At 44.6% G+C, this 144,179-nt stretch overlaps 2 protein-coding genes and 2 pseudogenes across 2 annotated transcripts; 2 read left to right on the top strand and 2 right to left on the bottom strand.

Annotated features, from left to right (window-relative positions):
* Window positions 1–46,617: 46,617 nt before the first annotated feature.
* Window positions 46,618–47,532, bottom strand: LOC136496113 (uncharacterized). Its single transcript, XM_066491824.1, has 2 exons — window positions 47,127–47,532; window positions 46,618–46,934 (listed from the first exon to the last, which is right to left on the bottom strand). The coding sequence occupies exons 1-2, from the start codon at window positions 47,530–47,532 to the stop codon at window positions 46,618–46,620; spliced, it is 723 nt and encodes a 240-aa protein (XP_066347921.1).
* A 3,622-nt stretch (window positions 47,533–51,154) lies between these two features.
* LOC136496112 (probable LRR receptor-like serine/threonine-protein kinase At1g56130) lies at window positions 51,155–119,104 on the top strand (annotated as a pseudogene).
* A 1,995-nt stretch (window positions 119,105–121,099) lies between these two features.
* LOC136496110 (uncharacterized) lies at window positions 121,100–124,335 on the bottom strand. Its single transcript, XM_066491823.1, has 8 exons — window positions 124,330–124,335; window positions 122,910–123,047; window positions 122,771–122,830; window positions 122,629–122,685; window positions 121,753–122,403; window positions 121,486–121,659; window positions 121,186–121,384; window positions 121,100–121,104 (listed from the first exon to the last, which is right to left on the bottom strand). The coding sequence occupies exons 1-8, from the start codon at window positions 124,333–124,335 to the stop codon at window positions 121,100–121,102; spliced, it is 1,290 nt and encodes a 429-aa protein (XP_066347920.1).
* A 1,809-nt stretch (window positions 124,336–126,144) lies between these two features.
* LOC136497468 (probable LRR receptor-like serine/threonine-protein kinase At1g56130) lies at window positions 126,145–134,898 on the top strand (annotated as a pseudogene).
* The last annotated feature ends 9,281 nt before the right edge of the window (window positions 134,899–144,179 follow it).

Below are 144,179 nucleotides of genomic sequence, written 5' to 3'. Positions count from 1 at the left end.
ACACCGGGGCTAATTTATTTCCTTGTTTTCTTCTTACCAGGTCGGAGGGACTGGCTCCTTGTTAATGGGAAATGGATCACATGCGCGTGTTCTTGATGCTGGTACGGTCAATCTGAAGCTTACTTCGGGAAAGACCGTGCAATTGAAGGACGTGCAGCATGTCCCCACTATCAAGAAGAATCTAGTCAGCGGATCTCTACTGTGTAGGGATGGGTATAAGTTAGTCTTTGAGTCCAATAAATGCATTCTGTCTAAGTTTGGTACTTTTATTGGAAAAGGTTAGGATAGCGGAGGCTTGTTCCGCTTGTCTTTGTCCGATGATTGTAATAAAGGTGTGAACAACGTTGTTAATGTTGATAAATCAAATGTTTGGCATTCGAGGCTTTGTCACATTAATTTTGGTTGTATGACGCGCTTAGCTAATTTGAGTTTAATTCCAAAATTTACCTCTGTCAAAAATTCTAAGTGTCATGTTTGTGTTGAATCAAAACAAACTCGCAAGCCTCACAAGGCTACAGAGGCGAGGAACTTGGCACCTTTAGAATTAATTCATTCCGATCTGTGCGAAATGAATGGTGTGTTGACAAAAGGTGGTAAAAATATTTCATGACTTTGATAGATGATTGCACTAGATTTTGTTACATCTATTTGTTGAAGTCAAAAGATGAAGCATTACATTACTTTAAAATCTATAAAGCTGAAGTAGAAAACCAACTAGAGAGAAAGATCAAACGAATTAGGTCGGATCGTGGTGGCGAATACTTCTCAAATGTTTTTACTTCATTCTGCGAGGAACATGTTATAATTCATGAGAGGACACCTCCCTACTGACCTCAGTCAAATGGGGTTGCCCAAAGAAAGAACCGCACTCTAACTGATTTGGTTAACGCCATGTTAGATACAGCGGGACTATCCAAGGAATGGTGGGGTGAGGCTATATTGACTGCTTGTCATGTCCTAAATCGTGTTCCTACAAAGAATAAAGAAATAATGCCATTTGAGGAATGGGAGAAGAAGAGGCTAACACTTTCTTACTTACGTACTTGGGATTGTTTGGCAAAAGTTAGTGTGCCGATAACTAAGAAACGAAAGCTTGGACCTAAAACTGTGGATTGTGTCTTTCTGGGTTATGCTATTCACAGCGTTGGCTATAGATTTTTAGTAATAAAATCAGAAGTACCTGACTTGTATGTTGGTACTATAATGGAGTCAAGAGATGCTACATTTTTTTAGAACATCTTTCCTATGAGAGATGAAACAAGTTCATCTAGGCAAGAGTTTATCGAGAAGGATATCTCTACCGACGTGATAGAACACAGCGAACCTACAATTGTGGAAAATCCTGAGAAGGATAACAATGAAGCTCTCAGAAAGAGCAAGAGACGAAGGATTGAAAAGTCCTTTGGTGATGATTTCATTGTATACCTCGTGGATGACACCCCTAGAAACACTGAAGAGGCATATTCATCTCCTGATGCTGACTATTGGAAGGAAGCAGTAAGGAGTAAAATGGATTCTATTATGTCTAATGGAACTTGGGAAGTCATAGAACGTCCTTATGGGTGTAAACCCGTAGGATGCAAGTGGGTGTTCAAGAAGAAGCTTAGGCCTGATGGTACAATTGAAAAGTATAAGGCAAGGCTTGTGGCTAAGGGCTATACTCAGAAAGAAGGAGAAGACTTCTTTGACACTTATTCACCTGTTGCTCGATTGACCACAATTCGAGTGTTACTTTCCCTAGCAACTTCTTATGGTCTTCTCATCCATCAAATGGATGTTAAGACAACTTTCCTAAATGGAGAGTTGGAGGAGGAGATTTATATGGATCAGCCAGAAGGGTTTGTAGCAAAAGGTCAAGAAGGAATGGTGTGTAAGCTGTTAAAATCTTTGTATGGCCTCAAGCAAGCCCCTAAGCAGTGGCATGCGAAGTTTGATAAAACTCTTACGTCCGCTGGCTTTGTTGTGAATGAAGCCGACAAGTGTGTGTACTATCGCTTTGGTGGAGGTGAAGGAGTGATATTGTGCTTATATGCCGATGACATATTGATTTTTGGGACAAGCCTTAATGTGATTATGGAAGTCAAGAACTTTTTGTCTCAAAACTTTGAGATGAAAGATTTGGGAGAAGCTGATGTTATCCTTAATATAAAACTAGTAAGAGAAGGTGATGGCGGGGTTACACTCTTGAATCCCATTATGTGGAAAAGGTTCTAAGTCGCTTTGGTTATAGTGACTGCAAACATGTTTCAACACCTTGTGATGCTAGTATAATTTTAAGGAAAAATAAAAGGATAATGAGAGATCGGCTGAGATACTCTCAAATTATTGGTTCACTTATGTACTTGGCTAGTGCTACAAGGCCTGACATCTCGTTTGCTGTGACCAAACTAAGTCGGTTTGTTTCAAATCTGGGAGATGACCATTGGAATGCTCTGGAGAGAGTAATGCGCTATCTAAAAGGTATTGTGAACTACGGGATTCACTATACTGGTCACCCAAGGGTACTTGAAGGGTATAGTGACTCAAATTGGATCTCTGATGCTGATGAGATAAAAGCCACAAGTGGATATGTATGCACACTTGGAGGTGGCGCTGTTTCCTAGAAGTCTTGCAAGCAGACCATCTTAACGAGGTCAACAATGGAAGCATAACTCACAACATTAGACACCGCCACTGTAGAGGCTGAGTGGCTTCGTGAACTCCTAATGGACTTGTCGATAGTTGAAAAACTGATACCGACAATTCTAATGAACTGTGACAACCAAACTATGATTGTTAAGGTGAACAGTTTAAAGGACAACATGAAGTCATCAAGGCATGTCAAGAGGCGGTTGAAATCTATCAGGAAATTGAGAAACTCCAGAGTTATAGCTTTGGACTATGTTCAAACAGCTAAGAATCTGGCAGATCAATTTACAAAGGGTCTTTCACGAAATGTGATAGACAATGCATCTATGGAATTGGGCTTGAGACCCACATGAGTTATTCTATAGTGGTAACCTATTCTATGTGATCGGAGATCCCGTGAAGTAGGATGGTGAAACAAGCTATAGTCTAGCTGAGAGAAGAGAACCTTTGAATAGGCTCATTCTAGTAAAAGATGCATTTCTCTTCAATCCTGTATGGCAGGTTGGTTTATACCTTAATGTGTTCCGAGTGGTCTCTTTGAAACAAGGTAGTTGTTTCTTTGAAGCAAAAATGTTGTACTATAGAACATCTTTAGAGGAATGTACCTATATGAGTCTGACTACTGGTCATAGTCTATGAGATGTGGGTGATCTCTAGAAACTCATGAAAGGCCTGGAGTATGACTTATAAAGCTCCAAACCGCGGGGATGCTTTCGCAGCCTAGTATCAGTGAAGGACTCTGGTCAAACTTGTTTGCATAAGACTATCAATTCAAGGCATAGTTCATTGTACAGTTGTGAATAAGTGCAGCCTTAGTTCTAGATGAAAGTTCAACTTAACAGTCTCCATCAAATACTGGTATATCAAAGATTACAGTGGATCTGAGAGCATTTTTGGTGTGGCTTGAAATTCTTGGTGGGGATTGTTGGAATATATGGACCGGCCCATTTATTTATTCAATTCAAGAATTAAAAGCCCGAAGGGGGACCGTGACGCCTAAGAGGGGGAGAGGTGAATTAGGCAACTTAAAATTCTAACTCTAAACTATGGTCTCTTTTTCTAAACCTAGCAAAACCTATGCAAAAGATAAACTATCTAAATGTGCAACTATAGGTTTACTAGTGTGTTGCTATCTCTACCACAAAAGGAGTAATACAATCAATATAAATACGAAAGTTAAAGAGCAAGGTAGAGATATGCAAACTCTCATCGATGACTCCAGTATTTTTACTGAGGTATCAAGAAGCGCTCAAGCTTCCCCATAGTCCTCGTTGGAGCCCCTCGCAAGGAACCCCTCGCAAGGGCCAAGCTCCCAGTCGGGTAACTCCGTGGATAGCCTCGGGCCTTCCCAACGCGCAAGTGGGTCTCCGACGTGCCTTCCAGCAAGCCTCTCCCGGATGCTCCCCGCCGTCTTCACTATCAAGCTTCTGGCCGAACCGCCGTGGGCCTTGTTCCCTCCGATACACGGTGGCGGCCACACCACAAACGCGGTTGGTGTGATCTCGCAAGACTACAAGCCCCTCCGATGTACAACAATGGTGCGCGCAAGCACCGAGTGGTAAGAGGTATGCAAACCTCACTAAACACTAGGCCTAAACCTAGAGCAAGCGCATAAGCGGTGGTCTAATCAACCTAAGCACTTCGCAAAGCACCTACTGCTAATAACCTAATGAATCACTAAGCACTATACAAGTGGAGATCACTAAAATGGTGTATCAACACCCTTGGTATGTTTCCTCAGCTCCACACACCTCATTTAGGCCGGTTGGGGGTTGTATTTATTAGCCCCACTGAGAAAGTAGCCATTGGGGACAAAATCCTACTTTTCTGCTACTGACCGAACGCTGGAGTCGTCCTGATCGGACGCATCCGGTCATCCCGACCGTTGGAGCCACGAACAACTGATCGGATGCTGCCAGCGTCCAGTCACATGCCACCGGACGCGTCCGGTCGCAAGTTTGCTGCTCTGGAACCTCTCTGTACTCGATCGGACGCTGCTGTCCTGCGTCCGGTTGGTTTGCCACCAGCATCCAGTCACTTGCTGAGTGTGTTGTCGGACTGATGAACAGTGTCATCGGTGCGTCCGGTCACTTTTCTCCAGCGTCCGGTCCAGCGTCCGGTCACTTCTGTGAGCTCGTTTCTTCGATATCTTGCGTGCGGCTTGGTTTCTATCTTCATGCTTGGACCTTGCTTGATATCTTGGGTCTTCTCTTATGCTTCTAAGGTCTTACTTGAGGTGTTGATCATCGGATCATCACATCGCCTTTGTCCAAGTCACGTCTTGCATCCTATTGAACTACAAAATAATCACTTGCAAATTCATTAGTCCAATTTGGTTGTGTTGGTCATCAAACACCAAAATCCAAAGTAAATGGGCCAAGGGTCCATTTTCCTTATAATCTCCTCCTTTTTGGTGATTGATGACAACACGACCAAAGCAAGCAAATAATAGAATTTTGATTTTTTTTAAAAACTACCTACTTGCTAGGATGCAATGCAAGGGGCAAGATTATATGATGCTAAAGGATACTACTTGTAAGACTACATAAAAACTTATCTTGCCCTTGTAGATGTCCCCATGTGGTATTATGAATTTAAGCCTTGCTTCCTATAAATTCTTCCCATTACATAGGCTAATCCATAATCCACTATCCTCCCTTTCTCAGACCATTACTATAAATTAATGCTTGCTTTTGGTCCTCTAAATTGTCCCCCTTTGGAATCAAACACCAAAAAGGAAGACATTAGTGGCACAAGGGAGGGTCAAACTTTGTGATCCTTTGTGTGTAGAGTGAAATAGATAACAAAATTTGACTATCACATTATATAGACAAAGCTCCCCCTAAATATATGCATATGCATAATTGGCAAATTTTTGCTCAAGAGAATTTAATCTATATAATGCATGGAGAAAGCATATAAATATCAAAATAAAATCAACATGATGATATTGGTTTAGAAATACCACATGCGGAAACTAATTTGATTTCTACCACTTGCAACCGGTGGTGGATCTTTAAAGTATGATGCTTAACTCCGAGGACTCAATTTTCCTTGCAATGAGACTACTACACACATGATAAGCTTGAAAAGGTGTTAGTCTCAAAGCATCCAACTTGTAGAGTAACCTCCCCCTAAATTTGTGCACACAAGTATGGAATACTTGTTGGAAACATGCACATTGATTTTAGAATAAAAAATACCACTTGAAAGACGACATCACATGAATGTGAGAGTCATTTTCGAAGATGATATTCGGGAGAAATTATCTACAATTTGGACTTTGGCACATATTAGATGAATAATTGAAGGACAAGCTATGTGTCGTGCTCCTAAACAATTTTAAACCATGTAGGATTACTCCAAGGAATAAGAATGAAACCGAGCAAGCCTACCATATGAAATACCTAGTGTATGCATGACAAAAGATATAAGCATGCAGATGCAAACCTAGGCATGAATAGTAACTAGATGCTAAAAGATACCAATTATAGGAAAATTTAAATCAAAAACCAGTTGAAGTAAATTGAATCTAGTTACCTAACATGGGAAGGGGAATTTGGGTCCATAGTATTCACTAACCCACTTGGCAATGATTTTGTCCATCATGATGCACCCCATGAAATGCATCCAACCTTTGCCAAGTCTCCAAATTCCCCGAAGTCCATCGGACTTCACTTCTCTTTCGAGATCCAAACCTTCTTGGTGCTCTTCATGTTGGAAATGATTTCCTTCGGCACCCAAAAGCGTTTGACCCCATTGTTGGCTTGCCTGTTCACCTTGATGGCCATGTCGATGTTTCACCACCGATAGCCTATCATGGGGGTACTCGGGGCAGTTTGTTCAGACTTCAGCGTATGCAGAACTCGACGGTTAATGCAAGAGATAGTCAATTTATCCTGGTTTGGACCCTCGATCGTGATCGAGTAATAGTCCTACGTCCAGTCGCCATTAGCCTTTGCGTTGGATTGATTGTAAAGTGTTGTGTTGCGTTATGTGTTGTCTCTCCAGGAACTCCGCCCTCCTTTATATAGTCAGGAGGCCAGAGTCCTAGTCGATTTACAATGAGGTTCCTAGTAGGATTATAGAATAATACTACTACTAAGATTACAGGGAAAGAAGTCCTAGTTAGACTAGATCTTCTCCCTTCCTTGTGGGGTATCCCGTGGGTCCCGTATCGACAAGCCCCCGAGCACTTCATGGTTGAGCTCTGGAAGCCTCATCTTGTTCCTTCAGGTCTTGCCGAGCAGGAACAAGCGTCGTCCATGTACTTTCTTGAGTGAAACCATGTAGCGCTTCTTGGGATCTTTGAGTGGTATGTGCTTTTTTGAAGAAAAAGTACATCCGTCTAGGTGTAGCCCCCAAGCCTCTTGCTATTTGGAACAAGGAGGGGAGGGTCTTACCTTGAAATTATTCTGATTCTTCATCGAAGGGCTCCCGAGCATATACCCGGGTTTTTTATCAAAAAGAACTCGGATATAGCTTGGTCCGGGTTATTTTTGTCATGAGTCCTTGAAGTGGTTTGTCTTGAAGAAGTCTTCTTGGTGACGTGCGCTTTTTTGAAGAAAAAAGTGCACTCACTGAGTGTAGCCCCTGAGCCTCTTACTATTTGGAACAAAAAGTTGGAGGGTCTTGAATCTTATGTTGTTTGAAAACTGCTGTCTTGAAGAAGTCTTCTGAGTGATGTGTGCTTTTTTTTTGAAAAAAGTGCACTCACTAAGTGTAGCCCCTGAGCCTCTTGCTATTTGAAACAAAAAGTTGGAGGATCTTGAATCTTAGTTGTTCAAAGAACTAAAAACCTCTCCTGTTGCAGCCCCCGAGCATTTATCCGGGTTCTTTCCAAAAGAACTCAGATGCAGGGTCTTGGCATATTCTCTGGTAGTCTGCTGTTGTCAGATGTAGTTGTATGGTGGTGGTTGAGTGTAAATGATGTTTGTTCATGAGTTGTACAGTGTTGGTATATCTTTTCGAATATGCTCGTCCTTGAGTACTGTTCCTTCACGCCTGAATCCTCTTTCATTGAATTCTGTCTTTTCACTGTGTCCTTTGTTAGGTTTGTTCTGTTGGTGCTCCCTGTCCATGTGCACCGCTTCTTTGGTCTATAAATACCCTCCTGGTGTGCTATTTTGATTCATCGAGCATTTTGTTGCGTGGTCTAAAATCTCCGTAGTCATGAATATGATAGTTTCTAAAGTAGAGCAGCCCCCGGGCATATCTTGTAGTTCTTGTATATCTTGTCGTAGCTGGAGGGAGTCTTGTGATAGAGATTAGAGGTAGACTAATCTCGCAGCGGCATTGTACCAGGAGGTACATGGCGGTAGTTGGAGGAAGTCTTGTGATGTGGGATACATTCCTTCATCCTAGCAATTCTAGGTAGATCCCCCTTGCCTGCCCTGCGACTGTCTGGTGCAGATCAATGCCTGATCTGGTGTCACATCGGACTTGGGTAGACAGATGCCTGCTGGGCTTCCCTGTTCCATGTTGTCCCGCCATGCTGTTGACTTTCGCCTCGGATGTACTAGCGTCCATCCTTTGAAGAAAACAGTGTAGCCGAGTGCGGTTTGTTCTATCGAGTAGCAATTTAGAACACGTAGTCGTTCCAGAGCCTAGTTGTGTCTAGGTTCCTTTTTGTTACCTTGCTCGTTGTAGTACCGAGTTCATTGAGTCTTGTAAGATGTGTAATCTTGTATTTATTGAAGCCATTTATAATGGAAAGAATCTTGTCTTCTGAGTTGTTATTCTTTTTTTTTGCTGATGTCCTGGTTGTTTATGAGATTCCCGAGTTCTTGTGTTCCTTGTGAGGTAACCCTTCATTGCTTCATAGTTGATGAGTTCTTTTTGTAGCGATATGATAACTCTGTCGTGGTGCTAGATGGATAAGTCTGAAATATGCTCGTTGGACTGTACCCTTGTGTAGAAGTGTGCCATCCGTCATTTCAGCTGTGTCAGTTGTGTTGGGAAATGGACCGTTGCGTTCTCATTCCGTGTTTAAACGGGCCTAGTGGGCCGCGTTTGTATTGGTGTAAAAATCTATTTAAAGGCCTTCTTTCTTCTTTTTCTTTGCTGCCCTGCTTTTGCCCTGAAACCCTAGTCTTCAAAACTCCAGCCGTCGCCATTGTCGCCGTCGTCTGAGCACCGCCATCTGAGCCTCATCTTTTCTTAGTTTTTATTGCTTTCGCTACTATATGGGTAGGAAGAAAACAATGAGCAAGTCCCTAGGCAACCTTTGTAGACGAGGAGGCATCGCTTTCTGTTATTGAAAATCAAGAATTCATGGCCATGAGGGCTGCTTCAGAAGATCTAGCTGGCTTCGACTACAACTGAGGATTAGTTGCCCGAGCTTGTCTGTGATTGCCTGATCCAGGACAAGGACATTGCTGAATGGAGAGCTCCAGGCCAGCATCGGGTCCCAACTCTTGTCCCTGGTGAGATTGTTCTTTTTGTCTCCTTTATCCATGCTGGACTCTGCCTTCCTGCCTCTACTTTTCTTCATCGAATTTCTCAGTTATTTTGAGATTAGCTTGAACCATCTTACTCCCAATGTTGTCCTTCATCTTTCTGTTTTTGTTCATCTTTGTGAAACTTTTCTTGGAATTCATCCTTCTCTTTCTCTCTTTCATTACTTCTTCTGTCTGAAACCCCAACCCCACAGCGATGACACCCATGTTCTTGGTGGCTGCGGGATTCAGTTTTGCCAGGGTTGTAAGAGTAAATTCTTTGATTATGACTTGGTTGATTCTGTGAGGGATTGGCGTGCCGACTAGTTTTATGCCGCCAATATGATTCCTCTTGCTGTTCATTCTGGTTCTGGTCCCATGGTTAATGACCGATGGGAAAAGAATCCCCTAACGGTGGATGAGCTCTAGGCGATCAAGCCATTTCTTGAGAGGATATGTGCTCTGAAACAGCAAGGCTTGACTGGCTTCGGGATTGTTTCTAGTTTTCTTCACCGCCATGTTCAACCTCTGAAGGAGCAAGAGAATTACGGTTTTGAATACTCTAGGTGGAGGACCCTTCTCAGTATGGTCCCTGCCCTTGAGTTGACTGGTGAGGAGGTGCTCGAGCGCCTTCAGAAGATGTTGAATGGAGTAAGCATCGTCCCACATACTGTCCCTGAGTATTGTGCTAACAACCCACCTCCTACTGTGAGTTGTTTTTTCTTATGCGGGTACTTTTCGTATTTCCTTTGCTGTCTCTACTTTTCGCTTAATCTTTCTCGTCTGGTTGTTTTACTCTTTTGTAGGAATTAGGGCGCAACTTCGTTGATCTGATCCCCCTTGATGACTTCCCTGCCATTGTGGAGACTGGGGAGAAACTTGCTGGGGCATCTTTAACCAGTAAGTTTCAAACTACCACGATATTTCCTAGTGTTTCTTCCGCAGTTCTTGACACATATGTAGAGTATGTTCCTCGTCTAGTTCCTCGAGCTCCTCATAGTATCAGAAAAAGGGGGCGAGCGGATTGTTCTTCTTCTAGGTTTGTCTGCTATCAAGAAGTCTTGCCAATCGAGTACTCGTCCAGGTACTCAAGTTATAGGTAGCGTGCTCCTAGGTGAGCATATTAATATGTTTTGTCTTTTTGTTGTTTGTTTTTTGCCTTTAACTGAGTACTTTTCTTCTTTTTTAGATGGTGCTGTGGTTGCCATGTTTGAGAGTGAGGAAGATGAGGATGATGATGCGACCCTTGTTATGCGTTGGTGAGTTGTTTTCTTGTTTTTCTACTATTGAACACCTCTTTTTGTTCTGACTTTGACCTTGTTCTATTGTAGTAAGCGGTCGTCGACCTCGAGTTCTTCTAGGGCTCCGGTACTGACCACGCCACTCCTATCGCAGGGTGGTGGTGATATTTTTGCTGCTATAGTTCCCCCTCTAAGGTCTTCTATTGGTCTTGGTGGTTTTATGAAGAAGAAGATAGCTAAGTGAGTGAATCCTGGTTATGTTTCTTTGCTGCTATAGTTCCCCCTCTAAGGTCTTCAGCCTGTTTTGCTTTTTTGGTTCGGGTATTAGCTTATTAGCTACCCTCATCGGCGGGCTCAAGCATCTTTTTAGCTCTTTTGCTCTACAGCCAGCATGCTCAGGCATAATTTCAGCCATTTTGCTTTTTTAGGTTCGGGTGTTAGCTTATTAGCTACCCTCATCGGCGGGCACAAGCATCTTTTTAGCTCTTTTGCTCTCAGCCGGTATGTTTAGTGAAAACAACTCGGGAAAAGTCATAATAAGACATGTGTTGTCGAGGAACATCATCTTTATTGATCATGAACGTTTACATGCTTAGTGAAAACAACTGGGGGAAAGCCATAATAAGACATACGTTGTCGAGGAACACCCTCTTTATTGATCATTAACGTTGATCTCTAGTGGCTTGTATATATATTCTTCCTTGTGTTGTTTTCATGTGTAGAATCTTCTTAGTTGGCTAATGTGCCATGTATTGTTGACTTCTTTTCCATCTTCAGTTATCAACTTGTACGTGCCTGGTCCGGTGACTTTTGTGACAATAAAAGAACCTTCCCATGGACTGAGTAGTTTATGACGTCCGTTAGTTTTTTGTATCCTTCTTAGTACTAGGTCTCCGATTTGAAGTGATCGAGGCTAGGTATTCTTGTTGTAGTGGCGTCTTAAACCTTGGAGGTATCTTGCTGATTGAAGGGTAGCGTTTACTCTGACTTCTTTTGTACTGTCGAGTTCTAATCTTCGGGTGTGTTCTACTTCTCCTTCGTCATATTGTTCTATCCTTGGTGACGTCCAGATCAAGTCGGCATGCAGTATAGCTTCTGATCCATAAACTAGGAAGAAAGGTGAATATCCAGTGGCTCTGCTTATTTGAGTTCGTAGCCCCCATACTACTTTGGGTAATTCTTCAATCTATTTGGATCCATAGTCCACTAGTTCTTCATACAATCTTGGTTTTAATCCGGCTAGTATGAGTCCATTAGCCCTTTCTACCTGTCCATTGGCTTCTAGATGTGCGACTGATGCGTAATCTATGCTGAAGCCGCAATCCTGTGCCCAACTTTGGAATTCTGTAGCTATAAAGGGAGAACCCAAATCTATGATGATTCGATTGGGCATGCCGAAATGGTGCATAATGTCTTGGATGAACTCGACTGCTTTGGCTGCGCTGTATTTTGCGAGTGGTTTGTATTCAATCCACTTGGTGAACTTGTCAATTGCTACAAAGATGTACTCGAAACCGCCCTTTGCTTTCTTGAGAGGTCCTACTTGATCCAGCCCCCAACAGGAAAAAGGCCAAGCGAGTGGGATGCAGATGAGATTGTGAGCTAGTATATGAGCTTGTCTTGTGAACATTTGACAACCTTTGCATTTTCTATCGAGTTCTTCTGTGTCTTTCAAAGCGGTTGGCCAGTAGAATCCGATGCGAAATGCTTTATCGACTAGTGTTCTTGAAGCGGCATGATTTCCACAGCAACCTGAGTGTATTTCGTCTAAGATCTCTTTGCCTTTTTCAAATGAGACACATTTTAGGAGTACTCCTGATGATGTAGCTCTTCTGTACAGCTTGTCCCCTACTAGGACGTAGTTCTTTCTTCTGCGAACAACTCGGGTAGCCTCCGCTTTATCTGCTGGCACCTTATTCTCTTTGATGTAATCGATAAAAACTTGGGTCCATGAGGTGGTGATTACCAAAATCTGGGTGCCTTTAGCTAGGAGTTCAGGGGTTATCTCACCGGGTTGTTTCATAGAGGGACCTGATAACTCCTCTATGAATATGTTGGGTGGGACCTTCACCCTATCCGATCTAAGCTTGGCGAGGACGTCAGCTGCAATATTAGAATCGTGCAGGACATGTAGAATTTCCAATCCTTGAAAATGTTTTTTGAGTTTTCATATTTCAGCACAGTAAGCACCCATGTTTTCTTTGGTGCAGTCCCAATCTTTGTTGACTTGGTTGACGACTACTACCGAATCGCCATATATGAGTAATCACTTGATTCCAAGGGTAATTACCACTCAGAGCCCATGGATGAGGGCTTCGTATTCTGCTTCATTGTTTGTAGCTTGCCATAATATCTGAAGGACATACTTGAGTTCTTTTCCGTCTAGAGAGATGAAGAGAATGCCTGCACCGGCTCTGCCTAGCTTGAGTGATCCATCAAAGTACATCTTCCAATGGTCAAGGATGGTATTTGACATAAATTGTTGAATTTCTGTCCACTCGGCAACAAAATCGGCAAGGGCTTGAGATTTAATTGCCTTCCATGGGGTGAAATCGATATTGAGAGCACCAAGTTCAACTGCCCACTTAGATATGCGCCCAGTTGCATCTCTATTGTGTAGGATGTCTCCGAGTGGGAAATCTATCACCACAGTAATCTTGTGGCTTTCGAAATAGTGGCGAAGCTTACGTGAAGTGATTAGGAGGGCGTAGAGCAGTTTTTGCACATGTGGGTACCGGATTTTTGATTCTAACAGTACTTCGCTGATGTAGTATACGAGTCATTGTACTTTATATACGCGCCCTTCTTCTTCTCTTTCTACGACTATCGCTGTGCTGATCACAGTAGAAGTTGCCACAATGTATAGCATCGTGTCTTCTTATTTTTTTGGAGGTGTGAGAACGGGCGAGGAGGTGAGGTATGCCTTAAGTCTTTTGAAAGCTTCGTTGGCTTCTTATGTCCACTCGAACTTGTTTCTCTTCTTTAGTAGTTTAAAGAAAGGTAACCCTTTTTCGCCGAGTCTTGATATGAAACGATTGAGGGCCGCCATGCAGCCTGTTAGTTTCTGCACATCTTTGACACTTCAAGGAGGGCCCATCTCTGTTATGGCTGGAATTTGCTTGGCGCTGGCTTCGATTCCACGATGACTGACCAAGAATCTGAGAAGTTGTCCTGAAGGAACTCCGAATACACACTTGTTTGGGTTCAATTTCCACCTCCACCTTTTTAGGTTTTCGAAGGTTTGCTTTAAGTCTTCAATTAGTGTGTCCGGGTTCCTTGTTTTTACTACTACGTCATCCATGTATGCCTCTATGTTTTCGCCGATCTGATCACCAAGGCACGTTTGGATAGCTCTTTGGTATGTGGCACCAGTATTCTTGAATTCAAACAACATGGTCTTGTAGCAGTAGGCACCGAATGGAGTGATGAAAGATGTCTTGCTCTGGTCTTGTTCCTGTAATGCGATTTGGTGATATCCTGAATAACAATCAAGAAAGGATAATAGGGCAGATCCTGCTGTTGAATCAACTATCTAATCAATGCGTGGTAGCCCGAATGGATCTTTCAGGCAGTGTTTGTTGAGATCTGTATAGTCGACGCACATGCGCCACTCGTCCGTATTCTTTTTTTGTACTAGAACTAGGTTTGCTAGCCAATCTGGATGAAGGATTTCTCTGATGAATCCGGCTACCATTAGCTTTGTGATTTCTTTTTTAATTGCTGCCTTCTTGTCGGGTGAGAATCGTCGTAGCCGTTGCTTCACAGGCTTGGAGCCTTCATTGATATCAATTTTGTGCTCAGCCAACTCTCTTGGGACACCTGGCATGTCGACAGGCTTCCAAGCGAAGATATCTTTGTTGTCCCAAAGAAAGTTGGTGAGCGCGAGTTCCTATTTTGTCGAGAGGTGGGCGCTAATGGTTGCCGTCTTGGAGGGATCACTGGTGCCCAGGTCGATTTGCTTGACGTTGGCTTCTTTTGGTGGTGCTAGGATGCTGGGCTTTTTAGCCGGTATCTCTAGTTCTTCTGGGCTCATTTCTGCGGCAATAGTGGCTATTTCTTTTCTACCATTGGCAGTTTGTGCTTTGGCTGCAATTTGAATTGCCTGAACGTCGCAGTCAAAAGCGCGCTTCAAATCACTTCGAAGGGAAAGGACACCATTAGGCCCTGGCATCTTAAGCAATAGGTACGGGTAATGCGGTATCGCCATAAACTTTGCTAGTGCTGGGCACCCGAGGATTGCGTGATATGATGAATTGAAGTCTACAACTTCAAACTTGATGAACTCTGTTCCAAAAGTAACCGGTAGAGTGATTTGTCCAAGTGGCATGGCTGCCTTGCTAGGTACTATCTGATGAGGACATGGCACCTTCGGATACGAACAATGATTATAAGGTGCGCTCGTTCCTACATTTGCATAGTGGCTTTGGTTATAATTCACTTGGTTCCACATGTACATGTCACTATTTGATTGTAGGTTCAAATGTGTTTCATAATGTAAGTTCATCAAAGTTGAACTTTCGGTTCGTCGGCAACCCGACAGTGCCTCATTGGGAAGGCCATAACTCATCCATCCGGAGTGCGATCGAGGTCAATGAGCACTTGATGGAAAGCTTGTTTGATAAGCTTTCAAATAGATCTGGTTCTATCTCAATATCACGTCAGCAAGGCCTCCAAATCACCAATATATTCTGTCGCTATTTCTGGCGGGAGCTACACTGTCGTCATGGGCTTGTTAGACATCCTTGGGACCCAGGCCCAAGTTGGAGCACGCCCCAAGAAGATGGAGAACACCTAAGAGATGGCCTTGGACGTCCTCCTCCTTGGCCACCACCTTAGGAGGCCAGCAAGGACGTCCAAGCCAAGCCAGAGGCCCAGTCCAATCCGAGTTCGAGTCTGTCTCGGCCATCAGGACCAGTCTGCAATAAAACGGACGCCCAGGACGCATCCGAACTCCGTTTTCGATGATCCACATATGGATGGAAAGATAATTTGATAAGGAAGCCAATCCAAGTAGTTTCACATCAAAAGCTCTTCGGAATCAACGGGAATCATCGAAACAAGTCAGCGTCCAGAATCTGTCAGGGTGCTGCGACACCTTCTTTTGGGTCATTGGGCCTTGTAACGTGTTGGGACACCTTTAGGACGTGAAGAGGGATCCTTGGACGTCCCTTAGGCTATATAATCAGTAGCCACCACCTACTTTAGGGTTTGGGTTTTGCTTAGATTATTCTGTCAAGAAACAGTTTCGCCGTTCTTCGGTTTGTGAGACCCCAACTCGTGAGATTAATCATACATCTGCAATTTGGTTGCGATCTTTCTTGTTCTTGCTTGTGTTCTTCGTTGCGCAGGTAGGGATTAGCCTTCTTGGCGAGGTCAACCTGGTCCGAGACTCGGTTGATAACCAGAGGAGCTGTGGTGCTAAGATTGCAGGGTTCGATCTTTCGATCTGAAGCCGGATCGGTGTGTCATTCTCCGCCACAATGATAGTTATCATCACCTGACGGAAGATCGGGATCCCCGTCTCCATTAAGTGGTAATCAGAGCTAAGGTATACCGTCAGGTTCACATTTATTCCCTCGTTTGAGTGTTTCGCATTCGTCCCATAGTCCAGTGCCATACTTGTTTTTCCTGCCCTAGAACCTTCCGCGCCATAGCCTTTGCATATTTCAGTTTCAGAGTCCGCTTTGTTGAGTTTGTGTCCTAGGTCAAAGTCTTGTTGCTGGTTTAGATTGTGTTCTTTTCTAGTTTGTGTTGATCCCTCCACCCGCCGCTATTCCGTATCACCATCGGTTTGCATCTTGTGTCCACTAAAACCCTTATTCGAGCAGCTTCCTTAAAACAGTAATAACTTTTGCATCCGAACTCGAAACGGGGAAAATTTTATATCTACGGAGAACGCCAGAAAATTTTAGATCTATTTCATCCCAGCATAGCTGGGTTCGCAAAAATTAGATTTGCGAAATTCGATTAGGAAAATTGAGTTTCTGGGCCCACAAGTTTTGGTATGCTTTTTAGAGCACAGTCCTAATTTTCTATAGGCCACATCTTTTATTCAATTGAGCTCAAATTTTTTGTGGTTTATTCTTGTGTGCTCCTTGCTGAGAAAAAAATATCAAAAGAGCAAAAGCAAGAAAAAAAAAGATTGGACAAAAAAAAAATAAAAGAAAAAAATAGTAAAAGAGAATAGAAGATATCGAAAAGGAGCACATAAGGAACACTTAATAGCTCTATTGTTTGTGGTACCTTTTGCCTTGTTCATATTCATTACTACCTTTAATACTTGTTTCCTTTCATCCTCGTTTCCTCTCTTGTTTATCACAACTGGTGATAGGAACACGTATAGGCCAGCAACTAGGACAAGTGCTCTGGACATTTATTCAATATTGCTGTCTGTCACTGACTTGTGTGCCACATATACATATTTGTTTTTTTGCGTGCCTCCCAAGCTCCACATATACTTCAGATCGGTACAGAAAAAGACCTTGCAATCTTGGTGTCACACCCTCACAGGCATCACGTACCAGCCACCAGTTGTACCGTCCACTGCTTTGCGTTGATAAGAACCTTGTAAGAGCTTGATAAGGTGTTTCCTTTTGCTGTGATCTTGAGAGGCAGCACCACTCCACCTACGTAGTAGGATTATTAGGGATAACCTTCACTGTTTGTTCCTTGTTTTTGTGTTTACAATGACAGGTTGTTCGTATCCACCGACTTATGATGGTATAGGTGCTGATGAGTACATGGAGTGGGAAATTGCTATCGATAACATATTTGCTACTCGCCTTATGTGTCCAAGGAGGAAGGTAAAAAATGCAGTTAGTGTTTTGCGACATTCTGCTTTATCTTGGTGGGAGTCTTTAGATCCTTCTGATAAGCCTCAAACTTGGAATGATATGAAACTTCTTATGCGAGAAACCTTTGTTAATCCACCTCCTGTTTTGACTTCATATGATGAGGTGCACCATTTAGAGGAAGAGTCTGTTGTTATTCCTCCTGCTATGCCTAACCTTTTGCAGGACAATGTAGAAAAGAGCAAGGATGCCATGACAGAAAATGAGAAGCTCACAGTCTCATGTGAAAATTTAGAACCATCAACTATTACCCCTGCTGAACATGAGAGCAAAGGTAATGCCCATGATGCTAACCTCACAGAAGGTGAGAGTTCTCTTGATGTGCTGAATTTTTCCACCAATCATGCTATGATAGAGCAAATTTTAGTAGAGCATTCGCTTGATTTACCTTTGTCACAAGATGATTTGCTTAATGTTTCTTGTGACAAAGATGACTTGCATGATGATATTTATGTTATACCCATGCAATCATTGAAGAATGATCATGCTATATGTGTGCTGAAAATGAGCACTTGTGCTAAAAATAGACTTGTTATTCATAATGCTAGTGAAGTTAATGAGCTAAAATTATTGTCTTCTTTAAATACTTTGGGTTACATTGAATTTGATGTTCCGTGTAATCTTAGTTCTTTAGAGGAGAAACTTTATGCATATGCTAATTTGCCATGGTTCTCTAGACATACATATCATTTTATTGGAAAATATAATTGCAAAGGAGAGTATATGGTTCATCGTGTCTATATTTGTTCAAATCTGAAATCTCCTTATATTGTGCAAAAGTATGATCAACCAAAGGATTGCAATTGCTATAATCTTGTCATGTCGAGTTCCCCTAGTTTTGTTATAAAGAAACATGTTAAATTTCAAGAAGGGGAGCAATATTGGCTACTACCAACAATGTTTTCTTCATCTAATCCCAAACCGAGGACGGTTTGTTGTCAAGAAGGGGAGGATGATGAGGACATGGCACCTTCGGATATGAACAATGATTATAAGGTGCGCTCGTTCCTACATTTGCATAGTGGCTTTGGTTATAATTCACTTGGTTCCACATGTACATGTCACTATTTGATTGTAGGTTCAAATGTGTTTCATAATGTAAGTTCATCAAAGTTGAACTTTCGGTTCATCGGCAGCCCGACAGTGCCTCATTGGGAAGGCCATAACTCATCCATCCGGAGTGCGATCGAGGTCAATGAGCACTTGATGGAAAGCTTGTTTGATAAGCTTTCAAATAGATCTGGTTCTATCTCAATATCACGTCAGCAAGGCCTCCAAATCACCAATATATTCTGTCGCTATTTCTGGCGGGAGCTACACTGTCGTCATGGGCTTGTTAGACATCCTTGGGACCCAGGCCCAAGTTGGAGCACGCCCCAAGAAGATGGAGAACACCTAAGAGATGGCCTTGGACGTCCTCCTCCTTGGCCACCACCTTAGGAGGCCAGCAAGGACGTCCAAGCCAAGCCAGAGGCCCAGTCCAATCCGAGTTCGAGTCTGTCTCGGCCATCAGGACCAGTCTGCAATAAAACGGACGCCCAGGACGCATCCGAACTCCGTTTTCGATGATCCACATATGGATGGAAAGATAATTTGATAAGGAAGCCAATCCAAGTGGTTTCACATCAAAAGCTCTTCGGAATCAACGGGAATCGTCGAAACAAGTCAGCGTCCAGAATCTGTCAGGGTGCTGCGACACCTTCTTTTGGGCCATTGGGCCTTGTAACGTGTTGGGACACCTTTAGGACGTGAAGAGGGATCCTTGGACGTCCCTTAGGCTATATAATCAGTAGCCACCACCTACTTTAGGGTTTGGGTTTTGCTTAGATTATTCTGTCAAGAAACAGTTTCGCCGTTCTTCGGTTTGTGAGACCCCAACTCGTGAGATTAATCATACATCTGCAATTTGGTTGCGATCTTTCTTGTTCTTGCTTGTGTTCTTCGTTGCGCAGGCAGGGATTAGCCTTCTTGGCGAGGTCAACCTGGTCCGAGACTCGGTTGATAACCAGAGGAGCTGTGGTGCTAAGATTGCAGGGTTCGATCTTTCGATCTGAAGCCGGATCGGTGTGTCATTCTCCGCCACAATGATAGTTATCATTACCTGACGGAAGATCGGGATCCCCGTCTCCATTACTATCCCATAAAAGGGGTGCTCGTTGGTGTAATCATCCCGGCGAGTTATAGTCCCATCTTCCTTAGCGTTTCTGAAAAAATGATGTTGAGTCCGGCTCCCCCATCGATTAGTACTTTTGTAACAGTTATACCCGTGATAGTTGGATCTAGAACCAGTGGGTAATGGCCTGGGTTTCCTACGCTAGTCCATTGGTCTTCTCTTGAAAACTGGATTGGATACTGTGACCAATTGAGATATCTTGGAGTAGCCGGTTTTGCTGCCATGATGGTTCGTAAAGCTAGCTTTTCTTGATGTTTACTTCTGGAATTTGGGGCCCCAGCGAAGATCACTGCTACTGTCCCCCTGGATTTTTGGAATCCCTTGTCTTCGTGGTTGTCTTCATCTCTTTTTCTGATTGTCTTCTTTAGTGTTTACCTTATTATCTTTTCTTGTGTATCGATCGTTGAAGGTGTAGCAATTTCCGATGGTGTGATTTCCTTTAGGGTGCTAGATGCAATGCATGTTTTCAATGTCGTCATACCTTCTGGGTTTGGAAAACTTCTTTGATTTGTCAGCCACCGCTATGGTGTTGTCTGGTCCATGTTTTCTTTCCTGACGTCTGATGTTTCGATGATTTTGCTTGTCCAGGCTGTCTTGGTTGTTTCTATCCAGGAACCTTTCTCGTGTCTTCTCCTCTGTAGTAATCATCTTTTCTACTGTGCGTCTAAATTCTTTATTGTTTCTTAGGTTTTCTTTGCTGAAGTCCTAAAATTGCCACCTAGCCATAATTCTGTGAGAGAAAGCTTCGATTACTTCTCGTTCGGTGATGTTATGTACTTGAGCACGTAGTTTGCCAAATCGTCGATAGTAATTTCTGAGACTTTTGCCTCCTTTCTGCTTGAGTCCTTTTAATTCTACGTGGGTGATGGGGTGCGTAATGATAGCCGTGAAATTTTCATAGAAAACTCTTTGCAAGTCCTCCCAATTTCTGATTGACCCTGGATTTAATTTGTCGAACCATTGGAGGGGCATGGTTTCTAGGGCCATGGGGAAAAATAAGGCCTTGATATCGTCGTCTCCTCCGGCTAGTTCAATCGACTGCGAGTAAATCCTGAGCCACTGCCTTGGTTCGGTCTTGCCATCATATTTAGAGTGGTTGGATGGCTTGAACTTGTGAGGTAGTCATATTGAAGCAAGTCTGTTTGCAAAACAGGGGAATCTATCGTACGTTCCGGCTTCTGTGTATTTTGATTTGGCACCTCCTTCTAGCCAACTATTGTCTTGGTGAGAGTAGTTTTGCAGGGCTGTCTGAATAGGTACTTTGCTTCTGGTCTTTCTTGGTTGTTTGACTCGGTAGTTTTGACTATGGTCCCTTCTACTTTCTCTATTGTGACTTCCACTTGGTCCGAGTCTCTTGAAAGCGGACTTCCTTTGATTTTGATCTTCCTGCCCATGAGATGTTGACCTAGCAGGTAGTCTTGAGCGGGTCTCTCCATCGTGTACCCTTAGGGTTGTTGACCGGAGAAGGTCCCGGAGCTATTCCTGTTTTCCACTGGGAAGAGATGTCGCTCTGAGTTCTTCTAGTACTTCTCGGATCCTATTGTAGGGTGTATTCACCGCGCGTCTTTCTTTGACTTCTTGTTCTGATTTTCTTCTATTGTACTCGGCCAGATCTGACTCATATTTGACCCAAGCTTCTTTGCGCTGCCTAGCACGGCGTTGGCGTCCTTGTTTCAATTTGTTTCTCCTTTCTCTGGCTTGCTTCTGATTTTCGGTCTCACCATCGTGCCCCTGGATGAAGGGTGATATATTGGACTCAGATTCATCTAATGACTTGATGTCGGGTGCTTCTGGGGGGACCAATGGTGATCGAGGACGGTGAACCATGAATACTTCTCGTGCGTGAATTGTTCTGTTATCGGCGTTGGTTTCCATACTGTCGAAGTCATTGATAATTTTAGTAGAGGCTTCAAGATCGCAGATCGAGTCTCCTTCTTGGTAGGGTAGGATTGCTGTTGTCGTCATCCCGACTAGTCGGGTACCGCTATCCTCAGGAACAGAACCTGGCCAGTGGACGAAGCAGTCTTGAGATGTTATAGTTAGTACGAGACCTTCCTGAGCTCCTTTCAGTGGCATTCTAAGCACCGGATCGAGGGATCCTTTGGGCCGTTCCTGATAAGATTTTGCCATGTTGTGGAGCCCGAATAGAAAAGGACTTGACTTCTTGAAAGTCTTCTGAGTGTACTTCGAGTTGTATTCTTGATAGGCCGAAGCCGTGTTCTAGAACCCTACCGGAAAAGAACTTGGTTTCTCAAAAGAACTTGGGTAAGACTCCATCTCGGATGCGGAGCCTGAGTTTGAGTCGGATGCGCAAAGCTGCGAAATCTGAGTTGGATCGGACATCATGAGCTGCGCGAATCTTCCAGCGAGTTGATCTGTCGTAGTCGCCGAAATAGAAAGGTCTTCATGGTGATCCGAATCTTTGAGGAGACGGCTTCGAAGCTTGCCATTGTTGCCTGCCTTGTAGATCCATGAACCGAAGATGAAGGTTGATCCCGTCGAGAAGATCATGTTGTCGAGGTCCATCGAGCTCTCGGATGCAGTTTCACCGAATTCCCCTACCTGGCGCGCCAGCTGTCGATGTTTCACCACCGATAGCCTACCATGGGGGTACCCGGGGCAGTTTGTTCGAACTTCAGCGTATGTAGAACTCGACGGTTAACGCAAGAGACAGTCAATTTATCCTGGTTCGGACCCTCGATCGTGATCGAGTAATAGTCCTACGTCCAGTCGGTGTTAGCCTTTGCGTTGGATTGATTGTAAAGTGTTGTGTTGCGTTATGTGTTGTCTCTCTAGGAACTCCGCCCTCCTTTATATAGTCAGGAGGCCAGAGTCCTAGTTGGTTTACAATGAGGTTACTAGTAGGATTACAAAATAATACTACTACTAAGATTACTGGGAAAGAAGTCCTAGTTAGACTAGATCTTCTCCCTTCCTTGTGGGGTATCCCGTGGGTCCCGTATCGACAGGCCACCACCTTGTCATTTTTCTTCTTCTTTAACAAGTATAGTGTGGAGGCCTTCTTGTCCACCTTGTTGGTGTAGGTGTTGGAGAGCTTGCTTGTTTGCTTTTTCTCCTTCTTCTTTGCTCCTCCCCCATTCTTCACCTTGCACTTATAGGACTTGTGACCTTCCTTGTGGCACACATAGCAAACCACGTTTTGTCCTTCATCAAGCTTCTTCACTCCCTTGACGGTGTTATCTTGATGAAGTTGGGCTTGCTTCGCCTTGCCTTTCACTTGATTCAAGTCCTTGGTGAGGCGAGCTACTTCTTGCTTGGGTTGCTCATTTTCCTTTGCAACCTCTTGTGTGCATGTATCTACAATAACTTTTTCAACACAAACTTGGTTGCACAAAGGTGAGTCTAAACATAAATCATTGCAAGAAGTAGAGGCATCATTTCTAGACATGTTAGAACTTTTCCTTTTAGATGCCTTAGTGGGAGTTGTACTAACGGCTTCAAGATTAGCAACTTTATTAGTTAGCTCATCACAATGTTTGCACATGGTTTCCATTTTAGCAAGCAAACTTTTATAAGCATCTTGTGAGCTAGCTAACTTTTCTTTTAATTTTTTATTTTTCTTTACAATTTGCTCATCATTGATTGTGCATGCATTTGTTGTTGCACTAGCCTCAAGTCGCTCAATTTTAGTAGATAGTTCAACATTAAGATTAGCAAAGTTCTCATATTGTTCAAGCAAAGTTTTGTATGCTTCTTGTGAACTATCTAGCTTTTCTTTAATCTTTTCGAGCTTCTTTTGTTGACTAGTGCAAACTTTAGCATAATTAAGATTTTGTTGCACAATTTCTTCATACAAAGGCATTTCATCATCACTATCACTCTCACTAGAGGATGAGCTTTCGTTACCTCATGCCATAAGGCACACACGAGAAGAGCTTGATGATGAGTGCTTGCGCCCTCGCCTCTTGTGATGGTGTTCTTCTTCACATGAAGAATCATCACATGACCTTATTGATGTGAGGGCTTGATTCTTGCATGCCTTCTTCTTTGTCTTCGGTGTGGGCTTGTTTGGACAAACTTCCACAAAGTGCCCCAACTCGCCGCATCCATAGCATCCTCTCTTTTTTTGCTCATTTCTTTGATTGGTGAAAATAAGATCTTGGATTTGGATGGGCACACCCTTGACATTAAGCTTTTGGATCATCTTCTCCACCTTGTTGATTAGTTTGATTGATTCTTCATCAAGGTCGGATGTGGAGGAGGAAGATTGATCATCACTTGAATCTTCATCATCATCATCATCCTTATCTTCTTCTTCATCTTCACTTGAGGAGCTTGAGCTTGAGCTTGTCTCAACTTGCTTGCCCTTCATCTTCTTTTTCTCGCTACATGCGAGAGCTTTGCCTTTGCTTGATGAAGAGGCTTCTTCTTGACCCATCTTTCATGACATTTCAAATGCCACTATCTTGCCAATGACAATGGCCTGGGGTCATGGTGCTCAAGTTCTCCATGTTGTGAAGGATGGTGATGATGCTTGCATATTTCTTTTGTGGTAGCACAGAGATGATCTTTCTCACGATGTCCGCATCATCAAGCTTTGTCAATCCTATTGAATGGAGCTCATTGATAATTAGATTCAAATGAGAATACATATCACGAACAAGCTCATCATCATTCATTGTAAATGAATCATAATTTTATTTAGCTAGACAATGTTTTTGCTCACGGACATTACTTGTGCCGTCATGGAGCTCTTGAAGTTTTAACCAAATTTCATGTGCCATATTTAAAGTGAACACTTGGTTAAACACATCCATGCTAAAAGATTCAAACAAGCAATTTTTTGCTCTAGCATTGAAATGAATTTCCTTTTCATCACTCTTTGTGGGTTTATCGGGATTCTTAATGGGTTTCATCCCATCATGAGTGACTCTCTAAACTCCCAAATCAACCGCCTCAAGGTAGCAAGCCATTCTAGCCCTATAATAGGGGAAGTTAGTGCCATCAAAATGTGGAGGCCTAGAGGTATCCATCCCAACCTCTCTAAATAGCAGCGGCTCAATGGCGGTTAAGCCAAAGGTCCAAATTGAGCCAACCGGCTCTGATACCAATTGAAGGGGGACCGTGACACCTAAGAGGGAGGGGGGTGAATTAGGCAACTTAAAATTCTAACTCTAAACTATGGTCTCTTTTTCTAAACCTAGCAAAACATATGCAAAAGATAAAATATCTAAATGTGCAACAATGGTTTTGCTAGTGCGTTGCTATCTCTACCACAAAAGGAGTAATACAATCAATGTAAATGCGAAAGCTAAAGAGCAAGGTAGAGATATGCAAGCTCTCGTCGACGACTCCGGTATTTTTACCGAGGTATCGAGAAGCGCTCAAGCTTCCCCCTAGTCCTCGTTGGAGCCCCTCATAAGGAATCCCTCGTAAGGGCCAAGCTCCCGGTCAGGTAACTCCGTGGATAGCCTCGGGCCTTCCCCACGCGCAAGTGGGTCTCCGACGTGCCTTCCGGCAAGCCTCTCCCGGATGCTCCCCGCCGTCTTCACTATCAAGCTTCCGGACCGAACCGCCGCGGGCCTTGTTCCCTCCGGTACACCGTTGCGGCCACACCACAAATGCGGTTGGTGTGATCTCGCAAGACTACAAGCCCCTCCGATGTACAACAATGGTGCGCGCAAGCACCGAGTGGTAAGAGGTATGCAAACCTCACTAAACACTAGGCCTAAACCTAGAGCAAGCTCATAAGCGGTGGTCTAATCAACCTAAGCACTTCGCAAAGCACCTACGCTAATCACCTAATGAATCACTAAGCACTATGCAAGTGGAGATCACTAAAATGGTGTATCAACACCCTTGGTATGTTTCCTCAGCTCCACACACCTCAATTGGCCGGTTGGGGTTATATTTATAAGCCCCACTGAGAAAGTAGCCGTTGGGGACAAAATCCTGCTTTTCTGCTACTGACCGGATGCTGGAGTCGTCCTGATCGGACGCGTCCAGTCGTCCCGACCGTTGGAGCCACGAACAACTGATCGAACGCTGCCAGCGTCCGGTCACATGCCACCGGACGCGTCCGGTCGCAAGTTCGCCGCTCAGGAACCTCTCTGTTCTCGATCGGACGCTGCTGTCCTGCGTCCGGTCGGTTTGCCGCTAGCATCCGGTCACTTGCTGAGTGTGTTGTCGGACTGATGAACAGTGCCATTGGTGCGTCCGGTCACTTTTCTCCAGCGTCCGGTCACTTCTGTGAGCTCGTTTCTTCGATATCTTGCGTGCGGCTTGGTTCCTATCTTCATGCTTGGACTTTGCTTGATATCTTGGGTCATCTCTTATGCTTCTAAGGTCTTGCTTGAGGTGTTGATCATCGAATCATCACGTCGCCTTTGTCCAAGTCACGTCTTGCATCCTATTGAACTACAAAACAATCACTTGCAAATTCATTAGTCCAATTTGGTTGTGTTGGTCATCAAACACCAAAATCTAAAGTAAATGGGCCAAGAGTCCATTTTTCTTATAAAGCCCATCAATAAATGCTAGAGAGATAAGTGGATTTGAGGAAGATCTTAACTGACTTAAATGGTGGACTATGAGTACACCTATTGCAAAGTCAATCAAGGAGACTGGCGTGCCACACGCGCGCACGCTCGCTCGCCTTGCCGAGCCGAGCGTGGACGGAGGCGAGGCGAGGCGACGCGCCAAGCCGAGCCGAGCGAGCAAAGCGACGTGATGTAGTGCGGTGAATCTTTTGCCGGTTATCAGAGTCATCAATTGAGATAATTCATTCTAGTAACGGCTACGCACTAATCTCTGGTATATTCCAACGGTTACTAGATTGATTGCCGCAAATTGATGACAGTGCTGAATGCCAGGCGTCCAGGTTCATTTCTCCTCTCTCACTGCTCGTCTATATAAGGCATTCTCCTCTTCCTTCCTGAAATACATACGAGCACCGAGTACTCCTTTGAGGAGACTTCTCTCTTCTCCCACTGTCTTCTACTGCGCTCTTGTATTCCCATCGCCAGCACTGCGCGCACAAGTTCTGGCGAGAGCAGAGCCTCTGGAACCTCGCCTTCTGCCAGAGATCCTGCTCGGGATAGGCGGGCGATAAGGTTTTTGGGAAGCGTTGAATGCGACTACTCACTCCCTCCCTGAACGACTACGTCCTGGTGGCCGAGGCGCAGCGCTTCCTCTTCTTCCTGGAGGCCGTTCGAGGGACTGCACTACAACGACCTCTTCCTGCATCATTGTTGTACGACTACATCGACTGAGGCCATCCCACGACTAGTATGACTAGTCCAGATGGTAACGGCGCCTCCGGTGCCTTCGGCACTGGCCCCGCCTCAGGGTACAACCTAATTCATGTGTGCTTATATTTGTTCTTGTTTATTAGATGTTTAAACTTGAACACTGCCGCATATTTGTTCTTGTTTATTAGCTGTTTAAACTTGAACACTAGCACATATTATCTGGTCACTGAATCACTCAACATAGTCATAATAATATTTTACATGTTTAATTTTGGAATTAAAATATACCGAAATATGCCTAGAATTCTAACCGAAAAATATTCTCATATCAATTTTCGGTCACATGCATAACCTGTATAGTATTCATATTGTAATTTGTGGACAACTCCAATTTAGACAGTTAAAATATGCCTTATATTTCTAGAGAGAGGAAGTACATTTTTGTGTGTAATGCTAGAAATATCAGTGGCCTTAGTATTTTGGTTAATTAACACTTCAGAGTTCAGACCAAAGGCATGCAGGGAGAAAAGTTAGAATTCAAGATGTGTGTGTCCGTGTCGAAAGCTTCTTCTGACCTTAATTACTCCATTGAATCGGTCCAAATCCATAAAAGTTGTCCATGGCAATGATCTCATTCCGGGGAATTTATACCAGGAAGGTATATATTGAGCCAATCATGTGTGCAATTTCAAGGCAGTTGCAAATTTATCGTGCTTGTTAAGGAAAAAAGGAATTCCATATTGAAGCTTTAGGAATAAAGTCAAAACCTGTAATATGTCAACTATTGAAACTATACCTTTTTTTTTTAGACAAACTATTGAAACTACTCGTAATTCGACTGACAGGGTCACCTCCCGTAATCTTCATGAGCGTCGTGTCCTACTACTTGGAACTTGGAAGTAACTGTTGCTTGTCGCACCCCGCATGCATCGAGTGTTTATATCTGAGGGGCCCGGAGACAAGTCCATTCGGTTCCGAAGGCTTGGTCGTCACGTAATATTTCTGAGATGTGATGTCATTTTATTTACGGCCCGGAGACATCCAATTTTCGGTCAAAAGTAAAAGAGTGGAAAGTTTGACAGATACTCGGATACCCTCACCAGGCGGAGTCGGCCTGCCTGTCTGGCTCTAGGAATATGATTGAACACCACCCAGAACTGGACGGCATTATTGATTCTGAGCAGTGGCGGAGCTCGTCAATTTTGACGCCTAGGGCCACTATCGCTGAGGAGCTCCGTCACTAACTATCAAAGCATATATATACCGCCCGCACCAGGTTAAAATACTATCCACACCGAGATTAATACCGATAAATAACAAAACAAAGCTCGTAGATGCATAAGTTTAAATGATATCTCAATTTCATTTTTAAATCCATGATATAATTGATGGAACATGATAGTGGTTAAAAAATACCTAGCTAATTATGGTCCTTGATGTTTGCAAAGACTTTAAAAAATATCCCGAGACTTTAATTCATGAAAATGATATGAAATGTCATCATCCTTGTTTGAAAAGGCATCTCGCTCAATATAACAAACCATCCTATGATTTAACCATTCACCTCCCATCTTATTTCTCAACTCATTCTTCACAAATTTCATAACTAAGAAGTAATTGGCGTAGGACCCGGAGTAAAAAAAGGATTTTACTGTCCTGCTCCTCTTCATTGAGTACTATACAAATGGGAAGAGTTCAACTTTAATTTAGAAATCAGACCCTTAGAAGTGAGAATGGATAAATGGGGAAAGAGAAACTGGTATTTCCACGAGGCAGGAGCTGGGCGGCAGACCAGCAGTCACGGAGTGCCGACGAAATATGGTCGGCAGTCTACCTAGGGGTATGCCCAAGGTAGTAGATTGTCGGCAGACAGATGCGCAAGCCACAAATAAGACGGTGACGCAAGACAGAGACGAGGTTTTATCCAGGTTCGGCCGCCAAGAAGGCGTAATACCTACGTCCTGCGTCTGATTGTATTGTTGTATGTCAATGAGAGATGTCTTTTAGAGGGGGTCCCTGCCCGCCTTATATAGTCCGGGGGACAGGGTTACAGATCTGGAAACTAATCCTAGCCAGTTACAATTGCCATAGGTGGCCGGACAAGGATTCCTATTCTAACCGACCAGGATCTTGCTTGATCTCAAAATCTGCTTTGACTCCTTGCGCGGGACTCCGAACAGGTTGACCGGGCCGAGCGTCGTCTTCTAGTGGACCAAACCCCCTGATCCGGGCCGGTCCAAGCCTAGCCGTAAGGGTATAGGGGTTAATACCCCCACAGCTAGTCCCCGAGCACCATGTATTATGCTGCGACACGCCGTTGGATCTCCTTCGACTATTGCGATCCGTCTTCATGTCATCTTTAACTGATTGAAACATTGACCAATCAAATGCGCCAGCATTCTGATCAGAACTGAGAGCAGTAGACAACGATTATAGCCGAAGATTCCGGTTGTCCGAAGAATGCATGGTGCTCTTAAAGAAAAAAGAAAAATATTTCTTTCCTTATCAAGTGTGCCCACTTGTATTTCTGATAAGAAATGTAAGTGACCCTTGGACAGTAGTAATCTTGGCAATCAGTCAAAGCGTAGGGGTCGATAAAATAAACACATTCACCGCAAGGTGAAGTGTGTCCACTTAGTCCCCGAGCCTGGTAGTAGGTGACGTAGGCACGTGGTGCCAGGGTCTAAAAAGAATTTCCACTGAAGTTAAGAATCCAGTCGTCGTACAATCAATACGAGATGCACCGGTAGGTGCATCGTACCGATGTAGTCCCCGAGCTTGCTGGAAGGAGAAGTATAAGCCTTGTAGCAAGGTCCAAATAAATGCCTCTCGACTGTATGTGAGTACACGTCACATGTAGCCGAGGAGAGCAGTCGCTGAGCATTCTTCGGAACAGTCCCCGAGCATGGTAGTGGTCGGAGCAGTCCCCAAGCACGGTAGTGGTCGGAGCAGTCCCCGAGCACGGTAGTGGTCTAGGCAGTCCTCGAGTACAGTAGTGGTCTGGGCAGTCCCCGAGCACAACAGTGGTCTGGACCATCCCTGAGCATGAGACATGCAGCGAAGAAACAAATGCCACTTGTACTATTATTTGGTGTATTTATTTATCTTCTTACTCTGTCAAGTCCAATCTGACACGTCTGGTCAAAAAAGCAGACGGGTATAGCACGTCATACTGCCTTCTTGTCCTTTCAAGCAAACAGTCGCTTGGCACCTATAAGGAGGTGCGTCAGTGTGGGCCCTCTCACACTAGCAACGAAGAGGCGCATACACTGATAACGAAGAGGCGCATATATTGGCATAGATCTCGAGGTTGTGAAAACAACCGTCTACGGCGCGTGCGCACGTCTCCCAAGAATCTCAGGCAGACAAAATGGCGGAACTCTTGGTTATTTATAATATAGAACTGGTAAGTTACTTTTTACCGATCCTCATTACCATTCGCCGCCGCAGCCTTCTTCTTCCTCTTGCCAACCCTAATACCTCCGAAATCATCACCAATCGCCCCTCCATCGTATCCACCTCCATCAGCAAGGGCGGATTCATGGCAAAGAGTGACGCCCAGAAGAAAGCCGGAGTCATGGTGAAGGAGTGGTGGAAATCAAGAAGCAACGAGCAGACCATAGAAGACCTCGTCATCATGGGAGTACTCCACAACAAGGAACTCGTAGGATGGCAAGCGCCGGAGGGCGAGGGTTACCCCGATCCACAACCAGGTGAGATTGTGGTTTTCGAAGATTTCTTCAAGCGGGGTTTTGGGGTCCCCGTGCACCCTTTCCTTCAGGGGCTCTGTTTGTATTACAAGGTTGGGATTTGCAATCTGCATCCCAACTTGATTCTTCTTGTCACCACCTTCATTCATCTTTGCGAAGCATATGGTGGCTTTCAGCCCCATTTCGACTTGTTTCGCCATCTTTTCTATCTGCGGAAGAAAGGAAGCGGCGAATCGAAGATAGCCGGAGGTGTGTACCTCAATCTTCGTGACATGATGAAGGCCTAGTACCTGCACTGCCCTTGGAACATGTCGCTTGACGACTGGTATAAGAAGTGGTTCTACATCCGCGAAGAGCCGAACACAATCACACTATGCGACGTGGGGTTCATTCCGGAGAAGAAGAACAGCTGGTCGGAGAAGCCCAAGCACTTGGAACAGATCTCAGAACTTCTTGGGATGATCCTGTGGAAGAAACTGGATGGTCCGAGCGTGGTCGGGAACTTCATCAGTCGAAGGATCCAGCCCTGCCAGAGGAGGGTACATCCCGGCTACGAGTACCAAGGTAGCATAGATCCAACGAGAACGAGGCAGAAGACGCTTAACAAGATCGAAATCAGAGCCAGAATTGGAGAGCTATTCAACTTAGCTGATCCAAATTATGTTAGATTGAGCGCCATCGAGCACGCTTTCAAGCTCGCCCGACCTCCCCCAAAGGTAACTTAACTTGTCTTGTACCCGTAGTCTCATTTTGTAGTAGAAACTTATTATGTGATCGCCTATTTTTTCCCAGGTTAATGGTCGGGATAGAGCGACAGTGTTTGTGTCACCACCCCCTGGTGTAGATTTGCCGCAAGTTGCTTACCCAACCACCCAGACCAGCACCGAGGGCGAGGACGTGGACTGGGCCGTGCTCGGAGTTGGGGAGGAAGCAGCGGCCAGAGCTGCTGGTAAGCAGCCGACGACCAGCAAGCGTCGTCAGGCGATCATGACTTTGTCGAACGACGACACAGAGGATGCAGACATCTTTCGGCTCATCCCTCGAAAGAGGAGGAGGCAACTGGAGTCGACGGAGCAAGGTGGCTCCTCCGCGCTAGTGGGACTCACATCGCATACCCCCGCAGCGCTGAGGACAAGCGGCAAAGGGGTCGAGCATCAAGCCCCGGCGCCGGTGCTGGTCGTAGAGGGAGACCAGGTGGCACCCACAAAGCACGCGGAGCAAGCACGGCCGAAGAGACGCACCTTCGCTACATCATTCTGTGCTTCCAACATGTAAGTACTTGGAACCTTGATGTTAGCTTTCAATTTATATTGAATATTGTGGTCTTCTGAACTTATCTCAGATATATTAGGTCGGCGTCCATCGAAAATCCTGACCAACTAGCCGGGAGCGGTGTGGCTCCACCAGCAATGTCAGAGAAAACTGCCCAGCATCTAGCCATGGAAGAACCTATAGCAGAAAGTCCGCCGGAGCCTCAGCAGACAAGCGGCCAGACAACAGTCCCTGAGCAGGTGGTCGAGGGGAGAGCCGAGCCAAGTACATTTGCTCCGAGCACTAACCCTGCTGAGGGGGACACTTCAGCACCAAGGGAAATAGACCAAACCGAGGAGCAGCAGCCGGAGTCGATAGCGCAGAGCACGCTTGTCGATGCTAAGGCCCGTGGGAAAGCCATAGTTATCGCAGAAGCTACCAACACTGGTACTTGAAGAAGAAACTGAAGAGGACGAAGTAGAGGAGGTCCTGAGCTATCCCCAGGACAAACGACAACATGTATACGTGTCGCGCTGGCGGAACGACCATTGGGTTGTTCACGAGGAAATCCCAGAGGACGAAGAGACCATGAAAGTTGAACGAGCGGCGAAACGTCTGGTGACAGAAGTCCAGGTATGTTTTGCTTGACCACCTGATCCTGCTATCCAGTCAAAACTGTCTTACTTAGCTTTTTACATGCAGGACTTAATGAAGACCGCAAGGTACCGAAAGAAGTGCTTCGACCAGATTGAGGGGATCACAGCAAGCAATAAAGAACTAGCGGCCGAGGTGGAACGCTTGCGCCACCAACTTGAAGCCTCCAACCAGGAGAGGACAGAGCAAGAGGCGTAGAACCAGAACCTAGTCGTCCAACTCAATAACAAAGAGGAGGAAAAAACAAGTAAGTTGTCACTTTATCACAACAAGTGCATGACACATGTTGTTGCATTGTTGGTAGTAACAGCTGTAGTGCAGGCTTAGAAGGCAAAGTAGTCCGTCTCCAAGAGGAGAATAGCCGTGTGGCCATAGAGTGTGGTCGCCTGAAGGAGGACAACAAGAAATTAGCGCACGACCAGTTGCAACTCCGAGACCGCACAACCAAGATGAAGGAGGAACTGAAAAGTAAGTGTTCCAGACCACCTTGCTCACTCTGTTGCCTGCCTTATCTTGTCATGGCGTGACATTTTAATGTCTTGTGCGGTTTGCAGTTTTAAAAGTCAATGCCAAGAAGCATCTGGAAACCGTGATGAAAGATCGTGATGGCTAGAAGGCGCGATGCCTAGAGATCACCGAGGACCGAGACACATGGAAGAACCGATGCCAGGAAGTGGCAACTGGCATTTTGCCCATCCTCAACCTTATCAACCCAGCGCTTATAGAGGAAGTGCCAAGGACGCCGCAGCTCGGACTGGTCGAGAGATGCCGAAAGGCATGGGGATGGTTCCAAGAGTTCGTGAAGGAGGCGGGTGAGTACACAGGTGCACATGTGCTAAGCATGGTGCGTGCCCACTACCCCCTGATCGATCTCAAGCGCCTGGAGGCTGGGTACCCGAAGGAGGTAGATCATGACACGGCTGAGGAGCTTCGATGACCCAGCTGGACTTGTCGACAAAAATAATTAGCAACATTAACCTATGTGGAGGTGGGACAGCACCTGTACAGGGTACGCCATCAACAAGTCAGCTAGAAACACCATCAGTTGTGAGCCAACAGGCGAAGCCTGCGATCTCGACCAGCCAGGCATCGGCGGGGCCATCTTCTTCAGCTCGACCAGTACAAGAGTCTCCGAGACTCGAGCAAGATGTCAGGAGCAGCGAGCAGCAGGTGCCACTTGCCCCGACCAGCCAATAGGATAGGCTATAGCTATAGAAGAAGATGTAGTTGTGTTATTGTAAACTTGTATCTTTTTAGGCAAGCTTGTAATAACGTAACTGTATATCATCGCAAGCTTGTTTGTTTTGTATAAAACGTATTTAAGCTTGAAACTCGTGTTGGTGTAACTAAGTGAGAACATGTTAGCGTTCTGTTTAGTTGTACTAGTTTAGTCGACACGTCATCCTGAAAAGTTTGTACGGCCCTAATTTGCCATGTGGTCAGAGTGTGAGGTGCGTGACCTGTGCACACGTAGACGCGGACAAGTCAAACCAGGGGGGACCTGCCGATCACCCGTAGCGTAGGGAGCGGATCCCATGCACGCGTTGGGAGGAACCGGAGACAGGGCCTGCTTCGAAAACCTAGGAAGGAATGGTGATCGGCTTTGACTGGTTAAGTTAGAATAACCGTAAAATTTGAAATGACACATCAGAGTGGTCGGAGAAATCATAATAGTTTTATTGAATTAAATCAAAAGTACAAGAGGAGTACATATCTTAGTAGTTAAGCATAGAAGCGCCTAAGCTTGTTAATGTGCCATGAATTGGGTATGTCCGTACCGTCCAGGTGAGCTAACCTGTAAGACGTTGGTCGTGTGACTTCCTTGATCACGAAGGGCCCTTCCCATGGAGTTGTGAGTTTATGGACACCAGCCTGATTCGTCTTCCACTTCAGGACCAGGTCCCCGACCACGAAGAACCGCTCTTTAACGTTCTTGTTGTAGTACCTGCGCAAAACAGCAAGGTAGTTGGCTGTATGTACGCAAGAATTGAGCCGCTTCTCTTCTACACTATTCACTTCTAGCTCCCGCACTTCATTGACCTTGCCTTCGTCGAAGTTCTCTACCCATGCTGATCTAAAAGCTATATCTGCTGGAAGGACTGCCTCAGCGCCGTAAACCATAAAGTATGGTGAGACACCGGTGTTATGACTGGGCTGAGTTCTGAGGCCCCAGACCACGGCTGGTAACTCTTTGAGCCATCTTCTAGGAGCTTTGTCATTTTCTCTATACATCCTCTTCTTCAATGCGTCCAAAATCATACCGTTTGCCCACTCGACCTGTCCATTAGCTCTAGGGTGCGCCACCGAGACGTATTTTACTACTATGCTCCTTTCATCACAGAAGTCCCAAAAAGCGTTCCTAGTGAACTGAGTACCCAGATCAGTGATGATGCTGTTGGGTATGCCGAAGCGGTGGATGACCTAGTCGAGGAATGTGACAGCCTTTTCTGAGGATGCCTGTACCAGAGGCATGTACTCTATCCACTTAGAAAATTTGTCGATCAGCACAAAGACACATGTAAATTTCCCAGGAGCCGGTTTGAAGGGCCTGATCATATCCAGTCCCCAGCATGCAAAGGGCCAAGAGGCTGGTATTGTTTGGATCTCATGTGCTAGTACGTGGATTCTCTTGGCGAAGAACTGACAACCCTCACAGTGGCGGACTAGCTTCTCTGCATCGGCTACCGCTGACAGCCAATAGAACCCTACTCGGAAAGCCTTGCCGACCAGCGTTCTCGAGGCCACATGGTTGCCACAGGAGCCAGAGTGGATTTGGTCCAGAAGATGTTCGCCATCCTCCTGGGTTATACACTTAATCAAGATTTCCTCTTTTGCGTTCTTGCGCCATAACTTGCCATCGACGAGCAGATACTGCTCACTGCGACGCATCAGGCGCTCGTTTTCTGTCCGATCAGTGTAACCACTGCCATCTATCAGGTACTTGATGAAAGGTACTCTCTAGTCGGGCTCGTGAGTGGTCGGAGGTGGCTCGGTGGTGCTCGATGCCGGAACCGTAGCCACCAATTGCTGGTCTAGAGGCTTGTCGACCGTGGGATCTTCCTCTTCGATGGAAGGCGCGAGCAGGTCTTGGACGAATACGCCATGTGGGACTTTGGCTCAGGATGATCCTAACTTTGATAGCGCATCTGTTGCTTGATTTTTGTCCCGGACCACGTGTGTGTACTCGATGCCATAGAGCTTGCCTTCCAACTTTCTGATCGATTTGCAGTATGCATCCATCTTTTCGCTGGTCATGTCCCAGTCCTTATTGAGTTGGTTGATGACCAGAGCCAAGTCTCCGTAGATATAGAGACGTTTAACACCAAGCTCAACCGCAATGCGCAAACCATGTAGGCATGCTTCATACTCGGCGGCATTATTAGATGCTGGGAAATAAATCCCGAGGATGTACCGGAGCTGCTCCTTGGATGGTGACACGAAAAGAACTCCTTCTCCTACGCCATCGATGTTGAGAGAACCGTTGAAGTACATCTTCCAATACTCATCGGGCCCCTAAGAGGCAGGCGTGCTTAAGTCTGTCCACTCGACGATGAAATCAACAAGTGCCTGAGACTTGATTGTAGTACGGCTTGCAAATTCCAAGGAGAAGGGGCATAGCTCCATTGCCCATTTGACGATGCACCCATTCGCATCCTTGTTGCTAATGATGTCTCGTAGAGGGTACTCAGTCATGACCACCACACGATATCCGTCGAAGTAATGTTTCAACTTTTGGGATGTTACCAGTATGGCGTAGATCAATTTCTGAATCTATGGGTACCTGGTCTTGGATTCATTGAGTACCTCACTGATGAAATAGATTGGTCGCTGTACCTTGTAGACGTGGCCGGGCTCATCGCGTTCGACCACCATGGCAGTGGAGACCACTCGATTAGTCGCCGCAATGTAAAGCAGGAGTGTTTCGTCTTCTCTGGGAGCAGTGAGGACCGGAGGTGACGTAAGGTATTGTTTCAGCTGTGTGAAGGCAGCATCTGCTTCCTCCGACCACTCAAACTTCTTGGATGCTTTGAGCAGTTTAAAGAATGATAATCCCTTTTCGCCTAATCTTGATATGAAACGGCTGAGAGCGGCCATGCATCCGGTAAGCTTCTGAACATCCTTCACGTTTTTGGGCGGCTTCATGTCCAAGACATCTTTGACTTTCTCTGGGTTGGGGCGTATGCCGTCGTGACTGACGACGTTGCCAAGTAGTATGCCAGAAGGAACACCAAAGATGCACTTCTTTGGGTTTAATTTCCATTGGAATGTGTTAAGGGCTACAAAGGTGCATTCTAGGTTGTCAACAAGGGTATGTGCTTCCTTGGTTTTGACAACTATATCATCAACATAAGCCTCAATGAGGTCGTCTTTTATCTCGTCTTTGAGGCAGGCCTGTATAGCGCGTTGGTAGGTAGCCCCGGCATTCTTGAGCCCAAACAACATGGTCGTGTAGCAGTAGGCGCCGAAAGGCGTGATAAAAGATGTCTCGATCTGGTCGTCCTTTTTTAGAGCGATCTGGTGATAACCAGAGTAGCAATCGAGAAAGGAAAGCAGCTCGCAACCGGCAGTTGAATCTACGACCTCGTCTATGCGAGGTAAGCCGAAGGGGTCCTTAGGGCAGTGTTTGTTGAGATCAGTGTAATCAACGCACATTCTCCATTCATTATTCTTTTTGCGTACAAGAACTGGGTTAGCTAACCACTCCGGATGATACACTTCTTTGATAAATCCGGCTGCCAAAAGCCATGTAACTTTTACCCTAATCACCTCCTTTTTGTCGCGAGCGAACTGTCATAGCTTCTGCTTGATAGGTTTGGCCTTGCCGTTGACATTTAAGGAGTGCTCGATCAAGTTCCGAGGTACACCGAGCATGTTAGCAGGTTTCCATGCGAACACATCCACGTTGCTCCTCAAGAACCCAATGAGCGCGTCTTCCTATTTGGGATCCAGGTTGGCCCCAATAAGGGCCATTTTGCTGGGATCACCGTCGACCAGCTGGATCACCTTGTGCTCCTTGGACTTGACATTCTTGCATGGAGCCTCGAGCTCTGGGATCTCTAGGTGGTCGGCCGAGGTCTTCTTGGCGTCGAGCATGGTCTCGGCCATGCGAATAGAGAGGTCATGAGCCTCTGCTATTTTAAAGCTGTCATCCTCGTAGGTATAAGCTGCGTATACGTTGCCCCTAAGGGTTAGAACTCCTTTCTCGGTAGGCATCTTGAGCACCAGATACCTGTAATGAGGTATGGCCATGAACTTGGTGAGCGATGGTCGACCAAGGATAGCATGGTAGGTGCCGTCGAAGTCAGCGACCACAAAGTTGACGTAGTCGGTGCGGAAGTGGTCCGGGGTCCCAAACTGCACAGGTAGCGTGATCTGCCCAAGAGGTGTAGAGCTCTGTCTGGGGAGAACACCCCAGAACTGTGCCTTGTATGGCTTGAGATCCGCCTAGGTTATCTTCAGGGCCGGTAGACTGTTCTTGAGCAGTATATTGATGGAGCTGCCGCCGTCAATCAGCACTCTGTCGAATTGAACTTTGTTGATACAAGGATCAAGGACTAGAGGAAAATGTCCTAGTTCAGGTATTGCAGCCCATTGGTCTTTTCTGCTAAAGGAGATCTCGCGGTGAGACCAAGGAGGGAGCCACGGATCGGCGATGAGGTTGTCGGTGTTGGCCACATTCAAGCAAGCGCGGGCGAGCAGCTTGCGTTCTTGTTTGGTATCGATGGACACTTTGCCTCCAATGATGGTGTGCATGCGATCAGTTGGCTTAACGTACTTGTGATGGGGATCTGCGTCTTCATCGTCGTTATCCTCGTTGCGCTGTTCCCCTACGTCGTTAAGCTTATCGGATGTATCCGGAGCCTGTTGACGCGTGTAGATAGACTTGAGAACGCGGCAATTCTCCATGGTATGGTTTGACTTGGGATGGAGCCGGCAGGGCCCTTTCAATGCTTTGGCATAGTCTTCTTCGTAGTTACGACGTCCGCCACCTTTCTTAACGGTGTTGACCTCGCCGCCGTCTTCCTGAGCACGCTTGCCCCTGTAATCGTCACGGCGGTTACGCCACTAATTACGTTGGTCGCGGTGATCGCGGGAGTCATTGTGCTGGTTGCGGCGGTCAAAATTGTCGTTCCGACCATAGTTGCTGCGGTAGTCATCGCGGTGTGGGGGGTGGTTGGAGCGTGGAACCCTTGCTGCTTCTTCAATAATTATCTTTTTAGCGTCGTCGGCGTCTGCATATTTCTTAGCAGTGGCTAGGAGCACTGTGACTGATTCAGGTCTCTTGCAGAGGAGCTTATCCCTTAGGGCGTCGTGGAAGCGGAGGCTAGTGATGAAAGCCTCAATTGCCTCGTTGTCGAAGATTGACGGGACCTTGATGTGCATCTCCGAGAAATGTCGGACGTACTCACGCAGTGGCTCATCCTTCCGATCTCGAATCCGCTGTAGATCATATTTGTTGCTGGGTTGCTCGCAAGTAGCAATGAAGTTGTCGATGAAGGCTTGCTTGAGCTCTTGCCAAGAATCAAAGTAGTTCACCGGCAAGCTGACCAGCCATTGGTGACCTGCATGGCCAATAGCGACTGGGAAGTAGTTAGACATGACATGCTCGTCAGCCATGGCTGATCTGCACACAGTTTCATAGAGCATGACCCATAATTCAGGGTTCTCCTTGTCGTCGTACTTCTAAAGTTTTTCGAGCTTGAAGTTCTTGGGCCATATGACTTGGCGAAGGTGCGGAGTAAACTGCTTCAAACCCGGTGGGCCGTGGGCAGTATCATATTCCATACGGCCATAGCTTTCATGGGATGCACGATCGTTGGCTCTTTGGTTGATGCGATCGCACAGATCATGTCCTCCAAGGTAATGGCGGAGATCGTTATTGCCATCACGACGATCTCGGTTACCATCCTGATTAACCCTGCGACCGTGGTTATCACGGCGATTATCGCGATTGTCTCGGCGGTTGTCGTCCCGAACGTCGCGGCGGTTGTCGTCCCGAACGTCACGGTGGTTGTCCTCCCGACGGCGGTTGTCATCCCGACCACCATCATGGCCACCATTTCCGCCTTGACGGTTGTTTGACGGGTCATTGTTGCGCGAGCCACGTTGGTTGGGTGGCTATGAGCGACTTGAGTACTAGCGGCTGTGGCTTGATTCGACTGAGACGGATAGAGCCCGGGCTTGATTTACAATCTCTGTGGTCTGGGCCATAGCAGCCGTCAGTTAAGCTTGTATATCATCGTGAACTGCCTGGGTTTCCGGGGTATTGGGTAGCCGTTGCATTGTCGCCATAGCAACGGCTACGTTGGCGCTTGGAGTCCTGAAGACCTGTTTGTCCCCCACCCTGTCGAAGGCATTGTTGAGGTCGCGTGGCTGGACCCTTATGCGTCGTGCCTCCTCTTCTGCTTCGGCTTCGATTTGTCGGTGATTAAACCGGTCAATATTGTGTGCTTCGTGTGCAATCCTTTCTTGTTCTATTTCGCCAACTGCTGGTGGTTCGTCATTATTGACAACATTGATCAAATCCCCTCGCCTTGGTGGGAAAGACGGGAATTATGGGAACCCCAGGGCGTGGTCTGGGATATCCAGATCGTATTCGATGCCTTCATCGTGGTGATGCTAGAGCTCGGTGCGGACGGAGGCCTTAGATGCAATGCCAGACGAGGAGCTGGAGTCACCCTCTTGGACTGTGTGGACGGATTCTTCTTGATAATCCTCAATCTGGATCATGTTGACGAAGTTGCGTGGCTTCAACCGAGGTCGATGTATAAAACACAGATCCGAGCAGCGTTGTATATTGTACGTGTAGTTGGAGGCAGCGTTTCGTAGGCTGTGGGGCTAGGCCTAGTAGTTCTCCGTCGAGGCTTCATACTCGGAGAGCCGGAGACCCATCGTGGAGGCTGGCCGGCGATGAGCGGAGCGCCCTTCAGGAGTAGATATGACCACGAGATCTATACCAAGTCGTGTAGGACGACTGGCCTGAGCTGGTCGGGTAGATCTATTGTGGGGAGCGGTTACCTGCTCATTAGGTTAACTTTGAATTGAACTTACCAGAGCTAGGGTTTCAGCGAGTTTGGTGCCGACCCGATTGATGGAGTCGAGCAGGTCGGTGTTGTCGATCTGCTTCCCTTTGTAGTGGGGAAGCGGACGACGGGTTGTCGACGTAGTTGAAGGCGATGCGGACGTGGTTGGAGCCAGATCCACCGTGGTCAGAGCCAGATCTACCATGGTCGGAGCCAGGTCCACCGTGGTCGGAGCCGTAGTCGATGCAGGTGAAGCAGTGGTCGACGTGGATTGAGTTCGCACCTCCTCCGTGATCATGGCGATGAAGTCGTCGGAGCCAGTGGTCTAGGTGATCTGGCCGACGGTGAGCGTGAGGCCGTTCGGCATAGCCTCAGAGCAGGAGATGATGACCATCTTGTTTGCTTGGAGAGCAGTACGCACACCCCCTACCTAGCGCGTCACTGTCGATGAAATATGGTCGGCAGTCTACCTAGGGGTATGCCCATGGTAGTAGATTGTCGGCAGACAGATGCGCAAGCCACAAACAAGACGGTGACGCAAGACAGAGACGAGGTTTTATCTAGGTTCGACCACCAAGAAGGCGTAATACCTACGTCCTGTGTCTGATTGTATTGCTGTATGTCAATGAGAGATGTCTTTTAGAGGGGGTCCCTGCCCGCCTTATATAGTCCGGGGGACAGGGTTACAGATCTGGAAACTAATCCTAGCCAGTTACAATTGCCATAGGTGGCCGGACAAGGATTCCTATTCTAACCGACCAGGATCTTGCTTGATCTCCAAATCTGCTTTGACTCCTTGCACGGGACTTCGAACAGGTTGATCGGGCCACGCGTCGTCTTCTAGTGGACCAAACCCCCTGATCCGGGCCGGCCCAAGCCTAGCCGTAAGGGTATAGGGGTTAATACCCCCACACGGAGCAGAGGCTGAAGTAGTGTTGCCGCTCGCCATAGCGTGCTGCATGCAGGCCGCAGGGCGCGGGTCGCCGGACGCCGGGCGACGGGCGCGGCGCAGTGCGCTGGCCGGCGGAGAAGCGGAGCAGCAGAGTCGCCTTGGGTTGGCCATGACATGGCGACATCGAGAAGAAGCAGGAGAGGCGGAGAGGGAGTGGCGAACTCACGATTGGGCGTGGTACGACGCGACGCTCGCTAGGCTGGCCACAGGCGCTGCCTCCTTGGCTCCTTCCCCTCTCTCTGCTGGGCTAGGAGTCCACCAAATTTGGCCCAACACCTAGAGCCACTATCACTGACAAGCTCCGTCACTAACTATCAAAGCATATATATACCTCCCGCACTAGGTTAAAATACTATCCACACCGAGATTAATACCGATAAATAACAAAACAAAGCTCGTAGATGCATAAGTTTAAATGATATATCGATTTCATTTTTATTGTCCTGCTCCTCTTCATTGGAATAAAAATTGGAAGAGTACAATAAAAATTGGAAGAGTTCAACTTTAATTTAGAAATCAGACCCTTAGAAGTGAGAATGGATAAATGGGGAAAGAGAAACTGGTATTTCCAGGAGGCAGGAGCTGGGCGGCAGACTAGCAGTCACGGAGCAGAGGCTGAAGTAGAGCTGCCGCCCGCCACAACATGCTGCGTGCAGGCCATAGGGCGCGGGTCACCGGACGCCGGGCGACGGGCGTGGCGTAGTGCGCTGGCCGGCGGAGAAGCGGAGCAGCGGAGGCGTGGAGTCGCTTAGGGTTGGCCGCGACATGGCGACAACGAGAAGAAGTAGTTCTGCTGCTCCTTGTTGGCTTCTATCGGCTTTCCCTCTGCTTCCATCGGTGTCATGCGGCTTCTGCTCCGAAGCCAGCCCACCAAATATATACGTGAACTTCTGTTTCTGCTTCCCGATCCTTCCAGCAGCAAAAAAAAACTCCTCGCACCTCTCGCTCCCAACCCCGACATGTCTCCTCTCGCGAGCTCGCCACTCCCCATGCCGCCGCCGCCCTCCTCTCCCTAGCCCTGGCGCCGGCCACAGAGCAGCGCGACCTGGCGCCGGCGGTGGCCATCGTGAGCCTTCCCCCCGGCGCCTCCTCTTCCCACTGGTCCGCGTGTCCTCGACGAAACCCTAGCGTCGCGAGCCACCTCTGGCGGCTCGTGACTGCGTGGCCTCTTCCTCGCTGGCAGCGACGGCGACGGCGATGCTCGACGGCTAGATCTGCCGGTAGCTCCTCCCTCAGATCCTCTCTCGATGGCCGGCATGCGTGTAACACCCAAAAATTTCAGTCTTTTGAAATAAGAAAATTTAATTTAATTATGTTATTATGTGAGCATTGAAATATGGGAAAGAAATAATTTTTGTGAAAATAAAATCAAATATAAGGTTAGTAACATGTTAACGCATTCATGTTGCTGCACATTTGTTTTTGTAATGATTGGCTTTGACTAGAATTTGAATTGAATTCAAATTCAACTTGAAAATGGAATTTGAAATTGATTGGAAAAAAGGGGCTTCTTCATTCTCTATACTACTGGTGTACTTCGCGTTGACGTGATCGTAGCGAGACGTAGATTTTTTTCATAAACATTTTATCTTGTTTTCTATACTGCTGGTGTACTGTTATAACTGTAGGATTGTTTGCTTTGCATGAATGTTCCTGGAATGTTGTGTGTTGCCATGTTGGTCGTGTTCAGACGGTAAGGAGAACGTTGGAGATCAAGAGTTCTTCGACGACCAGCAGGATCAGCAGGAGTTTGTGAACCAAGGCAAGTATAGCATGGGCCTATCTTGATGTCCTATTCACTTTAATCATTTACTCATGTGCATGTGTCTAACTTTGATAACCATAAGGACATTCTAGTCATTTGATGACATGTTCCCTTGACTCCTATGGGTTAATTGCATATGGGTAGATTGCTAGTGCTCTAACTGAACATGATCTATACAATGGTTAATGGTTCTATGGAACTAAAAGTATAACATGATTTATAACAATTGATTCATAGGGCGAAGGTGCAAATGACTTTTGATCATGTTGCTCCTGGCCCTCCATAAGGACTTATCTGTCGGCAAAAGCTGGGACTGACAGTGCAACCGTGAGAGTCATATGGCTCTGACTTTAGCTCAGTAATAGGGCCTTTTCTAGCTTGTTAGAGGTTACCTTTATGGCGTAAAAGGGGCTTGCCACGTTGGGTATAGGGCTGTCTCTGTTCCTATGTGTATAGCCACGATGGATATGTGCCATAGGAAAGGGGGTTCCTACATCTGCCTGTCGAGGAAACCTAGCGGCCCTAACTTGTTAGAGAAACCTATGAAATGGCTTCATAGTGTACCCTACCCGCTCACCTTGACAGTGACATGGGAGTAATTAACCCGGGCATATGGTAATCATGACTCGCGGTGAATGTGCACCACCTCTGCAGAGGGTTACAAACTGTTATAACAGCCGTGCTCACGGTCACGAGCGGCCCGGAAAACTCACAGAATAATTGGTTACTTATTGTGGTTCATTTATGATGGTATACGATAATAATATGATGCAAATGATTCTGATATCTGATTATGTGGGTATAAATGGGAGCTTAAGCATAACTTGATAATACTTGATAATAAAATCTTGACTTACTAAAAGTGCTAACTGCAGTAATCCAGTGTCATCCTTTTTGAGCTGCATAACCCCATGTTATCTTGTTAAGTACGGGAAGTACTTACGCTTGTTTATTTCTATATTTGGATAAAAATCCCGGATGGGTAACAGATGACAACGTGTATGAAGAGTTTCCTGAGGATTATTAGGCTTGTGGTCAACCAGTTGACCTTCCCTGTGATGGCGTTCCACGAGAGAGAGTTATCTTTTATTTTCTGCTGTGATGTGTAAGACTAAGTTATGTTATTATCGTGATGTAAGATACACTATGATGATACTCTTTTATAATTTGTCAGCTTGTGTGTGACTGATCCCTAGGCACACATGAGTTAGTGCATTCAATTTTATCCTTAAAATTGGGTATGACGATGCGGGTTGCGGCAGACTGCGGCTCTCCTCCGGTCCTCTTCCTCCCAAATGCTGGCGGCCGGTGGGCGGATGTGGCGTGGTGCTGCAGTGGCCGACCTGCAGGCGGTTCCTGGCTGCGCTGGGCGCCTGCGCCTGACCGCTGCCCTTGGTCAGCGCGTCTCGTGTCAGGCGGACGGCAGCAGCTCACCATCAGGCCCTTCGCTAGCGGGCCTTCGCTAGCGACGAGCACCCCCTAGGTACGCCGACCCCTTTTCTTCCTGGCCTGTTGTGCCACACGGAAACCCAAACCCTAGCTTCATCCATTTGTATTCGCATCTGATCTAATAGCGATGCTATAAGATTTCTTTGAAGGACCCTTCTTTAAATACAGTATAAACAAAGATAAAATAGCTACTGTGTTAATGCGCCAAAAAAAAATTTAGCTACTGTGTTAATGCGCAAAAAACAAAATACTACTGTGTTAATGCGCCAAAAAAAAATTTAGCTACTGTGTTAATGCGCAAAAAACAAAATACCCGCACCCACCAGGCACCAGCGCTCGAACCCGGGTGGGCAGCCCGACCCCAGTCCGAGCTAGCCAACGAGGCAACGACCGAGGGCCCCATACAAGACGCGCTGCGCACTTGGTCAAGGATGGTGCGCTGGTGAGCGTGTGTCCGGCGTAGAGGGCAGCACGGGCGCAAGGCATGGCGAGCTTGTGGCCGTGGCAGAGAGGGTGACGCGGGCCCAGGGCACGGCCAGCGTGTGCGATCGAGGAGAGCTCGCAGCTGGTGCGGCGAGTGTGCATGTCCATCACGACGAGCTCGTGGCCCGTGCAGAGAGCGACGCGGGCCTAGGCACGGTGTTCTTCTTGATTTCCGAAAAATATATAGCAATTATGTACAGTCATCTTCAAGTCAATTGCAAATTTATTGTGCAAGGAAAAAGAAATTTCCGCGGAGACTGGAGAGGCGTTAGGAATAAGTCAAAAACCAATCGTCATAACTTATAGCATGCCTTGGTCAAAGGTGAATTCCAACAATTTTACTTCGGGATGCGACCAATGTTTTTAAGGCGGTAAAGCGAGGCGAGACGATCAACTACCGCCTTACGCTAAAGCGAGTAAGGCGTAAGGCGAGGCGACGCCTTACGGCCATCCAACAGTAGTATAGACTAGAGAACTGGAAGCATGTCATACCTTGGTGTTGTCCTCTCCTGTGCAGCCCGCAGCCCCAAGTGTGCATCCAACAATACACTGCAATGGAGAGATAATTCAGGTTAGTACCTAGGTATTTCATAGGGAATATGGCACCAGCAAAAATAGAAATTAGTTGAGGGACAGGTAAAGATTAACGAGTAGATAAGCACACTGGCACAAATAAAACCATTACACAAGTAGTTCAACAATAGTCCACTAAACAAGATAACTGGAGTGCTCAGTGAGCACATTCCACAATACTACAATACTAGTGCATAAATAGTCTGGCACAAATACTCTCACAACTCTCAAGCATCATTAAGTCAATAGAAGTCATCCTCCATCACAAAAGGATCTGAATTACCACCACCAGCAGCAGCTTGATCACTTTCGTCACCAACAATAGGTGCAATTTCACCATAGTCATCAACTTCCACATCAACAACCAGATATTCTTCATCAGAGTTATCATCTTCCATGTCTTCATCCTCCTGTGGTTCATAAGTCCTCCTAATTGGGGCAGTAGCTGCTGCAGACCGCCTACGAGTATAAGTTCTATCAATATTAGTTGCATCGCCGCGGGCTGCCCTAGGGAAATTACGACCGCGATACATTTGGGATGCACCAACAGCCTCATCAACTTGATCCCATGTAATTTCAAGTCCACGGCCATTATGGACTGGTTCCGCATCCACATCAACCCATTCATTATTCCAATCAAAGTCTTCCAAACACAAAGGATCAAAGCTGCCTGCTCCTTTCTCATGTCGCTTTTGAAACCTCACTGCCATCTTTCGGTTGTACTAAACATAGACCAAATCATTAAGCCTTTTATGCTCTAACCTGTTTCTTTTCTTAGTATGAATCTGCAATGGTAAAAATGCAAACAAAAGAAATATTCAGCAAGCATTAATATATAGTAGATTTTATTTATTCCTTGAACTGGGATAATTGAGTACTTATGTAATTGACAGATTACTTACTGACTCAAATGTGCTCCAACAACGCTCACAACCTGAAGCCGAAGCACAAAGCCCAACAACACGTTTTGCAAATCTTTGAAGCTCTATGGCTTCGCCACCATTCAACTAGATCAAGTGACCAAATAAACATTTTCATGTTAGAAATTAGGAAAGACTAAAAAAATCAGATTGTACAGTCAGTGAATAACTTACTAGGAGACTTGGTTTTGATGTTGTTGATTGCAATTTTGTTGCTGAAGCTACCCCTTAAGTCCTCATATTCCAAAGCTTGGTCATCAATCTTGTTTTGAAGATCTTGGTGAGGCACCATTTTTTAAAGAACTTCAGTAAATGCAGACCTTAGCTTACCAGCCATAACATCATCTGTTTTCAGGTCAAAATACTTGTTTGGGTTCAAATATAGTGCTGCCCCATATAATGGTTGGTCCATTTGATCTTCCCAACGCTTGTCAATGATTGCCAAGATACGCTTAAGCAAGTCTGCCTTTCCCCTAATAGGAAAATTTTCTTTAATCTTTTTCTTTGCATATTCCATACAAAACTGAACCTCTGGCATTGCTGGCCTCTCATCCCCATCAACTATCCTCAACAAAACAATAAGGGGTTGTGATGCTCTCAGGCAGTCCTCAACTGAGTTCCAAAATTCGGTTGAAAGGATGGTGTCATGCACTTTCTTTCATGCTTCTGTTCTTGCCAATTTGGACTTAGTCCGATCATCACTTACAAATAGGAATTTCAGAGCATCCTTATGAGTGTGTAGGCTGCGCAAAGTGAGGAAAGCAGTAGCAAAACGAGTTACTCCTGGTCTAACAAGATCTCTACCTCCTGTCTTCTCCCTCATTGCATCAAGAAGCCTCCCGTGCCTATAAATAAAGGTAGTAACTTGTCTTGCACGTGCAATAGGCTTGCTAAACTCCTTCATTTTGCCAATGTCCTCTAGCATGAGGTCCAAACAGTGTGCTGCACAAGGGGTCCAGAATAGTGTTGGAATTCTTTCCATAAGAAGCTTGCAAGTTGCCTTATAATTAGCACCGTTGTCAGTGACCACTTGAACAACCTTGTCTCTTCCAATGAGATCAATTCTCTGCTGTAGTAAATCTGCCAACATTGGTGCATCATGTACTTCACTGGATGCATCAACAGACTCCAAGAAGAAAGTCCCCTCTGGACTATTGACTAGGAAATTAATGAGGTGACGGCCCCGCCTATCTGTCCACCCATCTGACATTAGTGTACAGCCATATTGCTTCCAAGCAGCCTCATGCTTCTCCTTTATTTTGTTGACCTATTCCACAGCCTTTCCAAGCAATGGCACCCTCGCCTCATGGTAGCTAGGAGGTCTATATCCAGGTCCATACTGCCCAATGGCCTCACACATAATCTCAAGGCTCCTTGAGTTGATAGCATTGAGTGGTATTCTACACTCATAGAAGAAATTGGCCACATGCATATTGACTTCATCTCTTTCTTCCTTGGTCCTGATCCTTCCCTCCAGACTGCTTTGTGCAGGTCCATTCTTAGAATGCCTTTCCTCAACCACTTCTTCAGGTTTTTTCCGAAGCATGGTAATCATTGACTTCTTCTCTTTCTCTTTTGGTCTAGGTGGTAGATTTGCAAAATTGAGAGCAGATTGCTTCCTTTTGGATGCTGTCCCTGAACTTGGATGTTGCACAGTTGTACCAGATGACTGAGAGGCAGCATTAGCATTGTTTTGTACCTCCACCACTTGAACACCATCATCATCATCATCGAGGTTTAGCGCTCTCCTTCTTCTTCCCTAAACTAGTGCTGCTTCCATTTCAGCAGCAATTGCTGTTGTTGTCTTCTCACATTTGAGAGCATCTCCATATCCACCTACAAGATGCTCCTTCAATCTCTTGATTCCAGACTTTACTTGAGTTCCACAGAGGATACACTTAATCAAATCTCTGTTGTCAATTTCTGGCCAGAAGCCATACTTCCACCCAGGATCACCAGACCTGGCCTTCCTTTTTGGATCTGTCCTTGGATCATATTCAGCAGTACCTGAGCCTACACTTTGTGGACTTACAGTGTCTTGTGTTGCCATTTAGATGGACTCCTGTGAAACACGACAAGCAAAGTAATTATTAATTAACACTGGCATTGAGCATTAGTTCACTAAACACTAAATAATTGACAACTAGACAGGTTGGTATATAAAAAACAAATTGCCGTCCAGATTCCAGACACAAAGTAAAAGTGAGCAAAGCACCGAGCAAAACAAATATAAACAATTTGGTATGCTGCTGTCCGGCTCGAAAGAAGAGGCCACAAGCAAGTAGAAAAATACAGAGCAGAGGAATCAATCAGTACCTGCTGAGCAGAGGAGGCGGCTCGACAGAAGACTTCAGGAGGCGGCTCGGCGGACTAGAGGAGGCGGAGGACTAGAGCAGCGACGGACCAGAGGAGGCGGCTCGGCGGAGGACCAGAGCAGCAGCGGACCAGAGGAGGCGGCTCGGCAGACGGGCAGAGGACCAGAGCACCTGCCGCGGCCCCGTGGGAGGCTGGTCCTCATGGCTCGGCGGCAGCGACTTCTCCCGGCGGCGCGGGAGAACGCGTCCGCACGGGCGAGGTGTGGCTTCCGGTTCTTCCCCTGCTCTCCCGCTCGCTGGTAGGTCCACTTCTCCCGCGCGCTCCTCTCTCCACGCTCTATTTCTCCCGCGCGTCTCTCTGCGCACACTCTTTTCAACGCCCTTTCTTCCGCGGTTTCCCGCCGCCCAGAAACGGACCCCTGTATGGCGCCCGCCATGCACGATTAGGCGCGAATCGGACGCCAAATCGACGACTTCCGGACGCCATGGCAGTAAGGCGGACGCCATACCAATCTGAGGTGAGTCGTCCGCCAAGTCGTCCCGCCTGTAGCGCCTTGCCGATTAGGCGACGCCAAAGCGACGCCTTAAAAACATTGGATGCGACCAGATCGCTAGCTCTTGTTGTTTCTTACGGAGTATTTCGCTGGTGGTTGGAGCTGTTTTTAATTTGTTCGTTGGTAGTCGTGGTCTCTTTTTGGTCCCCTTTTTTCGTGTCTAATAAAAATTCTCTTGCTGTCCTTTTAAAAAAAACTTATAACATGTGCAATTGCAGCTGTGCAGTGCATGTGGCATTGGATTTGGATCATCTAAAATCTAATTGGACATTTGTTGCTATGGATATGTTTCGATAAGGTCCATTTGGATTTGGATATCCATTCCATGTGATCTAATAATATTCAAAATTCATTGGAAAGCAACTCAAAAAGTCCAATATCCATTGGACTTGAGAGGATGGTCTCTAATATCTGTCTTAGGTTTCTAATAGGGGGAGCACATGTTAATCTTGCCACACTAACACCACTAATATACATAGACTAACTGGTTATTATATCGTATCATTTCAACAAATTTAATTTTAGGATCCAGATTTGACACGAGGCCTAAAATATGTATAGCCACATAAATATATAAAGAGTAGCCGGTAGTCATCCTAAATCATTACCAAGAAGTTTCAAATATTTCGATAAAATTTTAATGTATGACCATAAGATTTTTTTTTTTCAATTGTAGGGTTTGGCTTTTGACATAGAGCCCTGAACCCACATGTGTACATATAACAACACCAATTTACAGTAAATACTAGCTATTATACTAAATCGTTTGCAAGCAATTTTGGTCAGTTTAATAAAAAATTAAGGCGTGAATGCAAGAGTTTTAATTTTAGGGATCAATATTTAACGTGGAGCCCACATGTACATATAGCTGCGTCGATTTTAGTCAATTTTGTTAAAATTTTAGTGTATGAGTGCGATATTTTAATTTGAAGGTACAACTTCTGACACAAGACCAAGACGTTGGTGTGGTACTTTTGCTATTATTGAATCGTCATGGATGGATTTGGACTTTACGGCAATTATTGGTAGATTCGAATGGATTGGACATTAGTCATTTGTTGGATTTGAATCCGATGTTGGATTTTTTCCATTTGGATTTTAATTGGACTTCTCCATTTGGATCTGGATTTGGATTCTAGTAATCCATTACCACCTCTATGCGCAGGCATAGATAATTATTCACAATTTATAAGTAAGTTTGAAAACTAAACTAGCCGTCAACCAGTGCATGGGCTATGGCTCTATGGTAGTATTATTGTTTTAAGATTAGAAGAAATTTAACGAAAGAGTTATTAGCTCCTAGAAGTTCATAAAATCGGACTGAGTTGTTACATTCATTAAGCATTCTCAGTGGCAAGTTTTATGCACACTTTTCAAAACTGTCACGTAAAAAGTTGGTTTTAGTCTATGAATGAAATAAAATCCCTCAATTATAATTTTATTTTGTAGGCAATCACCACACTAACTTTATAGTAGGAGTGAGTGGGTCCACTTGTACGTCACACTACTATGTAAATGATTTCACAAGACACTACTCAATCATTAACAGAGGCGGTCACAAAGTTGAACCGTCTCTAAAATATATGAGGATTTTCTGAGGCGGTAACTTTATTTGTGGATGCGATCGTAAAATAACCGTCTTACAAAATGGACTTACGGACACGGTTAAAAATAACCTATTTTCGAAGACGGACCTCTTAAGAGCTCCATCTCGGTTAGTCAAGCCAAGCCCATTCATCCCACTCACCCCGCAACCAAACGTCCAAACCCTAGCATATTAATAGCGTTTCAACCTGCACCACCCACACCACCTAGCATATTAATAGTGTTTCAGCCTATGGACCATTTCTGTCACTTTGCTTCTATATGCATCAAGCATTTGTGTCCGAGGGCCCCCCGAAACTGATGTCCGTTGTCCCGCAGATTGGATCATCATATATAAAAAAATATAAAGGAGTGCTCCATCAAACGGGCAGCAGAGCTAAGCAAGAGCAGTTAGAGAGGGAAAGATGAGGTTAAAATGGAGTTCTTCCCTCCGGGGCTCCATGCTCTCCGTGCCGCTGATCATTGTTCTAGGAGCATCTGCTGGAGCTCAGCAAGCACCAACGACAAGGACAGATCCAACTGAAGGTATGTCCACTCCGTTCCCCTGCTGTTTCCTGAAATATAAAGAGCATTCCATTCCATGAGATGTTCGTTTCTTGGGACATGTACAGTGCTGTTTTTGGTCATCGTATATCCTTTCTCTTCTTAATATAACATGCTTCCAGAAACTATTATATCTCATGAAAATGCCAATGGAAGCTATCTAGCCTTTTTTTTTGTTCTGGAAAGAAAAAAATGACCCTTCCCTCTTTGTCTCTGTTATGACAAGTAGAGCCGGACCAGGGGCCCACGCGGTACTGTAGCACGTAAACATAACAGCATGAACAGTACCGGATTAGATTAGATTAGATTGGTTTGGTTTGTTAGGAAAGGAATAAGATAGATTGATTCGATTAGGATGTTTCCTTAGGGGTCAAGTCAGTCATCTCTATAAAAGAGAACAATGTATCAGTTATAATCAAGAAAGAAGCAACGATTAAGTTGCTGGCTTCCCCTGGGAGCCAGCCGTCCCTGCCCTCTCCCCCTCGTGTGAACAGCACCCTCGCTACTGTAGCACCCACGTCCTCCCCTCCTCCACCCCTATAACCTACGCAGCAACGCCGGTAGGGCATCAAGGCCTAACAATCTGGTATCAGAGCCGTGGCTATTTGCATGCGCTTATTCTCTGCCGGCTCAGCAGCAGGCCTTCAAAGCTCCATCGGTCGCTTGGAGTACGCCTCTAGCACAGCCCCACTCTGCTGCACCCATAGCGGGGGTGGCTGCTCGTGGAGGGCACCATCGACTCCATGTGCAGGCGCTCCATGGATTCGAGCCGGGCGGATTTGACTCCAGGCAGATCAGATGGCGCAGCCAAGTTTGGCACCTCGAGGAGGAAGGTATGGATCGTGCACCACTACAGAAGTAGATCTCATGGGACGGAGTTGATTTTTGGGGAGCCATATGTCTTCTGCCTCAATTACAACTGCAACATAGGACTCCTTGAGCAGAGCTGCCATGGCGATCTTCTCTGGACTGCAAGGTCTTCTGCTCCAGCAATCGCCACAGCTCGAGGACGAGCTGTCTTGGAGGGGCGGAGTAGTGTTATGGCAAGTAGAGTCGGACCAGGGGCCCCACAATACTGTAGCGCATGAACATAACAGCGTGATCTGTACCGGATTAGATTAGATTAGATTGGTTTGGTTTGTTAGGAAAGGAATAAGATAGATTGATTCGATTAGGATGTTTTCTTAGGGGTCAAGTCAGTCATCTCCATAAAAGAGAACCCCGTATCAGTTATAATCAAGCAAGAAGCAACAATTAAGTTGCTGGCTTCCCCTGGGAGCCAGCCGTCCCTGCCCTCTCCCCCTCGCGTGAACAGTACCCTCGCTACTGTAGCTCCCACGTCCTCCCCTCTTCCACCCCTATAACCTGCGCAGCAACGCCGGTAGGGCATCAAGTCCTAACGGTCTCAGTCATGTAACCGTGTTGCCAACATCAGCCACAGAAGCCCATCACTGTTCACCATCAGATGTGAATCTGATCACGGTTTCCATGTCGCGTTGCAGCGGCAGCGCTGAATGCACTGTTCGCCAAGCTCCGGCTGAAGGCGGCGGCGGTATGGAACATCAGCGGCGACCCCTGCACCGGCGCCGCCACTGACAGGACCGACATGGACAGCAGCCCAAACTTGAACCCGGGTATCAAATGCGACTGCTCCGACCAGAACAACACCGTCTGCCACATCACGAGGCTGTAAGTGATCGGGGGCCAGAGGCATGCGGTGCCTCTGTGCCACGCTCGTTGTGTGTGCTTTTGTCTCTGACGAACAGAAGAACTTCTACTTTCAATCCACACTCGCTGCAGGAAAATTTACGTGTTGGATGTAGTTGGCCCGATACCAGAAGAACTGCGGAACCTCACAAGCTTGACCAATCTGTATGACCTCTCAATTTCTTTAATTTGCATGGAATGGTCTGTCAATGCAAGCACTGATTCTAATTCTAATCAAAAGCGTCCAATAACAGCATCGTCTGCTACTAGCATGTGGTTCATTACGGGGAGAGTTTGTTTGTTATTGCCTCATCAGTAGTATTGTTAACGGAATTCTTCCATCAACTAATAATGATTTGTTGATACCGGATCCGACCTGGTGTTGTTTCAGAGATCTAGGACGAAACTACTTAACAGGGCCCTTACCGTCATTCCTTGGGGAACTGACTGCTATGCAGTACATGTGAGATTTTTAGAACTTTATAAACAATATTCCGTTACATGTTTTCCTTATTTAATATAAAATCGTTATTTCCTTTTTTTCTGTTGAACATATACAAGGAGTGTGGGCGTCAATGCATTGTCTGGATCAGTTCCAAAGGAGCTCGGGAACCTTTCAAATCTCATAGTGCTGTAAGGAATGAAGATATATATATTTCTGTATTGTCATGACTTATGACACTATTTCATTAATTTCTACTCTCTCTCCATTGCAAATTATAATATGTTTTGGCTTTTCTAGACATATTGCTTTTATATATTATGCAGTATCTAGAAAAGCCAAAACGTCTTTTTTTAGGAAAACAGAAAATCAATTAAGTAAAGAAAACAAAGTGTTGTTACATGAAGAGCAGGAGGGGGAAATGGAGTTCAAGAAACAAAAACAGGAGATAAAGAAAATAAGCCAGACTAAGGGGATTAAACAAGATTGTTTAACCATGATACAATAGAAGGATAATAGCTTCTTTTTGCGCATACTAGGAACAACGCAAATTCTTACTTGAAAGCTCTCTTTGAGTCTTCGAGCGAAGGCAACAGTTGATTGAAGATGAGGCTATTCCTCGCTTTCGAAATGGTCCAACACATTAAGATTATAATTTCCATGAAGAAAGGCACTTGTAGTTGCCTCTAGAAATTTTCTAAATTTTGAAAAAAAATCTAGACGAGAGCTTACTTGAACTTGTAACTAGGCCCAGCAAGCAGAAGCAAAGGGGCAGTGGATGAAGAGGCGCCCGAGTGATTCTTCTAAAAGACAGTTGCATAGGACACAATTGTAGTCCTATAGTTCCAAGTTCTATCTTTTGAGCAGCTCTATGGTGCTTAGCCTATCTTTCAGAATAAGCCAACAGAAAACTCTATGCTTGTTTTGGCAGGAGTTGTTCCAAGTCCATTTGAAGCTTGGGTGAACTATTCCTTGACCATTGAGATGCTTGTAAGCTTTTTGTTACCGAGAATTTTCTTGAGTTCTAGATGCATGACCAAGAATCTGGGGCCTCATTCAAAATCAATTGTTGTAAGTCAAGATCAATGCTAGTGTTTTAGAGGCGAGCGTCTTAAGCGCCCACTTCTGCAAATAAAAGCTTTAGAGGGGGACAATGCCTGCCTGTGTAACTCGTAATAGACCTTGATCCAAAGGCAGTCAAAATTGCCACCTTTATAAATGCCATTTGAACGCCTTTGGAGCTACTTTTTGTGGTAGTTAAGTGGTCTCCAAACCGAGATTTTTTCTCATCATTGGACTATAGTGAGATTACTATTTTTGTCAGACGGAGATTCTTGAGGGGTTGAGTTCTTTGAAGAACAAGGGAGCCAAATAAGTGTCGTTTCTTCATCTAGCTAGCTCTTTTAGGCCTCCCTTGCACGTTGGACAAGTTGCATAGACATGTCCTACAAGATGATAATATGTATGCTCTTTACGCACAAGAGCCGGAGAGTATCGACCACCTACGCATAGGTTGTGTTTAAGCCCATGAGACCTTGTTCTACTCCCTAGATCGCTTTGGTCTATAGGCTTTAACGCCAATGTCATGGATGGGGCTTTCTCTGTTTGGTGGGTTGACGGTTGCAAGCTCATAGCCAAACCACTAATGAAGTGAATTGACACTCTTGTTGTATTGGTCGCTTGGAGCCTCTGGAAAGAGCACAACAATCAGGTCTTCTGTCATTCCGCTCTACAGCCTATTCCCTTCTTTATTGTGGTTACTTTAACTTTGTATTAAACTTGTCTCTTCTATATGAAATACGTGTGACTCATATTATGCACCAACACCTAAGGTTTTGTTGTTAAAATAATAACTAATCCAAAGTTGTGACAAAGGTACAAATAACTATTGGGAGAATAAGACATATTATAAACATGGAATTTTCTATAGAACACCACTCAATGTTGGTTTTGTCGGTGGCTTAAGGCAAAACAAAAGGTAGATGTGACATTCGGCCTAGTTTGAATTAAACTTGTGGTCTCTCATTTGTGTGTTGATGACATTGTGGGGTTTAGTCCTACCTTGATTGTTGAGGGCGGGTTAGACCAACATATAAGGCTTCTGGAGTCCATACCACCAACCCTGGGTTAGCCTTTTTACGTGAAGGAAGGACAAAAGTGTAAGCGGGCTAGTAGGAGTGTGTGGTCCACTCAATGTGTAGATAGGATATGACCTATTTAGACTCTTAAGACATTATAGTAGAGGCTCATTGTCCTACTCGCAAAAAAGTAGAGGATTATTGTCCAAGGATCTTCTTTCCTTCTTCATTTTACCTCCTTTACAAAGGTAGCTATGCATCTAGCTAGTATTTTGCAAAAGGAGATGATCATGTTATGAATATGTGCAACTAACATGGATTTTTGTTAGGCTTTTAGAGGCTTGAGCTCAAACAATTTTGATGGTACCCTTCCTTCTGAATTGGGGAACCTAGCTAAACTTACAGAATTGTATGTCCCCAATAATTCTGAACATTCAATACCTTCTCTTCCTTTCATTTTCCGCTTGGACCGGTGAATTCATGTATAGTAAGTTATCTTATTTGTATATCATAATCACAGGTATATTAATAGTGCTGGATTAACTTGTCATCTCCCAGCTAACGAGGATGAGAAAGTTGTATGCATATACATGCATTTTGCTAGTAGTGTTGTTCCATGTCATACAAATTTACATGTTCTGTTTTATTTGTATTCAGATGGGCATTTGATAATGATTTCACCGGGAAACTACCAGATTACATCGGGCGCTGGACTAATTTAGTAGAATTGTAAGGCTATTATCCATCGCTATCTAGTCATGATTACTTACTATAAATTAAGACATTTTGGATAAGTAGTTGCTAATTTTCATGTTTTTTTATTTCGTAAAATCATAATCATTTTTTTGTAATGTATGTGTATAATTTACTATAGTTCTCTACAAGCAAGCTTTAGTTTCTACAAAACCAATATATACTAATATTGAAGTAAGAAGTTCATTTAAGCCTATTTGGCTTGTTGTGGCATGTAAAAGATATGTTATATTTTTAGTCCATTGAGGTTTCAATGACATTAACGTATCTTTAATAAGTGGGCTATAAATATTGCATCTCTTTACCTCACCATATATGTGTAATATGGTGCCCCCCTCTCTTTTTATAAGGTAGTGTTATATATCTTCATTGCTATTTCTAATAGTATTGTCGGTGCAGAATGTGACCAACTAGTGAATATTTGTAGTTTTGCTGTACGTTGTGATCGAAGGTGGCCTAGCACTCAATGACACAGGATTTATATTGGTTCGGGCAACGTGCCCTACGTCCAGTCGGGGTCGGGTGGTGACTTTATTCCTGAACTCAGGTGCTCGAAGTTTGCAGTGGGGTTACAAACGAGAAGGAGAAAGATGGGGTGTACAAGAGGTCCGGTCGGCTCCGACCGGAAGGGCCGAGAGTGACAGGAACTTCGCTATGAGCTAGGTGTTCAAGCATGTGCTTGCGGTCTGTTGACACCATTTTTTGCACGTGTCAAAATGATCAGAGTGGGCTAATCGGCAGGAGGAAAGTTACTGTATACGCTGACAGTCGATGAAAATCAGCTTGTAAAGATGGTTGCCGATGAATGGTGGTGATCGATGGAAAGGTTGATTTAGACTCGAGCGTTGCCGATAAGGTTGGAGATGTTATTGTCGATGCCGATGAAGGAAGGCTTGAAAACTACTGCCGATGAAACAGGAAGTATGCCGATGGAAAGGATGTCGGTGAGAATTCCATCGTAATTGAGGCGGACAGGGAAATAGATAGGAGTTGATTTCCTTTTCTATATTTGTTAGAGTATGATTCATGTAAGAGTCACGTGTTTCCTTAGATATGGACTTGGTGTCCTAGTCGTATTTGGTTATGTCTCTTTAGATCAGGGTATAAATATAGATTGAGGGGCAATGTAAGAAAAGATCAATCAATATCAAAACCAATTTTTACTCCTATTTGCATCTACTTACTTTTCGGCGACTTCGTCAATTTGCATATTTTTTCCTTTTTACGAGTTCTCATTGATTCGGCGAGTTGCATCGCTTCAGTGCGACCTTCGGCGATTCTCGAGTTCCGCGTGAGTACCTCTTGGCCGTGACTTCCGGGCGTATCGCTGTTGTCAGGACCAAAGTGCTCGTATCTTCATCCTTGTCGATTAACAGGTCAAATCGACTAGCACGCTTTGGATATCGATTCGGGTATTAGCCCTTTATGTTTGTAGATCCACTTTTGCATCAACACATCTTTTGGCACGCCCGGTGGGACAAATCAATCTGATCAATATGTTCAATCCCGAGATCGATTCAGGGAACATTATCGCGGTATCAGAAGAAGATCTTAAGGAAGAGCAGAGGCAGGCTATGGAAAAGGCTGTAGAAGAATACAGGCAGCTTTGTCTAAAATCGTTTAGCCTGAACAAGAGTGGACAAGTCATCCAGAAGCAAGATTTGCCGTTGCCTCGGCAGGTTACCTTTGACTCCAATCCTAGTAAACTTCAAGAGATGGTTAATTCTGCAGTAAATCATGCTTTGATTAATCATTCCAATGTGCTGTCCAATACTGTTCATAATGCTGTGGTTCGAACTCTCAAAGAAGGACAAGAGTCACCGCATTACGTTGGGCCTGCCTATCACCAACCAGAGCCGGCATCTGTCAATACTCCATCGGCTCCCTCGGCCGTTGTGGGTACAGAAGTTACTTCTCCTCCAGTATCGGCAGGCTTACCTAATATTCAATCTACACCGATACGATCAGATCCGGTACTACCAGGAGGACGAGTTCAGCTTAATACAGATCTATCGGCATCAGCTATGTCAGGCCCTATGTCTCAGAATAGCCAGATTCCTGCTAATTGGTGGGGATATGGTATGTCCTCCTGGAGTCATCTGCTTTCAATCCTAGGTTACCTCAAGTGTTTGATGCAGTAGGAAAAGCTCCTATACCATTGGCTGTTTCGCCGATGGCTCAAGTGTCTCAATATGCCACAACAACTACTGTGCAACCAACTCCAGGAGGTTTCCAGATGCCTTTGGTTCAAACACCCAATTCAAGTCCATCGGCAAGCTTACTGCCGATGCAGCAGAAAGCCCCTGCTATGAAGTCAAACTGGGGTTCAGTTCATGCCTCAAGCTGGTTATAATTATCCAACAATGTCAGCAAATTACCAGCCATCGGTAAGTTTTGTACCGATGAGTTCTAATAATGGTTGGTCAGGACAGTTACCTGTTCAACATACAGTTCAGCAAAATCAGCAGGTTGCAGGGATTCAACAAGGTCATATGCAAGCTGGTTTCCAGAATCAAGCATCGGCAGCTCAGTCGATGAATCCTTTCCAACAGGTTAATGGACCACAAGTAACGGCAAATATGCCGATTGCTGGAGATCGTGGGCCACTAAAGATATGTGGAGGGATATCAGCAGGCACCTCCTGTAGAAATTCAGCCAGTTCGTCAGCAGGAGGCTGATGCTTTTTGGGCTGATAAGATAGCAGAAATTATGAAGGATCAGTTTGGGATAAAGCCCAAGGTCAATACTTATTCTTATCGGACTCCATACCCTCCTGCATATGATTTAATTCCTCTCCCAAATCGGTACAAGGTACCAGATTTCACTAAATTCTCTGGGCAAGATGATACATCAACAATGGAACACGTCAATCGCTTCATTATTCAATGTGGAGAGGCAGCTAGCAGAGATGAATTAAGAGTTCGATTATTTTCATCATCTTTGTCTGGATCGGCATTTACATGGTTCATTTCATTACCACCAAATTCTATTATTACTTGGGTTGATCTAGAAAAACAATTTCATAAGTATTTCTTTGCTGGAATCCATGAAAAGAAGCTTACCGATTTAGTAAAATTGAGACAGCGTAATAATGAATCGGTAGAAAGCTTTGTGCAAAGGCTACGAGATGTAAAAAATAAGTGCTACAGCCTAGGTGCTGGATGATCAGTAGCTTGCCGATCTGGCTTTCCAAGGGTTATTGCCACATCTTAAAGACAGATATGCTTCTCAGGAGTTTGAAAGCCTCAGTCATCTTGTGCAAAGGATCTCTGATCAAGATACTATGGTTTTTGAACCTAAAAAGAATTGGAGTAAAAAAGTATCATTTGTTGAAGAAGTAGGAGATTCTGATTCTGATGAAGAACCAGTTATCGGCTTAGCTGAGTGGGTTAAGAATAAAAAGCAAATATCTTGTCCCTTTGGTCAGAAAGAGCTAGAAAAGTTTACCTTTGATATCACCAAGGCCGATAAGATATTTGATCTTCTGCTTCAAGAGGGCCAAATTAAGCTGTCACCTAATCATGTGATCCCATCGGCAGAAGAGTTGAAGAAGATCTTGTACTGCAAATGGCACAATATAACTTCACATAGTACAAATGAGTGCAAGGTGTTCAGGCAACAGTTACAATCGGCTATTGAATCTGGGAGAATTAAGTTTGGTACTTCCAAGGCCCAGAAGCCGATGAAAATTGATCAACACCCTTTTCCAGCAAATATATTGGAGGCCAAAGGGAAGACCAAGGTATTGACGTCAGAGGCTGCTGAGAAAAACGCATCAGTGGATCCCCAACATCGGATAACTACCGATGATGCAAAAAGTAAGGGTTTGCTGGGAGAAAGCAGTAGTTCCAAAACCCTCCTCGACCTGGTATTGTGATTACCCATCGAAGGCAGCAGGAGGGTTGGCGTCAGCGTAAGGACCGATATCAACAACAGCAAGAAGAGAGACGTCGGGAAGAATGGTATCGGCATAAAGATCATTGGAGGTGCCTATTTTTCATCCATTGCTGGGAAGAAGGATATTAAATTGCCAACTGTTGAAAATTGCCCTAAGTGCAATGGTTATTATGGGGTCAATCGGTCAGAAAGGAGGTTTCAACCTGGCAATCAGGGTTTATTTATCAATGAGCCGATCAGAGGCAGAGCATCAGTGCATGATCGGCTGGGGGGCAGACTTAGTGTACATGAAAGGCTTGGTAAACACGCTGGATATTTTCCAAGGAATCAAGAGGAGCTTGAGGAGATGGCAAACGCAAGAGTTCCCGATGAAGAAATATTCTACAGGGACCCTAATATACGCCGTGTAGAATCAACTGGGACCTGTTATCAGCCAGGTTTGGAAAACCAAGTTTCCTCGATGGTGCCCGGAGGGTCTGACAAAGACACAGAAAAGGAGGATGCAACGTGAGCATCAGGAGGATTTATACCGAGAGGAAAATTCCTCCAATGAGAGGTCCGGTCATCAGCAGTGGCAGGTAAAACACAAAAATAAGGGTCCATCGGCAGATGTTAATATGGTATTCATGTTGCCGATGGAGTTTTTGGCACTATCTGATAATGAGGAAGAAGTTGTTCTCTCTGATCAAGTAGCTCAGTTGACACTAGATCCAATGATGGCTTGTTTTTGAGAAACCTACCGATGACGAGAGACAGCATCTTAAGGCTTTGTTTGTGAAAGGCAGAGTTGATGGGCAGCCTGTATCTAAGATACTTATCGACGGAGGGGCTGCGATTAATATTATGCCTTATGTGATGTATCGGAAACTTGGTAAGGGAGATCAAGACTTGACCAAAACTGATATGATGCTAAAGGATTTTGAAGGCAATGTGTCACCGGCTAAAGGGGCAGTATGCGTTGAATTGACCATCGGCAGCAAAACCTTGCCGACGACGTTCTTTGTTATTAATGGCAAGGGTGCATATAATCTGCTTCTAGGGAGGGATTGGATTCATGCTAATTGTTGGGTTTCCTTCTACAATGCATCAATGCCTCGTACAGTGGATTGGGGATAAGATTGAGTTTGTCCCTGGTGATTCTTCTTATATCATCGCATCGGCAGAATCAGATACTTATGAGCGAACTAAATGCATATCAGGAGAAGTTTGGGAAAAAAGAGTTCCTTAGAGTTGCTGATTATGAAATTCCACCGATCCAAGCAGTCGGTTCTGAAGAAGAGTTTTAATGGATAGGTTTGCCGATGATGGAAAATTAGGTTAAGGGTTCACATCGGCAGATGATTTAGTAGAAGTAGATATTGGTAATGGCGATAGGCCAAGATCCTACTTTTATTAGTGCTAAGTTAGATTCCAAGTGTAAGCAGCAAATAACTGATTTGTTAAAAGAGTATAAAGATTATTTTGCTTGGGATTATACTGAGATGCCTGGATTAGACCGATCGATAGTTGAACATCGGTTACCTATCAAATCTGGATTTCGGCCACATCAGCAGCCAGCACGCCGATGCAACCCTAATATACTTCCTGACATTAAGGCCGAAATAACTAAATTAATTGAGGCAAAGTTTATTCGGCAGGTGTCGATATGCAGAGTGGATCTCTAATGTGGTTCCTGTTTATAAGAAAAATGGAAAACTTCATGTTTGTATTGACTTCAGGAATCTCAACAAAGCCACACCGATGGATGGCTATCCAATGCCGATTGCTGATTTGTTGATTGATGCTGCAGCCGGACATCAAATTATCAGCTTCATGGATGGTAATGCAGGTTACAATCAAATATTCATGGCTGAAGAAGATATTCCCAAGACTGCTTTCAGATGTCCAGGTCATGTAGGGTTGTTTGAGTGGATAGTCATGATGTTTGGTTTGAAAAATGCCGGCGCTACTTATCAAAGAGCTATGAACTTTATTTTTCATGAATACATCGGCACATTAGTGGAGATCTACATTGATGATGTAGTGATTAAGTCTGGAGATATCACAAAACATCTAGCCGATCTACAAAAGATACTGGAGTGCACAAGGAAGCATGGATTGAAGATGAATCCTAATAAATGTGCATTTGGTGTATCGGCAGGTCAATTCTTGGGTTTTATGGTGCATCAGCGGGGCATCGAAATCAGTAGGAAGGTCTATTGATGCAATTAACAAGGTGGTTGCTCCTACCAATAAAACTGAATTGCAATCTTTGATCGGTAAGATGTAATTTCATTAGAAGATTCATATCTAATCTGTCGGGTAAGATCAAGGCTTTCAGTCCATTACTTAAATTGAAAGCCGATCAAGAATTTGTATGGGGAGCTGAGCAGCGGTTAGCCCTAGATGAAATTAAGAAATATTTAACAAATCCTCCAGTGCTAGTTCCACCTCAACACGGGAAACCTTTCAGGTTGTATTTGTCAACTGATGATACCGTTATCGGTTCAGCTCTTATTCAAGAATTTGAAGGGAAAGAACATGTTATTTATTATTTGAGCAGAAGATTAGTGGATGCTGAGACAAGGTATTCGGCCATCGAAAAATTATGTCTGTGTTTATACTTTTCTTGTGTCAAATTAAGACATTATTTGTTATCTGCCGAATGTACGGTCATATGCAAAGACGACGTAGTCAAGTATATGCTGTTGATGCCGATATTAAGTGGTAGAATCGGCAAGTGGATTTTAGCATTATCAGAATTTGAACTACATTACGAATCGACTAAGGCAGTTAAGGGGCAGGTTATGGCTGATTTTGTCACTCAGCATTGTAATACAGTGGACTCTTTGGAGGTTGCTCCTTGGACACTTTTCTTCGATGGGTCCACATGTGGTGAAGGAGCAGGTATCGGCATTGTGTTGATTTCACCTCGAGGAAGGAAGTATGAGTTTTCATTGCCGATTGTTGCTACATCGACAAACAATCAGGCTGAATACCAAGCCTTGATAAAAGGGTTAGAATTGCTGAAGGAGATACGTGCCGATGCTGTTGAAATCTTTGGTGATTTTATGCTAGTTATAAATCAATTGGCTGGGATTTATGAATGCTGAAGTGAAGTTTTAATTTCGTATTATGAAAGATGTTTGCAATTGTTGAAAGGGTTTAGAGATTTTCGTCTTGAACATATTTCTCGACTACATAATGAAGAGGCTAATCGACTAGCTCAGCATGCTTCAGGGTATCAGCCTATTCAGGAAGTGCTAACATCGGCAGTCGATACCGATGTCTGGAGAAAGGAGATTGTCGATTATTTAAAGGATCCATATAAAAAGGTTGAAAGACGTATAAGGTTCCAAGCTACCAAGTATGTGCTCCTCGATGATGAATTATATTATCGAACTATAGATGGAGTTTTACTCAGATGTGTTAGCAGTGATGAATCGAAAAGCTTGATGGGTGAAATTCATGAAGGAGTGTGTGGAGCGCATCAATCGGCTTTCAAGATGAAGTGGATGATCAGAAGGAATGGATACTATTGGCTGACTATTCTTGAAGATTGTTTTAAATATTATAAAGGATGTCAGGGGTGTCAAAAGTTTGGTAATATTCAAAGAGCGCCTGCATCGGCTATGAACCCTATAATTAAACCTTGGCCGTTCCGGGGATGGGCTATCGATCTCATCGGTCAGATTTATCCGCCATCGAGCAAAGGACATAAATTTATTCTGGTTGCTACCGATTATTTCACAAAATGGGTTGAGGCAATTCCTTTAAAAAAGGTGACATCGGCTAATATGATCGATTTTGTGAAAGAGCATATTGTTTACCGATTTGGTATTCCTCAAACTATCACTACCGATCAGGGTACTATGTTTACATCGGGAGAATTTGATGAGTTTGCTGTAGGTATGGGAATTAAAGTTTTAAATTCTTCTCCATGTTATGCTCAAGCTAATGGTCAGGCTGAGGCTTCTAACAAAGGGATCATCAAACTCATTAAGCACAAAATTAAAGAAAATCCTAAGAGGTGGCATACAGTATTAAATGAAGCCTTGTGGTCATATCGGATGTCATGTCATGGTGCAACCAAAGTAACGCCCTATCAGTTAGTATATGGACACGACGCAGTATTGCCTTGGGAAATTAAAACTGGCTCTAGGCGAATACGTTCTCAAAATCAGCTGACAGCCGATGATTATGATACTCTTTTGAAGGATGAGTTGGAAGATGTGGCGGGTCATCGGTTAAGGGCTTTAGTTAGCATCGAAGAAAATAAGAAAAGAGTAGCCAGATGGTATGACAAGAAGGTGAAGGTAAAGGAGTTTGCCGATGGAGATCTGGTCTGGAAATTGATTTTACCGATTGGGACTAAAAGTTCAAAGTTTAGAAAGTAGTCTCCTAATTGGGAAGGTCTATATCGGATAAATGAGTCTGTTCCTGGTAACGCATATATTCTAGAAACCCTCGAAGGAGTTGTGTTTCCCAGAGCATTAAATGGAAAATATTTAAAGAAATATTACCCTAGTATCTGGATAGATGCATAAAAGTATAAGTGCCGATAACAGTCCTATCGGCTAGAATTATACAAGGATGTCAATGTCTCATAAAGTGCCGATGCAATAGACAAGATTTACAAGTTTAACAAGGATTGGATAGCCAATATCGCACGCAGGCGAATCTGGTCGGCTTCCTTCATTTCTTTGATGTCTTCATCGGCAGCACCCTCCACAGGCTTGAGTTTTTTCTTCATGGCCAAGGCTTTGCGAGCCTAGATGTCTCTTTCTTGCTGAAGGGCCTTGATGGCATCGGGTAGCTGGTTTTCTTCTTGTTGGGCATGAGTTAAGGCTGCCTCGACTTCTTTCAATTCAGCCAATAGAGCCATCCTCTTTGCCGATAAATCTAAGATTTTCTGCTTAAGTTCAGCGCCCGAAGTCTGCAAGTTGCCGATGCCCTTGTGCTTCTCATCGGCAATCTGTTTTAGTTGTAGCATCTCTTCTTTGAGTTGAGCCTGAGCTGCTCTATCGGCAATGCGTTGAGCAGCCCGTTGATATTGCAGTTGGCGGCTTTCTAAATGGGCTGCTGGGAAGAGTGCTTCTTCAACATCGGCAGGGACCTGGCCACGGATTGTTTTGAAAATTGCCTTTGCAGGGTCTGAGTCATCTACCAGTTGGGCGGTATCCTGCTGTAACAAGTCCAGGAGAGCTTCCAACTTGGACTTAATTTCTGCCGATATTGTTCCTAGTGCAAGGGAAGAACTTGCTTCCTCTCCATCATCATCAGAAACGTCAATGGCAAAGGAAAATAGGCTGTTTGGGGAGTCTTGTTCCTGAGAAAAAGAAAAAGAGGTCAGTTAAGGATAAGTATGAATATTATAAATCGACTAGGTCAATCGGCTTACCTGTTTCAAGGCAATTTCTTGTACTTGGCTGGAGGAAGCAGCCTGGAGTATGCCGTGTGGAGGATCGGCTGAGCTTGCCGATGGGATATCCTCTGTGGCCTCATCGGTGGTTGGCCCTTGGGGTATGATGACCGATGGTATGTCCTGTACAGGAGGATTAACTGCTTGCTCAGTTGCATCGACTGATTCTTGCCGGCTTGCAGACGTTGGGGCAGATGTGGGGATCGGCATGGACTTCTATCGTTTTGGCTGTGCCTCGGCATCTGTTAAGGCTTTACGCTTTGGTTGGGCCTCAGCAACAGTTGGCTGGGGGGCATCAGCACTTGTTGGTTGTGGGGCTTGAACATCTGGTACGCTTGCCGATGTACCCGTTTGTTGCTGCAAAACAAATGTAAGGTATGATATTTAATAGATAAAATGTAAAATCAAAGGAATACCTCTGAAGGTTTGTCAGAGGTAATGGTGCTTGATGTCGGAGGAATTGCCGATGATGATCCAGCAGCGACTCTTACACCCTAATGATTAATGTTAATACAGTCTGTGATCGGCATGAGTAGAAATAAATAGGGTTGTTACCTTGAATGCCTTGATCAGGGTTGTAGCAGCAGCCAATGGAGTGGCCCTAGCTGTAGCCAATTTGGACTTGGTGGTGATAGTCTTGGCACGGGTCTTCTGGTGAGTCAAAGCAGCTAAGGTGGGGGCGTTGTAGCTGATCGGTGATATCGGGGAAACAGGCCGAAGATCGAAGGGTTTCCCACTTTTGCTCATAGATGGTGCTGGGTTGTTAACCTGTCACGAGAAAGTTAGTTACCGATATATGAAAGGAAAAAGCAGAAGGGAGTTAAAAGAAACTTACTGCGTCATCAGGAATGGCGTATTCAGGGTCGATCATGTGCCGATATGTGTGAGCAGATGTTGCAAACAGTTGTTCCCTCCACTCTCGCCACCATTGCTTATATGATTCGGTGATGAAAGATGTTGGCATCCAGATGGATAGATCGACATCTATAGTATCAGCATCGGGGGAGAGTCGCACTACCCTGCTCCAATCTGTTCCGCAGGTGATTGTTTCTCTGGGTTTGATCACATCGGCAAAAAAAAGTTTGATTGGCAGTTGCCCAAAAGCCAATTGACGGGATACTGCCGATGGATTGTAAAATTCATATGTGATATTAGTGTTTTTCCCGCTACCGAATGTGTTTACTGGGATTGCCCTGGGAGTAATGATGGTCATCATGAGTTCATTATCCTGATTCAGAGTGTCATCGGCAAAGTTGAAAAGAAGGGGGAATCTGTTTTCTTTGTCAATATAAGGTACCCAGGCCCTATGATCACGAGAAAGACCATTGTAGAAGCTTTGGAAGAATCTGCCGATCTGGTCTTCATTGGCCTCTGTTCCAGGGAGGACAATTATGGCTTCACCAAAATTGAGGGGTGAGTGTGTTGCCGATTCCTCATCCCCAAGCACGTGGTCTTCAGCAATTTCTCATGGGAATTGTTGGGCAAAGAAGTCCCATTGCAAACGTTTGTGCATATGGACATTCAGCCACATGTTGATAAACCACCACGGGCCTCCTAAGTTGCCGATGGGTTCGCCAAGCAAAAGTTTCTGAGACACTTGATGAAGAAGATGATAAGTGGAGCTCAGAAGGTATCGGCCAAGAGGGAACCTTACACCATTGGCCAAGAGTTCAGCCGTAGGGAGGAAGGTGTTGGTTGGTCCTACTGATCGACCACAGAAGATAAATTTTTCTAACCACATATTAAGAATGTGGCATGTTCCCTCTGGTTAACTGTCCCGGTCCTCTGGCATTCTTGAATATATCCCATCCAACCGCCGATGTTGTGGGTATTCACCCTATATTCAGGTTTTCTGCCATAGATGGAGCCTTCATCGGTAGTTAAAATGTCCAAGCCAGTGAGCATGTAGACATCGGCAAGTGTGGGAGTAGCTGAGCCATGTCCAAACATAAAAGTGTTTGTTGTGTCTGACCAAAAGTAAGCAGCTGCAATCATCATTGACTCGTTCTTTTGCATATCGGCAATGGATAGCCTAATGCATTGATCTAGCTTCCGTTTTGCCCAGTGTACTTGCATCGACCTGTTGACCCTCAAGTACCAATCTTTCCACCCTTTGGTGGTTTTGGGCCAAGATCGGAATGTATCTTTCCATAAATTTAGAGAGAAATTTTGGGCTCTAAAAGGGATTCTGTTAACCTCTGCATTAATCAGATCAGTTGGATCTGGGTTGCCCATTGGTCCTAGGCATTGGAAATGCGGCTGATCGGTTGGAATAACTAATTTGTTGCGAAGTTCCTAAGTTTAGAGGATCTGAAGAACAAAGCAAAAGAGAAAAAAATTACCAACTGTATGAACTCGCAAAGACCAGAGGAATCGAGGTAAAAAGTAACGGAAGTGGAACGAACCGCAGGGACGTCGAAGTTGATTGCCATTATCTTGAGGTAGATGGGGGCACGAGCTGGAGACTCGAGGTTGATGCTGGAGAAAAGTTCTTGTTGGTTGAGGTCGCGCAGTTGTTCGTCGGAGTCGCCGCCGGGAAGAGAGAATGCCAAAGATTGGAGTCTGAGGGTAGAAGACGAGCGTTCTGGAGAAATCTATTTATAAGCCGCTTGGAGTAGGGGTATTCTGGACTTATCTCTATGCCGCGCGCATGTGGGTCGAGGTGGTTCAGATGGATATGGTAATTGTTTGCACGATAATCAAGGGATTGTACAGATAATTTGATGGCAGGTAATCATGACTTGGAAGAGATCTCGGTACAGGATATTTTAATTCTGAAAATAGCGGTATTATTATGTTAGGATCTTGCCGACGGATTATTTTTTCGGTATCTTAACCATAATCAGGGCAAGAGTGGTTGGAAATTGTGCGATATTTACTGAGGTGCGTGAATCAGGACTAGATTTGATTAGATTTGATAACAGATCAAGTTTTGGCTTGGAGGATGAGTTACGGTAATTGGGCGAAGGCAAACGTTATCTAGAGTAAATTTCGGAGCATTAATGGTTTTATACTCTGAAATTAGGGGGCATGTGTTGACACCGTTTTTTGCACATGTCAAAATGATCAGAGTGGGCTAATCGGCAGGAGGAAAGTTACTGTATACGCTGACAGTCGGTGAAAATCAGCTTGTAAAGATGGTTGCCGATGAATGGTGGTGATCGATGGAAAGGTTGATTTAGACTCGGGCGTTGCCGATAAGGTTGGAGATGTTATTGTCGATGCCGATGAAGGAAGGCTTGAAAACTACTACCAATGAAACAGGAAGTATGCCGATGGAAAGGAGGTCGGTGAGAATTCCATCGTAATTGAGGCGGACAGGGAAATAGATAGGAGTTGATTTCCTTTTCTATATTTGTTAGAGTATGATTCATGTAAGAGTCACGTGTTTCCTTAGATATGGACTTGTGTCCTAGTCGTATTTGGTTATGTCTCTTTAGATCAGGGTATAAATATAGATTGAGGGGCAATGTAAGAAAAAGATCAACCAATATCAAAACCAATTTTTACTCCTATTTGCATCTACTTACTTTTCGGTGACTTCGTTAATTTGCATATATTTTCCTTTTTATGAGTTCTCATTGATTCGGCGAGTTGCATCGCTTCAGTGCGACCTTCGACGATTCTCGAGTTCCGCGTGAGTACCTCTTGGCCGTGACTTCTGGGCGTATCGCTGTTGTCAGGACCAAAGTGCTCGTATCTTCATCCTTGTCGACTAATAGGTCAAATCGACTGGCACGCTTTGGATATCGATTCGGGTATTAGCCCTTTGTGTTTGCAGATCCACTTTTGCATCAACATGGTCGGAACTTGGTGGTTCTGTGATTGTGAGCTATTGATCTAAGGAACTCTAGCCTACTGGAATCGGTCTTCGATCATTCGGTCCCCCCTATTGGTGGGAGTCCATCCCCTTTTATAGATGAAGGGGTGGCTTTACAGGTAAGAGGGAGAGGGTACGGATGTTTTCAAGCCTTGTTGCCCACGCTGACGAGGATCGAATAGTGGTAGGCCCCCACAACGCTGTTGATGTCACTGTAGAATGTCAGGTGCATGTGGGAGATGGCGTTGTCTTCTTCAGGAAGGGTTGACGTCAGTACCTGCAAAAAACTGTTTGATACCTAGAGGTATGTGAGGAGCCTTGCTATGTTCGCCCGGTATGGTAAATCCTGGTGCCCATACCGCTATCGATGTCCAGGGACACACGGGGGTTTTACCATATGGGAGTTTTAGCGGCCCCTACAATACTGTAGTGGGAGATGTCGGTGCCTACAATACTATTTGTGTCAGGATGGCCGTAGAGTGCTGTTCCATGCAGGGTATGGTCCCTGGTATAGTGGTTTTGACTGAGCCTTGCCTTGCCTTTCCCCGCACGCCTTCTGGTTCCTTCCGAGCGGATGTCTCCGATCCGATGACTTCAGTCGGCTCTGAGTGCGCCGGTCGGAGAAGAGCGATGAGGAGGGTTCCTATGAGCCCTGGTCGGAGGGACATGGGGTCAGAGTCGGAAGTAGGGCTCAGGGCAGGCCTTCTAATCGGAGAGGTCGTCTGGAGGCGGCTGAAGCTCGAATTGGGTGCTCCGGTCAGAGAGGTGGGTCGAAGTAGCTGATGAGCGAGCGTTGCTCTTCTTGGGCCTAGCCTTCCGGTCGGTTGCTGGACCATTCCTTTGCCCTGTTGTTTTTAGACTCTTGGGTCAAGCCTTGGCACAGAAGCCGATCCCCGAGGGACCCTGGGTTTATGAACCCGATAGGAGCCCCCGAGCCCCCGGGTGATTTGGGTAGAATCGTCTAGGGGATTTTTGTTGTTTTTTTGTGGGTGTAGCCCCCGAGCCCCTGGGCGGTTCAGGCAGGACCATCTGGGGGGTGTTTGCTTTAGCGTGCGTGTGTGCATGTTTTTTGTTCGAGACGGAATTTGACCAAGGAGTCGTTGTGCAGCCGAGGCGTTTTTCAACTTACTGATCTCGGCGTTGATGCGTGCCGTGGTTCGGGTGAGGGAGTTAGTTTGGTAGTTAGAGAGCTCTCTGATCCTGGCGTTGGTGTGTGTTGTGATTTTGAAATGGTTAGTTCAGGGGACGGATGTGACCGTGCCCGTGGGTCCTGGTGTCGTGGATCCCTGGCCTCGGCGCAGCCTAGACAGCCGAGGTAGTTAGTTTAGTTTGTTTTCATGCGAGTTCGGAGTCGTGGTCCCTTGATTTTTGGAGCATACGCGAGTTAGGAGTCACGGTCCCAAGTCATAGCCGGATGTCGTAGATCCTGTCGACGCGAGTTCGAGGTCACGGTCCCTGGATTTCTTTGGAGTGCAGTCGGAAATGAAGCCGTTACGCGAGTTCGGAGTCGCGGTCCCAAGCCATAGCCGGATGTTGTAGATCCTGTCGACGCGAGTTCAGGGTCATGGTCCCTGGATTTCTTTGGAGTGCAGTCAGAAATGAAGCCGTTGCGCGAGTTTGGAGTCGCGGCCCCAAGGTTTTTGGCATTTGAGCCCCCGACCCTTGTCGGGCCTTCGTGGGGGTCGGTGTGAGTTGTTTTTTGCGTTACCCCATCTGGTTTCTCACAACCGGAGGGGCTGAGTTTCGTCGCCTGTCCCGATCGCTCAGGCTCGAAGACTAGCTCGGTGAGCTCGCTAACGGGTGTGATCAAGTGGAATCTGGGTCCATCATTCGTGACGGGGTCGGTATAGCCCTCTTGTGACATTCCACTACTCCTTTACCTGCAGCCCAGCAGATGCCTAGCTCATTCTGGAGACCGACCTGGGTGGCCTAATGGCCTCCCCTCGATGGAGATTATGTGGGCTTGGCGAGAGGTTCAGGATTGAACGAGAAGGTTGAGATGACCCGGTTTGCCAGACCGGGCGAAGGCCGCACGGTGCTCATCTATGGTTTTCTCCCTTGGCTCTATTGTTTGCTCATGTCAAATGAGGCAACCGCCGCTTCGTGATGCAACACGGAGCGTTCTGGTGCATTTCGTTGCACGTGCGATGCTTAGTTCCCAAGCCCCCGGGCGATTCTAGGCCCGAATCATCCGGGAGGCGCGGGCGTATGGAATGAAGTGCACATATGGATGTATGAAATGATTTATAAGGAAATAGAGGGGTTCGGTACTGCTCACCTTGATGGCTAAAGCGACGGGGTTCGAAGGGCTTTAGTCGGAAATGTTTGACCGGAACCTTGACGACCTGAGTGATGGGGTTCGGAGAGCTTCAGTCAGAAACGTCGGATCGGGACCTGCGTTCATCATTCGAGATGGAGTCGGCATGGCCTACAAGGGGCGCCCCTTCGCTTCCTTTCCTGTCATTCGGTGTCTATCCTTACCTGTCATTTGGGTTCTTCTAGGTCTGGCCTGGGGAAGCGGAGAGCTACCTGCGTGCGGTGGCGCTTCGGTTCCTGTGCCCGTCGTGTGGTAGTGGTTGATCGTGCGGTAGTGGTGGGCCATGGTCAGGCCACGTCCCTTCTGATCAGGAGCCATTCCGTTGGGCTGAGCATGTCTCATCAGTCAGGGCACGTCCTATCTGCATTAAATGAAAAAGAGAGAAATTCTCGCCCCGTCGTTCTGGCTTCCCCGATCGGCGCGTCCTTCCTTAACTGCTGCTCCCTTTTCCTTAAGTAGGAGAGGGGAGAGGGTTTTCGTTCTGTTCTTTTGCCTGTTCTTCATCTACCGCCGCCTTCTCTCTTCCTTTTTGCCGTGAGCGTTCCTGAGAGCCGCGGAGGTTTCTAGGAAGGGGAGAGAGCAGGGGAGAAGAGAGGAAGTCAGCAAAATGTTGGACTGGAGGTCGTCCACCATGAGGTTGTTGGTGCTAGAAGCTTTCGTCATGAAGGGGTTTCTACCGCTGTAGGAGGTGGCGCACTGGAGGGTCCCTAGGAAGGAGGAGTTTCCGCAACCTCATCCAAATGAGGTGGTTTCTTTCCTTACCTTCCATGAGCGCGGATTAGGATACCCCGTGCACTGGTTCCTACGCAGGCTCCTCAATGAGTGGGGTCTAGAGCTACAGCACCTCAATCCGATGGGGGTACCACACATCGCTAGTTTCATCACTGTCTACGAGGCTTTCCTTAGGATGGAGTCGCACGTGGATCTCTTCCGGCTCTTCTTCTCCGGGAGGGCTATGATGACGGGGAATTCGATCGAGACCGCATCGGTGGGAGGGTTCGCCCTGTAGAAGAAGCTGAGCGTGGGAGGTGTGTATCCTGCGTACTCCCCATGCGACTCCAACCGGGGATGGCATGGGGAGTGGTTTTACATCCGGAATCCGGCGGAAGCGCCGTTTTCGGCGTTCACCGATGGGAGGCCAGCGAAGCAGAAAAGTTGGTCATGGGGTTGTGCCCACATGGAGAGGCACAAGGTGGATGTCATTGAGGAGGAGCTGTGGAAGCTTGTAAGGCTTGGCCTCGACAGGGTGCGGGTGTTTCACGCCGTCTTCCGCCGTAGGGTTGTGCCATTGGCGGAGAGGATGCAGCCAATGTGGATGTACGGTGGCCGGTTAGACCCAGACTGTGTGTCGTCGGAGGACCTGCCGGACAACGAGGTCTGGAGTCACCTTGGCTGGGTGTTGCAGCTGAGGCCTAGGGATATGGTTGCGGGGAAACCCATACTGTTTAATGCCTCGGTCGTGTCTAACCTAGTATGATCCTTTATTTTGTTCGTGTTTCTTCCTCTGCTTTTGTTGTTTCTTGATCTCGGGGCATCCATTCTGTAGGGGCTTGAAAGGTACAAGTCCCGACCGCACCTTCCTAGGGGACCAGAGGGAAGGGCCCGGCAAGCCGCCCAGAAGGAGGCGGCAGACGCTCAGAAGAAGAAGAGAACTAGGGAGGTTCGGTGGAAGGAAGAGAAGAAGAAGGAGGTGCCCAGCGCATGAGGGCCGAGGAACATAGGAGCGATGTTGAGTCAGAACTCACGTTGGATGATCCTACAAACTTGGATGACATGGTCTTCTCCGATGAGGAGGAGAGTCGGGAGGTCGCCGTGACCTCGGTGGAGCGTCGCGACCCTACGGCGGCGTCCTCTGGTGAGGAGCAGGAGGCCATGCGGCATGCGGAGGTTCCTGCATCGAGCAAGCACGCTGTGAGTGCGGACGTTGTTGGTGAATGGGCGGCGAAGCGAACGCGGTCACCGCGCCCCTCGGTGGCATCGCTAGTTTCGTCGTCGCCGGTGGCGGACACGGCCGAGTGAGCTGGGTGGTCTGAGGAGCGGACTAGCACTCGTGTGCCGGTGGGACCGGTGCCAACGCCTGGCTCGTAGCCAGAGGAGGCCCTGCCTGTCGTGGGTGTGGTCGAGCAATCCGGGTGGTCTAAGGAGCAGACTAGTGCCCGAGTGACGCGTGACTTGCGGTCAGAGGATGCTCCGTCCGCTGCTCCGGTCGGGGAGTCCCGAGCCAGCGGTCATAGTGACTCGCAGGCCGGACAGGAGCCGGTTGGGATGACTCCATCCCCGTCTGAAGTGAAGGGGCATGGGTCATAGTTTGGGAGAGGCCCTCATCCCATAGGTTCGTTGCTATCGGAGCCTGCCTTCAGGGTCGTGCCGCTCAACTCTCGGTATGTTTCCCTTTGCTGCCCTTCAATCTTTTGCCGGTTGAGTCCTTTTGGAGTGTGACCCATCTGTAATTTCTGTCAGCGGCCGGGGGATGCCGGGGTTGAGCACCACTCTGACCCCCGTGCAGGAGACTTGGAGGCCTACCTTGTAGTGTTCCCTCCTAGGGGTGGTGCCCCTCGAGGCAGCTACTGATAAGGCGGCGGCGGCGTCGGTGTTGGCAACGATCCCAGTGCCAATGGCGGGGGTTGCATCTGAGGTAACCTTTGCGGGCCCTCCTCCACTGGTCATGGTGGAAGAGACAAGGGAGGGCGAGCTCCCTATCTCAACGGGTGGAGGGCCGCATGGCTTATCCTTGCCATCAAAGCCAAAGGCGCTAGAGGGAAGGGTGATCGGGATGGAGTTGGGACGCCCGGCAGCATTCCATGTGGATGAGGTGGTGGAGATCCCATCCAATGACGAGGTGGACGTCGTGGTGAAGCCACCGGTGTCGCTGCAGGAGCTAGCGGTGGCGCCGTGGGAGCTGGCAGCGTCGCCGCAGGAGCTAGCGGTGGTCCAGTTGGAGGCTGGGCCCTCCGGCACTTCGCTGGAGGGTGACCTAGAGTGGACCAACCCTGAGGACCCATCAAAGGTGAGGTTCGTCCTCTGGGATTCTCGGGAGCATCAGCTCTGGGACATTTTTGGGGGGCAAGGGCATGCCGCGGTGTCCGAGCTCACCAAGCTGTCTGTGAAGCTTGAAAGCGCCCAGAAACAGGCTCAGTTCGCTCAGCAGTTGGTTGAGGGCGACCTGCAGCTCGCCGCGGAGGTGAGTTTCTGGTACTTGTCCTCAACCTTTGAATCTTTCGTTGGTTGTCTTTAGCATGCTTGTTTTTTGTAGGATATACGAAAGATGTTGTCCTGCAAGTCTTCCTTCCTTCGGGTGGAACACGCCCGGATGGCTGAGCTCGAGCACCGAGTAGAGTCTGCTCGCCATGAGTCCTTGGACTGGGCGGTGGGGGCGTGGGCGGAGAGACAGCGTGCAGTAGAGCGGGCGACTGCCGTCGAGCAAGGGCTCGAGGTGATGAAAGCCTGGTAGGCGGAGACTGAGGCGGAGTTGCGGGCGTCCCTGGTGAGCACCGAGACGGCGCTTCAAGAGGCCTTGGCGGCCCTTGAGCCGGAGCGGAGTGCTCTGGCGTCGAAGCGGGTTGCCTTGGAGTCGGCAAGGAAGGCCCTGGAGGCGGAGCAGAGGGCCCAGTCGGAGGCGGGCCAGGAGGTGCTCGCGCTCCGACGCCGGATGATGGAGACGGAGGAGGTGAACACTCGGCTGTGCACGCAGGTGACTCGACAGGCGGAGGAGTTCTCCGCCCTTGAGAATTCTCATGCTGGTACAACTCGACAGCCTGTTCCTGAGCTTGTCACCCCTCTCTCAGAGCTGGATGGAAAGGTAAAGACGCTGGAGCAGGACCTGGAGACAACCAAGGCGACCCTCAGCCAGAAGGCGGAGGAGCTGGCCAAGTCCCATGAAGAGCGACGTGCTCTTGAGGGAGACCTTGACAAGATCCATAACATTGCCCAGCTCGTCGTCTCGGAAGTCTTTGGGTCAGTGCCAAGCACTAGCGTGCCTGCTGTCCAGCTGGCGGAGGTCCCGAACGCGGTCAAGGACCTTGTTAGGAGTAGGCTATTTTACGGGGCATCGGGGGTGCTGACCTCGGTGGTGATGTACCACTCGAATCTGGACTTCGCCACTATCTACGGTGGGTATGCTGAAGGCCTGAGCATGGAGGACATCCAGTCAATCAGGGAGAGCCTGCTGCCGCACGCGCGGTCGGTGTCGGAGCAAGTCTCTACCGAGTGGGTGATGGATGTTCGCCATAAAGACATGGCCCAAAGCATGCATGGGGAGGATGCCTCCGAACCTACAGATAGCGTGGAGCTTGGTTCGGGGGGGAACGTTGCCTCGGCCCTGATCGAGCTAGGCGTCGTGCTCGCTGGGGAGTGAGCAGCCTATGCCTTCGTCGGTCGTGCCATCAGCTGATGCCGCCGGGCCGGTTTAATACCTTAATAAATATAAGTAATTAGTAAACATAAGAAGTTTAAGTTCGTGGGGGGAGGAACCCCTGTGTAAAATGCTTATGTGTGTTTTAATGACTGCAATCGGTTTTTGTTTTTGTGATGGAGTTGCTCCGTTCGGGGAAGCTTGTTTCCTTTCGTTCCTTAGTTTTCCCTTAGCATAATTTTGTTTTAAATTTCTTTCTTTCTTGTACCTACCCGTTTGATCCGTAGGCAGCAACTTTGCGAGCCCGAGGCATGGCCCGCGAGGCTCGGCCAGTCATAACCGTAGGAAAAGATGGGGTGTGATCAGTCAGAATGTTCTAAAGCAAATTTACGTAAGGTAAATCAAAGGAACAAACTGCCCTTTTATTTTGGGTAGGAAGGAGTTTCTCCATATGAAAGTAAAAGAGTACTTAAAGTAAAAACAAAAATAGAGGGGTAGTAGAGCCCCCTAGTGGAGCCCCCAAGCGCCTCGAGCCAAAAAGTGTTCGGGTCGGGGTGCTTTTATAGGAGCGTTCGCTAAGTAAAGGTAAGACTGAAACTTAGGAAAAGAAGAAATGACATAGCTGTTCCAAGGTGCTTGGAGAGAGCGCCGTCGTTGTTGTCCTTCAGTCGGTAGGCGTCCGGTCGGATCACTTCATCCTTTAGTCATCTGGATCCTTGCCTGCTGCACCCCCTTCTTCGGTTGCTGCTTCCTCGCCTTTTTCTTCCTTTGGCCTGCCAGCTTACCTCAGCCGGCGTTTGAGGAGCTGGCGGTCCTTGTAGAGGTGTTTGATGGGGTAGTCATGGTTAGTGCATGGGCTCTCCATGAGATTGTGGAAGTGGCCCGGAGGGTCTTGCTGGGGCTGCGTGTCCGCATGATCAGCCGCGGCGACCGACGCGAAGTTAGCCAGTTGGCGGCGATCCTTTCTGTTCTTTTTCCCCTCTACGTGGAGGGGCCCTCATCTTGATCCTAGCGCTTGGCCTTACCGTTGTCGTGGCCTCCGTTGAAGCACGGTGGGAATGGCGCTTGCTGGAATGGTTGGACAAAGGTCCGTGGTCCCAGGCGGTCGGGGCTGGGACTCCGGTCGACACTGCGTGTGTCTTGGTTCGGCCCGAGCCACGCATAGATAGGCGGTCGGCATGGGGCAGTCGTCAAGTCGAGGTGAGGTGCCATTGCGGCTTCCTGTGCCACACTCTATGGTTGTTGCAGTGATAGGGTGTGGTGCCCCATCTGCTATGTCCCTATTCCACGGACGGGGAGCAAGGTTGCGAGTCGGCGTTGCGATATGGAGCACTCCACTTGTTGAACAGCGGCGGTCTCCAGCAGTGCCCAAAGGTTCTGGTGGATCACCCGTTCACGAGGGTCGTTCGGCTTGGGCAGGTTGCGCAGGAGCATTGCCTCGGCGACAACGTTTTGACTGGCCCGAGTGAACTACAGGGGATTAGTCCCCAAACCGGGATGTTGCGCTGGGGCTGACAGGCGTGACCCCGAGCGTCGTTCACCGGTCTATGCGCACGGGGCGTAGTGTGGTGCGTTGAGTGCGCTGGTGCAGTCGGTGGCTCATGCAGCCATCGTTGTCGCAGTTCCTCCCCATGCTCACATGTGAGCTTGGGGGTCTCCGCATGAGGGGCCAGAGGGGCGTGAGTCTATGAGAACTCCGCTTCCGTCGGTGGGTGTCCCGGAGGGTCCGCCATGGCTCACTCCTAGGACGGACGGTGGCTAGGTGCCATGTCGTCAATGCTGGAGCCATCACTCTCACCATCGTCATACATGAGGTCAAAGAAACAGGTGGGAGCATAGCTCGCCATTCCCATGAATTCAGATGCGAGAGGGGGCGACGCGAGCATCCTTCGGAGCCCTCAGGCGTATGCATCCGTGGAAGACGCGAGACCATAGGGGAACTGGCCGTATGGTGGTTGAGTTGGGGACAACGGGGTTCCACCGGGTAATCAGCGGAAGATAGAGAATAGTGAGTACATAACAGCGTGTATATTACTCACAGCGGGGTTTGAGCAGAGAGTTTGCTCGTCGAAGTCATGCATCCCGGAGTTGATGGAGGACGTCCCTCCGATGGGTGCTAGGTCGCGAGCCTCCTTGTGGAGGTGTAGTACGCTGAGCCAGTCGGCGACGAAGTTCAGGCTTTCGAAGAGGAAGGCTTGGGATGGCTCGAAGATGGGTGGAACCCGCATCCCGGCGGGCGAGAGTGCGGGTAACTCCAATGAGCCGAAGCGAATCGTATTGCCCGAGCCCGCCATGGCGGGAGTGGCAGAAGTATGGGCCATCCAATGACCAAAAAGGTGTTGAACGTACAACGTCTTCCCCACGGACGGCGCCAACTGTCGGTGCAGAATGTGACTAGTGAATATTTGTAGTTTTGTTGTATGTTGTGATCGGAGGTGGCCTAGCACTCAATGACACAGGATTTATACTGGTTTGGGCAACATGCCCTACATCCAGTCGGGGTCAGGTGGTGACTTTATTCCTGAGCTCAGGTGCTCGAAGTTTGCAGTGGGGTTACAAACGAGAAGGAGAAAGATGGGGTGTTCAAGCGTGTGCTTGCGGTCGGAACTTGGTGGTTCTGTGATTGTGAGCTATCGATCTAAGGAACTCTAGCCTACTGGAATCGGTCTTCGACCATTTGGTCCCCCTATTGGAGGGAGTCCATCCCCTTTTATAGATGAAGGGGATGGCTTTACAGGTAAGAGGGAGAGGGTACGGATGTTTTTAAGCCTTGTTGCCCACGCTAACAAGGATTGGATAGTGGTAGGCCCCCACAACGCTGTTGATGTCACTGTAGAATGTTAGGTGCACGTGGGAGATGTCGCTGTCTTCTTCAGGAAGGGTTGATGTTAGTACCTATAAAAAACTGTTTGATACCTAGAGGTATGTGAGGAGCCTCGCTATGTTCACCCGGTACGGTAAAATCCTGGTGCCCATACCGCTATCGATGTCTAGGGACACGGGGGGGGGGGTTTACCGTATGGGAGTTTTAGCGGCCCCTACAATACTATAGTGGGAGACGTCGGCGCCTACAATACTGTTTGTGTCAGGGTGGCCGCAGAGTGCTGTTCCGTGCAGGGTATGGTCCCTGGTATAGTGGTTTTGACTTGTGAGCCTTGCCATGCCTTTCCCCGCATGCCTTCTGGTTCCTTCCGAGCGGGTGTCCCCAGTCCGATGACTCCAGTCGGCTCTGAGTGCGTCAGTCGGAGAAGAGCGGTGAGCAAGGTTCCTATGAGCTCCGGTCGGAGGGACATGGGGTCGAAGTCAGAAGTAGGGCTCGGGGCAGGCCTTCCGATCGGAGAGGCCGTCCGAAGGCGGCTGAAGCCTGAATTGGGTGCTCCAATCGGAGAGGTGGGTCGAAGTAGCTGATGAGCGGGCGTTGCTCTTCTTGGGCCTGGCCTTCCAGTCGGTTGCTGGACCATTCCTTTGCCCTGTTGTTTTTAGACTCTTGGGCCAAGCCTTGGCGCAGAAGCCGGTCCCCGAGGGACCCTGGGTTTATGAACCCGGCAAGTATCTTCTCTTGTTTGAAATAAGTTGTATTGTAACACCCTAAAATTTACAACAATTGAAACTAGGGAAAAATTGATTTACTAAGCATTTTTGTGAGCATTTAAGTTTAGGAAGAATAATAAAGTTTATCAAATTAAAATTTAATATAGGTTAACAACAATGAATGTGCATTCATGCTGCTGCATATAAATTTTTGGAATGGTTTGATTTGAACTCAAATTTGAACTTGATTTGAATTTTGTCTTCAAATTGCTTTGGGAAAGAAATTAGAAAAAGAAAAGGGTAAATTCTTTCTCCTTCTTCTTTTGGCCCGTAGGCCTGTTTCCCGCTGTGGCCTTCTTTTCCCCGCGCCGGCCTGCTACGTTCTTTCTCGCTCGGCCTTGCTCTGGTGCCGGCCCACTCCTTCCAGTGTTTCCACGTGCTAGCCTTTCTTTTCCTTCCTGGGCCGTAGCTCTCCCTCTCCCCTCCACTTGGGCCGAAGCCAGGTTCACCGGCCTAGCCGCGCGCCCAACTGCTCCCATAGACCCGCGCGCCTCTCTCCACCGCTGACCATCTAGGCCCACTAGTCAGACCCGCCTCCTTCCTCTTGCTCGTGTCCCAATCGGACACTGTGCCGACCCGACACCGTCGAGTCCGCCCCTGCCACGACACCCCATGATGACGTGCCGCCGAAGGGACCCCGCCTCATAAATAGCCACCTACGCCGCCTCCCTATCCCATCTGCCACGAGTTTTCTTCGCCCTAGCAAGCCACAGCCGAGCTTCGTTCCAGCGCCGCCGCCGACCTCCGCTGCCACCAAGCACCGAGCCGTCGTCGCTGCTTCCCGTTCACGCAATCCAGTTCGGGTGAGATCCCCGTCCCTTCCTCTCTCCCCCTGTACTTTTCTTTCGTCGAATAGTGCGCTGGAAGCCGTGAACCACGAGCTCCGTTTGGCCGGCCATGGCGCCGCCCTTGTTCAAGCCGCCAAGGCACTGTTCCGGCCGGTTCTTCTTTTTCTTTTTCTTTGTTTCCGCCAGATCAGTTTTCAGCCGTCTATTTCTAATTCAAGGGCTCAGATTGAAAGATACCCTTTCATTGCCGACTTTGCAGATATGCCCTTACAATTATTGCTGATTCAACCTGCAGTCCAAAGCGCGTTTACATATTTTTGTTTTCTCTTTTTAAAAGCGTACTTTGGTTCGGTTATGTTGAAATACGTTTTCAATTATTTATAGTTTTGCCATTCAACTTGTTTTAGCCATAATTTCTCTGTTTTAACTCTGATTTGATTCGTTCAAGTTGCGTTAGGTTCATAATTAAGTAATCTACATGTTTATGCTACTGTAAAGTAGAATTCCCACTTTTATAATTCAAGCTTAGATCTAATCTATTATTTGCCTATAGGAAATCTTGTATAATTCATAACTTCTCCGTTTTAGATCCGATTTTTGTGATCTTTGCGTCTGTGTGTTCATAGCAAGACGTAGATTCGTTTTCCAAACTTTTCATCTTGATTCTTTGTTGTGTTCAAATCTATAGCCTTGTTTGCTTTGCATGATTGCTCCTGGATGCTTGTATGTTGCTGTGGTTATCGAGTATAGACGGTGAGCAGTTCGTGAGATATCAAGGGTACGACTTTGATGAGCAGGACCAGCAGGAGTACTTTGCTCAAGGCAAGTATAGCATGGGATCATCCTTGTTTCCTATTCACTTTAATTCATTAAATTCATGTTGCATGTGTCATCTTGATAGGGATTTCCTAGAATTGAACTACTACCTTGTCACCTATGGGTTATGCATTTGGGTAGCTTTGCTAGTGCTCAATTAAACTATGATCTTGTAACTTGACTAATGGTATATGCAATAAACATTAAAACGTGACTTTTTAGCAACATAGAAACAGGGGGCTGGAGTGTTTAGCTACTTTCTAAATGCTTCAGATTCCTCTCCCTAAGGACTCATCTGTAAGTGATCATCCGGGACTTACAGTACAGCTGTGAGGGCTACATGGCTCTGGCTTTAGCTCAGTATGAGGACCTTTTCTAGCTTGTTAGTGGTTACCTTTATGGTGCAAGAGGGGTGTGTTCCGGGTTGGATATAGTGCGGCCTCTGTCCGTCAGTGTATAGGCTGCGCGTCATTGTGCCTGCCGGAAGAGGAGCTCTACATTCGTAGGCCACAGAAACCTAGCAGCCCTAACTGGTTAGACGAACCTTTAAAAGGCTTCATAGTGAACCCTGTCGACCTTCCTCGGTAGTGGGTCAAGAGGTTGGCCACCGCGGGCGAAAGAGTAAATCACGACTCACAGTGAAAGTGTACAACCTCTGCGGAGTGTAAAACTGGTATATCAGCCGTGCTCACGGTCACGAGCGGCCTTGGAACCCTTACAGAATAGATGATCACTAAGTATTACTTGTTTATGCTATTCATTATTCATGTTTACATTTGATCATGTGTTTGGCAATGGGAACTGAAAAACTTGATGCTACTCATATGCTAAAATTGTGACAACTAAAAGTTGAACGCTGTTAAACCTGTGTCTAGCCCTTTGAGCCTCATGAACCCCGTGTTACACTTGTTGAGTACGACATGTACTTACGCTTGTTTATTTTTATTATTTGGATAAAAATCCCGGATGGGTAACAAATGACTTTGGGAATGATGATTTCCCTGAGGACTACTAGACTTGTGGTCAACCAGTCAATGTCCCTGTGAAATGGAGCTTCCGCGAGAGATCTTTTTATTACCTACGCTATACTTATGTAATAACTCTATCTTATTCGTGATGTAATAAACATTGGTGATGATACTATTCATAATTTGTCGGCTTATGTATGTGACTGATCTCTGGGCGCACATAAGGTTTTGCACCCCATTTTATCCTAAAAATTGGGTGTGACATGTATCTATAAGTATGTTCATTTTTTGTTATTTAATTTTACTTTACCAAATAAATGGTAGCATCCTCCTTTTTTATTAGGTAAATGCATCTGTAAAAGAAAATATTGTTTAGATTAAAGGTACTAACATGAATTGTATATTTATAGGCGATTCCAAGGTAATTCGTTTCAAGGACCAATTCCAGCCACTCTTTCTATTCTAACCCAGCTGACAAACTTGTAAGTTCCTACTCATGGTGATAATCTATTCTTAAATATCATGGCATTAGAAGAGGATAATGATTTGTATTTCCGTGGTGCAGACGAATAGGTGACATAGTAAATGGGAGTTCTTCAATGGCATTCATCAGTAACATGACATCTTTGAACACATTGTGTGTTTAAAATTGTATTTTAATTAAAGAACCCAAACTATGTCTTATTATATATTTCATGTAGTTTAATCAAATTATTTTATCCTCAAACAAGTGACACATTTCATTGCAGAATTTTGAGAAATTGCAGAATATCTGGTACTCTAGCATCAATAGACTTTTCACTGTTTCCAAATCTAAACTTATTGTAAGTGACTTTTCATCACTAAAGCCAAGCAATTGCTATCTTTGGCAACATGCATAAAATGACTTACTCCAATTCTCACTGTTGTAGGGATTTAAGTTTTAACAATATCACAGGCTATGTACCGCGAGACTTGCTTGAACTGATTTCTCTCCAATTCTTGTATGATTTTTATTGCTTTCCAATACTTATTTCAAGATATTGATGAAGTCTTTCATTATTTAACCTTCTAACATATGCAAATTTTATTTGACTAGATTTCTTGGAAATAATAGTCTTTCAGGAACCCTTCCGAACTATATAAGATCTTCACTTACTTTGTATGTCAATGTGATCAATAATGTTTGGACAATAAAAACAGATAGCATGTCATATGTTTCAAATGATGTATTTTCATTTTCATTTGTTTAGGGATATTTCTTATAATCATTTCTTCGGAAGCATTCCTTCTTGGTTTGATCCGACACATATTTGATGGTAAGAAGTCCCCTATTTCAAATGAGCTTTCTAATTATGCCTACAGTGTACAAAATCTCCTTGAGTATAACGGCTAGTGGAGGTGGTTGTCAACTAGTTAACTTGGGTGCCTCATCGTATATTCGCTAGTCAAGTGTTTTTATTGGTATTGAGTTGCATACATCTACCAGTTTAACCTAAAGGCTTAACCTGATGGGAAAAGATAGGCAATTCACTCATACTTCAACATTACCACCTATCATACAGGTTTTCATAGGCCTCAAATGTGGAAATAAGAGTTGACTACAATTATTTTATTTAAATCGTACCCACTAGGATTCAAACTTTAGACCTCTGGATTTGATACCATATTCAGTTACATGCACCTATCAATTTAACCCTAAAAGCTTAAGTTGATGGGGAAGAGTTGATAATTCACTGATACTTCAACAATTATGGTTATAGTATACAAATGCATTAAACTAGCATATTTGATAAATCTGGAAGGTTCTTTTAGTACATCTAGCGTACAAGTGTTTTTTTAAACCATTGCATATCTATGTCATCTAATTTAACTTATTTACAGCGTGTACAAAATTGAATACTCCCTCTAGTAGTTGACGTTTAGGAAAATTAAAATGATTGCTTGTCATAAATGTCAATTATTGTTGACTGAATGGAGTAAATTATCTGGACTTGCTGAAATTAATTTGATTCACACTCGACCAAACAATACAAACCCTGAATGTGTTATTGAAGTATGAATGGCGCCTTCTAATTTTGTATCCATGTTTTCATTATACAGGAATTTAGTGGGAAATGATTTCATGATTGATAACTCCACTAACAGGTCGATCTGTATTCAATTATGTTGTCATCACAAGTGTGTTTATTATGTTTATTCAACTTAGATTTGGATTAAAAAACCAATGTATGCTTCTACAGCTCCATACCTTTCGGGCTAGAGTGTCTTCAGAGAGGAACACCTTGTTTCCTCAACTCTCCACAGTGTGAGCTTCTAGCCTCGGCAATTTGAAGCATGCCCCTATTTTGGGAAAACTTAGTCATGGACTGCAGATCTACTAATTACTAAATCAACAGCAATATTGTATAACTTATTTTTTGTCCAGCAGCCTCCTTCGCTATCGATTGTGGGAGCTCGAGACCCGTATCAGTTTCAGATGGTTCCCTGTATAGTAGTGACGATGCCAATATTGAATATGCATCATCTTATGTTACAGAAGCAAGAACATGGGGCGTTAGCAATGTTGGGAAGTTTATGGAAGCATCACAAGGAACTGAAATACTTTACAAATCACTCCAGTTTCAAAGTACAACAGATATAGAATTGTTCCAAACAGCAAGGATGTCACCATCATCTTTAAGATACTATGGCATTGGACTTGAGAATGGGAACTATACTGTCACACTTAAATTTGCACATCCTAAATTATTTACTAAAACACGTCATGAGCATCATACTTATGGGGTAATGCATGTGATGAAACGAATAGGTGAAGTATTTCAACTAAAACGATCAATAAGAATGCAAAACGAAAAGTTACTCCACGATTCGTACAATTATCAAGTATGGTTGTAAAGTAATTTTTATTGAGTAAAATTACTATAGAACTTATATATGGGGCTTAAATAAAGTTTGGAGTGTGAACTTTGTAGAAGATGATCAAATACTTGCGGTCAAAAAATGATATTACTAGCTAATATTTTCACTAGCTTAGAAATCGCAATTGGAAACCAAATTCAGCTCAAAAACTTAGAAATTTTTAAGTCTATCAACTGTTAAACACTGCAATGTTTAGCAATTTATCGCGAGAGATTGGGTTAAGGAATAGTGAAGTATTATGGCTTGTTCTAGTAGCCTAATGGACCCCCTAAGGTGTAGCGAAGTTGGTTTGGCGATTGGAGCAATTAGTTAGAGGTTTCGAACGCTTTAAAAACAACGCACAGTGTGTTCTCGATCGACTTCCCAGTCTGTGCGCGGTCATCGGACCCGCTGCCCCGACGTCACGGGGTCGGCGCGTGCACGCGCGCTCGTGGCCACGCGCTGGCCAGCCGCTTGAAAGCTCTAATTTGGTTTTGATGAATTGATAAAACTTTAAGTGCTAACCTAGTTTATCAAGTGATCATGAGATAGGTAGCACATTCCAAGTGGTGAAGCAAATGAAGATCATGACAAGATGATGGTGATGCCATGGTGATGATCAAGTGCTTGAACTTGAAAAGAAGAAAGAGAAAAACAAAAGGCTCAAGGTAAAGGTATAAATGGTAGGAGCTATTTTATTTTGGTGATCAAGACACTTAGAGAGTGTGATCACATTTAGGTTCGATAGCCGTACTGTTAAGAGGGGTGAAACTCGTATCGAAATGCGGTTATCAAAGTGCCACAAGATGCTCTAACTCATTGCATATGCATTTAGGATCTAGTGGAGTGCTAACACCCTTAAAAAATGTTTGTGAAAAATATGCTAACACATGTGCACAAGGTGATACACTTGGTGGTTGGCACATTTGAGCAAGGGTTAGAAACTTCACCGGCAGAGTGTCCGCCCGTAGAGTGCAGACAGTCCGACAGTGCCATCGGTGCCCTAAACTCAGGTGAATGTGGTCACTGTAAGTGATCGGACGCTGGTCTCTGAAGGACCGGCGCGTCCGATCAGTAGCAGCAGAAGAAGTGCAGCGTCGGTCATCGACCAGACGCTAGCGCTGAAATGACCGGACGCTGGCTGGCTGCGTCCGGTCACACTGACATGGTCATGCACTGGGGAAATGCCTTGTGACCGGACGTTGGGTGAGTCCGGTCGAGCATGAAAAATTGTCTCTAGATGCTTACTGGAAATGACCGAACGCTGAGGTCCAGCGTTCGGTCACTTCGCGGTAGCGCGTCCGGTCATCACTTGACCGTTGAGATTGAGCGCTCAGTATTTGAAGAGAGGGGACACGTGGCACGCATCGCGTGACCGGACGCTAAGGTCCAGCGTCCGGTCGATATGACCGGAGCGTCCGGTCACCCCGTGTTGTGCCCATGAAGGGGTACAACGGCTATATTTCATGAGGGCTTCTTTTTAAGCCACATGGCCGGCTCAAGCTCACTCCCTTAACCATTTGCATTGACATAGCAACCTCGTGAGCTTAGCCAAAGCCCTCCCACTCATCTCCATCATTAATTCATCATCTTTGTGAGATTGGGAGAGAATCCAAGTGCATTGCTTGAGTGTTTGCATCTAGAGGCACTTGGTGTTCGTGTTTCGCTATGGGATTCGCTTGTTACTCTTGGTGGTTGCCGCCACCTAGATGGATTGGAGCAGCGAGGATCGTTGAGTGGAGGTTGGTGATTATCTCCGGCTCCGATCGTGGTGATTGTGAGGGGTTCTTGACCTTTCCCCGGCGGAGAGCCAAAAGATACTCTAGTGGATTGCTCGTGGCTTGTGTGATCCTCATCTTGTGTTGGTTGTGCGGCACCCTATCGAGGGTTTGGCGTGTGATGCCAATTAGCGCGTGAACCTCCAAGTGAGTGAATCGCCACAACGAGGAGTAGCTTGCCGGCAAGCAAGTGAACCTCGGTAAAAAATCATTGTGTTCATCATTTGATTCTAAGGTGATTGGTCTTTATTGGTATTCATTCTTGTGATTGATTGGCTCCTTTCTCGATATGGCGGTATAAACAAATTGCTCACTCTCTTTACTTTACCATAAACTAGTTGTCAATCTCTTTAGTGTAGCTAGTTGTGAGAGCTTATTAGTTTGGTTAGTGTGGCTCTTTAGTTAGCCTTTGAGAGCATATTAACTTAGTGTAGTGTCATAGCTTTTGTGTGGATAGAAACCATATAAACTAGAATTGTGGTAGGTGGCTTGCTATTTTAGTAGGCTAGCGCAACACTTGCTTCACCTTATAATTATCTAACCGGTTTGTTAAGTGTTGTTGTAGAAATTTTTAATAGGCTATTCACCTCCCTCTAGCCATTAGGACCTTTCAAGTGGTATCAGAGCCGAGGTCTCTGTGATTTGAGGCTTAACAACCTTCGGTATAAAAATGGCTCAAATCAACAACACCAAGAAGCCACCCCAATTTGATGGCATAAATTATCCATATTGGAAATCAAAGATGACCACACATATCAAGTCAATCAACAGAAAAGTGTAGAAGGTGGTAGAAACCAAAATTAAGATTGGTGATCTAGAGAATCCCACCGTGACCGAAGAAGTGCTTCTCTAAAATAATGACATTGCTCTAAGTGCCATTCATGATGCAATTGATGAGAGAACATTTGAGAAAATCAAGAATATTGAGATGACTCATGAGGCTTGGAAGAAGTTGGAAGAATCATTTGAGGGCACTCAAGCCATGAAGGGTGCAAAGGCTTACATTCTCAAAGAGAAGTTTGCAAGCTTCAAGATGAAGGAGGATGAGAGTGTGCCGGAGATGTTCTATATGCTTCAAATGCTTGTCAATGATCTCAAAGCACTTGGAGAAGAGGTGAAGGACAAGGACTTCTCCCACAAGTTCTTAAGATGTTTACCTTCAAGATTTGGCACATTGGTCACTATTCTAGTGAGAAGTGGTTTGGACACCATGACACCAAACCAAGTGTTGAAAGATATAATGACCGATGATACATATTGAGATGATGATGAGAAGGAAGAAAAGAAGGAGAAGAAAGATGAGAAGAAAGATGAGAAGAAGAAGAGTGTGGCATTCAAGGCCACATCATCCAAGGGCAAGGCTAAGCAAGAAATATCAAGTGAAGATGATGGCTCATGGGATGATGATGATGATGAGAAGATGGCTCTCTTCGTTAAGAAATTTGGCAAGTTCATGATGAAGAAAGGGTACCATGCTAGAAGAAAGAAATCTTCATCCAAGAACAAGGAAGAGTCAAGAAGGTGCTTCAAATGTGGAAGCAAAGATCATCTTGTTGCTCAATGCCCATACAATAGCGACAATGATGATGACAACAAGAAGAAGGACAAGAAGGAAAAGAAAGAGAAGAAGGACAAGATGACCTTCAAGAAGAAGGGTGGTTCATATGTGGTCACTTGGGATAGTGATGCTTCCTCAAGTGATGATGATGATAGTAATGATGACAAGACCACCAAGAAGAAGGCTCTTGCAAGCATTGCTATCAATTAGAAGCCTTCTCTCTTCAACACTCCATCATGCTTCATGGCTAAGGCCACTAAGGTACAAACTTGTGATGATGGAAGTGATGATGAACATGATAATGAAAATGATAGTGATGATGATGAACCTACTAAAGATGAATTATATGACATGCTAGAAGATGTTAAAGAACACTTTGACATTAAGAGAAGGGAATGCAAGAGCTTGAATAAGGAGGTAAAAGCCCTTAAGCAAGCCCTTAATGAGCTCAAAGCAACTCATGAGAGGCTAGAGGAAGCCCATGAGAAGCTTGGCAAGGCTCATAAAAAGCTTGAAAAGGCTCATTCCTCTTTGCTTGATGAACAAAATAAAAAGAAGCATGTTGAAACTTGCAATATAGGCTTAACTTGTGATATAATTGATGAATCATTATCTATGCCTATCATTGTTGCTCCCACTAACCCTTCTTGTAGTTCTTCTACTTCCACCTCATCTAGTAGTGATGGTCACTTGTGATGCCTCACTAATGGTTGAGAATGAGAACCTCAAGAAGGAGATCAATAAGCTCACTCACACCTTAGCTAAGGCCTATGGTGGTGAGGACCGCTTGCTTATGTGCTTGGGTAGCCAAAGAGCTTCTCTCTAGAAAGAGGGATTGGGCTATATCCCCAAGAAAGGCAAGGCGGCCTTTGCTCCTCACAAGACTAGTTTTGTGAAGAACAATGGTCGGTTTTGCACTAGTTGCAAGCAAGTTGGTCATAAAGAGCATGAGTGCAAGAACAAGAGTAAAAATGCTAATATATCCTCCATTAAGATTAATTCTTTCTATGTGCTTACTAAGGGTGCAAATGGTGTAAAGGCTAAGTTCATTGGTAAACCATGGATGGGCTCAAAGAAGAAAGTCATTTGGGTACCAAAGAGCTTAGTAACTAACCTTCAAGGACCCAAGTAAGTTTGGGTACCTAAAAAGAATTGATCTTCTTTTATAGGTCAATTACAAAGCCAGAGGAAAGCATTGTGTTCTTGATAGTGGGTGCACTCAACACATGACCGGTGATGCAAGAATGTTCAACTCAATCAACACCGATGACAATGATAGTTATGATAGTATCACATTTGGTGACAACGGCAAAGGCAAGGTCAAAGGGCTTGGTAAGATTGCAATATCCAATGATGTGAGCATATCCAATGTGTTGCTAGTAGAGAGCTTGAACTTCAATTTGCTATCCGTGGCTCAATTGTCTGATCTTGGATTCAAATGCATATTTGGGGTAGATGATGTAGAGATCATAAGTGTAGATGGCTATAACTTGATCTTCAAAGGCTTTAGATATGAGAATCTATACTTGGTTGATTTCAATGCTAGTGAAGCTAGATTATCTACATGCTTGTTCACTAGGTCTAGCATGGGTTGGTTATGGCATAGAAGGCTTGGTCATGTTGGAATGAAAATTATATAGATTGGTTAAGCATGACTTGGTTAGAGTCTTGAAAGATGTTGTGTTTGAAAAGGATAAGCTTTGTAGCTCTTGTCAAGCCAAAAAACAAGTTGAAAACACCCATCCCAAGAAAAGCATGATGAGCACTAGTAAAGCATTTGAGTTATTGCACATGGATTTGTTTGGGCCAACACAATACACTAGCATCGGTGGTAACAAATATGGCTTTGTGATAGTGGATGATTATACTAGATACACTTGGGTATTTTTTCTAGTAGACAAAAGTGATGTGTTTGCAACATTCAAATCATTTGTCAAGGGCATTCACAATGAGTTTGAAACAACCATTAAGAGAGTTAGAAGTGATAATGGTAGTGAGTTCAAGAACACTAGAATTGATGAGTTGTGTGATGAATTTGGAATTAGACATCAATTCTTGGCTAAGTACACTCCACAATCAAATGGCCTTGTTGAGAGGAAGAATAGAACACTCATAGATATGGCAAGGTCTATGCTTAGTGAGTACAATATGAGTCAATCTTTTTGGACTGTAGCTATCAACACGACTTGATATTGTAGCAACCGCCTCTATTGTCACCTATTGAAAGAGAAGACACCATATGAGCTCTTGAATGGTAGAAAGCCCAACATTGTATATTTTTGGGTCTTTGGTTGCAAATGCTATATCTTGAAGAAAAGCACTAGATTAGGCAAGTTTGACAAGAAATGTGATGAATGATTCCTACTTGGTTATTCCACTACAAGCAAAGCATATAGAGTTTGGAATTTGGATAATGGTACTCTTGAGGAAGTTCATGATGTTGAATTTGATGAAACCAAGGGTTCACAAGTAGAGAATGAGAACTTGGAAGATGTTAGAGGCATTCAACTTTCAAATGCCATGAAGAACATGGATGTTGGTGAATTGAGGCCTATGCAAGTGAATGATGAAGAAGATGATCAAGTGCAAGTGCTCTCCAACTCAATTGTGCAAAATGATACAAATCAGGTTAGTACAAGTGGCTCTCATGATAATGAATAAGATCAAGTGGCTAGTACATCATCTCAACCCAATGATCAAGCAAGTGCAAGCAATCAAGTTCCAATCCTCCAACCAACTAATATTGCAAGGGATCATCCATTGGACACTATAATTGGTGATATTTCTAGAGGTGTACAAACAAGATCCAGATTGGCTTTATTTTATGAGCATTTCTCATTTGTGTCATCCATTGAACCAAAGAAGATAGATAAAGCATTGAAGGATGTTGATTGGGTGAATGCTATGCATGAAGAATTGAATAACTTCACAAGAAATCAAGTATGGGAATTAGTAGAGAGACCAAAGGGACACAATGTGTTTGGAACCAAATGGGTCTTTAGAAATAAGCAAGATCAAGATGGGATAGTAGTAAGGAATAAAGCAAGATTAGTAGCACAAGGCTATGCACAAGTTGAAGGTCTTGATTTTGAAGAAACTTATGCCCCGGTTGCTAGATTGGAAGCAATTAGAATCTTGCTAGCCTATGCTTGTGCCCACAACATCAAGCTCTATCAAATGGATGTCAAGAGTGCATTTCTCAATGGTTACATCAATGAAGAAGTATATGTTGAGCAACCTCCTAGTTTTGAAGATGACAAGAAGCCTGACCATGTGTACAAGTTGAAGAAGGCATTGTATGGTTTGAAGCAAGCACCTAAAGTGTCAGTGTTTCTAACAAGCACCGGCAAGTAAATTTATAGTGATGCATGTTAGGCCCGGATGGTGCGCTAAAGGACACAAGATTTATACTGGTTCGGGCTAAATGTCCCTACGTCCAGTCTATTGCTGCTCGTGTTATTAGCACCAAAAATGGTTCATAGTAGGGGGGTACAAACGGTCGAGAGAGGGACTAGTCCCAAGTCTCTGATGGGCTTAATGTCCCTACGTCCAGTCTATTGCTGTTCATGTTATTAGCACCAAAAATGGTTCGTAGTAGGGGGTACAAACGGACAAGAGAGGGACTGGTCCCAAGTCTCTGATGGAAGGGTCAAAAGGATGCCAAGAGCTTGGTAGCAGCTCCTCTCTTGACCGTTTGTACCCCCTACTACGAACCATTTTTGGTGCTAATAACACGAGCAGCAACAGACTGGACATAGGGACATTCAGTCTGAACCAGTATAAATCTTGTGTCTTTTAGCGCACCATCCGGGCCTAACGTGCATCACTATAAATTTACTTGCCGGTGCTTGTTCGAAACACCGACATAAAGCATGGCATGAGAGATTGAGGGACTTCCTACTCTCTAAAGGGTTCATGATGGGCAAGGTTGACACCACTCTTTTCATCAATAAGATTGGAAAAGATTTATTTGTGTTGCAAATCTATGTTGATGACATCATATTTGGATCAACAAATCAAGACTTTTGTGATGAGTTTGGAAAGATGATGGCTAGTGAGTTTGAGATGTCCATGATTGGAGAGTTAAGTTACTTCCTTGGTCTTCAAATCAAGCAATTGAAGAATGGTACATTTGTGAGTCAATGCAAGTATATCAAGGACATGATCAAGAAGTTTGGCATGAGTGATAGCAAGGCCATTAGCACACCAATGGGAACAAATGGCAACTTTGATAGTGATGCAAGTGGAAATATGGTGGATCAAAAATTGTATCGGTCTATGATTGGAAGCCTACTCTAAGTGACCGCATCAAGGCCAGATGTCATGTTTAGTGTATGCATGTGTGCAAGATTTCAAGCCTCACCAAGAGAAAGTCATTTGAAGGCTACTAAGAGAATATTGAGGTACTTGAAGTATACACAAAATGTTGGTTTGTGGTATCCCAAAGGAGCAAAGTTTGAGCTAGTTGGTTACTCCGACTTGGATTATGCGGGATGCAAAGTTGAAAGGAAAAGCACTTTGGGCACATATCAATTGTTGGGAAGATCACTTGTCTCATGGTCATCAAAGAAGCAAAATAGTGTTGCATTATCAACCATCAAAGCCGAATACATATCCTCCGGTAGTTGTTGTGCACAAGTACTTTGAATGAAGGCCACTTTGAGTGATTTTGGAATCAAGTTCAAGAAAGTGCCATTGCTATGTGACAATGAGAGTGCAATCAAGTTGACCAACAATCCGGTTCAACATGCAAGAACAAAGCACATTGATGTCCGCCACCATTTCATAAGAGATCACCAACAAAAAGGAGGCATTTGCATTGAGAGTGTTGGCACCGAAGATCAACTTGCCGATATATTCACCAAGCCAATGGATGAGAAAAGGTTTTGCAAGCTAAGGAATGAGTTGAACATATTGAATTTCTCAAATATGTGTTGATGCACCCCCACTCATATGACATGCCTCTCCTTCGAGTAATCTAAGGTAAAAGTTGATTGGCATGGCATACATCCTTGCTAAGGACTTGTTTAGTGCATCTAGACATCTTTCATATTTAATAGGCTCATTCATGAAAATTAAATGAATTTGATGATTATATGGTACCACTATTGCTTCTATGCTTATTTTGATCTAGTGGTAGCATATGACATGTTTGTGGGCTTGTAAACCTAGTGTTTGATGTAGAAAATGAGCTCTAAGTGTTTAACTCAACATGGTATAAGATAACCCTAATTTGGAGGTGTGAAGAAGCTTGTCCTTGGATCAAATTGAGTTAAATGTCTTTGGCAAGTATTCTAGATTGAACCAAATTTGAGAAAATGATCCTCACCCCATTGATTGACATTGATAATCTCAACCTATCTACTTTTTGAACCTTTGTGGTCATTGATGAAAAAGGGGGAGAAAAACAAAGATATTACTGATATTAGTACATGGGGAGAAAAACAAAGATATTAATGTACTAAGATGGTGAAAAGACAACAAAGGGGGAAAGAAATAAAGATATAAGTGATAGGGGGGAGAACTTGACATAGGGGGAGAGATGTGGCAAGAGATATGACAAAGGAAAGGGATCAATTAAAATTTTGAGCACACAAGTAGGGGGAGCAAGCTCATGAACTTGTATGATGCATTTGAATGTGCATTTCATATGTTTGCTTGCATGGCACAAGTTTTAAATTTCAATATTCATGCTTGTGTGGTGTATGCTAGTTATAGGTTGAATGATGAAATGAAAATCTAGCATGCATAAGTTTATCTAGTGATTTTATTTCCAAGTGTTTCCAAGTGATATCGAGCTAACCATGGTACTAAGGATGGTATAATGGTGCACTCCGATTGGTATCACGCTTCAAAGGTCCATCTTTTATACCTTAGCATCATTTGGTAGACAATGTCTCCTATATTTCCTATCTAAGCATATGTGCAAGCTTCAATCTAAACTCTTAGCACATATGTAGGGGGAGCAATTGCTACCATTTGGGATTCATGAAACTTGTCCATATCCTTTTGCACATGGTAAATATGCTTGGGCAATCAACATGGATTCAATTGAATTTCAATTAATATCTTTGTGAAAGGGTTGTCATCAATTACCAAAAAGGGGGAGATTGAAAGCTCTAGTTTGGTTTTGGTGAATTGATGAAACCCTAAGTGCTAACCTAGTTTATCAAGTGATCATGAGATAGGTAGCACATTCCAAGTGGTGAAGCAAATGAAGATCATGACATGATGATGGTGATGCCATGGTGATGATCAAGTGCTTGGACTTGAAAAGAAGAAAGAGAAAAACAAAAGGCTCAAGGCAAAGGTATAAATGGTAGGAGCTATTTTATTTTGGTAATCAAGATATTTAGAGAGTGTGATCACATTTAGGTTCGATAGCCGTACTGTTAAGAGGGGTGAAACTCGTATCGAAATGCGGTTATCAAAGTGCCACTAGATGCTCAACTCATTGCATATGCATTTAGGATCTAGTGGAGTGCTAACACCCTTGAAAAATGTTTATGAAAATATGCTAACACATGTGCACAAGGTGATACACTTGGTGGTTGGCACATTTGAGCAAGGGTTAGAAACTTCACCAGCGGAGTGTCTGCCCGTAGAGTGCAGACAGTCCAACGGTGCCATCGGCGCCCTAAACTCAGGTGAACGTGGTCACTGTAAGTGACCGGACGCTGGTCTCTGAAGGACCGGCGCGTCCGATAAGTAGCAGCAGAAGAAGCGCAGCGTCGGTCGTCGACCGGACGCTAGCGCTGAAATGACCGGACGCTGGCTGGCTGTGTTTGGTCACACTGACATGGTCATGCACAGGGGAAACACCATGTGACCGAACGCTGGGTGAGTCCGGTCGAGCATGACCGGACACGTCCGGTCATAAAAAATTGTCTCTAGATGCTTACTAGAAATGACCGAACGCTGAGGTCCAGCGTCTGGTCACTTCGTAGCAGCGCATCCGGTCATCACTTGACCGTTGAGATTGAGCTCTTAGTATTTGAAGAGGGGGGACACGTGGCACGCATCGCGTGACCGGACGCTGAGGTCCAGCGTCTGGTCGATATGACCGAAGCATCCGGTCACCCCATGTTGTGCCCAGTGAAGGGGTACAACGACTCTATTTCATGGGAGCTTCTTTTTAAACCACAGGGCCGGCTCAAGCTCACTCTCTTGACCATTTGCATTGACATAGCAACCTTGTGAGCTTAGCCAAAGCCCTCCCACTCATCTCCATCATTGATTCATCATCTTTGTGAGATTGGGAGAGAATCCAAGTGCATTGCTTGAGTGTTTGCATCTAGAGGCACTTGGTGTTCGTGTTTCACTATGGGATTCGCTTGTTACTCTTAGTGGTTGCCACCACCTAGATGGCTTGGAGCAGCGAGGATTATTGAGCGGAGGTTGGTGATTGTCTCCGGCTCCGATCGTGGTGATTGTGAGGGGTTCTTGACCTTTCCTTGGTGGAGAGCCAAAAGATACTCTAGTGGATTGCTCATGGCTTGTGTGATCCTCATCTTGTGTTGGTTGTGCAGCACCCTATCGAGGGTTTGGCGTGTGATGCCAATTAGCGCGTGAGCCTCCAAGTGAGTGAATCGCCACAACAAGGAGTAGCTTGCCGGCAAGCAAGTGAACCTCGGTAAAAAAATAATTGCGTCCATCATTTGATTCCGAGGTGATTGGTCTTTATTGGTATTCATTCTTGTGATTGATTGGCTCCTTTCTCGATACAGTGGTATAAACAAATTGCTCACTCTCTTTACTTTACCACAAACTAGTTGTCAAGCTCTTTAGTGTAGCTAGTTGTGAGAGCTTGTTAGTTTGGTTAGTGTGGCTCTTTAGTTAGCCTTTGAGAGCACATTAACTTAGTGTAGTGTCATAACTTTTGTGTGTATAGAAACCATATAATCTAGAATTGTGGTAGGTGGCTTGCTATTTTAGTAGGCTAGCGCAACACTGGCTTCACCTCATAATTATCTAACCGGTTTGTTAAGTGTTGTTGTAGAAATTTTTAATAGGCTATTCACCCCCCTCTAGCCATTAGGACCTTTCACTGCTGCTGCCGCAGGCTACCCGCTCGGGTGCGCTAGCTAGCTGTCAACGCAAGCCACCACGCTGTGATGCTGCCGCCACCATCCCGTCACTGTGCTGCACGCTTGCTTGCTACGTCGTGCCTCGCTGCCACTGCACCGCCATGTGCTCCTGCACCGCATCATTGCTGCCTTGCTGCAGCGCATGTGGGATGCCGCCCTATGGCACCGTCGGCCCGCCATTAATGGCGCTGCGGTGCGTGCGCCAAAGCCAACCGTGGCCACTTGTGCTCGTCGCTTGCGCCTGGCGTGTGCACCTCGGTTGCGGCACCCATGTCTCACCAAAAAGCACCAGCTGCGTCACTGCTCGTCGTTGTTTCCACCACTACGCCCTCCCCTGCTTCCCACCACGGTCATGTCATGACCCCGATGAGCCAGAGCGTGGGAGCTACCTTAAATCTTGCGTGCTCGTGTCTTCGCCTTGGCGTCCATGTGCCAACTGTCCCCACCCTGCCTTGAATTGCGTCACGACATGCTCCAATTTGGAGTTTTCCCTCCGCTGTGCCATTAAGGCTGGGTTCGGCCGCGGCCGAGGGCAATCGCCCACCGCACCATCCCATGCCTAGCCAACTGCGCCACGAGCTTCATCTCCACCTCCATTACACCCTATGCACCTCACTTGCACCTCTACCACCTCACCGGTGCTACTGACGTGGCTGCACCATAGCAGAGCACCACCGCCTCCCGCAGGCCACACGTGGCCAGCCCTGCTTGGGGTATCTCCGACCAAACCATCACCGCAGCCATGACCAGGGTAAGCTAGTGATGCTCTCGTGCTAGCCAGTAGCTGTGCGGTGGTCTAGGGTGGCCGATATGTTCGTGCCACCATCGCATGCGGCCGCTCACTATGGTCGTCACTCCTATAAGCTCCGCCGCTACCGTAGCTTCGGCTAGTGTAGGGGCTAGGGCTGTAGGCGTAGGTCGGGCCACTAGCTAGGCCGGGGCGGGTCCTGATTGGCCGGTGTGGCCATCCAGTGCCCTATCTGCTGCGCCAGCGCATGCAGGGGTGGCCAGGGACCTTGCCGTGGTAAAGGCGATAGATTGTAGGGTCCTATTCGCATAGGCTCTCTCTCGGGAAATAGTGCCATAGACGGTGGGTTGATTCAGTCTTAGCGCGGGGGTGTTTTTGTGAAGTTGGCAGCGCGCGCATGGGTCATCCGATCGTGCGCTGCCTCATGGTGGGCCGCGTCCACGCTGGCAGCGCGGTGGTGGACCGCGGAGTGGAATTCGTTTTTCCTTTTCTTAAGGAATTAGAAATAGCTTTATATTTTAATTTCTGAGCTGAACTTTGAAAATTAATATCAATTTGCATAGATGTCCAAAAATTGTGAAATAAATTTTGTTTAGTTCCTAAAAATGTTGTCTATCAGATGGCATAGTTAGTTTATGAATGTCTGAGTTGATACTGAGGCCTATTAAATCAATTATGAGTGTTTAGATTAATATTTGTAGGAATTTTTGTGGCAAATGGGTAATAGTTTTGTCCATGAAATTTTTACAGTAGGTTCATTGTATTATTATGTGCTCACTGTAATTTTATAGCCTTAGAATAGGTTGATAAATAGGGTAGCTAAGTACTCCTTGTTTTAGTATGTATGAAATCGTAAATAAAGTAAGAAATGCATTTTTGGTTGCTAAGATAATACTCGAATGTTTCATACATGTTTAGTGGAAAGGATGGATAGCTTAGCATCTTAGTCATTAGAGTTAGCTTAGTAGCTTGGTAGATGTATTGCTATTTTAAGAGTTGATGTTGCTAAAATGCTAAGTGTTGCATCATCATTGCATGCATGTAGAGAACGCGTTGGTGGAGTTCATGACCGCTGGAGAGCAGGAATACGAGGAGGTGATTGAAGAGTACGAGGAGGAGATCCTCGTGTAGGAGGAAGTCCCAGAGCCACCACTGACTGACTGAGCTGACACCACACCTGCCCAAGGCAAGCCCCGGTGCATAACCCTTATTTTGAATAATCACTGGAAATATATATATATGATGTGCAATTACGTTACAGGATTTATATTGAAACTACATGCATAGATATATCTACCTATGAGTCCTACTAGCTTAGGTCGAGTAGCTACTATGCTTAGTTTTTTCGGTAGCGTGAGTAACCTGTCGTTACTCACAATAGGTGATTATTATTTTCACTCTCATGATAAAATGGCTAAAAGAAATGGAGATCGGGTAGGGATATGGTACAGGTATTGGTGGGTGTAAGAGGTTGTGTCCCACGGCCAATGGGGCATAGCTTGGTTACACTGTTTTCTCTATCCGTGTCAGTTAAGGACCGATCGTTGCATTGGATTCTAGTTAGGTCACAAACTTATTATCCTGAGCACATACTTGTTTATGGGAGCAGGTGAAAGGATCAAGATGCCCAAGAGGGGGGGGGTGAATTGGGCTAATTCTAAAATTCTTTGCAATAATTAAACCCTACAGTTAGCCCACTTCACCCCTTATGCCTAGAATGTGTTTCTAATATTCTACCGCACAAAAGTTTTGCAACCTAAGTTCCAATCCTACTCTAGCATGGCAATTCTATGAATGTAAAGACAAGAATTGAATTGCTCAAAGTAAATGCTTAAAGTAAAGAGAGAAGGAGGAATGCGACAATGTTTTGCCGAGGTATCAGAGAGTCGCCACTCCCCACTAGTCCTTGTTGGAGCACCCGCGCAAGGGTGTAGCTCCCCCTTGATCCGCGCAAGGATCAAGTGCTCTCTACGGGTTGATTCTTTGACACTCCTTCGGGGTGAATCACCCACAACCGCTCACAACTTGAGTTGGGTCATCCACAAGCTCCATTGGATGATCACCAAACTCCCATTCACCACCAAGTCGTCTAGGTGATGGCGATCACCAAGAGTAACAAGCAAGAACTCTCACTTGACCACAACAAACCTAATGAGAAGGGTGGATGCACACTTGCTACTCTCTTTTCACTAATGAGGCCTCTCTCTTGGATTCTCAAATCTCAATCACCTCACTAGGACCTTGCTCTCCTTGACACTCTCAAGGGTGTTTCTCAGCTATTGAAATGAGCAAAAGTAATCCCTTGAGTGAATAGATGAAGTATTTATAACCCCTCATTCAAAACGAACTGTTATGTGCCTCTATGGGGTGATCGGACGCTCTGGTCAAGTTGATCGGACGCTCCGACTAGTTCTCCCCACCATAGAGCCGTTAAGTTGTGACTGGACACTGACCAGCGTCTGGTCAGCACTGACTAGACGTGTCCGGTCACAAAAACTGCTCTATAGAACCATACTGATGTTGATCGAACTCTGGCACCCAGCGTCCGGTCACTTTGCTACTCAGCGTTCGGTCAGTAGCCAGAACCGACCAGCGTCCGGTCAGCACTGACCGAACGCGTCCGATCAGGATTCTCCCTCTCTGGAACCTTACTGGAGTTGACTAGACTCTGGCACCCAGCGTCCGGTCACATATCACTCAGTGTCCGATCACAACTAGATGACTTCTCCTTAATCAAATAAACTAACCGGACTCTGCGCTAGCGTCCGGTCACACCGGAACCAGTGTCCGATCAACATTCGACCCTCCATTCACTTCCAACTCGCAATCATATGTGAATGAAGTTTGCTCCAATTGATCTTAGGGCTACTTAGGAGCTACCTAGTGCTAGATTTGATAAGTGTGCACCACACCTAACCCACTAGACTCACCTAGGTCAAGCTACTAGTTCATAACCCCCTTAATAGTACGGCCAAAGGAAAAATAAAGTCCTAAACTACTCTATGTGTCTTTTCAACACCAAACTACACTTAGAACTAGTCCATCCTTAACCTTGTCATCCATCCTTTGAAAACCAAAACGATTTCCATCGTTGGGGCATGACAACCATGATTGCCCAATCAATTTCCATTACCATGACCTAACTTAATTGCCTCTGCAAAACACACGTTAGTCACAGTAATCATGTATTGTCATTAATCACCAAAACCCAACTAGGGGCCTAGATGCTTTCAATCTTTCCCTTTTTGGTGATTGATGACAATACAACCTCGAGTATGTAAAAGAGATGAGGTTTTCAACATGCTTGGTTCATATAAGCTTTTGACAATAAGAACAAAAAAGTTAGGCAAGCTTATATGACCCAAGCCAACATGATGTACTCAATAGATAAGAAATAAGCATGAGTACAAGTAATAAAGCTCATTTGCATCGGAGTAAAACACGAAAGCAAAGTAAATGAGCATAACCAAGTGACATGACATATATAAAGATCAAAGTAGAGAGCACACATGTCACATATCACATTAATATCACTATCACATAAATATTACGATCACACGTATGTAGTTTAGTGCATGAAAGTAAACATGAATGCATAATAATGTATCACACATGAAAAGCCAAATATAATAGATAATCTCCCCCTACATATATCAATCCCCCTAAGTCTATCATACTCAATCCCTCTCCCTCTTTGGCGTCAAACACCAAAACCTAAGAGTCGGTCGGCGGGGCTGGAGCAGATGAGTCGGGCACTGAGGTGCGATGAGCGATCTAGAACTGGGTAGCATCATCCTCTGATCTCGAGCTCTGAGTTGTCTGACCCTCTATCGCTGGAACTGAAGCTGAAGCAGTCTGGGTTGGAGCTGGGACTGGTGCGGCATGTGACTCTATAGGAATGACTATAGTAGACGGCTCTAATGATGCAACTGATGAAGGGAGCATATCTATAGTCCCAGTGACTAGAGCAACGGTGGAAGGACCAGGGACACGTAGCTCTGATGATGTAGGCTGCCCTATAAACTCACTGAAGGTAGCACCAAGGCTCCTAGAAACTAGGGTATTAGTCACAAGCATCGACGAAGTCTAAGCCGGTGTGAAGCCCGTATGGAGAGGTGTGAAGGAAAGACCCTAGGCTATCACTGGCGAAGCAAACCACTAGGACACCTACTCGGTAGGTGAAGCGAACATGGTAGTAGGCTATCCCTGACTCTGAAACCCACTGGGCTATACAACTAGAGTCTATAAAGTGGTGGCAGGCTAGCCGAGTTGAGGTGTAAGCTATGGTGGTGGAGCCCCAATAGCATTAACAACATGCTGCATGAATCCAAGTAACTGCTGCTGCATGAGGAGCTGCTGTTGCTGCATGGCCTGCTACTACTGCTAGATGGCCTACTGCTATCGCTGGAACTCATCCTGTCTAGCTTGAACCTATGCTAGAGCAGCTACTGTCTCCTAGGCCTAGCGAGCCTGATCCTACCTCATCCGCTCAAGTATAGCAAGTAGAGCGGGTCTATCTACGGTGCCTATGGAGCTGAGCTAGAGCCACTGGCCTCACCGTCATGTCATCATGGAGGCATCTGAGGGATATCCTAATAATCATCATCTGAGTTGTCACTAGGGTCGCTCTCGACCATACCCTCTTGCTGAGCATCTAGCTGCTCTTCTTCTGTCGCTGTAATACCCCTGATAGTCTCATCCTACTGGGCTATAGACTCTGGCACCTCTAGGCGACGGCGTGGCTGGCTAGGTATCCTCGCTGCACTATGGCAGAGCATCTGAGTCATGTTATATGCTAGAAACTTTATAGTGGCACCAGAATACTCTGCCAACATCTTAGGAGTCCTCACTGTGACTGCCCTATGAATCATAAAAGTAATCCAGTGAGCATACGATAGCTACCTGTGACCTCTAAATCCCTCTACAAGTGTATCCTTCATCTCAGAAAGAATAACATCCCATACATCAAAGATTGTCTGCTGCATCAGAGCGTTCAGTAGCCATAGCTGAATGCGAGTCAATCCCTCGTGATATCCCATCCTTGGTAGTAGGGTCCTCCTTATGATAGCATCAAGCAGTCTAGCTATAGGAGTAAGATCTCTGGGTGTCCTGCTCGACCCCTTGCTAAATGGCTCTATAAAGCAAGGTTGGATGAGATCTGTGGGAGGCATAAGACTGCCGTCAGGGCATCTAGGAGGCTCTATGTGTCCATAGCAAACCTTGTGAATGCGGATGGGTGACTCCTATAACCTGAGGATCTCTCTGACCCTAAAGCTCATCAACCTATAGTTGCGGCCTCTAAATGCAAAGTGTATGAACCTGTGGCCTGGGTCAATATAAAGTGAAGCATAGAACTCATGGACCCATGATGGAACATATCTACCTGTCTGTCCAAGTAGATCTGTCAGCCCTAGCAAGTAAGAGAGATGAGGGTGGATCTGCTCTCTAGCTGCTGCTACAATGGCCTCAATAGATCAAACTCACTGAGATCTGAAGGCAACCCCACTGTTAAGATATACATTATAGAAATCCTCCTATAGTGGTGTATAGAAACCCTCTGAAGCATGCTCGTCCCTCCTCGGTGGGAACCCATCCTTGAACTGAACAAATCTGAGCTGCTGCACCTACTTGGTTGTGGCGGCCCTCAAATCCAGATGAGTCACTAAAGGCAGACCCTATGGTCTAGGAGGCGGACGAGAACCCCTCCTCTGTGTCTCTGGTCACGATGTCACCTAGGTATGAGTATGACCAGAGCGGCGTAACTATGGCTGAGGTGCCTGCTCTGTCTCCTCTGTCTGCTCTCCCTCCTGAGTCTGCTCAGCACCCTCTGACTGCACTGGTGGCTATGACTATTGCTGTGGCTCCCCCTGAGGCTGAGTCTCCTCCAAAACAACATGCCATCCCTCAAGCATGACAGTCCTAGCTGGACTACCATGACAATGCTCAACCTACTCAATGGCTGCCCTCTATGCTGGTGAAAGCTGATCTACAATCTAGACTCCACTCCGAGCACCTCCTCTCTCTACATGCTCTACGGTGACTGCACTTCTGCTGCTCTCACTGTATCAGCATCTGCATACTTCCGCTTCTTTGATGTAATCTTCTTCGTTTCCTTTCCTTTCACATCAGCAGGCAAGCGAGGCGGAGGCCTTGGATCCTCATCACCTGGACCACCTCCGTCGTTCTTGACACATGCCATTGCTAGAGCTGAAAAGAACAATTGCCACTAACAAGAAACAACTGCCAACTGTCACTTCCGAGGCTTGGCCTTGATCCGTACTCGCGAGCTTGGCCCCGAGTTCACTGTCAATTACCAAAGTAACCTCGGAAACACCGACTCACTGCATGTTAGAATAGATCGGATATATGAATAATTTCAATATACATCTAGAGATACGAAACCCTAAGAAGCAAGCAATAGATGCGAAATTAGAGGCGATGGCTTGCTACCTGACGAACCAGCGAACCGAAGAGTAGAGGAACGAATCACGGGGAACCACTAGGAATTGCCTAGGGTAAGGGTTGCAATGCGGTGGCCAATCGACATAATGTAGGCACGGTGATGGAGACGCTGGTGATGGCAGCAGGGGCTCCAGTGAGGATGCAGTGTGGGCGCATGTCTGAGTTGGGGCATAGCAGCACTAGATCATGGGCTCATGGCTCAGGCAAGCAGTGTGGGAAGATGGCACGGGAGGCGGTGCGACAGACGGCGCAAAGAAGGCATGGGCGATGCGTGGGACTAGAGGCGGCGCGCGGCGTGAAGGCGCGAGCGCGGACGTTGGGCACGAGCGTGGGGCAAGGTCATGGCGGAGCAAAGCGGCTCGATTAGGTAGCACGGGCGTGGGAGTAGGGCGGCATGGCGAGCGGTGGAGGCATGGCTAGGGCACAGCAGCAATGTCGGTGTGGGTGATTCAGATGGTGGGGATTAGGTGAAAGTCACGGCGTTATATGGTGGCCCCCAGACGTAACGGATAAGGAAAGAAGAAAGAGTTCGAAACTCGTACGTTTTCTACTGACTGGACGCTCCGGTGACAACGACCGGACGCTGCCACCTAGAGTCTGGTCGACTCCAGAGAGGTTCAAAACCTCTCGAGTCGTGACCGGACGCGTTCGATCACCACTAACCAGACGTAGCCAGAGTCTGGTCGATCCTTAGATCTTCTTCTTCGCTTGATCAGACATAGGAACGCCATCTGACCAGACATAGGGAAAGAACTGTTTCAGCATCTGGTCACTCCTTCACAGCAATGGTTCACCACCTGTGAACTGACTAGACGCTAGACATCAGAGCTCGGTGCAGCGTTCGGTCACTCTTTTTTAGCAAATCTTCAAAGTTCCTTCATGCTGCCTGTTTCCAATCAAGTCCCAACTTCAATAAGACCCAAATAAGCACCAATTGGGACTGATGTGAGTGACCTCTCTCAAACCTTCAAAATTTTCAAAGTATTTTGCCTTAGGCTATAATTCTTTTTAAGAAAATAGGCAATAAAAGGGTAATTGAAGAGAAACGACAAAACAACATTCATGCATATGCAATGCAATACTTGAAAGTAATTCTAGTTGCTTGTCAAGTTTGATCCAAGGTTAAGCTTCTTCACACGCTTTTCGGCGGTTATCTTAACCATGTTAGACAAGCTCTAAATGCATTACCAAAAATTAAACATGTTGTATATTACAATGCAATGCAAGGGACAACACAAGCTCATTTTCTAGTAAAGTTACTAAAATCAAGCACATTGAGCTCATTTCTCAACCGACAAAATGTAGCCTCATCTAGCAGTTTAGTGAAGATATCCGGCAATTGATCCTCAGTCCTTACACCTTCTAATAAAATATCATTCTTAGCAACATGATCTCTAAGAAAGTGATGGCAGATATCTATGTGCTTGGTGCGAGAGTGTTGAACCGGATTATTAGCAAGCTTTACTGCACTCTCATTGTCACACAAAAGTGGTACCTTTTCTAGAACTACACCATAGTCTAGCAAAGTTTGCTTCATGTAAAGTATTTGTGCACAACAAGCACCCGCGGCAATGTATTCCGCTTTAGCGGTGGACAAAGCCACACTATTTTGCTTCTTTGAGGACCAAGACATAAGTGATCTACCAAGCAAATGGCACCCTCCGGATGTGCTTTTTCTATCAACTTTGCAACTGGCATAATCCGAATCGGAATAGCCAACTAATTCAAATCTAGCTCTTTTGGGATACCAAAGGCCAATGCTTGGTGTGTGCTTAAGGTACCTAAGGATTCTTTTAACGGCAATCAAATGAGCTTCCTTAGGATTAGCTTGAAATCTAGCACACATACACACACTAAATATGATGTCGGGCCTAGATGCGGTTAAATATAATAAGCTACCAATCATAGAGCATAAGCTACCAATCATAGAGCGGTAGAGAGTTTGATCAACCGTTTTACCTCCCTCATCTAGGTTGAGATGTCCATTAGATGGCATTGGAGTTTTGATTGGCTTACATTCATCCATATTGAACCTCTTGAGAAGATCCTTGGTATACTTTTCTTGAGAGATGAAAATCCCTTCTCTCATTTGCTTGACTTGAAACCCAAGAAAGAATGTAAGCTCTCCAATCATAGACATCTCGAACTCCTTCGACATCAATTCATCAAACTCTTTACAATAATCTTCATTTGATGATCCAAAGATGATGTCATCAACATATACTTGACAAATGAAGATCTCTCTATCAAGCTTCTTGGTGAATAGTGTGGTGTCGACCTTCCCAATGGTGAAGCCCTTCTCAATGAGGAAATCCCAAAGGCGTTCATACCATGCTCTTGGGCCTTGCTTAAGCCCATATAGCGCCTTGGATAACCTATAAACATGATTAGGATATCTAGGGTCTTCAAACCCAGGAGGTTGATCAACATAGACTAGTTCATTTATAAAGCCATTTAAAAATGCACTTTTAACATCTATTTGATATAGTTTCATTTCATGATGCGATGCATATGTAAGGAGGATACAAATGGCTTCAAGTCTTGCAACCAGTGCAAAAGTCTCTCCAAAATCCAAACCTTCAACTTGAGAGAACCCCTTTGCAACTAGTCTTGCCTTGTTCCTCACAACAACGCCTTGATCATCTTGCTTGTTGCAAAACACCCACTTTGTTCCAATGACTTTTGCACCTGTGGTCGCTCTTCAAGAGTCCAAACTTCATTGTGGGCGAAGTTGTTCAACTCTTCATGCATGGCATTTGTCCAATTGGAATCTTGAAGAGCTTCTTCTACATTCTTAGGTTTAACACAAGAGACAAAAGAGTAATGTTCAATAAATGAAGCAAGTTTTTGAGATCGAGTCATTACACCATTTGAAGGACTCCCTATGATGAGATCTTGTGGATAAGCTTGTAGTAGAGGTGAATTTCTTCTATCAACCACTTGAGGGGGAGGTTGTGGAGCATCAACATCTTGTGCTTGTGCCACCGTTTATCATGAGAGACATGAGTATCTTCATTTTCTACTCTCTCATCTTTATCACCATCTTGTGGCACACTTGATGAAGAAGGTGGATCAATCACTTGTACATCATCATCATCATCTTTAGGCTTGATGTCTCCAACCAGAATGTTCTTCATAGCCTCCCTCAATGGTTCATCACCTACATCATCAAGATTCTCATGTGCTCCTTGGGAGCCGTTAAATTTATCAAATTCCACATCATATGTTTCTTCAACCAAGCTGGGGGCATGATTAAATACTCTATATGCTTTGGACTTTGATGAGTAACCAACAAGAAAATCAATATCACAACGTCTTTGAAACTTCCCTAGGTGTTGCCGCTTCTTATAGATGTAGCATTTGCAACCAAACACCCTAAAGAAGGAGACATCCGGCTTCTTCCCATTGAGCAACTCATAAGGTGTCTTGCCAAGGAACTTTTGAAGGAATAGGCGGTTGGATGCATAGCATGCAGTGTTGATAGCTTCCGCCCATAGAGCTTTGGGTGTGTTGTACTCATCAATCATTGTTCTTGCAAGTGTAATGAGTGTCCGGTTCTTTCTCTCTACTATGCCATTTTGTTGAGTGTATGTTGCGGAGACCTCATGCTTGATTCCAACTTCATCACAATAGGCTTCAATGTTTGTGTTGTCAAACTCTTTTCCATTATCACTTCTAATCCTCTTGAGCTTCATTTCAAATTTATTTTGTGCTCTCTTCGCAAACTTTTTGAAGCATGAAGCAACCTCAGTCTTGTCATGAAGGAAGAACACCCATGTATATCTTGAGTAGTCATCAACAATCACAAGACAATAAAGATTTTCTCACAAACTCTTGTATGTTGTTGGTCCAAATAAGTCCATGTGAAGGAGCTCTAGGACTCTTATTATTGACATGAAAGCTTTTGTAGGATGAGTGTTTGCAACTTGCTTGCTGGCTTGACATGCACTACAAAGTTTGTCCTTCTCAAATTTTACATCCTTCAACCCTCTCACCAATTCATTCTTCATAAGCTTCTTGAGTGAGCTCATCCCAACATGAGCAAGTCTTCTATGCCATAGCCACCCAAGTGATATTTTGGTGAATAGGCAAGTTTTCAAGTTAGCATCTTCGGAGGTGAAATCCACTAGATATAGATTGTTGTATCTAAATACCTTGAATATCACTTGATCATCATCTTTCTTAGATACAACCACTTCCTTCTTGGTAAACAAACATTGGAAGCTAAGATCACACAATTGTCTAACAAATAGCAAGTTGAAGCTCAAAGAAGCAACATATAGCACATTTGAGATAGAATGATCATTTGATATTGCCACTTTGCCCAATCCCTTGACTTTGCCCTTTGAATTATCTCCAAATATAATTCTTTCTTGGCCATCTACTTCTTCATCTAGTGAGGTGAACATACGAGGATCACTGGTCATATGTTGTGTGCAACCACTATCAATTATCCAATGACTTCCACTGGTCTTGTAGTTCACCTACACACAAGCGATCAAGCTTTAGGGACCCAAACTTGTTGAGGGCCCTTGACCTTCTCAACAAGTGACTTTGCAACCCAAATTTTCTTAGGCCTATTCTTGTTGGGAGATCCTAAGTACATGACTTTCATTTTACCACTAGAATCCTTTCTAAGCATGTAATGAGCATTGAAAGTAAAAGGTCTAGCATGCTTGGGCAAGGGTTGTGGTGGTGGAGTTTGACACTCATGGGCAAAGTGGCCTTCTTGTCCACACTTAAAACACCTCTTTGGTTTTGGCTATGACTTGTGTTGTTGTTGAGCTTGAGCCTTCTTCTCTTGATTTGCCAAATATCCAATTCCACTTCTATCCATCTTCATGACGGTGTTCATGAGTAACTCACTTTGAAGATACTTGCCTCTTGTGAACTTGCTCAAGCCAATCTTGAGATGTTCCTTCTCCAACTTGAGCTTCTTGTTCTCTTCTTTTAGCTCATCATGATTTTTCTCCATATTTAGTTTCTTGTTCTCTTCTTTGAATTTCTCATTCTCTTCCTTGAGCTCTACATCATAATCATGATCAAGGTTCTCTAACACAATGGTGTTGGTGGTTGATAGCTTCTCAAGATCTTTCTTTAGCTTCTCATTCTCATTCTTGATCTTGACATACTCATCATAGTCATTGGACTCAACCACTTGCTTGCCTTTGCTACTAGAACCTTGCTCAATACTCTCAATAATCAAATCATCACATGATGTAGCTATATCAATCTTAACAACATCGTTAGTAGCATCATGTGGCTCATTGGATAAAAACTCATGAGGGATAACAAGATTATCATGATTAACCTTGAGGTTTGTATATTCTTCTTTTAGCATGTTGTAGCTAGTGATGAGCTCTTTATGCATCCCCTCAAGTTTATCATGTTTATCTTTAAGCTCTTTCTTAGAAGATTTGAGCTCCTTGAGTTTGGATGACATAGCATCATTTGCTTCTCTAAGCTCAACACTAGCCTTTTCCTCTATGTCACATTTAGCTAAAAGAGCGTCATTCTTAATTTCAAGCTTTTCATTATTAGCTCTTGACTTTCTAATGATCTTAGTGTATTGATTTAGCAATTTAACAAGATCATCATATGAAGGTGATTCAAATTCATCATCATCACTATCACTATCATCATTATTAGCATGATCATCACCACTACTATCATCATCATTTGATACCTTTCGTTCACCCTTGGCCATAAGGCATAGGTGTGAGGATGATAGCGGTGGTGTCAGTGAAGATGATGAAGAGTCAATCACAATAGCGGCCACCTTCTCGTTCTCACTATCATCATCGGATGAGCAACTTGATGAGTCAATGTCCGTGAGCCAATCATCGACGATGTATGCCTTAATTTTCTTCTTCTTACCATCTTTCTTCTTGTATGACTTGTTTTTCTTCTTCTCATCATTATCTTCATCACTTGAGTCATCTTTCTTGCCCTTGTACTTCTTCTTGTACTTGTCTTTCTTGGGCTTGGTGCATTGATGAGCTAGATGACCAAGTTCTCCACAATTGTAGCAATCCATCTCGGAGATTGGCTTCCTTCTAGTGCTAGTGAAGAACTTCTTTTTCTTGCCATCAAACTTGATGCCATTCTTGTTGAGCTTCTTTAGCATCTTGGCGGTTCTTCTCATCATGAGAGCAAAACTTGCATCATCAACTTCATCATCACTTGAGCTCTCATACTCAATTCTTGCTTTGCCCTTCTCTTGGCTAGCCTTGAATGCTAAGTCTTTGTCTTTCTTCTTGGTAGAGGATGAGCCACCTTGTGGTGTGATGTGCATGTACATCTCATGAGCATTGATCTTTCCCAAGATTTGAGTTGATGTAGCGGTGGAAAGATCACCTTGATGAAGCACGGTCACAATATGCCCATATTTATCAATGGGGAGGACACTCAAGATTTTTCTTATGACATCAGATGGTTGCATTTGAGTGAGTCCAAGCCCATTGATTTCGTCTACAAGAACATTTAAGCATGAGTACATTTCATTAGCACTTTCTTTAGGAAGCATCTCAAAAGAATTAAGCTTTTTCATTACAAGATCATAGCGTTCCTCACGCTCGCTCTTAGTTTCCTCATGGAGCGCACAAATGTCCGACCATAGTGCATGGGCGTCCTTGTGGTTCCTCACCTGGTTAAACACATCTTTGCAAAGGCCTCTAAAGATGGTGTTTTTAGCCTTTGCATTCCATTTTCGTAGTTCACTTCATCGCCTTGAAGGTGCGTGGATCCTGAGATTTTGGGAATCCTTGTGAGGCGGCTCTAAGTATTCCAACATCTAGAGCTTCTAAATACGCCTCCATGTGGATTTTCCAATAAGGAAAATCATCTTCCTCAAAGATAGGAGGAGGACCATCCTCGTGAGACATCTTTCTCTAGGCGGTTAAGCCTAAATACGTGAGCACGAGGCTCTGATACCAATTGAAAGGATCAAGATGCCTAAGAGGGGGGGTGAATTGGGCTAATTCTAAAATTATTTGCAATAATTAAACCCTACACTTAGCCCACTTCACCCCTTATGCCTAGAATGTGTTTCTAATATTCTACCGCACAAAAGTTTTGCAATCTAAGTTACAATCCTACTCAAGTGCTCTCTACGGGTTGATTCTTCGACACTCCATCACGGTGTATCACCCACAACCGCTCACAACTTGAGTTGGGTCATCCACAAGCTCCAACGGATGATCACTAAACTTCCAATCACCACCAAGCCATCTAGGTGATGGCGATCACCAAGAGTAACAAGCAAGAACTCTCACTTGACCACAACAAGCCTAATGAGAAGGGTGGATGCATACTTGCTACTCTCTTTTCACTAATGAGGCCTCTCTCTTGGATTCTCAAATCTCAATCACCTCACTAGGACCTTGTTCTCCTTGGCACTCTCAAGGGTGTTTCTCAGTTGTTGAAATGAGCAAAAATAATCCCTTGAGTGAATAGATGAAGTATTTATAACCCCTCATTCAAAACGAACCGTTATGTGCCTCTACGGGGTGACCGAACGCTCTGGTCAAGTTGACCGGACGCTTCGGTCAGTTCTCCCCACCATAGAGCCATTAAGTTGTGACCGAACACTGACCAGCGTCCGTTCAGCACTGACCGGACGTGTTCGGTCACAAAAACTGCTCTCTAGAACCTTACTGATGTTGATCGGACTCTGGCACCCAGCGTCCGGTCAGCACTGACCAGACGCGTCCGATCAGGATTCTCCCTCTCTAGAACCTTACTGGAGTTGACCGAACTCTGACACCTAGCGTCCGGTCACATTTCACTCAGCGTCCGGTCGCAACCAGATGACTTCTCCTTGATCAAATGAACTGACCGGACTCTGCGCCAGCGTCCGGTCACACCAAAACCAGCGTTCGGTCAACATTCGACCCTCCATTCACTCCAACTCGCAATATGTGAATGAAGTTTGCTCCAATTGATCTTAGGGCTACTTAGGAGCTACCTAGTGCTAGATTTGACAGTGTGCGCCACACCTAACCCACTAGACTCACCTAGGTCAAGCTACTAGTTCATACCTCCCTTAATAGTATGACCAAAGGAAAAACAGAGTCCTAAACTACTCTAAGTGTCTCTTCAACACCAAACTACACTTAGAACTAGTCCATCCTTAACCTTGTCGTCCATCCTTTGAAAACCGAAATGATTTCCATCGTAGGGGCATGACAACCATGATTGCCTAATCAATTTCCATTACCATGACCTAACTTAATTGCCTCTGCAAAACACACGTTAGTCACAGTAATCATGTATTGTCATTAATCACCGAAACCCAACTAGGGGCCTAGATGCTTTCAGCAGGGAAGGCTCATTGCTCTCTTGTTGTGGGTTTCGGCTCTTTTCGGACCGACTGATTGGAGATGGGGATGGTGGAGGTCTAAGCACCACACTGAGTCCGGGACTCAGGTATGGGGGCTTGGAGTCCAAGTTTGGATGGGGACCTAAACCCCTTGACAGAAGAGTGATGGGTTGGTCCTGCTTGTGCCTGGGGTACAAGTGGGGCGTGTGTTTTGGGGTACCCAGCTGGGCACATTGATTTGTGAATCGCCGAGTAATCCGGTATGACTTGTCTACAATCTAGCACCGTAGTAAGAACTAGAAGATGAAAGATGGTGAAATGGGCCTGTTTGCTCAACTCTTGCTTGAAAGTAGAACACGTGCTTACCTAGAATGGTTAGATAATGAACTAATCATGATTGCTAATAAGAAACATACATAAGGATTCACTATTAGTATTGCTTTCCACAAAAAGGAAACCTAACAACCCATAAAGTTTATCATATTCTTTGGAGTCAGGGAATTATTCTCACTACTCGGGTAAGTCTTGCAAGTATATTGTGTACTCAGGGTTTATTTATCCCTGTTGCAGGTGCTGCTTGAAGAGTAGCTATTGTGTAGAGGATTCTTCTGATGGGCACAGATAGATCTTTGTATTCTACCGTTAGATGTTTATTGTAATTCCGCTATTTAAATTCCACACTCTGAACTTAGTATTATAATAATATCTTTCTAAGAACTCTCGTTGTATGAAATTGACTAAGTATTGTAAACTCGTTCTCATTATTGGATCCTGGAGGAAAAACGTGGATTATTCGAGTTCTCCCTTGTGGTGTGCTCGACGGAACCATCCGGTGTAGCTTACGTTCGGGGCGCTTAGTGTCTGGTGGAAGACGAGCGCCTCCGGAAGCGTGCTATTTCGGGTAGTTCTGCCACAATGGACATTGAAGACTCGCAGACTTGGAAGAGTGTAGGGAGATGGGTTTTTTATATCTATGTCCAAGTAGGTTCTAACCTAGACTTTTGGGTTGTTTATTTGCTTATTATCATTTGGAAAAGTTTTTAAAAAAAATCTATTCATGTTTTGGTAAGGGTGAGCGTAAGGTGCAGAACTTTGACATAAAGAAAGCAGCTGGAGGGAAATCTTACATTGCGGTCGAGAAGCAATATATTGTTCCTGTCACTGGAAACTTCCTTGAGATTCATCTCTTCTGGGCTGGCAAGGGCACTTGTTGCATACCTACTAGAGGCTACTATGGGCCTATGATCTCTGTTTTGAGTGCAACTCCAAGTACTTCCCATAGCTACTAACCATTGTTATTATATTGTTTTGATAATTTTCTTGGTGTAAACTGATGCCTATATAGTTCCTACTGTGACAAAATTGATAACTAAATGAACCAACAATTACACACCTAATATATTATTGAAACGTATCAACTTTGAACCTTTCTAAATTCTCATATATATACATTCAAATAGAAAAGTGAAAATTCATAAACACTTAACATAATATGCAAAGTTGGTTATATGATCACATTTTCCTAACAAGGGGATTTTTGTGACAGATTTCAAACCTATATCACATAGAGTGACACAGACAAAGCATATAGGTGTAACTGTTGGAGTTGTGGTTGGGGCAACAACTTTAGGACTAGTAGTGCTTTCTGGACTCTACATCTGGAGGCAGAAAACAAGAAAATCATCATCCAAGAAACATGGTAAATGATGTGCTAGGCTCACAATGTATTCTTAAATTGGACAAAAAGGTTATACTCATGAATTTATATTTTCTTATGCTTGTAGAGCTATACATAATTGCTGGAAGATCTAGTATATTCAATTACAGCTATGGAGAACTAAGGATGGCTAGTGATAATTTTAATCCCACTAACCTTCTTGGTGAAGGAGGATATGGATCAGTTTATAAGGTTAGTTCATTTGTTGTACACATGAATGTGAATTTGCTATGAAGTTTTCCTCTAAACTTAAGTTTCCCATACTGTAGAGATAAGTTATGCACAACAGAGTCCTCTTTCTTTTTGCAAAGCTGGCTAGGTTGGGTAACACTTATGCCACTCTCTTAATAAAATCAATTTATATACACATTCTCTACCACTTTACTTTTTTGTTACTTTTTGGTAGTTCTATTTTCTAGTTTCTGCATATGGTTGCCAAAATGAAAGTTAGCAGTATGTTGATGTTGTCCATTGTGGTATATGTATGGTAAAGAGATGTTTGAAAGTTGCATTCTTAAAAAATGACACTTTTTTGGTAGGCTAAACTGACCGATGGGAGCATGGTGGCAGTAAAACAACTATCTGAAACATCTCGTCAAGGGAAGACGCAATTTATAGCTGAAATAGAAACTATTTCACAAGTGCCACACCGTAATCTCGTGAAGTTGTATGGTTGCTGCCTTGATGGCAAAAATCCGTTGTTGGTTTACGAGTACCTAGAGAATGGAAGTCTTGATAAAGCCTTGTTTGGTAAACCTTCATTAAATTTGACGCAACCTGTAATTCGTGGGGTTCACTGTATAACTTATCATTAATTTCCAGGAAGTGGGAGATTGAACCTAGATTGGACAACACGCTTCGAGATATGTTTAGGCATTGCAAGAGGTCTAGCTTATATACATGAAGAGTCTAGCATTCGTGTTGTGCATAGGGACATAAAAGGCCAGTAATGTCTTACTTGACGCCAATCTAAACCCTAAGATCTCAGATTTTGGGCTCGCCAGACTTTATGATGATAAGAAGACACATGTTAGCACAAAAGTTGCCGGTACTTTGTAAGGACATTTGCATCTTGGCCCCTTTATTTTTACACATCATTTTCATAAATTTATGAGCTAACAACATCATTTTTGCTCTTCTATCAAGTGGTTATCTTGCACCTGAGTACGCCATGAGAGGTCATATGACTGAGAAAGTTGATGTGTTTGCTTTTGGTGTCGTCATATTGGAAACGATAGCTGGAAGGCAAAACTATGATGACAGGCTTGACGAAGACATGGCTTATCTTTTAGAATGGGTAAGGACACTATAAATTTATACCAATGAGACAATATTGCATTTTTTATTATGTTTGTTGACTAATTGAAAAAAAAAAACTACATTGAGTTATATGGGGATATAACATTAAAGCTTGTGATTGTTGATAAGATTTTTCAATAAACACTTAGCCATAGTTTTTACATAACTAAATCACGAGAAAAAGATGGAATGAATAACTAATAAACTGCATATATCATTCTAGTTTTAGTTCGCCAAGGTTTCTATAGCACTCCCCTTGACACACAATATCATTTGTTCAAGAAGAATTCTACTCTAGCGGCCCTCTTCTAAAACGGGTAACAATTTTAGTTTTGACCACCAATATAAAGAATTGTATGTACTCCCTCCGTCCTGAAATGATAAGCGTATTTTATATAGGAAAAAGTCATACAAAATAGGTTTTAAATCTTAATTTCTCTAACAATATATTGTCATTTTCTAAAACATCACTATCATCTCAAAGGCACTTTAAACACAAATCTATTGGTGCAAATTTCATATCCTGAATTAATTTATATTTAATTTGAATATTAATTATTAGTCAAAATTTGTAAAATTTGACTTATCTCTATATCAGATAGCTTACCATTGTGGAATAGAGGAAGTATATACTTGTTTCGGTTTGAAATATATAGAGATACATTTTTCATAAAAAATTATATATTAGTCAGAGTGTCACTTATAAGACCTTCTTAATATGCTAGCGGCCACCTCGCATGATGTTAAAATTTAGCATGTCGGCTTTATCGTGGATCTTAAATACTGGAACCGTATATTTAAAATTGTTTGTTTCATTCTTTACTCTAATAACGCAGCGAACCACGGTGTGTTTGGTTGAACTTAAAACAGACTGACTGTACCAGGGAGACCATCCTCTGGACGTTGTGGACCCCAGGCTGACGGAATTCGATAGCCGAGAGGTTCTCCGTGCCATCCGCGTGGGCCTCCTGTGCATCCAGAGCTCACCTCGGCAGCGGCCGTCCATGTCCAGGGTGGCTGAGTGTCCATGCTTGTTGGAGACGCCGAGGTGCCCGCGGCGCTCACCAAGCCCAGCTACGTCACCGAGTGGCTGTCCAGCTCGGGGCCCATGGAGGAGCAGGCCCGCATGTCGGCGTCGCCGTACCTGATGAGCTCCTCCGTCCGTCATCGAGGAAGGCCGGTGACACCACGTACGTCATTGATTTGATCCGATACAAATCATGGCCAGGCCGGCCTTTGATCGAAAACGGTCCATTAAGTTGTCATCAAGTGAAGGGCTGTTTGTTGTGCTGTGTCCTTGTGGTTGTGGCCTGTGCTTGCTCGAATCCCTCCCTGTTCTTCAGGAACCATCGAACACCAGGCGCAGAAATACAACAACGGTTCATTAGGCAGAGGCATGGTGCGAGTTGCATGGGACTAAACCCTACGTGTAGACCGACCTCGGTTTCCTTTTTTTTTTTGTTGAAATTATTAAAATCTAGACCATGCTATGCTATGATAGTCTTCGATGATTTGAATTAGACAGCACGTGTGTCAGGCCAAAGCTAATATAATTCTGGAAAAAAACACACATAGATGGTTGATGATGTGCATTCGCGTCCAGGCCACTTGCAACGTGAGGACCGAGGAACCGTACTGTCTCTCCAATCGAACTGCACGCAAGTAGGCAACCATGCATGCATAGCATGGAGCAACGTGAGACTGAGAGCAAGTTGGGCCACTGGTGGGCATGCATTCGGGGAACGATGGTTGGTTGCTGCCTGCTGGTTACATGTCAGGATGCATGCGTACACTACCAGTTGCAGAATGCAGTTAACTTAGAACGAGGCCCACGTACATAAGCACGCGCGATTCCTCTAGAGTCAATTGCATTTTGCAGGGCAACATGGCATGCATGCCTGTACATGTGGGGGTTTGGAGCCGGATCCACTGACAGACACCGCTTCGTTCTGACGCTAGCTGTTGTTTAATCACACTGTTCATCGATGACGCTGTAAATAATTACTCTACCAAGGACGATGATCATCAATAATATAAATGTTCATCGATCTCTGCCTTTGGAAGCCCAAATTAAAGTCAGAGGATCTCCGTCATCGAGGAAGGCCCCGGTGGCAGTACGTCGTCATTGATTTGGTCCGATACAAATCATGGCCAGGCGGGCCTTTGATCGGAAACGGCCCACTAAGTTGTCAAGTGAAGGGCTGTTTGTTGTGTTGTGAGTGCGCTTTGAAAATGGCCCATTGAGTTTGCAAACGGTCGATAATTTAATTTCTGTGGCTACCTGGGCTCGAATCACTCTCCTGTTCTAGAACAACCATCAAATGCCAGGCGCAATACATACCCGTGAAACGGTTTCCTTCTTGAAATTAAAATCTAGTCCGTGCTAACCTTTCGATGATTTGAATGAAACAACATTTGTCAGCCCAAAGAAGTATTGGATTACTGGAGCAGACGATCAGAGAGGGATAAATAGAAGCCTCAATTTTTCCTCTCTATACTAATTCTTGTGCTGGGGTCTAGCCGAGCACCCATGTTCATAGGCCCAAGAATCACCTCCAAATGATCTAGTACAACTTCAAAAAAGAACACCAAGAAAAGGCTGAAAAAAATTCGCAAAAAGAACAAAAACAAATCATCCAAAGGGAGAAGACAATAGAGATAAATTCCACACGAATTTATTATCTTATATGGATTAAAGAATAAAAAATTCATCTATATATCATATTAGCCTACCTCCCCACATCTTTCCACTATTGTGAACGAAAAGTCTAAGAGGTGCACATCTCTCTCTAGGGCATCCTTGCTCTTGGATACAGTGGCGGACCCAGTGTTGTAACACGGCCTCGGCGGGTGGCGAAGGCCTCCGACGGCAAGGTGTCACCAAGGCGTCTTCGACCGTCTCAGGGCGGAGATCTGGCGCTGACTAAAGGAACTTTCCTGGCTATGCTCATAGGGCGCTGCACAAGGCTCAGCGAGCTTATCGCGGATTCCGCCCGGGCCAGGCACAGGCATCTCCGGCCGCTCAGGCGGACGCCGCCCCGCTTCGGCTGACGGGCGTCTCCGGCGATGAGGGCGGAAGCCGCCCTACCCCCGAACTAATCAAACAAACAATCTTGCCTAAGTGTGTGCAGGTACCTAAGCGCAGGCGCCCGTCGCGCGAGCGCGCCAGCATAGCCCCCGCGTGGCCGGGCGGAGACTTACGGATGATGTCTCCGACTGGACCGGCGGAGACCCGCGTAGGCAGCGGCGCGCCCCTGAAGACGGAGGCCAGCGTCGGGAACCCAGGCCTCTGGGCCGAAGATCGAGGCACGGTGGGCCGGCCGCTTATGGAGGCCCATTACTTGAAGATGGTGTGGCAGGATTGCCCCGCAAACGAGAGACTAGTGGCGGAATATTCCAGGAATGTACTGTAGCAGTTGAGGAGCATTGTAATAAATTCTGTCAAGAAGTAGTTGAGTCCTATAAATAGGGAACACTTATAACAGTGCAAGAGGATGGTGAATGAATTAATGAAACCCTAGTTTTGCGTGCCATTTTCCTACACGCCCACCTGTCGTGCCTATCCCCCGAGCCTCCGCCTGAGGGCGACGCTTGGCGGGCGGAGGCCTCTGTCTCCTCCTCGCTATCTGAGACCGCTAGTCTCAACACCCAAGATTTCAGAGAAGAGTATACCCATGGCCAAGAAATCAAATCGAGGTCACAACAAAGGGCTCGAGCAGTTGGTGCCGCGTGGGCCGCGCCGTCGTCGAGCCCGAGCGCACTGCGCCACCTGCGCGCGGGTCGCGTGGTCACGCCGAGCCCCAGGAGGAACAACGAGTGGGAGGCGGGTCGGGCGGTCAGCGGCGAGCGGGCGGTGGTTTGGAGGCTAGCGGCCGGCGATGTTCCAGTGCGGGGCGTGGCGGCGGGCTGTGGCGCCACGACGGCCGCAAGGGCGGGGGCACGAGCAGACTAGCTGCGGCGCAGTGCGATTCCACGAAGGGGAATTAGGGAATTTTTCGTCAAGAAAGAGGATGGGGATTGGGGAGTGGGAAGGCCAGATGGGCCATTGGGCCGTCCGGTCGGGTGTGGCCTGTGGACTTCTTTGTGTTTGACGCGAATAGAGCCAAAATATAGCAAAGAATAGCAATTTGAGCCTTAACTATATAATACATGTATATACCTCTACAAACTACTAAAATTTTCCCAAAAATGTTGGGTATGCCTGGGAATACCTAGGCACAACTGTGGATCCGCCCATGCTTGGATAAGCCTAGGAAATTAGAAAGTGAAACGGATAATTGTCTTGGACAACCAATTTTTATTTATAAGGCTATTACACATTCCAAGAATACCTCTAAGTTTACACATGTGAACCACTAGGCCACTAGAAACAAAATGATCTAAGTAGGTCTTCCATATATCGGACGACCATGGTCCCTTCATGAAGTTGCTTTGCCTCAATGCAAGCTCTCCAATAATGCCATGTGTAGCATCGAGATCTCCCCGGGTTTTGAGGTCCAAACTTGAAAACGACTCTGACTCCAGTTTTTGATGCAAAAACCGCCAAACCTTCTAGGGCCGTGTAGCCAGTACGCAACTCCTCCGATGTTGACCCCTGTCCTCCATGTCCTAGGCCCGACGACCCACTATTTGCTCGCGACGTATCACCTTGACTTCCAATCCCGGTCTTGACTTCATTTAACATAATTTTATCACAATCTCACGTGTGCTCTTACTCATCACCATGGTAAGTGCTAGTCATCTCGGGTCCGTAGTCCGGCCTCTTGGTCCTTTGGTCCAAGCCTCCATATTCAGTATTCACCGCTCGTAGTGCATCGATCCAAACCTCTCACTTGACCTTCTTGATTGTTGTTAACCACACCTTGATGCACTTAATACCTGCATATTTTCACAAACCAAGAGGTGTGTTGCACAGTAGACACTGACTCAACATCTTTTTTCTCTCAATGAAGACAATGCCGCTATTTTTATTAGTACGGAAAAAATAAAAAAAGGCAACAACTGCTGGTCCAATTTTTTGATTAGAAACTAGGCCCAAAAACAAATAATATGGGGGCGAAAAACACCTTACCCCATGCAAAAGCTAAAACCAGTCACTTAAGAAAGCAACATGAAGCGCAAATAAAACACAACTCACAAAGATAGACACAAGGCGCACAACTAAACCAACAAAACAAAGCAACATGAAGGGCAAATAAAACACAACTCACAAAGATAGCACAAGGAGCACAACTAAACCAACAAAACTACCGCATACCACATCTAGATAAACTAAGGGGCTGTCTACCTTGTGCCCGGTTGATTGAGACAACACCATCAACCGGTTGATTTGCCCCACTCAAACAACCGGTTGAGCCAATTCATTCAATCAACCGAAATTTAACATAGGCCAAATTCACTTCACTTGGCCTATTATATTAGGCCAAATCAAATATAATAACAAGGAAGCAAAGCCAGTTCAGATTAAAGCAACTGATACTGATAGAAACCAATATCAAATGAGAAAAAAAATACAAAAATTGAATTCCATATTCTTTCACAACCAAATCATTAGACAAATTGAATAAAACAATACAGCATTCAATCAGAGAGAAACTTACACCAAAGCAGTACAAAACTTACACCAACCAGTTATACAAATTATAGTTGAAAATACAGTATAAATTATGGACATTTCAAGTGTAAAATAAATTACAGAGCAATGTAAAGAAGCTAAATAGATTAGCAAGTATAGCTATGGCCAGCAAGAACAAGCACCAGGAAACTCCAGAAACCAACTCAAAAAAGGACTTTGAGATAATTCAAATAATCAAATGGACAAATGTACAGGCAAAAATATCCAAAATTTTTTCTATGGTAGCCATATTGCAAATAAAAAGTTGGCTAATAATTCAGAAATGAAAAATAAACAAATTAACAAAATTAGAAATTCTTAATGAGAACAAATCTTGCAAAAACAACATCACTCTAATCCAACTTACATCAACCTACCATTAAATTTACAGTGAATATTAGAAGTAAATATAAAAGGAAGAGGGTGTAAGTACATGATCTATAATCCAACAAACCCAATTCCTTTGAAACATTCCCAAGAGAAGTCACATCCATCGACAACGACATACCAGAATTAAAGCAATGCTCATCAATCAACCTTGATATTTCAAGCTTCAAACTCAAAGGAAGCTGACAACCAGAAACACTTTCCATCTTATTACAAAATTCAACATCAAGGTCATCGGCACAGGTTACTGGTCTAAGACGAACACACTACCAAAGGAAAAAAAATATAAATGAGAAGAAAATTCAACCTTACACAAATGAAACAGAAAATTGAAAAAAGACATGAAGGGAAAACATATCTATCTAACCTTGTAGTAGCAAGTTTTCTCAAACTCAAGCAAGGGTCTATAACCATAGACACCAGGAGATTTCACATCAAGATTAGCATAAAACTGAATCATATCTTCTTTCCAAACTGAAATTCGAGGAATACAGTCTGGAACTTGACGCTGGCGGAAATCAATGTGATCTAAGTAAACAACCTTAGAACAAAAAATCAAAGGCAAATGCATTACAACAAAAGAAAAACAACAGTAAATATGAATCATATTTTAAAAGATAACAGAAACACTAACCACGAGGTAATATAAGCAACCACCAAGACCTTGACAACGTTTTGATTTCTCATTCTTCCCTCTAGTGAATGCCTTTATATGCTCCAGCAACCAATCCAACACAAAACCGCACCAATTATATTCCTTGATCTGATCAATATCTTCAAAAACACCAAAATACTTGGGACTTGGAACAGTATTGGTATTCGGACATAAAAAGCTACTCAAAGCAACTATCATGAAGCAAATGAACATATCCTCATCTGGTAAATCATCCTTATTGATTAACTTGTCAGCAAAAAACGAAACAGGAGGTATCCTATCCTTTCCAAACTTTGATAAGACAGCACCTCTACCAGCACTTGAATAAGATGGGAAACACCTGCTTCCTTTCGGGAGATCAAGAACCAAATGAACAGATTCTTCAGTAAGAGAAATAACCTTTCCATCACGGATAATGTCACCAGATTTCGAATCAACTAGACGTGCAACCCAGTTAGCAAACTTATTCGGCACGAAACACTTGTTGAACTTCAACAAAGATCCAAAACCATAACTCTTAATGATAGCCTTCTTCTCAGGGGACAGAGCAGATATCACATTCATAAAAGCTGTGGCAGAAAACCTAGTGAAGCCATCCTTAGTCTTCTTTTCAATCTTCTTCTTCTTTGACTGAAATGATTTACAATATTTCAGGGAAAACTTCAAAAGAAAAAAATATTAAAATGTGACTAATCCATCTACATCTTTTATATTTTTTGAATGAATGAAAAACCACACTAATTAATAAAATCATGTCACCAGAAAACCAGAACTAAACTACAGAAAACGAAAAGATCACATCAGACATTAACAAAAAGCAACTTAAATACATGCGGAAAAATAAGGACACATAACCTTATGTCTCATAGCCATCTGTAACCTTTTCTTCAAAACCTTAATCTTCTTATACTGAAAGGAAGAAAATTAAAATGAAAAAAATGAGAAAAGAACAAAGGAAAAGATAGGAAAAAGATTTGAAAAAAAACAACATACATCTTTTTAGGCACTTCTCATAGAGCTGGCGATCAAAACTTGAGGTGTCACTGGAAAAATCATTCTACAAATTCAAACTAATATTAAGCAAACAATAGGAAAAAATACCAAAGTAAAAAAAGATAACTAGTTAGTCTAGCAACCTGGGTTTCTGATAATGATGCATAGGAATCATAGTCTGTAAAAGGTAACTGAGAACACTGGACATCTTCAGAGCCACCAATGTCTGAATCACCATAGTCTGACAAATCAATTACACCACCAGGTCTTTTACGAACCATCTAAAAACAAGAAACAAACAAAGAGAATTTATAAGAAGAAATATGGCAGATACTTCTCCAATGCTAATCAAAATTTGGTCTCACCATGAGGTACTGTTATTACTAACTTACACCACTCTGTCTAAGAATTTACACTAAAATAATTTGTGTAAATATAGTAACAAGATACTATAATAAAAAATAAAAATACAATACATGTTTACTACACAGGAGAGGAAGCAAGAAATGAGGGATAAAAAAAGAAATAGTAAATCTAAGGGCTATGCAAATGCAGAGCCATCAGAATTTAGAAGGGGAACAAAAACAATAATGCAGCAAGGGCCACAACTGAATCTGCATACAACTACTGCTAACTGCATCAGCTAACCTCACATACCTTCCCCTCCCTTACTCACCACCACAAACCACATCATCTCCATTTAATACCACACCATCCTATCCTCTTCCCCTTCCCTACGCCTCCCTCATATATCTGCATCTCTTCATGCAGAGAAGCACTGCCATATGACCACAACACATGCTGAACATGAAGATAAATTGCCTCCTACCTTGTCTTGCTCCTCCTGGAAACTAATAACAGATCAGCTAGCTAGCTACACCATCTGCATTGCAGTATACGAGCAGTAGGATCTTCGTTGCTATGTTACAAGGATCTAGCTAGAAAATAGCAACTAGAACGTACATACATGGTTGCCTTGCCTCCTCAACCCCTTAAATTTATTTCTACGAAGAAAAAAAGACATGGCACAAAAGGCGAAACATGAACCCAAGGCAAAACACCTACGAACCAGCTAGGATTGCTACCGCACAAACAGGCCTAGAACAAAAATCATGAAGATGTAATCCTAGGTCCACTTGCAAAATGTGAGAACAAAAATAAACAGAAATCTGAAGCAAATATCAGTTAACTTGCTGAACTACATCATTTAACTAGACAATGATCCTGATCTACTGCTACAGTAGGCTCCGTTGTCGTCTGAGTGCCTAGGCTACTGAAGATAGGCTAACAAAACAAGCTGAAATGGATGGATTGCCAGACAACTATACAACGGCAGCAGCATCAAACTCAACCACGCAGCAGTACACTTAACAAGCTGCTAGATAGCAAGTACAGAGTACTACATGCTTCCACTCCTGCTTCGACACAAAGTAATAAAGTATTCAAAGGAGAACGAAGCTGGAGCTAGCAACTACTAGGTACGTACGATGACACACAGCAATTAAACAAGACAAAAATCGCCTAAACCACTGTACATGAAACAACAGGGGATGAACCACCAACCCCCATCCCTACCAGCAACAGAGCCACCACAAAAATCGCCAGATCCACTATAACTCGGACGAAATCAAACAATTACACTCTACATGAAACAATAGGGGATGAACCAGCAACCCCCATCCCCAACCACCAACAGAGCCACCACAAAATCCCCAGATCCACTATAACTCGAACAAAATCAAACAATTGCAGGGTGCAGCAGCCCAGGCGGAATCCACAATTCACTCTATCTCGAACCACAACAGATACAAACACGCATCCACCACCACATACCTCGACGAGGAGCGCAGACGAGGATCAGACCTTGAGAAACACTAGAATCGCCAATCGACCAAAGCACCAGGGACACCACGAGCCTGACGAACAGAGGACCAAAAACACAAACCAAAATACTCCATCAGCATCAGATGAACCCTAACAACATGGATTTACATGAAGAACACGCAAATCAGAAGAGGGACGAACTGGCGAACCTAGAGAACCCTAGAATCGCCGTCGGCGACGACAACGGCTACGCCGCGGGGGAGACAAGTAGAAGAAATGAAATGAATGGGGAACACCTGAAACGGACAGGGACACCCCTGCAATAACGGGCGAGATTACAAAAAAATTAAAAGAAAGCGCTGACATATCGGACCCACATGACAGACAAAGAATACAAAGACAAAGAAATAGAACCAGGCTGTCTCATAACGGACCGCACATGCCAAATCAAACGATAAAAAAAGCCGGTTGAGACAAACATCCCAATCAACCGGTTGACAAATAGACTTTCTCTAAACTAAACCACGCTAGAACCAATCATTCATCGTGTATGATATATGGGAACATACCCATCCTGCCATCTCACAAAGGTTAATATTATAATACGTAAAATTAAAATAGATAGTTGATGATGTGCACATGCTTTCAGACCACTAGGAACGTGACGAGGAGCGTACTTTTTTGACCAGTGGCCCCGGAGCCTTTCCAACCGCACGCAACTATTATGCATTGTGAGACTGAGAGCAAGTTGGGCTGGTAGGCGTTTGGTGGGAAACGATGGTTGGTTACTAAAGTACTGGTTAAATGTCTGGATGTATGTACAATTGACTTATAACGACTAACAAGTCAATTGCATTTTTGCAAGGCAAGGCCGCAAGATATGGCATGCATCTGTGGGGGTTTAGCGCCGGATCCTCTGACAGCCACTACTTCGAAGGCTGTTGTTAAATCACTGACCATCGCTGATGCTATAAGGGTGTGTTTGGTTTGAAGAATGAGATGATCCATCATCTTCTCACTCCTCACTTTTTGTATTTGGTTCGTGGAATGGAATGAATTGATTCATCACCACCTCATTCCTCATAAGCTAATAATTAGTATATGCATGAGGAATGGGTTGATTCCACCAAAATTCATGAGATGAACTCACGATGCATCACCTCATGAAGCATGTGATGACTCCACAAACCAAATACACCATAAATTACTCTAGCAAGGACGCTAATCACATGACTGTTCATGTGGAATATGTCGGCGCGCTTGGAATAGATCGATATTACGTTGCTTCTTCCCACATTGCCAACCATAAATTACTCTAGCAAGGACGCTAATCACATGACTGTTCATGTGGAATATGTCGGCGCGCTTGGAATAGATCGATATTACGTTGCTTCTTCCCACATTGCCAACTTGGAATATGTCCGCTTGGAATCGATCGATACGTTGCTTTTCGTACATGCATCGAGTATATATATTAATGTAATGGCGCCATGGTGCCCGAACGCATGTCCATGTCCTAGCTAGGCTTCCTCAGAAGGGCGATGGGCAGGCTAAGTGAAAGAGCAGATAGAGGGATGGAGATGATGAGCTCCTGCATCCGTTGCCCTGTGCTCTCGATGCTGCTCTTTCTTCTATTAACACTACTGGCCAGAGCTCAGCGAGCACCAACCACGAGGACAGATCCAGTTGAAGGTAATAAGTCTATACAAAATATGGCTCACCCATACTAATCGTTGTATACAATTAAATATGTGGATGGATTTATTACCTGGAAAAGTGGGAGGAATATGGTTTGCGTAGGGGAAAATTAGGTTTGCCGGCCGTAAGCAGGGGATGTAAGGCCTGTTGCAATGCATATGGACAGGAATGTAGTCTTTTGACTCTCTAAAAATATTATTGTTCTTCTGAGAAGGGACACATTTTTGTTCTTATTATTATAATAAGCGTGGCGCCTTTTCATGGCCTATTATTATCTGCACATAGCTCTCCTCACTGCTTGATCCTTAGCGACGAGCTGTCTAGTTTTGCAAAGATGCTATAACCAGGGGCCAAAATCGACATACTGCGGCCCGCGGGGAAGATAAATCAAAGATAATTTGCCTTTTTTTTTTTGCAATGCAACGGTTTGTGATGTGATCGCGTATGCATGCTTTTGATGTGTCGTTGGCAGCGAGCGCGTTGAACGCGGTGTTCGCCAAGCTACGGCAGACAGCGACGCCGGCATGGAACATCAGTGGCGACGACCCTTGCACCGGCGCTGCTGCCATGAACGGCACCGACATCGACAACGACTCAAACTTGAACCCGGGCATCAAGTGCGACTGCACGCACCAGAACAACACCGTCTGCCACGTCACCGGCTTGTAAGGGTCTAACTCCATCTTCGTATCCGTACGTGCACCGCGGCACCAGTATTCGATGATGTGCATTTCCCCGTCGAGGCTGGCTTGTTGGTGCAGAGCATGCATGTGGCATGCTTACGCTAGTGCATATCCTTATTAGTTATTACCCTGCAAAATGCATATGACCTCTGATCTGGTGGTGTTTATATGACCTCTGATCTTGTGGCTTATGCTAGTGCTTTACTCTTGTTGCTGCAGGAAAATGTTCCAATTGAATGTGGTTGGTCCTATACCAGAAGAGCTGAGGCAGCTGACGCACTTGACCTATTTGTATGAACTCTCAACTTTCTTGGTGAAATCGTCTGAGCAAAATCATTTTTATCTCAAGTGTGTAGAATGAGACTTGTTATTTAGTTGCAATTAATTAGGAGAGTTTAATTTATCATTTCCCAATTATCACTGTATGACTGCTTGTTGTGGATGGCTCAGAATTCAATTACGGAGTGCCATTACCTACCACACACAGTGGCTATATATCATTTCCCATATGCTTTGCATGTAACTGAAAAACATGTTTTTACAGGCTCATCATAATCGTCGTTATACCCAAGTTTTCAAACTGGCACTGAATAATATATACATACTGAGCCAATCTATTTTCCTTGGTATCTGATTTGATATCTAATCTGATGTTGTTCCAGGAATTTACAACAAAATTACTTAACGGGGCCTTTACCGTCATTTCTTGGGGAACTGACCGCTTTGCAGCATATGTGAGAGATTTAGAACCTAACATTACTTCATCTCATGTTTTGGGTAACCTGGAAACTTAAAGTTTCTTTCTTCAACATATATACAAGGACTCTTTGTGGCAATGCACTTTCAGGATCTATTCCAAAGGAGCTTGGGAACCTAGTGAATCTCATATACCTGTAAGAAATGTACTTCACTATGTCATGATGATGATGATGATGATGATGATGATGATGATGATGATGATGATGATGATGATGATGATGATGATGATGATGATGATAATAATAATAATAATAATAATAATAATAATAATAATAATAATAATAATAATAATAATAATAATAATAATAATAATAATAATAATAATAATAATTATTATTATTATTATTATTAAAACTCTACTAAGTTCTGAACTACAAAAAAATATAAATCTCAATTTAACTTTTTTACATGTGCCTGAATTAATTCAAGTGTGTAACCATCAACAAATGAATAGAAATTTTAAGTTGAGAATCCATGTGAATTGAACGATCTCAAGTTTATACTATTCAAGAGAAAGGAAATTGCATCTTCATTCCAACTACTAGTTAACTTCTGCTGGGAAAAGTAGCTGTGTCGTTGCTAGTATTCATGCTTCCATGATAAGGAAATTGTAGTCACAAGTTTTGTGCACTAACCCGACATTTCTTTGAGGGGTTTCAGGTGTTTGGCCACAAACAACTTGAATGGCTCACTCCCGTCTGAATTGGGGAATCTGGTTAAACTTGAGAATTTGTGCGTATATATTTTTTACTATTTTAGAGCACCTTGTAGTCCATAACTTTTTTCTTTTTTTCCTTGAATGATTATGCTTTGTGTCTACTGTGTGTTCTTATTCTTTTATCTCTTAAATGCAGGTATATTGATAGTGCTGGTTTAAGTGGTCCTATACCATCGTCATTTTCTAAGCTTACAAAAATGAAAACATTGTATGCCTATAAAACACATTTTGTCGATAATATTGTTCTAACCACTCAAACTTATCTGTTAGTTCTCTTTGTGTTCAGATGGGCATCAGATAATGATTTTACCGGGCGAATACCAGATTATATAGGGAGATGGAGTAATTTACAAAATTTGTAAGAATTTTTATTAACATTCATCTTTTGTGATTATTCCTACCAAAAATAGTAAATAGAATTTGGACGTGTTATTACAACTTAAATCATTTGTAATTATTATTAGCAATCTATGAATTGCTTTATTTTTCTTATACTTATCTTTTCTTGACATAAATTTTATTCCTAGCTACATAGATATTATCACCCTCTTTTCAAAGAAAAGAAGTGTAATCTTCCTTGTTCCAATACTATGTAGTAGCTAGTAGGTAACAAATAATGCTTGAAAAGTAACAAGAATTATAATTTTGTAGGCACCTTCAAGGAAATTCTTTTCAAGGTCCAATTCCAACTTCCCTGTCTAATCTTGTCCAATTGACAAGCTTGTAAGTTGCGTTTGATGACAAAAGTAGCTAAGTATATGAAGGTTGCAGAAGCGAAAGATGAATTATCTATTTCCATGGTGCAGGCGTATTGGTGATATAGTACATGGAAGTTCATCACTAGAATTCATTAGCAACATGGCATCTTTGAGCACCATGTATGCATAACTTGTCATTCCATTTTATGGCTCAAACTCCATCTTGGTATTTGATGTAGTGCAATCAAGTTGTGAAATCCTAAAAGTGTTGACATGTTTCATTGCAGAATTTTGAGAAATTGTAGGATATCAGATAGCATGGCATCAGTTAACTTTGCACATCTTGCAAAGTTAAAGACACTGTAAGGAATTTTGTTACCTCCAAACTCTAGAAAAATGTTTTTTTTGTGCAAGATGTTTTAATGGGCAATGATTATGCGTTGTTTGATGGCTCCTTTCCCTCTTGTTCTCATTTTGATTCGTGTTATAGGGACTTGAGTTTCAACAATCTCACAGGTGAAGTACCACAAGCTCTACTGAATCTAAGTTTGCTCAATGTCTTGTATGTTTTTTTTTGCAAATAGTCTTGTATGGTTCTTATTGTCTTGCAATACTTATTTCTAGGTTCTAGACATTGATTATTTATTTTGCTAATGCTAGAAATTTTGTTATGAACAGATTTCTCGGGAATAATAGCCTTTCAGGGAGCCTTCCAGAATATATAAGTCCTTCCATTACAACCTTGTATGTCATTGTGGTACAATTTCATTTATGAAATAAAAGCAGGATGGAATTTATCTATAACATTTCCCCTTCCTCTTCCATCTAGGGACTTTTCTTACAACTATCTTTCAGGAAGCTTTCCCTCTTGGATTAGTCAGAAGTTGCAATTGTAAGTTCTGAGTTCTGTAACTCCATTGACTGACTGACCAAATCTAGATAACTTATTGTTATTTTTTAATGACAATCTAGACCAACCTAGATTATTAATCTTATAGTATACACATTTATTAAACTAGCATTTCCAATTCTGAAACAACTAAAAACTACTTCTAGTGGATGTAGCTTATATTTCCTTTGAAAGGAGTTGCATTTCTAGGCCACCTATGTTTCAAAATTGTCGAAGAAGTAGAAGTACGATCTCAATTGTTTGTCCCTTATTTGGCGCATAGTTGTTCTCAGAACAAACCAACCAATGAAAATGGTGCTCAAGCAAATATCAATGTCTTCTTTTTGTTTCATTGTTTCATTCTACATAGGAATTTGGTGGCAAACAATTTCATGATCAGTCCATCCAACAACAGGCGAGTTCATTTTCCAATACCTCCTCAATTACTCAGATACATTATTTATTTTGTTCTTGGAGCTCATATATATTTTGGATTCAAAATGTCTATGATTTGCATTTACAGTGACTTACCTTTTGGGTTGGACTGCCTTCAGAGAAATACAACTTGTTTTATTGGATCTCCAAAGTGTGAGTTTCCATTGCAATTTGACGCATAGGCCTACTTAATGAACACTAGAAAATTTTACTAAACTATAAGCAGTACTAAATAATTCAACCTATGCAGTTTCCTCCTTTGCTGTGGACTGTGGGGGTGGAAGATATATATCTGGCTTAGATCCTGATAATGCTAATCTTGGAGCAGCATCCTATTATGTTACAAAAGCACAAACCTGGGGTGTTAGCAACGTTGGGAGGTTCATGGATAGCTCAAATAGCTATTACACAATCTATAGCTCACGCCCTTTTCAGAACACTCAAGATTCAGAACTTTTTCAGACAGCAAGGATATCTCCATCTTCTTTAAGATACTATGGTCTTGGACTTGAGAATGGAAACTATACGGTCACACTTCAATTTGCAGACTTTGATTTTGAAGACTCACTATCTTGGAAGAGTCTAGGTAGAAGGGTTTTTGATATTTATCTGCAGGTAGGTTACAATCATGCTCATCATCTACACCGCTGGAGTTTAGACTATGATTTTGTCATGAGCTTTTTCTGTTGGTATCGTTATAGGGTGAGCGTACGGAGCAAAACTTTGACATAAGGAAAGCAGCAGGCAGGAAATCTTACACTGTTGTAAAGAAGCAGTATATTGTTCCTGTCACTAGAAACTTCCTTGAGATTCATCTCTTCTGGGCTGGCAAGGGCACTTGTTGCGTCCCGAATCAAGGCTACTACGGTCCTGCAATATCAGCTTTGAGTGCAAATCTAAGTATTTCCTTTAGCTTCAAATCATGATTTTAATGCTATCTATAATGAGTGAAAATTCACAAATGCTTAACGTACATCCCAAATATCGGTTATGTCGATTTGTTGTTAGATAATATTTTCAACAAACGGGATTTTTTGACATGTTCCTCTTTTACAGCTGCACCGAAGAAGGGTAGTGAAATAGTTGTAATTGTTGGAGCCGTGGTTGGTGTAGCAGTTTTAGGACTAGTATTTGCTGGACTTTATGTGTGGAGGCACAAAAGAAGAAAAGTATCATCGGAGCAGCAAGGTAGATGATATGCTATTGCTAGGTTGACATTATTCTTAAACCCACCAAAGGTTACACTTACAAACTTATGTTCTGTGGTGTTTGCATGCAGAGCTACATTGCATTGTTGGAAGATCTAATGTGTTCAGTTATAGTTATGGTGAATTAAGCAACGCTGTTGAAAATTTTAGTTCCACTAACCTTCTTGGCGAAGGAGGATATGGGTCTGTTTATAAGGTTAGTTCATATGTAGTACACATGAATGTCAATTCTCTATGATTTTTTATACTTAGATAAGTTCAACTTCTTTTCCATTAAGGGGCCGTTTGGATCCTTTCATTTGGAGGAATTGAATTTTACTTAATAAATTAGGCTATTTGGCTTGGAATTTGACATTCCACCACTTTCCAAAATTCACATATAAGCCTATCTCAAATTCATAGGGTTGGAGATGGAAATTGATTCTATAGATCACCAATCTATGATTCTACTTTGTAATTTATAATACGCTCTTCAACTCGCTCCCCTACGATACAAATGCAACACATAAGTATCAGTCGTATAACCGACAATAATATACAAATATAATCCATAAACAACCATATTAGCTTAATTAATATATATCTAAATCATGATTATTAAAATGAGTTCAATTCTAAGGATCCAAACGGGGCCTAAGTAAAATTGGCTAGGCATTTTCAGCTCAACTCTAGTTTGGTTAATATAAACATAATTTCCTTTTTTTCATTGATCACACTTCACCAATTCTCCTTCTAATACCAAATCAAAACATATAAATCATGAACATTCCCTACTATTTTCCTCGTTTTCATTTTCTATTTTTTGCGCATGATCAATAAAATCAAAGTGTGTAGTCTACTTCGTTTTCTTCATCACAAGATATATATTGTTTTATATCGTGGGGCTAAAACTCACCTTGGTAGTCTAGTTCATTTTCTCTATTACACACTGTTCGCCTAAACGGTCGTTTAGCCCGTTTAAACACCGTGTAAACGCTACACGGTGGTGCGTCGTTTCCGTTTAATCACCCGTTTACCCCGTTTAATTGGTTGTTTAGCCCGTTTAATGGGACGTTTTGCCTGAATAATGGCTAAACGGTAGGTGACCGACTGTTTACCGTTTAGCGTTTAGGAAAACACTGCTATTACATGATGCTTTATAACATGGTTCCTAAACTCACCTTCATAAACAATACCACTTTTTGGTAGGGTAAATTAACTAATGGCAACATGGTGGCGGTGAAACAACTATCTGAAACATCTCGCCAAGGGAAGAAGCAATTTATAGCCGAAGTGGAAACTATTTCTCGGGTGCAACATCGTAATCTTGTGAAGTTGTATGGTTGTTGCCTTGAGGGCACCAAACCATTGTTGGTTTATGAGTACATGGAGAATGGAAGCCTTGATAAAGCATTGTTTGGTACCACAAATTTCATTCAATTTGATGTACATGTGATCTTGCCCTTGATTGTCATATAAATAAACCTTCATTGGCAGGAAGTTCAAGATTGAACCTAGATTGGTCAACACGCTATGAAATATACTTGGGCATTGCAAGAGGCCTTGCTTATCTCCATGAAGAGTCTAGCATCTGTGTCGTGCATAGGGACATAAAAACCAGCAATGTGTTACTTGATACCAATCTCAAGCCTAAGATATCAGATTTTGGGCTTGCCAAGCTTTTTGATGACAAAAAGACACATGTTAGTACAAAAGTTGCTGGTACATTGTAAGCACATACCAATCTTGCTTTCTACCCTTTGTGTTTAGTCATACTTCACAAACTTGTTAGCTAATGGCCCTCTTTTTTCTCTCTGGCTCCATAAAGGGGCTATCTTGCACCTGAGTACGCCATGAGAGGTCATATGACTAAGAAAGTTGATGTCTTTGCTTTCGGTGTGGTCATGTTGGAGATTATAGCTGGAAGGCCAAACTATGATGACAAGCTTGTTGAAGACATGGCTTATCTTATAGAATGGGTAAGCTCACTAAAGTTTACGTGCAATCATTAGAATTTCAATCAAAACACGAAAGTTTTAACATCACTGCATTATGAAAAAAGATTCTACAAAATTAGTAAATTTATAGAGAATTCTAGTTGTATTTAGGGGTGGATCGAACATGGAGGGAGGAGGCGTAGAGTGGACCCAAAGCAGGTGGTGATGGAAAAGAAAGAGGGGGCTTAGGAGAAGGAATGGCCCTATGGCTGTTTCGTGCATCTACCCCTAGTTGTGATCTTCTAGGGTTTGTGTATAGTGCTTCTTCCAACTATATTTTCACATGCTCATATTGAGGGCATATTTAGTTTGCAAGGGAGTATATATGTAATTTGCCTGACCCGTGGATTCGTGCAAAAGGTGGTAGGTACATAAAACTGAGGGCATACTTAGTTGTAGTTTGATGAGATATTGAAATCTTTATCTTTATATCTATATTCTCTACCTAATATTAAAGAGCGAAGATTTTCTTCCAACCTATTATTTATTTCCTAAATGCCATTGCATCCTCCATGTTCCGTATTTGATCCGAACTCACAACCTGGTGGCACTGAATCTGACTTAAAAATAATTTGGGGCTTGTTGCAGCGGCGCACAGATATGTTTGCTAGTTGATCTATAAAGTGTAGTCACTTAATTTGGTTACGTGTACAGATAGTTGTGACTTTGTGAAATTAAATATAAATATGTATTTTTTTTCTTTGAACGCAACAAACATTTGTGAGAAGTTATCCGACATGTTCAAGAGTTCCCTAAATTTTTCTCCTAAAAACTCCATGTAGGTCTGGAAACTTTATGAGGAAGATCATCCCCTCGACGTTGTGGATCCCAAGCTCACGGAATTCAACAGGGACGAGGTGCTCCGTGCCATTCGCGTTGGCCTCCTGTGCATCCAGAGCTCTCCCCGCCAGCGGCCGTCCATGTCCAGGGTGGTGTCCATGCTCGCAGGAGACAGCGAGGTAGGCGAGGCAGTGTCGAAGCCTAGCTACGTCACTGAGTGGCAGATGAACAGCAGAGGGCAATCGAGCTCGGAGCGCAGGGTGGAGGCCGCCATGTCCGCGCCGCTGTTCCTGAGCTCCATCATCGATGAAGGCAGATGACATGCATGCAGCATGTTCTCGTTCTCCAAATAAATCAGCATGCATCCGTGAAGCTACAGATTGTTTCTTGGAAATGCATGCACGCTTTGAAAACGGTCCAATAATTTTGGATGTGTGTACGATATTTATGTGCAAAATTTATGCGTTGGCTGCACCTGCACACAGATATACACCCGCTTGGTCCCGCGCCCCGCCGCGGCGCAGCATACCTGAAAGCATGTCAAGTTTGAACGAGGTTCGCACTCATTTGTCTGCTCGCGACTCTCGCACTGCCTGTGGCTGATGCCTGATGGGCTTGGTTGCTGCTTCGATCCAGTGGTGAAGCTGGGATCGAGTTCTGTTCTTTTTTTTTTTTTACGGAATCGAATTATGTTCTTGAGCAACCATCAAACATCGCAGCTGAAAGGGCATTTGAATCAGGAACGTGATAGAAGACCGAGTGCGCCATGGGCCAAATTAGTAACCGTGTGAGTTGGGCCATGGGCCAAATTATTGGTGTGTGTGTTTTATATTATCTTCTGTTTTTGCAAAAATAAATTCCGCCCAAAATATTTAGCAAAACTAGCAAAAATGGCACTAGAAAAAGTACCGTTCGCTGATTTGTTGTAAGAGAAAAATACTATACCATGGTTGATAAGTTCAAGCGAACATGGCCTTTACCACTATTTCAGACGGCGGTAGGATCCATGCCATGGCCCACCCACCCTTGGTACTGTGCAGTGGATAATACTTACCGCGCTAGTTCAATGAATTGGCGATTTTATACTGCAGCCGATTGAATTGGTACGTGGTGGTTGGTAGTGTAATTTTTTTTAAAAAAATATCCGTTCCTTTAAATTTATTTTGGATTGGTCGAGTTTGAATTTAGGTTTACACATGATTTGTACTGGGTAGTAAATTTACAAAGCTTGTTTCGGCGTATTGTCGCTTGAAATTATGAGGAAAACCAGTACATATGCATGAAACCTTGGTTAGAGAGGCTAGACCTGTCTTTAAGTAATGCCTGAGTACACATGTCATTGAAGGAATATTTGTACTAGACAAACATTTGGGAAGTAGTGCAAGTTACGAGAAAGGCTATTGATTCCATTGTATATGTTGGAAAATGCCATTTTATGGGATTGAAAAAAGAACAACTGCACGGACTTCACAAGCCTCGACATTGAACTAATGTAATGGCTCCCTTGGTCATAGTGGCTAAACAAGTATTGGGATGGCCCTGTGTAGTAGTAGGATTTTACGTCTGATGAGTAGTAATTTGTGTATCACGTATAGTATATCAGAGGGTTAGCACTTAGCACACAAGATATAAGTTTAGGGCCTGTTTGGTTTACAGTATTTTCAAAGGAATTCTAAAGGAATCAGAATCCTATAGTTTAAAACACTGTAGTGGCATTTGGAATGGAGGATTCGTGAGTTCGTTTCCAGAGGAAAGGCTCCCGCAGACGCTCGTTTTAAAGGAAAAAAAGAATCAACTCAGATCTCTGGTTTTGATTTCCTTCAGCTGCGTAGTGTTACTTCCTGCGTTTTTCTTGTGTTATGGATTCCTGCGTTCCAAACACCCCTTCTAGTTATTTCCCGTGTTTTTCCTTTCATCTGTTTTACCACTACACACTCACCACATTCCTACGTTTTTTTCTATTCCCGTGTTTTTAATTCCTGCGTTCCAAACAGGCCCTTATACTGATTTAGGTACAGGGTGGTACTCTACGTCGATATAAGTTTATACTGGTTTAGGTAAAAGGTGGTACTCTACATCTAGTGTGTCCAAGTACGTACTGCAGTGTGTGCCGCTCAGCGGGAGAGACCAAGCGCTGCACTGAGAGGCCGAGCGCCGTGATAGGAGACGACAGGAGGTCTAGCGCCAGAACAGGAGAGCACTACAAAAAAATACCCTTATACATAACGATTTATTTTTGTCACAGATAAGCAAAAATGCGTCACAGTTAACTCATGATGACGATCGAGAAAAACGTCATGTATCACACGTCATACATTTGTTGGACCAAAATGAACCGTCACAGATTGGTTTTTTTGTTCGTCATGAATTAGTTGTCTGTCTCCTATAACTAGCCCATATCCAAACCCAAATCCAAACCACAGTGACGAAAAAGAACATCACAAATTAGTGCCAAATCATCACAACATTAACCATACAATCAACATTAACCATGTCACACATTAAAGCACACTCATGAAACGCACATAAGCTGGAACAAAACTCACAATTGACAAAATATTGCTCATCATTTTCATTGAAACCATCAACATCTTTACTTGTACAATATTTCACATGAAATACTAAGGCAACAACCAAGTTACACTCAAGAACCTACAAAACTAAGATGTTGGCTTATACAACAACAACTGATATGATTCGCTCGCACAACAAAATCTTTCATGACTAATGAAAATAGCCACCATGAGCACCTTGACCCTCTTGCCGCAATTCACAGATAGCCTCATCAAACATCTGCAAAGAATACTTGATCAGTAATAAAACTTCATGTGCAAAGGTACTATCTTTGAAAAGAATGCAAGGGTCTTTTGGCCAAGTTAATACTTCTACAGCACAACTGTTATTCATTTGAAGATTGTCAACTTAATAGGAAGAAGACAGGAGCATATTGGGAGCCTAGATAGGCCTACACGAGATGAGGTGAACATAAAAGCATAGCACTTAGTCAAATGTTCGCACTAGATCTCTACATTTAAGACTTCCATAAAATGATTGATGAATGAATAGATCGATGAAGATATTCACCTGAACAATCATTTGGTTTTCTCTGCATGAGGCATCATCTGTAGAGGTAAAGAAAGAAAAAGAAAACACAGTTAGTCTTTAAGGTACAGGACAAACATAATGCATAGACTTGCATCAGAAAACATAGCTGAACTTAGCAGATCAGTTCGTTAACAAATCAGTCTAGTTAAATCTGAACTAGTTATAAGACAAGTTCACTACTAAAAGTATGGAAAAAAATATTTCGCCAGCTGTACTAAATCTCATAGACTGATATCAATCAGTTATGAACAAACATGTGACAAGTTCAGAGTTGATCAAATAAAAGGGCTACAGTCTGAAATGAGAGTAACACTTGATCAAATAAAAATCTGTAGTAGCAAACAAGCTACTGGGAACTATCGATGTTGCAGCATGAAACTGACATTTGTGCAATCCATGGAACCATCCATTATTTATTATAGAATTATGGCACACAATACACATTAGGTTGGAGAACTAATGTCAAAATTATGATAATAGTATACCTGCATTCTTGCTTAACCGACATATGGTTTTGTCCTATCTTTGCATAATCTATCACTTGTGTTCTACAAATCTCCTAACTTAATTTATCCTATGCACACCAAAGCAGGAAACATAACCAAAACAGGTTGAAATACAAGGAGTTACAAAAATGACTTGTTCTTGGAACTTGTCATGCAAGCTGGAAACCTATCAAATGTTGTTCTAAACTTGTCACTTATACTGTCCTCTAGATGGCCAACAATTTGGCCACCAATTTGAGAAGAACCGAAGCTGCAGCCTCCAACAATTTGGTTTGGCAGTTGCATTTGCACTGCTAGTATAGTATTTTTTTTAACACAACTAGTATAGTAATTTGCACTGCTAGTATAGTAATTTGGAAAAGGGGTACCTCACTGATGGCAGCTCCATAAATTAAAATAGCTAGTGAAAGTTGCATCACAAGTCCACTAGGCCTATGTTGACAAGTTCACATTGGCCATACGTGCCTGCAAATGTGAGGAACAGATCCCATGAACACTAGAAACTCTTAAGTACTGAGTTACTGGAACGACTATGTGGAACTAAAGTTTCTACTACTACTGATTGCAGTTTGCAGTATAAGTGACAAGTTCTAAATAAAGATCTTTTGTGCATCTCAAGTTCTCAGAAATCATATAGCTAGCAGAGCATATAAAAAATCAAATTGGCTAGCTATCTTCTCTAATCTAGAATGCTGCAAATTAGCACCATACCTTGTTGAATTCTAAAAGCAGCAGTAGAGCAGCAACCATCATTGGTGCCAAGTATCGATTGAGAAGCCAGGCTGTAGAGCAGCAACCATCATTGTCCAAATCCTAGATCTAGAACCATATCAGTTTTGGAGAAATCTAAGAGGGAGAGCGAAGGGAGATGACAGACCTGAGTAGAGGAGGCGCGTGCAGCAGGCAGAGGGCACGAGGGCGATAGTGACTGATCGCCTGCCTGCTTGCTGGTCCTAGCCGCCACCGCCGCCATTTCGAACCCTAAGCGCGCCAGAAGGGAGGCAGCGCAGGTCGGGTGGCGTGGGGATGGGGTGCCGTGGCCTCTGGATCTGCCAAGTCAAAATCCGACGAAGAAGAAGGTGCGGTATCCGCGGCGGAGGAGAGGGTGGTATCGGCCCTGTTCGCTTGAGCTTATCAGCCAGAATCAGTTCTACTTTTTCAGCCATGGAACATTGTTTTTCTCTCACAATAAATCAACTCTACAAATCAGCCGCAGCAGCAATAAGTCCTGTCGAACAGGGCCATCGGCGGTGACGGAGAAGGAAGGGAAGACGAGAGAGATAGGGGCGATGTGATGGTAGAGAATGGGGAGGGAGGCAGCCGAGTGGATTAGGTTTTTGGTTCTGCTTATATATGCGAGGGTACTGTGTCTTGGGCTGGATATCCAATACTCTGGATCTTGCATCGTTTATAGGGGAATATGATCTGTGACGTCCAACCATGATGACAACTATACTACTCGTCATAGATGTATCACCTCAGGAATGAACCGTCACAGACAATAGAATTCTATGATGTTTTGTTAGAACGTCACCAGTAAACCGTCATGTAAAGCCTTATTTATTGTAGTGAGACATCGGGAGACGACAGGAGGCTGAGTGCCACAATGGGAGACGAGCACCAAGATGGGAGATAACGGGAGGCCGAGTGACACGAGGGAAATGGCAGGAACCCGATCGAGCGCCACAGTAGGAGACCAAGCACCGTGATGGGAGACGATAGGAGGCGGGGCGCCGCAGCAGGGGATGACGGGACACCGAGCGCGGAGCACCACGATGGGACACGACGGGAGTCCAAGCGCCACACCAGGAGGCCGAGGCGCACAACAGGAGACGGTGGGGGGAGACGTGAAATGTTTCGGTACCCATAGGGGCACATACACACCCTGACCAAAACTGTTGATAACAGTTTCAAGATTCATGCATACTTTTATCATTATTTAACATGCTTTGTGATTAGTCTACGTGGCGCATGACTGGCGCATGACGTGTTTCAATTAGCGCGTACGGCAAACCACGTACGTAGAACCAGGTACGAGGGGATGTTTCGGTACCCACCCACCCTCAGGGGCGGATCCAACGGTGGGGCGGGGGGCTCGAGCCCCCCTATCCATACCGGAGCAGTGGAACCCCTGTGGAGCCCCTATGAATTTTTAGGCAAAGTTCTATAGTGTAGGGGGGCTGAGACTTAAGATCGAGCAGCAGTTTTGTTCAGTCCCCCTGAAATATTTTCTAGATCCGCCGCTGCCCACCCTCACCGAAACTCCCTCGTACCCGGTTGCTGAGTGCCGCAATGGGAGGCTGGGCGCCGCGTCAGGAGATGGCGGGAGGCTGAGCACCACAGCAGGAGATCGAGTGCCGCGACAGGAGACGCTGGGAGGCCAGGCACCGCGACAGGAGACAGCGGGAGGCCGAGCGCTGTAGTGGGAGGCCGAGAGCTGTGACAGGAGACACAGTGAGTCCGAGTGCCGCAGTAAGAGAGGCCGAACGCCATGACGAGAGACGTCGGGAGCTCGAGTGCCGCGACAGGAGACTATAGGAGGCCGTGCGCCGCAAGAGGAGACGGTCTTCTGATGGAGAGTGAACTGCCTTGCTTATTGCTTTGACTTACTTGGTAATACGGTCTTGCTCTCGAGTATAATGTTCAAGGGTCTGAATATTGATATCCAATTGAGCATTGTATTGTTGCGGAGTATTACTGATATTTGTCACCTAAGCAAAAAGAAAGACCGATTACTCCTTAACCTAGTCCCAATGATTTATTGCTACTATGCGGTTGCCATGGCCTCAAGGATAACAGTAGTTTGCACAGATGTCTTATGGCCTATTTGTTTGGATTTTTTTTAGAGCTTTTTGGTCCTTAAAAACCCAAAGCTGAAACAAACAACCATCTTTCAGGACCAGTTTTGTAAAGACAGAAAGCCACACCAAAGCCAAAGAATACCCTGGAAGCTCAAAAGCTCATCTTGGGCACCTTCCAACAGTTTTAGAGACCGAAAATTACCCACCTGCAACAGCCAAAGTGCCCAAACGTTATTTCCTCCGGTCTTTCTCGCTAGTGCAATAGTAGTGCTGCCTTCAAGCCTCTCTGCCCTCATGATCGGATCCATCGCCGACCCCTGCTTCGTACTCTGATCCGCCGCTTGCCATGCTCTCGCTCGACTCGAGAGCCGGCCGCCACCTCTCGCCGGCCACTTACAGAGGTAAGCTGCAGGCGCGCGGGCCACCGTTTCCAGCCGCAGCCGCATCTGACGCCCAGCTGCGCGCAACCGCTGAGCCGCCGGCTAGGGCGTCGTGCAGGCATAAGCAAGTATTGGCGCCGGGGAACAGAGGTGGGAGGTCGTGGGGTGGGCCAGTGTTGGTCGGCTGGGAAGCAGAGCACCGAGAGAGCGGGATCACAGGAGGTGGAGCCACCACGGCGACCACCGAGCAGGGCTACATGGGAGCGTCTCCGTCCTCTTGGATCTCGCCTTCAGCTCCGGTGGGAGGGGTAGCCGCGGGGGAGCTTGTTTAGGGGAGAAAGCTGTTGTCAAACAAACATGGTCAGCTTATAAAAAGCCAGCTTTCAGAAAGCCAAAGCCAAAAGCTAGAAAGCAAAAAGTTGAAGCCCAAACAAATTAGACCTTATTATGAGGCGCCAACCAAAGGTACTCTGAGCAAAAGCAAAGAGACAAATCCAGTATGAACTCGAAGTACTTGGCTTGTCATACCTCCCCAATTGGACCATGAATTCAATTTATTGATCAAGGGATTATACATGTGAACGAGGTTAGGGCACTCCCAGTACAGAAACTATCATGCCCTGTTCGTTTCGCTGAAATTTGACTTATGCTGATTTATTGTAAGAGGAAAACTTTGTTCGTGCACTGAAAAGTACTGCTGAAGGGCTAGTTTCTATAAGCATTAATTGTACTGCCACATATGTATTTTACTAATGTGGCAAGGTAATTATTGAAGAGAGAAAAAAATTTATAGAAACCGTGTCTCACTAAGAAACCAGGTCTTCACGTGTATCAATGATGAAAGAATCACTCGGCCTTGTGTTGGGGAGAGAAGGAATGGTTTCTATCTTCTTTCCCAGATCCCGTGTGCTCACCTCCCAGCTACCGACAACGAGTTCCCCGCGCAGCAGCTCCTCCACAGCTGCGGGCTCCTGCTGCGTCGACGCTACCGCCCCAATGATGAGGTTAGAGCAAGTATAATAGCAGGCTGTAAGCCGACTAAATGCTGATGTGGAGGAGAGAGAGAAGGAGAGAGAGGAGAAGCGGGCTGTAAGCTTACAACCGACTTGGGCACAAGAACCAAAAAAGTCTGTGAGAGAGATAAGTGGGCCATGTATTAACTGTAAAGAGCTAACCAGCAAGCCGGCTGTATTATTAGCCTTGCTCTTAGAAACCATTCTCACTTCTCGGTCTTGCATTTAGGAAACGTTTCAGGTTCAATGATGAGGAAAATTTGTACTGCCACCTAAATCGATTGATGCGTTCCCATATATAGGCTGCTATACAAAATTTTACATGCAAACATATCATGCAACAATCCCTCCTCACCCATAACTCCTAATCCTTGGCAGACTGGCACCGATCGGTTTTGTCGATCCACAGTCGCCGCGCGTCATTTTCATTTTTTTTATTTTTCCACACGAGGAACCTTCCTCATTTCCATTATATCAACGGAAATACATTGTTCAGCATTACAGATGAGATAGAAACAGGAGATAGAAAACCTAAAACGACAGAAACCGACCAACGCAGCCTGGGATAACAGAGACTAAAACCAGCCACTAGAAACTAGAAAGAAACTAATTGGACCCTGAGCCGCACCGCGCTCACTAGCCAAAAAAACCTACCACCAGAGTTTCCAAAGAAGAGTAAAGTAGCACTTGAACACACCAAGGCCATCATGGTTTTAAGAAAAGGCAAACCACTACACCCGTCAGCTAATTCCTTCAGTCACCAACCCCCCATGTATTGGATCAGATTCAAGCTGAGTCTTCAGGATCAGATGATTCGCCGTCTCAAAGAAGGAGCCTGTTGACTTGTCTTGCCGTCTGAGTTGCCAGAATCTCCTTGGCAACCCTCAGCATCGTGTTTGCCCCCTCCACTAGCTGTCCATGGTCTATTTCTGCATATAAACCTGACCAGTAAATCATAAAAGCGCACGCATGACAGATTATCTCAAGAGGGTTATTAATGAGTTTTTTTTTCCTCAAAACAAGCTTTGTTTCGACATTTCCAGATTGCCCAGCATATGGCAGCAACACCCGCGCGTCATTTTCATAGAAACCGGAACACTGACTCACCGAGTGGGCGGACGGCCGCAGCGCCATCGAGTCCTCCTGCAGGCTGCAGGCTGCTCGCAGTTTCGGTACTTCGGTGATAGCGTTCCATGGTGGCGTCGACATCCGGGTATGCTTCACCTAGACGCCTAGCATTGATCTCTCGTCCTTGTTCCATTCTGCCCCAGCGCAAGCCTGCGTACGTGTTAGAGTGTGATATTGCATAACCACGACAAAACTAAAGATGACATACTCGATGGCCGTTTGCCCAACACACCAATCAAAGAACTTCACACTGCTGTTTGCAGTGGTCAAATGCAATGAAAGCCATATATACAGTACACATCCACTTTGGCAGATCAGAAGGATAGCATCTGAAATAATTGGGTGGGCACGGGCTGGCCTGGGCTAAGTCTGGGTATGGATAGGACCCGCCCCAAACAGAACCCGTGGGAAATTAAAAAAAAAGAAATTATTTTATTAATTGTTAAGTTGCTTTAAAATCCATGCACAACATTTTGGGAGGTCCACTGGAGCAATTATGTATTTTTATTTACATGATTTTTTAACAAAAAATATTCTTTTTATGAATCAGAATCCAGTGTACTAGCCAAACGGCCTCATAAGTTAATTGAACCTGAAACGTTTCCTAAGCAAACCTTCATCTGAAATGTTTCTACAGAATCTAGATCTCTAATTAAACTGCACACTAAGCCTACGTACGGTTTCCTTCTTGAAAAATTTGGGCCATGCTAGTATTTGTCAATTAATGATCTGTGCCAGTCCAAATGTTATTTTGTTAAAAAATAATATTGTTGCTGATGTGCACTTGCTCAGTTGCTTCCAGGCCACTAGCA

This window comes from Miscanthus floridulus, chromosome 12 (assembly GCF_019320115.1).
Source record: "Miscanthus floridulus cultivar M001 chromosome 12, ASM1932011v1, whole genome shotgun sequence".
Classification (NCBI taxonomy): Eukaryota; Viridiplantae; Streptophyta; class Magnoliopsida; order Poales; family Poaceae; genus Miscanthus; species Miscanthus floridulus.
The sequence above is the reverse complement of the archived record's forward strand: the minus strand, read 5'-3'. Positions and strand labels throughout refer to the sequence as shown.

Excerpts from the sequence above, each read along its gene's own strand:
- LOC136496113 (XM_066491824.1), bottom strand. The coding sequence starts at position 47,532 with ATGTCAGATGGGTGGACAGATAGGCGGGGCCGTCACCTCATTAATTTC. Across the intron at positions 46,935-47,126 it reads AATGAGGGAGAAGACAGGAG|TTGAGGACTGCCTGAGAGCA; the intron begins GTAGAGATCTTG and ends TTTGGAACTCAG.
- LOC136496110 (XM_066491823.1), bottom strand. Across the intron at positions 121,660-121,752 it reads GTTGCTTATATTACCTCGTG|GTTGTTTACTTAGATCACAT; the intron begins GTTAGTGTTTCT and ends TTTTGTTCTAAG. Across the intron at positions 121,385-121,485 it reads AGAAAACTTGCTACTACAAG|TGTGTTCGTCTTAGACCAGT; the intron begins GTTAGATAGATA and ends TTCCTTTGGTAG.